Source organism: Acipenser ruthenus, chromosome 1 (genome assembly GCF_902713425.1).
Source record: "Acipenser ruthenus chromosome 1, fAciRut3.2 maternal haplotype, whole genome shotgun sequence".
Taxonomy (NCBI): domain Eukaryota; kingdom Metazoa; phylum Chordata; class Actinopteri; order Acipenseriformes; family Acipenseridae; genus Acipenser; species Acipenser ruthenus.
This window is the reverse complement of record NC_081189.1, coordinates 12,852,034-12,996,212: the sequence shown is the minus strand read 5'-3', so window position 1 is coordinate 12,996,212 and position 144,179 is coordinate 12,852,034. Positions and strand designations below refer to the sequence as shown.

The 144,179-nt window shown below is 37.3% G+C and overlaps 1 protein-coding gene and 1 long non-coding RNA gene across 3 annotated transcripts; both read right to left on the bottom strand.

The window, feature by feature from the left end:
* Positions 1–19,110: 19,110 nt before the first annotated feature.
* On the bottom strand, positions 19,111–23,105 carry LOC131702066 (uncharacterized). Its single transcript, XR_009309269.1, has 3 exons — positions 22,805–23,105; positions 21,995–22,134; positions 19,111–19,771 (listed from the first exon to the last, which is right to left on the bottom strand). It is a non-coding gene; the product is annotated as an uncharacterized LOC131702066 (long non-coding RNA).
* A 38,673-nt stretch (positions 23,106–61,778) lies between these two features.
* On the bottom strand, positions 61,779–143,828 carry LOC131702000 (anthrax toxin receptor 2-like). 2 transcript variants are annotated; one of them, XM_059003337.1, is made up of 17 exons: positions 143,625–143,828; positions 138,497–138,568; positions 136,947–137,018; positions 136,382–136,463; positions 135,428–135,535; positions 135,224–135,292; positions 129,181–129,261; positions 124,362–124,422; positions 123,602–123,691; positions 122,125–122,194; positions 113,440–113,518; positions 112,746–112,841; positions 108,016–108,060; positions 106,087–106,182; positions 102,738–102,905; positions 101,113–101,193; positions 61,779–66,553 (listed from the first exon to the last, which is right to left on the bottom strand). In XM_059003337.1, exons 1-17 carry the CDS (start codon positions 143,645–143,647, stop codon positions 66,515–66,517), a joined length of 1,332 nt encoding a protein of 443 aa, XP_058859320.1. In that variant the 5' UTR covers positions 143,648–143,828; the 3' UTR covers positions 61,779–66,514. The 2 variants fall into 2 exon arrangements, with proteins under 2 accessions (XP_058859320.1, XP_058859273.1); XM_059003290.1 differs by having other exon boundaries at positions 143,274–143,827.
* Between the last annotated feature and the right edge of the window lie 351 nt (positions 143,829–144,179).

Below are 144,179 nucleotides of genomic sequence, written 5' to 3'. Positions count from 1 at the left end.
CCTTAGATTAATAAACACAGCAGGTACCTATAAAATAATAATAAAAAGCCTGCATCAGATACAGCCTAGTTTTCGCAACAGCAGGCATGGGACAATTTATGCCCCAATCTAGGCTCAAACTTCGAGTTTTCTTTTTTTATTGAGCTGTGTGGTGGGAGCTGATAATAATGAACTGTACTGCATGCCAAACACAGAGGATAGGAAGTGAATGTAATTTCCTCAATGTGGGAATAAATCATATTGTGAGGGCTTTACTGGAAACTGTTGTGGATATTCAAATCAGCTGGTTTGATTGAAGCAATCAAATGGATCACGAGGCTGTAATTCGACAGAAGGTTACGGCAGGTGACCCACTGAGATATGATCTTGTTTACAGGGGAAATTGCTGAAAGATTACTCTTCGGTGTCTTATTAGTCCACATGATTAAAAACAAAGCTTTAATATTTAACTCGTAGTGGCTGAAGTGATTATTATTTTTTTCACTGAGAGGGGATTGTTTCATTTAACATTTAGTCTCATAATGTAAGTATAAGAGCTTACATTAATTCAAACCATAGCTTCCCCTAGGATTATGGGTATTAAACAATATCAAAATGATAATAGAAGCAGCAGAAATCATGCACAGACAGATAGTCTGGGATTAAGATCAAACTGATCCTTCTAAATGCTTATACTTATCACCGCTATAAGACTATTGTTGAAAGTCTTTTGGCTTCGTATTCTATTCTCTGCAGGTGTAACTAAGCACAGAAGGGAGGCCAAAGGAGAGAAGTGGCCTACTTTCACTGGCCTAGGACAAACAGAAGGCATATTGCTGAGAAAAACGTAACGATGCTAAAAATATGCCTTCTGCTTTTATAACCACCATGAATCAAACTCAAAGATGAAATTATTATATATTTAAAGGAGGGAGACCTTCAACACTGAGGTGCTTCACCCTAGCATTGCCAAACCCCAACACCCAGTAAAAGCATGTCTCCTGATGGAAATATGTTTGCAAATGCTGATACAAATTTAGATGCCGTGTGCGTGCAAACACCAGCTGTCAGATGTTTAGATTCTGTGTTATTTGTCAGTCAGGACCATGGGCATTAGGTAAAACTGAGGTACTTCATTGTAAGCACATTGATTTGCATGAGAGCATTTACTGTGAAGAATACTGAGTTTTGTTGTTTACCATCAGTTACAGCATTTACCACCTGGTGGTACTGTGTGGCAAATTTAAATCCTATTCAGATTTATGTAAATAAGAACTTTATTATACAAGAATATTAGCTACAAAGGAGTTTCTGTGCCCATACCCGCACATATACACAATATAGTATGTAATATTCTCTTTGAGCTCTCTCCCCCTCTCTAATTCACTTTAAAATAAACCTTAAATTACAATCTGTTATAAAAATTGTATGGACTTTGTCAATGCTTCTGCATCTGTGAGCACTCTCAACTAAATCCTGCATTGGAACTGTTTCAACTGTGCATTCCCTTTTTATCGTTTCTTGGAACAATACACAATACGTCAAATGTGCTGCTCAAATTTTAAATATATCTATGATTTTAATCCTAGCTGTTGACCTTAATTAAAACGTATTTGTGTAGAAATACTAATCCTGATTGAGAGCTCCAGCATTCACTATATTGATGGTTGTACAAATAACATGTAAAAGAAAAAAAGAAAAAATGTAAGCTTTCAGCAAAATACAATTGAAATAATTGGTCTAAAATAATTCTTAAAGCCAGGTCCAAACTGAGCTGATTTGATTAAACTTTTTTGGCAACACTGTTGGTGAAATTTGTTGGGTGCAAATCTATTCACACTACCTAAATAACATAGGTCAGCACACGCTGAGTATAGCATTATACAAGTAGTGAAAATACACTAAAAATCTCAGTATGGACATGAAATGTATTTCAGGGAAGAATCATCTCTGTGAGAGTGAGTCATTCCGTGAATACAAGAGCTCTTAATTGGTTCCAGCCACTTGGAAATGAAGTTTGGATTATAGATTAGCTAATTACTCTATTACCTGAACAGGTATTTAAACAGCTGAGATGGAAACGAGAGTAGTGTGGATGAGACAGCTTTGTTACAGGACATATTTTGTTTATTTATTTATTTATTTATTGTTAAATTGTTTGTATGCAAAAAAGAGAAGTTTGTGTACAAGCACCTTTTTTCTGCCTGAGATCAAACAGACACACTGTCCACAGGTCCCTGTCTGGAACTAGTAACCATATAAAAATGAAAGGGGCATAAATAACAGCATGGGCATACAGTCTAGAAAATGGTTAAGGCATTCACCAGGTATATCTTCTACATGTTCTTCAATAACTTGTAGCAGCTGTCAAAATGATTTTTGCAGTGGCTGCACCCCATTAAAAGCAGGCGCCCCAATTTAGACATCAGATTTGATCATTAGTCAAGTAGCTTCAGGTGATAACATCATTTTTTGTTGGTGCTTTGGGAATTTGTTGTTAGTTTCAAATGTTGCTCCTTTTATTTATGTTTGTATTATCACAAGAAAATATATGTATGAGTTGGTAATGCATTAACATCCCAAAACCAACACGAGACATACACTACATTATTTTGTCATAATAATGAACTTACAGTAATATCTTTTTATGTATGTTCAATTACATAAAAGGCGTCAAGTACTTGTAGATACTCTGGCCTGAATTAAATCCAAACTATGGTATGAGAAATGACTGATAGAATGGCCAATGTGTGTTTGCAAATGAAGCTGGTACAGGGTAGCGTCATGATGTAGGTGGTCACATGTTACCAGAAAATGTTTTGCAAGTACCTGCGTATGGCCGTGCTGTTTAAAGGTTTCATTTTTAATAAAGAGCTGTGACATGGAATTAGTAAATTATGCATACTGTAGCTGTTCCTTTTCAATTAAAAAAAAAAATCCTGTGAAAAATATACTTACATGGCACTTTGAAAAGGAAGAGATGTTCATAACTGCTTGATTTATCTTCAGTTTAACAGTTGGACTCTTTGTCCTTCTCTGTCATATCCTACTGGAAATTATCAGATACTGATCTCATTGTTAATATATTCTCCGTTATTTGACTTTTTAATAGGCTTTTACCTAATTATCATTGCATGAACCTGAAGATCTGAGCTTGGAAGGTGTGGGAACAAAAGGGGGTCACATGTGTAGTTTTTTGGCAAAGAGCCTGATCTGTATCTGTACATCTTAAACCCACTTTGTATGGCTGAATTTTCCCCTTGAACATGATGTCAATATGTTGATGTGCCTCCCTTTATTAAGACACCATCCAACTGATAACAAGTCCTGCTGTGTTTTACCAACATAAATAATTAGAACGGGGACCAGCGAACGGCAGGTGGCTTTTGGCATCAAGAAATAATCATACTTGATGTGGAACATAAAGTAAAAGGAGCCATCTGTTCATGGCAGGGGTATGGAAAAAAAATCACGTTAACATATTGTCACTAACATTATGAAATACACAGTTAATAATTTAGTTATCACGGCATTCGACTCTGGACACTTGTTTAAACAATAAAAACACACAATGAGGCCTGCTTTCAAACTTAAATTAACCTTAGCTTTTACTGCTCACGATTGATCCTTGAGGCTTATGGTCACATGTTCTGCCACTATTTGCTTGAAAGAGCGAGAGAAGGGTTCCTAGTTGGCTAATTTAATGACAGAAATATCATCTCAGATATGTGATTAACAAACAGCCAGCAGCTGTTACTTTAAACTATATCTGAGTACACAATGTTGAGGAATCGTTTATTCAATAATATAGCTCTAAATGAATGTACAACTAACCTAATAAAAATCCAGGAACATATTTGAAAACTCCCTGAAAATAATTATTTCTACTGGAAAACATGTCCCTTAGAATGAAGTGCTAACACAATGAGATAAACACTGTGGGTAGGACCACAACGTTCCTGGTGCATTGCTCAAGTGTAAACAGTTGTCCAGTGCTGAAGGTTTCTGTCATTTGGGCCAATGTAGCACGTGTGGTTTTCCAGAAACGGTGATATTCCAGAAACAGAGCTATTGCATTGAAGAACGAGTCGGCTGTGCAGAGTATACCCTCTGCCATGCCATGATTGTAGCTGAATATTTGCACATAACACTCATACAGCTTATATAGGTCTTGAGAACCACATGCCATGTCACACTGGCCCATACATTTTAAAATTGTACCTACATTCTGCAGTTTTATGGATAGTCAGTTTACAATTACAACAATTCTTGTCATATACTACCAGTATTTTTACATTCATTTAAGTTTAATGTGGTAAAGCTCTGGCTGTTTTAGGGCAGAAGGTAGATTACATACAAAACTGGCTATAATAGCCAGTGTTGATGCAACTTTAAATGTCTGGTTTATAGTGTAGCGTTTCAGCAGAAGGCAGAAAAAAAAGAGAGAACCGCTTTTTCTTGGTTCCAATATTCACTTTTTTTTTTCAGACGCTATCTCAGCACCCACCAGAGTCCACTGCTCTGTTTGCTTCACAGCATTCAATACACTTATACAAGAACAAAAGAATCATGGCAACCAGAACAACAACACAAAATGGTTGTACGGTGCCTTTTTATAACTTTAGCTCCGCCCTTTTATTCTTATTGGGTACCGGAGCTCATGCACATCCCATTGGTCCTCAGCCTCACAATTGGACCAATGGGCACAGACAAACAACAGCCAATCACAGGGGACACAAAAGACACCACACGCAGGCTAGGGATACACAGACACAGACAGGGGTAAACAAACCAGCGGCGGGAAATACAGAGCAGGAGGGGAAACACAATTACAGCAGGAATTACAGTACACAAACACCACTGCCTGGATCACTACAATATTATGAAGAAATATGATTATTGGAATATATGAAAGCCACTAATCAGGGGTAAAATTCTGCCGGTACTCACCGGTACTTTAGTACCGGGACTTATTTTAATGCCGGTATTGGGTACCAGGACTTTTTTTTTGCTTTTCATTCAACCTTGCATGCATTCTATCCACTCTTACACAGTCCACTAGCATTCAGTCTCGTCACAGCAACTAAACAATCATTAAAATATTCTCGAAATTAACCAATGGTAATGGATGACCTATTTACCTTAGTTCTTGGCAGCAAGATCATTATTAAACCAATCAATCAATCTCATCCGCCTCTGGATTTATATGATTGGTCAATAATGTTGTCAAAATAATGTGCTGGTACCCTCCCCTGATATTGACGACTATTTCTTTAAGAAATGGAAAGTGAAAGACGGTTGTTCATTAAATGAATGACATCTGAAGTAAGTTTACTGTTATGAAATGTTTAATTTAGTCTCCTAATTAATATTGTCGTTTCTTTCTTTTAAACCCTCAAAACAATAAATATGACACTATTTATGAACTATAGCCGTTTTCTGGGGTATGTGAAATAAAAACCATTTAAAAGTAAAATATGTGGATCAATGCATTCTGGGAACAACTGTACAGATAATAACATATAATTAATTTCCTAATGTACACGATGAAACTAAGTTACTGAGTTTTTGAATGTTACTTTCATGAGGGGCTCCCGAGTGGCGCATCCAGCAAAGGCGCTCCTCGCAGGATGTGCTCTATAGCCTGGAGATCGCTGGTTCGAATCCAGGCTATGTCACAGCTGACCGTGAACGAGAGTTCCTAGGGGGCGGCGCACAATTGGCTGAGCGCTGCCCGGGTAGGGAGGGCTTAGGTCGGCAGGGGAATCCACGGCTCACCGCGCATCAGCGACCCCTGTGGCCGATAGGGCGCCTGTGGCTCTGCAGCGGAGCCGCCAGATCTGTGTTGTCCTCCGGCACTATAGGTCTGGTAGCATTGCTGTGGATCTGCAGTGCGAAAAATGACGGCTTGGAAGGAGCACGTTTCGGAGGACGCGTGTTCCAGCCTCCGTTTCCTGAGTCGGCGGGGGGGTTGCGAGCGGTGAGCCGGGGATACAGATAATAATTGGGCATGCTAAATTGGGGTGAAAAACCGGGGTAAAAATAATTGGCGACGACTAAATTTTAAAAAAAAATAAATAAAAAAAAAAAAAAAAAAAAGAATGTTACTCTCATGAAGATACACATTAAAGTCTTGTCGTGTTAAATTAAACTCTTCATAAATCTAGTTGGTTAATGATTCAGAAGTTTATTTTTTCTTTACGAGCTGTTAAACAACAGTAATCGCTATTGTTGATCTTAATGTAGCATTTTTAAAAAATATTTTCATTTGTATATCTGAAAGCATTCGATTGAGGTTAATCTTTATTTCACTTCTTCAACCGAATGTTGATGAAGGATGTTGCATTTTTAAATGATTGTATGCTGATTCATAAGTGGTAGAGTGCTAATTTAAGTATTTGCCCTGCTGACTAGCAAATCTGTTTAAAAAAATTCCCCTGAAAGTGTGCGGCAAAAATGATCAGGCCATGATGAAAAATCAATTGAAGAAAATGTACAGTATATGTAGCACTGACATAATCACATTTTTGTTTTGTTCAACTTTGAACCAGAAGCCTTTTAAAAAAAAAAAAAAAATTATTGTGTAGCGATATCTATACATTTTAGAAGTATGTATTCATTAGTATTCATTCAATTTTTGTTTTATGTGAGAATTTCACCCCTGCCACTACTTAATATCCACACTGAAGCTATAAAAGCATGTAGTGAGCCAGCTGTATCGACCTGAGCTGTGCTTAGGTACTGTCAGGGCCGCTGAGAGCCGTCATGGACCCCAGGGAAGGATTGATATGTCCCGCTGCCGCTCCCGCAACTTAAAGGTTCTTTTAAAGTTTTTAAAAGTCTTTAAAAAAAATACACAGACTTTCTATGCCTTTTTTCAGCTTTTTGGTGTAGTAAAATATGAAATGCGAAAGTTCAAATCATTTTGTGAAAGGAAGTGTTTGACAGCGCCTGGATACAAAATCGTAAGACTGTCGAGACTTCGTGTGGGTTTGTAAATCAAGACCATTCCAGATATTGTCTTCAAGAAGGCGATTTTTAATCACAGTCCAACATTACAGGCATTCCACATTAAACTCACGGACTGTTCTCTCGCTGCATAACGTGAGCACACCACCACAAGCCGCACGCTCTTTTTTTTTTTTTTTCTCCTAGCGGAACTGAGCTCCCCCCAAAACATTCCCCCTAGGAAACACTACATCACAAACTCTTATTGATTTGCTTTTAAACACTGTACTGTGTTTCACTTTCACTTAACAATAAATGTTATTTAGACTTTCTAATTATTAAAACTAATACCCCTTGATTAAACATTTAAATATAACCTATAACTGTTACACAATCATTACACAACAGAAGCATAGTTGTTTTTAATATTTTATATATATAAAAACAAAACAAAAAAACAACAAAAAAGTTCCCCCTTCATCAGGGCCCCCCTTCGGGGATGTTGGGCCCCCTTCGAGGCGTTGGGCCTCGGGGAAGTTTCCCCGTCCTCCCCGCCCTCTCGGTGGGCCTGGGTACTGTAGCTTTACAGGATGGAGTTTTGCCAGGAGGTAAAAATACACCCCTTGCTAATAAAATGAGCACAACCAGCATGAGACGTTAAATAGAGTTTGGGAACACTGGAACAAAAAAAAGCATCAAGAGGAATACGTTACAAAAAGGAAATGGAACAATTAAGAACCTGTGAAAGCTGCACATTACTGCTGCGATAAACATGATACAAACAGAACCACTGAAGTTGTCTCCTGCATGTAATACAGTTTTAGTCAGTGTTTTCTCTATGTTACGATTCGGCACATCTGCAATACTTAGAAACACCGGCAGTGCATTTATCAACTGATTACTACTAAATGTGTTCTAGTTACAGTTTTAGGGAATCACTGATTGGCCACCTATAAGGAAAGTGTTCTAGCAGCGCAAATAAACTTCAAACTATATTTGTTACTAATATATAATCAGGCACTAGTTACATCGTTGGCTCTGCAGTCACATAGAAGTTCAATATGTTGCTAAAAATGATTCAGTCATTGGGATTGATGCACGCAATAGGCTAATAGCTGTCAATTGACCTGCTGGCCGTCAGCAACAGTGTGTGATCATTTGTTTTATGAACACAAGAGGCTGTTGTCATGGTTTATCAGGATACAAAGAAAACAGAGACTGCCTTTCAGGAAACAGAGGTCAGGTTTGGAGTTACATTATTAACTCGTAACACGCCACAGCAATGCCACTATCCCTTCATTATAAACAATGTTGTCTCAGCCAATCAGGTTCCAAGCAGAGGAGTCGTCATGGCATAAGGAGATGCCATCAGAAGGGAAATACTGAAACTTGCTTTAAAACGTAACATAAGTGTAAAGTAGCCTAAGCAATCCAGTCCAAAATAAAACCTAAATGATAGGATTAATATGCTCTGCAGCGGTCACTACCTGTATATAATTGACCTTGTCTTTAGTTAACCCAGCTGCCTCTGCAGTCAATTATTTAGCAGCTAATGATCACTGAGACAGAAATGAATGCTTATTAAAGTAATTGAAAGAGGTATATTGCTTTGGAGGCAAATTTTAAAAATGTAGGTAAAATATTGTTACATTGACTATTTTAGGATTTGTTTAATAAAGACTAAAATCATGAGGTGATTTTAGTCTTTATTAAAACACAGGCAACAAAGTCATCTCGAGAGCCTTAAACTGAAAGCATGCTTGTTATCACCAACTCGAAAGGTCCAACTTTTATGAAAGTTAGAAAAAATGGAAGGCAATCTGCAGATTCAAGAGCCCCTGCGTTGCATCCTAACATACCCTCCATGTTGTGATTCTGAACAGAACAAAGGCTGGATGCTGGTGTGATTTGTTTAGCGCTGGCCAATCCATGGAGAATGGAAAGCCGAAAGGGTTAGCGCATGCATTTTCTGTGATTTTATGATAATAAAATAAACATTCATCACTTTGATTATAGTATATATCTCACCACAGGAGTTTATATTAGGTACAGAGAAGAAACTGTATCCACACAATGTGGAAACTCATGAACATTACTACTGCTGTGAAAAATATTGATTCTTATGAAACTTTTTTTTTTAGAAGCAAATATACTTAATACTTCATAATTACTAGAAGCCATTTAAGTGTATTAATTGTATTAATACAGTTATTATTTTAATGTCCTATTCTTCAAAATGTCTGCACATATTAAATCTGACATGAATTGGATATGCCTTTATAATAAAATGAATCAGTTTAGAATTAATTATTTCACACATGTATTTTTATAATTACATTATTTATGCATTGCTACTATTAGAAACGACATATCTCATTTTCATTCATTGTCCATATGATTTGGAATATTTCCAGGTATGTAAAACCTCTCAACATCAGTATATATATATATATACAGACATGCTCAAATTTGTTGGTACCCCTCCACAAAAAACGAAGAATGCACAATTTTCTCTGAAATAACTTGAAACTGACAAAAGTAATTGGCAACCACCATTGTTTATTCCATATTTAATAGAAATCAGACTTTGCTTTTGATTTTTTATTCAACATAATATTGTAAATAATAAAACAAATGAAAATGGCATGGCCAAAAATGATGGGACCTCTAACCTAATATTTTGTTGCACAACATTTAGAGGCAATCACTGCAATCAAGCGTTTTCTGTAGCTCTCAATGAGACTTCTGCACCTGGTAACAGGTAGTTTGGCCCACTCTTCCTGAGCAAACTGCTCCAGCTGTCTGAGGTTTGATGGGTACCTTCTCCAGACTGCAAGTTTCAGCTCTTTCCATAGATGTTCGATAGGATTCAGATCAGGACTCATAGAAGGCCACTTCAGAATAGCCCAATGTTTTGTTCTTATCCATTCTTGGGTGCTTTTAGCTGTGTGTTTTGAGTCATTATCCTGTTGGAGGACCCATGACCTGCAACTGAGACAGAGCTTTCTGACACTGGGCAGTACGTTTCGCTCCAGAATGCCTTGATAGTCTTGAGATTTCATTGTGCCCTGCACAGATTCAAGGCACCCCAAAACATAACCGAGCCTCCTCCATGTTTCACTGTAGGTATGGTGTTCTTTTCTTTGAAAGCTTAATTTTTTCGTCTGTGAACATAGAGCTGATGTGACTTGCCAAAAAGCTCCAGTTTTGACTCATCTGTCCAAAGGACATTCTCCCAGAAGGATTGTGGCTTGCCAATATGCATTTTAGCAAATTCCAGTCTGGCTTTTTTATGTTTTTCTTTCAAAAATTGAGTCCTCCTGGGTCTTCTTCCATGTAGCCCACTTTCGCTCAAAAAGCGACGGATGGTGCGATCAGACACTGACGTACCTTCACCTTGGAGTTCAGCTTGTATCTCTTTGGCAGTTATCCTTGGTTCTTTTTCTACCATTCGCACTATCCTTCTGTTCAATCTGGGGTCGATTTTCCTCTTGCGGCCGCGCCCAGGGAGGTTGGCTACAGTTCCATGGACCTTAAACTTCTTAATAATATTTGCAACTGTTGTCACAGGAACATCAAGCTGCTTGGAGATGGTCTTGTAGCCTTTACCTTTACCATGCTTGTCTATTATTTTCTTTCTGATCTCCTCAGACAACTCTCTCCTTTGCTTTCTCTGGTCCATGTTCAGTGTGGTGCACACAATGATACCAAACAGCACAGTGACTACTTTTATCCATTTAAATAGGCCGAATGACTGATTACAAGATTGGAGACATGTGTGATACTAATTAAAGAAACTAATTAGTTTGAAATATCACTATAATCCAATTATTTATTATCTTTTCTAAGGGGTACCAACAAATGTGTCCAGGCCATTTTAGAATATCTTTGTAGAATAAGCAATAATTCATCTCTTTTCGCAGCTTCTTTGCTTTATTCTATGACATACCAAAGGCATGCAAGTATACATGATAAAATAGCTTTTAATTTCATCACTTTTCAGGAGGAATGAAGCATTATTTCAATGAGCTGTAAGGATACCAACAAATTTGAGCACGTCTGTATATATATATATCATGGTTAAATATTTTTGATATATGGAAACATCTGCAAATTTAAATCTGTAATCCTGTAATACAGACATGTAAATCTGAAGCACACGTGTGTTGTCTCAGAAATTGCAGTGAAATGTTATATTCATATTTTACACATACATGCTGCATTCAACCATTTAACAAAGAGGCTAAATTATTTGTCATACCATTGGCATTAAAATGAATAACACATTGTTTTAACAGAAGTTACTTTTCCTCTCCATTGTTTCATTAGTATCCCTATCAAGCTGCTTCGAGGATGCTTGTTTGGATCACAAAAGCAGACCGTCTTCCAAATCGCTTCGGTGAAAATGAGATCGAGGCCACTCCTGTGCAACACGCACCATGCAACAGATAAAGCAATTGAGAATAACAGCAGGGACATTTTTAAGAAAATGTAAATATATAAAATATCACTCAATAAAATGTCTCTGATTGGTTTTGTACTGATAATGCACTAATTGTTGTGCTGTGCATCACTGCCTAAAACCAATTTGAGACATAGGCCTACTATTGTGTCTTGATATATTCTATTGTAAATTAGTATGAAAAAAACCCACAAATATTTATGGCTTTACAGTATAAGGTATACAAATGTTTGACTACCTGACTATGAATAACACTTTTAGACAGTCTCTTGAGTGGTGTAATGAACAGGCTTGACTGTTTTTAACAAGGTACTGTACCAGAAGGACTTGGAGCAGAAGAATGCGGAATCTGATTTCTTACACTTGGGGACTCTCTCTTTCTTTCTTTTTTCCCTCATGTTAGACCTGGATTGTATGCCTGTACTTGCCATTTGAAATGAGTTAAGATACTTTCATAGTGAGGAACTCAAGTTGTGTTCTTCAGAAATGCCTCGTGCAATCTTATTTGCTGTATAACAACATGTTTTAATTTGTCATACCTGCAAAGTATTATGCTCAGTGCTGAAGATCCTGTGCATAGCTTTTACTGTATGAGCTCAGTGCTGAAGATCCTGCCTGGGTTGGGGTTCTTTATAAAGCTGCTGTATTTGGATGTTCTTATATTGTGTCTGCAGGCAATTGTTTGATGTAATGATTTCAACCTATTTTAAAAGAGAATATATGAAATGGGTTTTTAGTATTTAATAAATCATTTCTACCTCATTTATTGGTTGGTTGTTTCTGTGCTGCCATAATTAAAGTGCCCCAGTATTTATAGAAACATTGCTGTCACACAACTGTAAAATCATTTAAACATTTATTCTTGTGACAAAGTAATGAAAAAAGCATTTGGGCATGACTTGATGATAGATTAGGAGATATATTTAAAAGTGTTCCCACATTTCTTGAAGGAATCAACATTATTTTTAATAAAATTGTAACATATACTGCAGATCCTTGGAGAGTCCCATGAACCTCAAAGGCAACTCTTTTTGTGCCCAGGAGCAAAGAAGCCATTACAGCTTGTACTGGAAGATTTAATAGGTGTCATAATTTATCATGTAAACCGAAAAGTGTTTCTTAATTAAGTGCGTGCGTTAATGAATTTTTTAATTTGATCCCTGGAAGCACTTTGCTATGCTAATTGCAATATTCCACGCATTAGTTAGCCGCTATTGCCCTTGGCTATTTGGGACTCTAAGAAAGAGACCTTTTATTCATCTAAAGTTCATGAACTCATACAGCTTCAACAATTGTGTTCTAGAAAAAGCAAGGCATTGAGACTTGAAATATTTGTTTATGCCTTATAACTTGTGGTCAAGAACTTGATTAAAAGCATTTAGTCCTCAAGCTCTCTGAAACTCACTTCTAGGTTCTTTCTTAATCTTAAAACATGCTTTATTTCATTTGTCCTTTTATCAGAGAGCAGATTAGAGTCCTTTTGAAATTTGTTATATTTTTGTAAATTGTTCAGTGAAGCTTGTACATGATAAACACTACTGTATATAAATTAAATTGGGATAGTATGTTATGGCATGATAAGATGTAGTTTAAAGGGTGAGGGATGTACACCTGTAGAAAAAGTTATTTTTGAATTGGATTAGCTAAATTTGAATTCACTAGTGTACTGTAATGTCAGAAATTAACATTTCAAAGGGCTCCCGAGTGGTGCATCCAGTAAAGGCGCTCCTCGCAGGATGTGCCCTATAGCCTGGAGATCGCTGGTTCGAATCCAGGCTATGTCACAGCTGACCGTGACCGAGAGTTCCTAGGGGGCGGCGCACAATTGGCTGAGCGCTGCCCGGGTAGGGAGGGCTTAGGTCGGCAGGGGAATCCACGGCTCACCGCGCATCAGCGACCCCTGTGGCCGATAGGGCGCCTGTGGCTCTGCAGCGGAGCCGCCAGATCTGTGTTGTCCTCCGGCACTATAGGTCTGGTAGCATTGCTGTGGATCTGCAGTGCGAAAAATGACGGCTTGGAAGGAGCACGTTTCGGAGGACGCGTGTTTCAGCCTCCGTTTCCTGAGTTGGCGGGGGGGGTTGCGAGCGGTGAGCCGGGGATACAGATAATAATTGGGCATGCTAAATTGGGGTGAAAACCGGGGTAAAAATAATTGGCAACGACTAAATTTCATTTCAGCACAGAGAATCTGCCATGGATGAGATTTATTGATTGCAATTGTAGATGATGAACTGTGGTGGGTGCTCAGGGCCCGATTACTGTGATGGGCACTCAGGGCCCAAGTGAATAATAAATTTGTCTGGAGGCCTCGTCCGTGGGTGCGCAAAAGCTACCTGTATAAGGCCAGCTGGAAAAATATGAACGGTTACATGCATCCCAGTGCCGCAGCTAGGAAGTGGCTATGAGCCAGCCCCCCCCAAAAGACGAGGCTGATAAATCATGAATGAAAAATAATAATGATTAACGCACCCCCTTGAGCATGCCACCTACCCCCCAAATATTGAAAAATCAATGCAAATGAAAGCTGAGACATGGCCTGTCCCCCGGAGCATCACTACACCGGGGGAAAGAGCCCAGCCCCTCCAGCCCGACCACGCACCCCGCAGAACTAAATACAAACCGCTCAGCACTCAGGTAAGGATAAACCCCCTACTCACATATTTTTTTATTTTTTAGGGGGAAACCTCAGGGAATCCGTGGCTGAGGGTAGCCCTTCCTCCAGGCTCTAAGCGGTTGACTCCCATTTCGGCCGCCCAGCTTTTGGCTCCCCAATGCTTGACTGATTGGCCAAAACAAAAGAAGCGACATGAGAGAATAACACACAGAGCCTTTATGTGCTTGCTGATGACGTGTTGGCTAGGGGCGGATTCTCCTGCAGAAAAGCAACCAAGTTTACAATTCTCATTTGTGTAAATAAGAACATAAGAAAGTTTACAAACGAGAAGAGGCCATTCAGCCCATCTTGCTCGTTTGGTTGGTTGTTAGTAGCTTATTTATCCCAGAATCTCATCAAGAAGCTTCTTGAAGGATCCCAGGGTGTCAGCTTCAACAACATTACTTGAGAGCTGTTTCCAGACCCTCACAATTCTCTGTGTAAAAAAGTGCCTCCTATTTTCTGTTCTGAATACCCCTTTATCTAATCTCCATTTGAGAGCCCTGGTCCTTGTTTCTTTTTTCAGGTCAAAAAAGTCCCCTGGGTCGACATTGTCTATACCTTTTAGGATTTTGACTGTTTGAATCAGATCACCGCGTAGTCTTCTTTGTTCAAGACTGAATAGATTCAATTCTTTTAGCCTGTCTGCATACGACATGCCTTTTAAACCCGGGATAATTCTGGTTGCTCTTCTTTGCACTCTTTCTAGAGCAGCAATATCCTTTTTGAAACGAGGTGACCAGAACTGAACACAATATTCAAGGTGAGGTCTTACTAATGCATTGTAAAGTTTTAACATTACTTCCCTTGATTTAAATTCAGCACTTCTCACAATATATCTGAGCATCTTGTTGGCCTTTTTTTATAGCTTCCCCACATTGTCTAGATGAAGACATTTCTGAGTCAACATAAACTCCTAGGTCTTTTTCATAGATTCCTTCTTCAATTTCAGTATCTCCCATATGATATTTATAATGCACATTTTTATTGCCTGCATGCAGTACCTTACACTTTTCTCTATTAAATGTCATTTGCCATGTGTCTGCCCAGTTCTGAATGCTGTCTAAATCATTTTGATTGACCTTTGCTGCTGCAACAGTGTTCGCCACTCCTCCTATTTTTGTGCCGCCTGCAAAAATAGGATGGTATTAAAACATTACTTTTGGCTTTTGAACTTTATCTTTGTAAAAGTTTTTTTTGTTTGTTTTACCATAGACAGGAAAGATATGGGCAAGATGATATTATACATAAGTAGAAAGAGGATTGAATATATCTGGTGCAGCTAAATACATACAAACTACATTCATGCAAGCATATAAACACATGTACTGTGCATAAACATGGTATTCCTTACAAAGAAATGTGTCTCCTGGGGTATATTACTACCTTAAAAATACAAAAAACAGTGCAGTAGAAGTAAGGGTTGAGAGCAGGGTTCTAAAGTGTATTCAGATATGGAAATGAGCAGAATCAGTCACAATTGGGTATGGTCAAAAGGTGGACAGTGACTACATTTCTAACTAACAGCACATGTTTTTTACACTACCATTTTTAGCCAGCTCCCTTTGGCTGTACAACGACCTTGTGCCTGTCAGCTTATGGGTTGACCTTGTGCATTTCTGAATCTGAATCATGAATGAATGGCTGCAGAAGCAAAGACATCTGTTACACCATGGGTTTCCAACCTTTTCAGGAACTTGTTTGTTTGGGGTTTTTTTGGGACCTATTTAATAAAAGTGCGAAAAGGCAAGTAACCGGTCTGGCTTAAAGTGTAACATAACCCTGCACAGAGAGTACAAGAAATACGTTACTTTACCTTTGCTATCACCTGTTTTGTACAAATCACAGCAGTATATTTTTCAACACAATCCCGATGGTTTTGATTTTTTCATGCATCATTGTGGCAATGCGCCCCGTCCCTGTGTGCATTTGTGTGTATGTTGCGTGTGTTAATGTTGGTGTATAGTCATTGGTACACGGGATATAAACGGGTCTGTGTTTCACGTGTATTTAGAAAGTGTAGATTTGTATTTAGGCACGAGGAGAGCACAAATCACTTCACGTGCTGGTTAAATGTAATGTGTGGCACGGGGTTGCACGTAATTAATTCACGTGCTGGGATTCAAGTGAATAATTAATTAGTAATTGAATCCCAGCACAACAGTATATATAGATGCACATTTTCACTCAGTCGGGGTTTAGGTGTTCGGTGAGTGGAGAACGAGTGTGGAGAAGGAGAAATTAAATAATAAGAAAGAACGTAAATATAAAGTGAATAACTGTCTCGCTCACCGTGTTTCGTTTGTCTGTCTGTGCACTGTCTGTTTACTGTGTAGTCCGTTTTGTTTGTCTTTTTATTTTGGCGTGTAGTGCCGTGTCCCGTGTTTTTGTGTTTAAAACCTTTTATTTTCTGTTTATTAAATGCTGAGCGCGATCACGCGCCCAGCTTATACCAAACCACATCTCTCTGTCTGTTTGTGTTCCTGTTTCTGGTCTGACGCCACCCACTCCGGCCGTCTTTGTGACAATCATATGTAAATTAAGTTGGTCATTATTTTTTTTTCAACTTTTACTCCTGAGTGTTCACTAATAGAGTTTAAAGGTCACATTGGCTACGTTTACTACAACTTTTGGCACGCAAAATTAGATTTTTGATGTCATCTTACTATACTTTTCTAGAGTGGAATGCCTGGAAGGGGTAGTTTTATTTGATTAACATTGTCCCATGGGTCAACATGCGTCAAATTCCTGGGACAAATTGAAGAATCATCATCTTACTGAGACAGAAATACACTTCCTTATGTTCTGTAACCCTGTTGCAAATCTTGCATTAAGAAATGCTTATCGCATAGCTTCACAACAACTAACCCAAAGACCAAAAAATATGCCTGACAGGAAATGACATCACTGTTTCCCCATGATTGTCAAAGGTACATACTAAGGAATTTCACATCAAACTTTCCTAAGCAATCTCAAAAACAAAGTCATCGGTTTATACATTTATTTATATATAAAAAAAAGGTTAAAAATGTTACGTAATTGAGGTAGTCCAGGTTGTCGACCACTGAAGCTCACAGTGAAGCTATTGATACTGATGGTCGCATTGCTGGGTGAGGAGGAGCGAGACAACACATTACTAATACATAAACTATTAATGTGTTTCGTTTTACGGTTCCCTCTGAAAAAAAAAAGTGAAATCCAATAAGTAGTAGTGGTACCCTATTGGCACAACTTTAGCACATTAATTAATCTCACTCGTGCTGCGAGGGAAGAACTTGAAGGAAGTCATTAACAAAAAATACATTTAACCATTCTGTTCAACAAATAAATAATCAAGGATGACAAGTACGATATTCCAGTTACACCGACTGTAAACTTGCATGGACACGATTAGGTAAGTTCAATTGGAATATTTCTGTAATATCACTCTGAAATCTTACAAAGACTAATGCAATGCTTGTTTCATTCGTAGCACGAGTCTTTTGATGCATGCAGCACTTAGAAGCTTCTTGTAAACCCATGTCAAAATAAAAAAAAGTACAGGTCAAGTGGAGGTTTTTTCAGGACCAGTAACGCTACTATCATAGGGTGCTACCTTTGTTGTAAACATAGCCTTTGTCACATGATCTGATTGGAATGAGGAAAGATGTTCTATCCTGACAGTTAGGATTCTTTAGACAAGCTCAAAGCAGCTTAAAGCCAGGTAAAGAGATTTAGAGATACATGATAATACCACCGAACCACTCTGAAAAAAACACCATAAAACAAAGTTGGAGGTCTGGGCAATCTTATTGATGTGAAATTAATTATACTGAAATTCTTGTTAATCATCAATTTCAGAAGTCTAAAGAAGTTCTGTTCAGTTTGGCTGTGTATAAGGACCAAGTCCGAGGCCCCCTAATTAAAACGTAACTTTAAATGGCAGTGTTTGGCAAGAACATTTAGGATGGAATATTCTTTAGATGCATGTCTAATTTGCACAGTAATATAATTTAAGACCACTAGATATCAAGCTCTTGACTGGTAATAAAAAAGTTGCTTAAGCACCAGAATTTATAATGGTTCTTATTCTTTCAAATAATTGACTTCTCGCTCATTACCAGAAAATGATTTAGAAAGTTTTGAAAGAGAGATGTGCAATGGTGATTATATTTTTCCGTGTACAGTTTATACAGGATGTTACAACAAAAAGTCTGAAAGTCAAGCATCCCAAATTGGAGCATAAAAGAACACATGTGCATATAATAATTCATATAATACTTAAATACAATTAGATAACTGTTTCTTTATTTATTTATTTAACACACATAAAACCATGATGCTTGGCCTAAACATTTCACACGCACAAAAACAGCAAAGTTAAATGTAGAACAAAGGGGCAGCTTTATAAATAACAAATTAAATACCGACAGTGTATCCGAACAAAGTCATAAACACACAATCACACAGTAATGCTTCCTATGATAATAAAAAGTCTGATGCTTAACAATTTCCTTATAGCTGAGCTGAACTGAAATCTCAGCAAAGTGTTTTATAAACCAGCCTATTAACTGATATATAAATGCAGAGCTCATTCCTCGGAAAGGTTTTTTTTTTTTTTCATCAGCTACTGAGGAAACTCGCTTCAACGGCAAAAACATAGATAATCCATTCAATTATTAAAAGTCTATTGATATGCATCAAGTGTATATTTATGTGTGAGATTAGATGACATTCAAGACATATTTCAATGCTCACAGTTTCATTAGGTTCCTCCATTTAATTCTGGATCAGTCGTTTATGTCAAAAACTGTATATAATATTCAGCAAGGACACTAATGCAGTTTCCTAACCCTCTTTAAAGATATACGTTTTACAATTAGTGGCCTGTGCTAGGTGTTTGACATATGACCATTATGCATGATTGACACTCTTCCCAAGTATTCAACCGGAACATTCTACAGTATTGTAAATCAGAAAGCTTTACATATCGATTCCTAATATCAAATACAAGCAAAAAGAAAAAAAGTAAATGACCATGTCAAACAATTATAAAAAGAAGCGTTTCATGTTCATGAAACTTAAAATATCTTAACATCATTAGCCAATAATTGATTAATGGCCAAGCAAGATGTTCTACAATGATAATTCATGGCAACATTTAATCTTGATGACAATATTAAAAGCATAATCTTCAGAGGACAGCCTTATATTGTTGCTACAATTAATCTGTTCAAACAACATCCTAATGAGCCACACACCCTCTCAGGAAGCTGATGGTTTATTATTCACATGCAATTAGTGAAGTATATGTCCTTAAAATGACGCTCACTCCCTTTACAAAAAGCAAACTAAACAAAAGTATATTTAGCCAAGTAAAAAGTATTCAGTTTCAACATGGCATGCATTGCATTTTCAATGCGGAGTTCCCTGTTAAACTAAAGATCTTGCCAATGTAAAATTGCAGTGGTGATGCGGTTCTCAGTAATGATAGACACAAGACAGTTTACAGTGAAAAAGCAGCTCTTTATTTGCTGATAAATAATAATACCTGGCTCTGACACAGGGTTCAGTCCCGAAATAATAATAGAAGTAGACACACACTTTTAAACACACATGATCACAAGTCCAGCAGTGAGTGCTCCAAGTGCAAGTGGTGATTCCTTACAGTTTATTCATGACAGTAATGGTGTAGAGTGATCTGGGGTGGGTGCTGGCTTTAAGCGATAGCTCCCAGATTAGTTAGCCGTCTACAAATGACAAATAACACAGGTTACAAGACTGGCAAATAATACATACAAAACTCACGTTTTTCTACACAGTACTCCTTGCAGGTCGATGCATAACCATAACACAAGGAACAGATCGCTCAACCACATTCCCTGATATACCTTCAGTCACGCCCCCTGTGGTAGCGAGTGCAATCACGTCTCCTCCAATCCATAACTGACACATCGCCTACCGCAGTAAGGAGCTGACTTCTAGTATTGTGGCTTCGCCCCGTTTTTGGATGGCCAACTTCCCGACTGACCCTGGAATGAACTGTCAAACCATCCAGTCCGGGGCACACTGTTCCTGTTACACAGCGCCCTCACAGGTCGGGAGGGAGATTGTTGACTCGGATTCATTCTCTCTCTGTCAGAAAAATGTATTAGTGAAATTTACAAGCAAAGTTTGAATTGTTTTTTATGCATATTTTGTCACTTCATATGCTCTGGGGATATTGTAGATAATTCCACAGTCTCTCAAATTCTCTCCTACTAAATTTTTATCAATTTAATGTACATCTCTAATGTATATCTGGTGGTTGTAGGAGATGAAATATGAACTTTGAAAGCGTTTGCCAAGCAGTGAATTATGGAAAGTGTATTTTTTTTTCCCCAGATGAATTAGTCAAAATCCCTTTTGACCAAAACTATTACACATACTGCACTAAAACCATATGTCTGATCCCTACAGAAGCAAACTGAAACAAAAATATGTTGTTTACTTTAAAATAAATACAACAAATGTTTAGGCATATGGTTTCTAAATTGATAAAAAAAATAAAAAAAATACATTTCAAGTTCATTTTTTATAAATATTTTTGTAGTTTTATACTATTAACATAATGTTATTTGTTTCTGAAAATATTTCTCCTATATTTTTAAAAAACGTTTATGAATTGTAGTGTTACCTAGTGTTTAAACACCTTTTGAAAAATCATTAGGATTAAGAAGCACTGAAAGCTTATAAAATATTCCTTGGATCATTTCCAAATGTAAACTGCACTTAGACAAGTCTGGCACTACAAATGGAAAGAAAAGAAACAGATGGGGCAAATAATAAAATACAAATGATTAATGTCACTTAGACTGTCATTAGTCTGTTCTCTAAAAGAGAATGTTTATGCTTTTTTATATATTTTAATACTGCAATCATGGTAAGTGTCTAAGCCTATCAGGTCACTTCCTGGACTTGCAGCATCTAATTCAGCAAATGCTAAGGATTTGATTATAAATGCATAGGCTTAAAATAATAATTAGTCCCCCTCATTTCATTACAGGGTTCACAGGAAGATCAAACCTATCACCAACCCTGTAGGAGTGAACCACAAAAAATACCAATCATACAAAAAAAGAGAAACCGTTGACTCAACACCCAAATGCATCAGGCAAACAATGTCATTTCAGCGACGTAAGGTAATTAATTTCATGTGCTTATGCATTCAAGAAATATCTTCCACTACAAACTGCAGTAGTAGTCATTTGTTCTTTAAGAGCAAATCACAATCAGAATGACTCTTATAGTAATACAGTGAGGTTGTTACTCATCTTTCTGATAAGGAGAGATAAAACCCAGCGGTTGACAATAAATGAAAAATAAGATGTTTTTTTTTTAATAATTTCAATTCGGTGCAAGAGTATACATGCATTTGCAAACAATCTGCTTCATACAGAAACAAGAGCTGTCCCAGCACTACATGAGCAGTGGAAGTGTGTGGGTGTTGCTAAAATATAAGCCAGGAAGTGGCCCTATATTGTGGCAGTGCAAAGGAAATCATCATTTTTCAACTGTATACCGTCACTGGGGGCTGTCATGCACCCATCAAAGGGAAATAAGACATGACAGAGAGACACTGTAGTAAAACAAATTATCTGTTTCACAACAAACTTGGCTTACCTTTTACCTGTTTCAGACCTCTTTAGTGACCTTATGTGAAATATTACCCATGTGCACAACTGAATGTATATTACAACATAGAAGCAAATCAAGCAAGTCTAGTTTTTGTTCCACTTTTGGAGTGGTGGGAACGAGGAGTTCTTGGATGTAGTTGCAAATATGAGAACAATACTGGTTCACTTTTCAATACAAAGTAAAAACTCAGTTTTAGTTTTTAGAACCCTATTGTATAGAATGGCCCATACATCTCAATAACCTAAAAAAATGCCCTTTCAATCTTGTTTTTGTGAAAATACTGAACATGACATCACCTTCACTGCTGCTTTGGGAACTTCACGCTTCACTTTGCCAGTACTTTGTCACATGTCTGCTGGCCTGCTCTTCCCCCAAGCTCCTTGACACACAACACCTCTACGCCAGCCTGGCGTGGCTGATCAAGCTGTTCCAACAACTGGAAGACATCACAAGTTAAACACTCATTATTTTAATTTGATGCTAATCATGTGTTAATGAGACTAATCCTTGCAATGATTCAGGTAATTTGCTTAATGGCTGCCCAGAGTACAGATTACAGCAATCAGTCACGTTTGATAAGACGTCTGTTGCAGTGAAAACTGTCAGGTAGATGAGGTGGGGGAATACTTAGGAACAGGTGATGGATTTGACCAAGGGCCTTTGACTTCGAACAATGTATAGTTATTCAACATTACAGGTGACATTGTGTGGGTAACTCTTTATATAGTAATACAGACCAGCCTCTCCTGGGTGATGCTTAATAGCTTGCAATAGAGGCCAGCGGTCCAGGTGTTGTGTCTTTACTAAACACACATGTCCAAGGCATTCAAGGGCACGTGTGTGGCACAGTTAAACTGTTTCCTAGTGTAGTTGTTACATTAAATGTTATGAAAAATGTGCTTGTATTTTTTAAAGCCACAGTAGAATTTGTTAAAGTGCTTGCAGCTAACACAATTATTTCATAAATCTTAACTGTTGCGCAGTTTCATTCACTATGTAAGTCAGAAATGTGCAGGTTACAAAGAATCACATGTTATGGAAAGCATGTGTTTTCATTTTAAAACATGATACAACGCCAGGTTTAAGAAATGTCTTTGTTTGCTTACCTTGCATTCCAGGAAGTCTGTTACTGCTTTACTTCAAAGCATCTTAATGGCTGTGTGATGGGATACACCCGCCCCTATGTTTACTTGGATTTAATATAACAAAACATGAACACAAAAACAAATAGGCCAAAACAAACAGTTGAAACAAAAACTATGTATATATTTTAAAGATGGTGGGTGTAAACCCAGCCGCTGCTTTCAATCACACACACGGTTTCACAAACTCCCCTACACTCCAATGATAATTATACATATACATTTAACAGCACAGCACGCAGACCTTCACCAGATATCACCAACATTAACCATAATCCTTTTTTCTCCATTACCACCTGTGCCCCTATTTTATACACCTGTGACTGCAGCCTAATTAATCATTTAATCACTTATTCAATTGTCGGCTCCAGCTACATTCCCACGTGGTATTTTTGGCAGGGAAGAATATTGTCTGCTTCCCTGCCAATCCAAAACTACACTAACAATAATACAAAATACATTTAAATAATAACAATAATAATACAATACAAATAAACATAGGGCTGGGCGTAACCCTTCACAGGCTGCAAAGCACATCAGTCAATAGGGGAAGCAGCTGGTTGGTTGACAATTTGGGGACAATTTCATTCTACAGTACAAGACAATCTGAAAGCAAACGTTTTAAAATGAAAATACATGTTTGCTAAAACATGTGTTTCTTTCAAAACTGCACATTTGAGACCTACTTTTTAAAAGTGTTGTATGCATGGTAGGGAGCCATGATGTCATTGTTTTGTTAGCTACAATCACTTTAAGGATGCATGCCGGAGAAATCTAAAAGCAAGTTAGTTCCAGAAGTACCATGTAAGCTAGGAAGCAACATTACATGGAAACGAACTGAAACTAAAGGGGGAAGTATATAGACCTCACTTTCCAATAATGACCAGTTAGGCAGGCAATGTTTTAAACCCTAAACAATATTGCCTAGGTTACGTTATGAGCGAGCTGACAATTTTAAAACTAAAAAAAGTGTTTCTTAATTTTCTTCTGCATGCTCAACAATCACATTGTACTGCCTTACTGAAGCCACTGTCCTACAAATGCAATTAAGATCCAATTATCCAAAAACCTAAATGTCAGAAATAATTGAACTGGTACTGTATAATCCTGATAAAATACAAAATCACAATCAACCATTCTACCAGACAGCAATGCCCTCTAATCAGTGTTAGCTGCTGACCCATACCAAAAATACCAATATCTTCACTGCTTTTTGTCATACGACCATATTAAAAGGAAAGTACTAGGACATGAAATGCCTGTGTTATTAACATGTGCATGTTTTTCATTTAGTGCGTTTTTGTGTGTTATATTACTGTTTACTGTATGTGTGGTTCTGTACATACAATAGGAACATGTGTGTATTCTATGTTGCAATACCCTGTTATAAATTCAAACAGGTTTATCCTGGCCAAAGCTTGCAGTAAATCTAGTAATGTTTGTCTTAAACTGGTCATGCTAGCTCAAGGCACAAGGTTAACATGTCATAGAATGTTATATCACATTCTATATGCACATCTGTACAACAGTTCTACATTATATTATGAAGAGCAGAAACATATTCTCGTTTTACATATCAAAAGGCTATTTTGCTGGCAGCAAAGAACTGGATTCTATGAAACTTATGGATGATCATATTTCTCGCAACAAATCAAGCAGCATTTGTTTACTCTGTTGACACGTGGATGGTGCACTTCAGGGGACTCATTTTCACATTTAGATCCAGTCAAAACCACCCATAGCCTGGCCTCCCCATCCAAATGCGCTTGCTTATGCTAACCGTTATGTAGATTAGAAAGGTAGTTCACTTATGCTTTCATTGTCATTATTGCTTTGTCTTTTTATTCACTTAATGATGCCTTTAAATAAGCGTGGATTAAAAATCCATTAGATGTGGATTATGACAATTCTGTATATTAAATATAACACTGTCATTTGTGAAATGAAATGTATTTTATACAACAATATGCACGGGATACGGCCTGACCTTGTGTCTAAGAAGGCTATCAGTGATGTTATATAAGGCTTAAGAAATATCCTTGTTTGTATCATTCTGTTGCAGTTTCTGACGTCTCTACACCACCATTTAGTTCTGTATTGATGCTCCTGGGGATTTCCCCCATGGGTGATTTATTGACCCACGTATTAACAATGAAATTTGGTCCGGCTTTATAAATATTTTGGTGGTTGTATTAACATCAGCCAACTGCTTTGATTGTTAACACAGCCCCCTACCCCCACCCACTTCTGTTGTAAATACTGTAATGCTTTTTTATTCCTTTTTAGACAACACTCATAATTCTGCAACATATAGTTTTGGGTTTAAATACAACCAAAACCCTGAAATGAAATATTTGTATTTTATTAAAATACATTGGTGTCTGCCTATATTTTATTTCTCAAAAAAGAATTCCATTCACACTTCTGCTATATTTCAGGAAATGTATTTATATTTTACTAAGTAAGCAGTATTATATAATACAAATGGATGCATCACCACATTTAGTTACTTCTCTGAAAAAGGAACCATTACAGTTACAAGTTACAATGTAATCAGGTGACAGAATTGCGTTACATGTAATACATTACTCCCCAACACTCGCTATTTATTTATACACCCTCAACCATCATTGATTTCCAAAGTATTTTGGTATTAAACTACAGTGAGTTGAGGGGCAGTCTTATACTAAGCAGTGCCTACTGTATGTCCCGTACAGGCTACAATAATTTTCTTGGAGTATTAAAATTGTGTATATATGATACATACACAGTACTGTAATAAATCATTGTATAACATACATTAATCATTGTGTATATGCTATAAAACAATATGACTGATATATTAAATAAATTAAACCAATAAAGACTGTTCACAGATGTTAATATTCAGGATTATTTGGCTTTTGTTAATATCACTAATTACATAATAAGCTTGAAATCGCATTATTTTCACACGTATTTTTGTAAGACAGACGTTTCACGTTGGAGTGAGAGGTTGCATAACTATTTTGTTTTTCTAGTCAGCCATCTGTCTGATGGTCTAAAATTAAATTGGAAAAAATTGTCCACAATGTGAGTCAAAATAATTCAGAAATATATCAGGGTTTAATGTTGTCTAAGTATCTTTAACATGTATCAGGGCTACATGTTTAATGATTACCAGAACACCCTGGTTTATGTAGTCAGGATGCAATAGCCACTTCATATAATAGACATACAGCATAGTTCTCTGTAGTTTTACATGTAGAACTATTACTGAGAAAGACTAGCCACCCTTTTTATACCAAGTTGTTAACTGGAAAGATGCCAAGTCTTAAGAGTGTCTTGTCTGATATTTTCCTTTTAAGATATTTCTTCCACCAATCAGAACGCTCCATTAGAGGTCACTTCCACACAGTGGCCATGTACAGTAGCATTCAGGTAGAGTGGCTAGCTTAAAAATATAACAAACAGAAGAAAAACTAAACACGATTGAAAATATTCTGTAATTAAAAGAATAGCATTTTAAAAGCAGCTCTAATTATTGTGTATTACCTTGATAGTTGACCTTGTTAACTATCAAGGTAATATTAATCTAATATTAATCTAATATTAATCACCATCGTTTTTATTTTGCGAGCCTCGATTAAACAGGAGGTCACATCAGTTGCATTTTTTATTCTTGCTTTTTATTATGTATGTTTCTTGCATCACACATCACATAGTAATAAAGTGTTGTCGATGCATTGGTTATTTAGGAATCATGGCACTTCTCTGGTTTGTTACACTGTTTAGAACGAAACTCTCAAGTCAATAAAGAGATGGGAGGTTGAGGTCATTACTTGAACGAGGGAGTTTCATGTTTACATAGGAACACGCCACACCAATGCTATTATCACTATTATACTACAAATTGTTAAAGTTATTTATTTATTCAACTCTGTTTGTCTTAAATATTAATTGCAGTCCACTGAAATAGTTGTTAATTAGTGTAATCTTTTCTTTTGCTGAGTAAAAACAGAACAGCTGACCTCCATCTAAAAACAGCAGGAGAGCAGTTCCCCATTGTCGTATAATAATGAGTTTTTTCCATTAAGCAAAAAACAGTTTTTTGAATGCAGAAAACAAATGCTGCAGTACAATGCTGAAGTTAGAAAATATTTGTGCAAAATAATAATTAGGAAATCAATGATAATCCCGAGACGAATTCTACAACTATTACAGGAAGGCTCATTAGTCACTTTCAACTGTTCATTATGAATTGTGATCTAGTGTTTTTTTTGGAAAACAGTTTCTATTTAAAGAGCCAGTACCACATCTGTGTAAGTTATAACAATGTCTGTAAGGTGTATTTGACCTTGCTGTGCTGTTCCCTATCTCCCCAGATCACTTTAAATAACTTTCAGTACTTTTTTGGAATTCTGCACTGCTTTGGGCAGCTCCGATCTATCACAAAGCTTGATGGCATTGCTGACGTCTGTAGCTGCCGTCCTGGAATTAGCATCTTCATTACCTTCGGTCAGATAGCAGCACGGTGCACCCTGATCAAAGCCAGTGGATGCACCTATTCTTCATTCTCACTTGAGAGTCCCCCCAAGCTAAATTTTACAGACAGTAGATGCTCAGGGCCATGGTGTATGCCCTGTGTTTATGCATTTCTGTATATTTAAACATCTCCCAGTTTATGAAGTTGAGAAGAAGAGGAAATCAGACTCATGCCTTGTCCTCTAAATTTTAAGGCATTATACTGATATTTACAATACTAAAGAGGGTGGCTGTGTGAGGACTCCAATATACAGCCAACAGGTTACCATGGATTTAAATGTGTAGGTTTCTAATTTAGGTCTAACCTTTTGTGAACTGCTGGCAAAGCATTTTACTCTGTAACACATCCTTCACCCTAACATACACTTAGCTTTAAAACACATTGCTTCATCTAAATGTAGAAATGTGCCCTTGGCCTTTTTGAGATTCTTTAGAGATCTATAATTATAATTGTTACAGTGATTTTATTGTCTGTCGTCTGGGGTTTTATGTTGGTAACACTCAAGTGCTTCGTTATTATGCTGTCCCCTCAAGTGTTTCAAGTGTAACAGTAGGATATGTTCCTTACTGAAGATGCTTTTAAGAGGATTTAATGTAGCTGAGTGGCAAGGTAGAGTGTTATTGATTCAGAGATCGCACCTCTCGTAAAAATGGCAAAGTCCTTATTGAAAAGAGCATATGATCATTTCAAAAAGCTTTTGTTAAAAGCAATCATATTAGACATTATAATACTCCAGGTTCCTATCTGTTTTAACACCAAATATAGTCAACAATATGTATCTTTTATACAGCTTGCGATCATGAAATCAATCTAAAAGAAGAATATAAAAAAAGATGCTGCAACTAGTCAGTAGAAACAAGATTATCTGAGATGATACCCACCAACCACACCCATCAGAGGGTTTCTACTGAAAAGTGATGATAATAATAATAATAATAATAATAATAATAATAATAATAATAATAATAATAATCATCCTTCCATTGTTTCTGGTGGCATGTAAACCAGAGCAGTGATAGTAGGAGTGAGAGTGAATCATCCATGTCTACAGAACACAAGCCCTGCTGAACACTAGAAGTAGACTGTTGCATGTTAATGGTTACACTGTAATAAACAACTAGAAGAATGCTTTAGTGAAGTGTAATATTTCTGATCCGTAAAAAGTTGCTCTTCAATGTTTTCCTCTAGAATGGCTCATCCTAAATTAAGCTATACTTACAAAAACTTACATACATAGATAACTAAGGTACTTTTTGTGGATGTGGGGGGCATGTTTCCCATGATAAAATATTTGCCATACACCTCTGCTTACTGCTGCTTTGTTAAAGTTGCGTAGTCTACAGTACAATATACAAAAGAGGATGCAAATCACTAGGGATCTACAGCTATGGCTAGAATTTTAGGATTTAGACATATAAACATAATTTAGATCTTTTATTTAACATCATGTGACAAAAGTCTACTGGAAGCCATAATCGTAGTACAGTATTTCATGTTAGATTTCGAAATGTCAGTTTTTTCAATTTTTGTTAGTTTTTCATTAAGAAGAAGGAAAACTACAAAGCGGTATGTAATTCGCTATGTTAACGTAACATTATTCAGCAGGTTTCATTAGATTTTTTTTTTTTTTTATATATATATATAATTGTTTTTATTTAAAAACATAATAACAAACTGAGTCATGTGTTAACATTGCTCATGCATTCATTATACAGTGATACAGGTACAGTCAAAATATTCAGAAATACCATTACTGCTTTTATATTTGTGGATATAATACAGCAGGTTCTAGAGAGTCTATATAGGATAACCAAGCGGCCCAGGTTTTATCAAATAAGTATGGGCTACCTGTTAGCCCATATGTTATTTTCTCTAGGGGCAACACATATTTTCTTTGTGGCTCCATTGAGAAAGGGGGTTGGGGTGGGTTGGGGTGGGGTGGGGGGGGGGGGGGGGGGGGGGTCCTCTTGATTCCACTTAATGCCATACATTTTTTAGCAGCCTCCATAGCCAGGCTACAAAAGGCTAAAAGTTATTAATTCTTAGGTTAGAAAGATTTAACTCTGGATAGTCCCCCAGTATAGCAGTTAATGGATTAAATGTTGTTTTTTTGGAGCCCCTTACTCATCATTCTCTCTATGCCGCCATGGTTGAAGTTTGAAGCATTCCCATATCAAACTGCCTATCTGAATTTTACATCTGGGGCAAAGTGCTGACTAGTTTTTATTTTTTTTAAACAAATGCAGCTTTTTGGTATTAAGTAGGTTCTGTGTAATAATTTGTATTGTGTAAGTTTATATCTCGTGTTGATATAGAAGTTTTGGGATCTCTCTCATATTTCTCGCCATTGCTCGATAGGGAGAGATAACTCCAGTTCCCCCTCGATGTTTTGAGAGACTGAAGTAAAATTGGATTGTCTGTATAATTTTTTTTTATTGATTTGGAGTTAAAACAGTACAGAGTGTATGAGAGATCAGGTAATCTAAGAATGCTGTTTTTAATATGTGTCCATGCAGGTGGGCTATTCCCACCCAGCCAGTAATACAGAGGTCTAAGTCTTGCTGCCCAGAAGTATAGTTGTAGGTCAGGGAGTCTCAACTGCAGGATTAGGGTCGTTCTTTATATTCTGGAGGTCTTATTGTTCCACAAAAAGTTTCTAATTTTAGTATTGTAATTTTTAAAGAATGTTTTGGGGATTGGCATAGGAATAGACTGAAATAAATAAAGAACTGGAGGTATATTCATTTTATCACATTGAGTCTGCCTATCAATGAGAGAGGTAGAGTTGACCATCTTACTAGGTCTACAAAATGTGTCCATTAGTGGAATATAGTTTATCTTGTAGAGATTGTTAAGGTGTCGGTCTATATAGATTCCATGAGAAAACTTTTGGGAAAAGGTTTTCTAAAAATTGTGTGGGGTGTTGACAACATCTATCTCTATTATCCAATTCGTCATTTTTAGCTCTTAAATCCACTTTTCCCCAGTTTGCTGATGCCCATTTTAGTTACTCGATTTTCAAGTACTCCCAAATGAGATTCAGTATCGGTGACTCCAACGTTATTATTTTAGTTTCCAGTGAGAGAACAGTAGTCTTGAGATCATTAATTTGTCTAGAAAGTGTGGTTGAACTGTTGTTTATTGCTTCTATTAATTCTGCTGTACTGAATTATTTCCCTGCCGGATCGGCCATTTTTAATGTATGTATATTGCTTGTTGCTGGTTCTGGAGCGCTTTTAAAAGTGTTGTCGGGTTCACTTGTTGTAGAGGAAGCTGTTGCTTTACTACTTTTGTTTTTAGGCCTTTGTTGAGGAGTGTGTAAAAACTGTTAAAAGATGGGTTGAGAGCAGGAGCTCCTCTTCAACACTGTTTCTCTGTAGTTGGACATCACATTACTCCCCTCATTTGACTTTATTAAACAAAATGAGTTCATTCTATGCACAACTTTTGGCCATAGCTGTAGGACTGTGAGCTTTCTGATTTGGCTTGGAGAGAGTAATCTCATGAAAGAGCAGCAGCAGCAGACGGGTTACAGTCTTTATTCCCTCGTTGCTTGCAACAAAGCCCTACATATTGGCAGTATCTGTATTGTCGTTGGCCACAGCACCTTGGTTTTATCCTACAAGACAAAGAGGTTGCCAATCTTGATATGATATGAACCAAATGTTTTGTTTTGGATACAATAGCAAAGAATGAAGCAAACTGTAACATGTGCGCTGGCTATCGAAGGCCAGCCATTTGATTCCTATCTCAACTATGCCTTCTTCTGAGGGGATGTGGATATTAAATGTTTGTACACAAGCCGTGTTTTCCTTGCTAATCTGTTTGGCCTTGCCTACTGTGCTTCAATGCTGGACTGAATTTTGGCAATAAAACTTCCTTGTTTCAGACCTTAATCCATCATGACACACAGTATAGGTAACATTTTTTTTTTTTTTACTTAATGCAACTCTAGCTCTGAAAAAGCCCTGGCCTAATTGTTATCATGTTTCTCATACTTTTACATACACAGATACACTGTTTAATTCCTGTGTCCAAAGTATTGTCAATAATAGGTGGACTAAATGCTTCAAGAGAGCTTTTAAAGGATTCAAAATCAATCGCACCAGAATGAGAGCTGTCTTTGTTTTCAGTGACTGTGCAGCTGAAACAGAATGTCAGATTTCACATCATTAACCTGGTGCTGCCTGTCTCTTGCAGCGTAGGGGGCCCTCTACTGATGGGAGTCAGTATTGGTATTACAGCTCTTCCAAAGATGCCATAAATGCCTAAATGAATTGCATACCAGCACTGCTGCAGTGAGGGCTGGCTGAAGAGAACAGCAAGACATTTCTCTCAGATATAAATATATAAGCGTTCTGTGGTACAGTATACATTTTAATCTGCAGCATATGTAGACTCCAAGGCATTTTTCTATAAGCTAAAAACCTAAAGAGGATGAATGTGAACCTCTCTAAGCTGATTGTACACAACCCGAGCTCAATGAAAATGTAGCAATTACTACACTAAGGTCATGAGGTAAGAACTCTATGCAACTGTCCACATGACGACACTTCTTTGATACAAAATGATGTGTTTGTTTCTCTTCGGACTCTTTTCATAAAACTCATTTACTAGGTAAGGAAACTGCAAATATTCCATGAACTGGTGTGCATGAGAATAAACATAAAGAAAGCCATCAAAGCAAAGTTAATTCCATTAGTTTCATTTACATTCTAACCAAGGCCGAGACCGGATATGTTGAGACCGAGACCAAGACCGAGACCGGATATGTTGAGACCAAAACCGAGACCGGATATGTTGAGACCGAGACCAAGACCGAGATCGGATATGTTGAGACCAAGACCAAGACCGGATATGTTGAGACTGAGACCAAGACCGGATATGTTGAGACCAAGACCAAGACCGGATATGTTGAGACTGAGACCAAGACCGGATATGTTGAGACCAAGACCGAGACCGGATATGTTGAGACTGAGACCAAGACCGGATATGTTGAGACCAAGACCAAGACTGGATATGTTGAGACCAAGACCGAGACCGGATATGTTGAGACCAAGACCAAGACCGGATATGTTGAGACTGAGACCAAGACCGGATATGTTGAGACCAAGACCGAGACCGGATATGTTGAGACCAAGACCGAGACCGGATATGTTGAGACCGAGACCAAGACCGGATATGTTGAGACCGAGACCAAGACCGGATATGTTGAGACGGAGACCAAGACCAAGACCGAGACCAGTATATATGCAAACTACAGGTAGTGAACAAAAAAATGGAAACACCTGGGTAAATGAGGGACACCAAGTATATTGAAAGCAAGGGCTTCCACACAGGTGGGCTGATGTTTCTCTGCATTTATTTCTGAGATCTGACCACTGAGCCTTAACTAATAACGACAAAGCGAGTTGAAATATTGTGTCCGCTAGCTTTACATACAAGCTATACACATGTAAAATAATTGGCGTACCTTAGTAAGGAAGAAGTTCCCCACACTTCTGACAAATTTGTGTGGCAATGCTTGCACTTTGCCCCACATTTATTATTTTTCTCATCAATTTCACATAACACACATCTGACTAAAATACAAAATAAAATAACTCCCTCTCTATAATGCGCATATAGTGAAGAAAAAATGTAACTTTCCTTTAATTAACCATGCATGAAGCACCATGTAATCAATGCTATATTTTTTACAAACAAAAAAAAAGTAACATTCCCACTCGTGGATCATTTTAATAAGCAGTTTTTAAACTATAAATAGCCTGGCTAAACGGCAGTCGGGAGTTCAGGTTGAAGCAACAGATAAGCAAACCAAGTGCAGGAAGGAGAGTGGGTCGGGAGAGCGGAAGAGGGAATGGGCTCGCCCCAAGGTTCGGCTGCCAGAGCGGGGCTGAAGCACCTCGTCTCCCGGAGAAAGCCGCAGCTCCTCTTGCAGCAAAAAAAGTAAATACATTAGAAAAGATAACAACGTAACAGGCCTAATATTTATTTAGTTATTAAACTAATGCTGAATAAGGTGTTTGTGTTATAAAGTGCCAGCGCAGCTTTTCTTCAGTTCAGATACTGTATCAAAAGGAGAGACAGAAACGGAAGTTAGACTGAAGTTGTTTATAGTTTGAACAACACCGGTACAGTATTTACTGTAGAAATATTGTATGAATCACTAGTATAGGGAATTGGGGGACATGCTGTAGGAGCCTTATACCCGAGGCGTGTTATAACCAAGAGCCTTAGAGCAAGGGAGCACTGTAGATACAAATAAATGTACAGTATCCAGTAAAAAAGAAACAAATGCTAATCAGTCTGATATGATGTGTTTGCTTTATGGTTTGTACAGCTGTTCCAATGAAATGGTTGTGTTTTTATTAACTATGCATTAAGATAATGAGATTTAGTAAACTCCGGCACACAAACTACCATTACAACTTATAATAATACACCTTTTGTTCCAGTGATGTTTTGACATACAATACATTTAATTTTTAAAAAGTTTCTTTTAAGAAATTCTATACAGTTAACTACACAGGATAGATGTTTTGCTGCCAAATACTGAGAGATCACAGGTTAACAGTAAAGTGAAACCAGTAGTGGGTACTTCATAATGTTTTTGCCTAAAAAACACACCAGGGTTGCTTCAGGAGAGGCCTCAGGGTCCACCTTTACTCGGTGTGTCAAAAAACTCAATGGTCACTCGAGACTCAACCTGTGTCAGTTCAATTTCTACAGATGGCACATGATGTTCTGTTAATATAGTTGCCTGAAGATAAGGCCCAGAACAACATATATCTCAGACACATGATTGATTCTTCACTAATTCTCTCAAATGGGACCTGTATTGGGATCTGAAAAAGCAGGGGGAGAAAAGACGAGAGCAGTAGGAATAATTGGGCCACCCTGTGTCAGGTAAACTTTCAGCTTGTAGGCTAACTGCAGTTGTCAGATTCGCTAAATGCAGATTGACTGGATTGGACAATGGGTTTAAAAATATGTCCCAGAATTCTTTATTTAGTAACACTTTCACCTTTCTAGCCGTTGTTCTATGAAGCATCATTCTGATGGTCAGTGAGTATGGAAGGTAGAAAAGATTACTACAGTCAGAGGCCTGAGCTTTTTTCCCAGCACATAAACATAAGCATGGCATGTGTGATATGTCATTGCTTATCTGTTTTTTTGTGTTTTCTTTTGCCAAAATTACAAAACAATCACAGGCCTGGACATTCACAAAAGTCTTGCACCCAGTTAAATAGATTATTTAATGATCGACCAGGCCCTACTTAAAGGAATAGTCCAGCCCCTACAGCTGCATGCACACAAATAAATTCATGCTGTGAAAAGGGTGAAACCATTCAGAAAAGATTTAGCAAGGGCCTGATTTCTTAAACCCTAGCTTTAGAGTGTAGTTGATATATTGTTGAAAGAGTTAAGCACAAATCCATATTGTATATTTTAAATACATAACTTACTCTGAACTATGTGCAGCATATCCATGCATGCTAATATAATGTAGTGATGTGTACGTGTGTGTGTTGTATACAGAAGTATACAGAAGTGCTAGAAACTATTCCATGAGTAACAGATCCCTGGTCTTGTAAACAAAATGCTGCACATCAAGAATAGTTTCCTGGTATAATACTATAAATAAATAAAGAAATCAGGGGATTGAGTTTTCAGTGATCTTTGCAGTGCTGTGAGGGAAACTCTTATGGTTCCGTTTGGCACTGTGAGTGACTACAGCCAGTGCTTGTCTCTCACATTTTAATGAATAAATACATTAATGAATTAGTCGAGGATGCACCTTTAATTGCACATAAAAATGGCCAGTAATCCATAACTAACCATAGCAGCTGTTACAGTATTTACAGCTTGTAATCTGTGAGGGTTTAAAATTCACACATAAATATAAATAATTCTTAAATATCTCCACTTAGAACATGCATGCTGTGGCATCCTGTTTTTATTTTTTTTTTTACTGAAACTGAGATAGGTGAATGACACAATTTTATTTAATATTGTCTCTAAAAGACATAGTCTGTCCAAAGTGGATTAGTGGTTCGTGGATTAGTGGTTCTTGAATTGAGACATACTCTGAACTGGCTAACTGTACAGCTGCAGTTTGGTAACATACAATTAAAATATGGACTTCAAATCAACAAAAGCAACAGAAAGTCAACATAGCAATACAGTGCCTTTCAAGTCATGATTGTTTTCCTTTATATATATATATTTTGGTATTTTTGTTTTTTTTGCTGAACACGTTCACAGGGCTCCAGGCAGTAGCTGCTAACTGTTCTAATAAGTTGGATAAACGTATGGGACAAACAATGCAGATACAAATACGCCTGGAGATTGTGCATCTGCCTCCCTTAATCAATTTCCTCTCCTGAATATGAATTGGAATAATGAGTCAATTAATGTGCTAAAATGCCAATGAGATGCAAAAAAAGGAGGACTACAAGTCAGGAGCTGTTCCTATGGCTGGATTTTAACAAGCACCCCACACCGTGCATGACTGGTTATTTCTCGTTGCTGTTAACACTCCTCTTCTTGTTTCATTTAAGTAAGAACCTGGAGGTTTAATTGCAAAGGGCACATTATAAATGAATTCCAGGGAGCCTGTATTGTCCCGGCAGGTATTTTCTCCAAACACCTCTTCACCTGTGTGTTGACTGGCAGACCAGTCCTCATTTTGAACATGCTATTAGCTGATTAGACCGCTGAGAACAAAGGAAAATGAGCAACACAGCTTTCTGTGGAATTGCTTTGAAAGCTTTTATCTGAAGAGTCAGCAAGGCCTCGTACAACAGTGCTGATGTGTTCTGTACTCTGAAAGGGCGGAATTTAAAACAAAGTGCTCTATGTCTGTTACAATAAATAAAATACACTTATGGATGGTGTTCGAAGGAGTAACTTCAAGGCATGCAGTTCATTGTTTCAAATCTTTGTCTCCTGGATGTCAGATATGCTGTTTTCCATATTCTTGTCAAATCTTATGAGGGATTTGTTCCAGGATATTCAGGTAGTCAGCTCACTCTCAGCAGCATTTTAGGCAGATACATGTTAGCATGGTGTTACACAGTTTGTTTCTGTCCCCCAACTATATGCTGGATAAAGATGTCACCTGGCTTCTGTTTTAATGAGTTACTTTTAACGCTTTGTGGTTCTGTTTCATTTTCTTGGGTGATTACCATGAAATACGCATGGGCATTAAAATCATAACTATTAATCTTTAATAATCCTCGGTTTTTATTCCTGTCTCTCACATCTGTGCTTTTACCTCTATAAAGAAGAATGTGTTTAGTGGAGCATGTACTGTACACTGCAAAAAATATCTCTTGTAATTTCATCGTTCTACATTGCAAATACGCTAACTCTTATCATTTCTAAACTTTTTTTGTTTTAAATGAAAAGGATAAGCCTTACCTTTGAAATCCCCTCAGGAGGTGCCACCCCATCGTCAGGGAACCTGCCTGTCGGTCCTCAGGTCTCTGAGGGCCTCTCCCTAATGGGATCTGTTAGCATTGCTCCTGCCTCATGAAGTGCTGTTTAAACATACAGTGAACTGTGAGTTATTTTAGGCAAATGTATATGTACAGTATACATACACAAATAAAGTGAAAAGGCACCACCACATTTACACAAAATACATGACTAGAAAAACAGTAAGGGGCCTTTATGTTGTTATTCTGAAGAGAAGTCAGATTTTTGGTCATGACCCCGAAAGATAACTCACTCAGTACAAGTGTTACACTTTCTTATGACCCTATTAAGGGGTAAGGATTCCCAGCAGCGATAAAACAAATTCCCACCAAAATGTGTTGTTAAGACACATTTGATAAAATCTCACACATAACACAACAGTTCCTCAATATTTTTCCACAGACATTCAAATGATGCAAGAGCTCTTGGTTTGTAAACTAGACTAAGTGCTTATAAATGAACACAATTTAGGAAATGACAAATCCAATTCATTGTTCAGAGGGGAGCTGTGATATTTTTGAATTGGTTAAATATTTAGTCATTTCTCTAACCGTCACAGAAAATGTGCTAATAGCTTATTTCTGTAGCCTTTGAACTAGGAGAGCGGGCAAGGGAGAAACCAGTGGTGTGATGGACCTATTTCTGATTATAGATGAAAGATGCAAATTGCTTTGTCTTTGATCATTTTTAGGGTCCGATGTGAACTGAGAAATCTTGATTTCTATGTCAGAGTGGATATTTATACTGATAGTTCATGATATTTGTGATACAGTTTACTCATAATTACCTTACCTACCAAGCATGATTTAGAACGTCTTCTGTTGCAAAATTTTTTTTTTTTAAATTGTATTTGGTACGCAATTATAATAAAGTGAATTGCCATGAAGAAACACAAGAACCATTTCTTCGTGTCCTTTGGTACAGAACCGTTCCACTTCCATTGAAGAACAACTGGTTTCTCAATGGCCTTTATTCCAAAACCTTTTATATTTTGAAATGTACGCAGGACATATTCCTTAAAAGCAATTCAACAGTGTGCTTGATATTACCCTGTGACAGAGACAAAGTGATTCTTGGTGATACAGCTCCCTCCCGACCTGGGAGGGCGTTGAGTAAATGGAACAGAGTACCCTGGACTGGATGGCCAAGCAATTAATTCCCAGGGTTAGACGGATGTTGGTCATCTAGAAAGGGGGCGGAGCTCCTGTACACTAAATCATTGACCCGGAAGGGAAAAGATATGGCAGCCACGGATTGGAGGAGCTGTTGCACTCGTTAACCAAGGGGTCATGACAAATGGTACAAAAATGGGACGGAGCGATGTGATCTGTTCCTTTGTAAATGGTTAAATCTAACTGAAAGGAGAACTGTGTGGTGATACCGTGAGTGTTTATTTGTTTTGTCGTGTCTAATACTGTTCTTGTTTGTGATTTGTTAGACGGCTAAACACGATCCAGACGCTGTCGCTTAAGGCCAGCACGAACCTGGACAACACTTCACCTTATTGCACCATGAACTGTATTTGCACTACGAGCACTAGAGCACGCACTATGGACTTGTGTTTGTGTTACGTGTAAAAGATCGGGATTGTTTATTATTTTGGGACCAACCCGCGGATTACAGTAAAGCAATAAACGCCGCTGTTATTATTTACTGCTGTTTCACCATTAGGCAATTGAATTATAAAATAAAACACCATTGCTCCTGGATTATCATTGTCTGTCTGTTTATTGATCACCTGCACACTGTTAACCACTTTGCCACATACCCTTTCAAGTATTTAGTGTGTGTTTTATAACACTCTACTGTAACAATCATGATTGAGCTCCTCATTCTGTTCAGGGAAATGTGGTCTAGATTTCACATTTCCAACTTCTTAAATTGAAAAATGAAACACGCAACATGAAAATTGAAGTTGTTTACGAGTAAAAGGAAAATATAAGGAAGGGATATACAGAATATGTAATTGTAGCATATATTTTGCTCTACTTTTTGACTAAATTAAATATGTCATGTGGTATGGGAAATAGGAAAATAGGGCAAAGATCTGTTTTGAGGGATTCAAAGAAGGTTGTCATTCATGAAACAGTTTTAGACTGTCATTCAACCAACCAACTGCACTCACAGATAGTTTCATGAATACCAAGCTTTATTTTATTCACAAAAACAGAAAAACAAGCTTCAGGACCCAATGATTGCTTAATGAACAAATAAAATTCACTTCATTCAAATTACAAACTTAAGTGACAATTACATCTCCTTTTAAATGAATGCACTTGTTGTTGAAACTAAATCAGTCCCTTAAGAGTTGTTTCTTATTCAGTCATATGAGGTGTTTAAAAAGGTGATTTTTTCGTTTAAGCAAAATTAAGAATGGCTGAATTAATTTGAGCTGATGCATCATTAAGGGATTTGATTTGACATGATACAAACCACATAGTCTTCATTTATTTTGTGAATGCTCATTATTGCACTTTGGGAACGACCCTCTAGCTAGACATACTCCTACAACGGCATAGAACACTTTTGCTCGGGTATCAATTATTTAGTGGGATTTACTTTTACATCATTCAGTGAGACTTTATACTGGCAATATTGTAACACCACAGAAAAATGTCAGGGGGTTAGCACTCAAAGGAATCTCTTTAAAGGATAGGGGCTGTCACTTTAGACACTTAGCCAATAAGAATCAAAGTTAACCTTTACTGCAGTGATGCTTTCTGTCTTTCTTTCTTTTTCTAGTAGACAAACATAAGTCTCCAAGGAAATAGACTGGCCTCGTGGCCAGCATCCCATATCCCTGTAAAGTATAAAGGAAGTTGTTCAAGCATCTTGCTATGAAACATGTAAAGAGATACAACCATTACACTATTTGCCTGTTTTACTAAATATTTCAGGCACTTTGTGAAATGACTGTTGTTATAGGCATTCTATTACACTATTTGACCGATTAAAGGTTAATTAAAAGTTGAGGAGTCATTTTTGTGTTAGCATTGATTACATGAATTTTTTATATGTCAGATTTTCAGAATGTTTACTGCATTTCTCGTGGTTTATAGCACAAGATGATTATAATGAGAGATTATAATCAGAGGTTCACATAACTTTTATCCTCAGGATCTTACATGAGTACTAGCAGAAATGGTTTTGTACTCACCAAAATTAGGGTCATCATCCAAGCTGCTGTCTAGCTCCACCTCCTCCGACAGTTCAGACAATTGGGATGTCAAGGATCATGGGTGTTAATTTGGAGCTAGATTCTAGCCAGTAGACATATATATATATATATATATATATATATATATATATATATATATATATATATATATATATATTCAACAATGGGTAATAGGGGATATGCAAATTTCAGCATTATATATTCGTTACCAACAATAGATGATGATAGTTTCTCATTGGGTCTGGACTACTCAAATGACCCATCCACATATACAGGAGAGAAGGTTCATGTCTTGTGAGAAGTTGTAAGGGGGGCTCTGGTGCTAAACTTAAAACAGTTTTGCACCATTTTTCAGAACAATTGACACCCCTGTCAAGTTCGGGATCTAAGGTTTCAGTGGTCAACTTACATATGAATATCCATCAGGGCAGAAAGGCGTGAGGCTGATTGGCGGGATTGATTATATATATATATATATATATATATATATATATATATATATATATATATATATATATATATATATATATATTTAAATGTTGACATGTGAATACCCACGCTTACAAGCAGCACTGCTTAATGGCGCAGTGTCAGAGACAACAAACAACAAAGTAGGAGTCCAGATTGCTGGTTATTACATTGTGCAGCCTACCACCAAATTCCAGCCCTGGGGATTCAAAAGCAAAAAAACAAAACACTTCTTCACCTGTTGAACACGTTAGTTTGACGGCACAAAGGTATTGATAGAAGGATATAACTGAGGGAACACAATATTATTTTCAGTAAAATGCTTAAGTAAATGTCTTTTTTTAAACTCATGTTTAAATGTAACGGCTCTCAAACATCGACACCCCCTCTCGTCCTCGCTTGGGAAGTGAGCTTCCACAGCGTAACCATCCCTCTTCTCTGAATGGACAGCTAAATCCAGATCCCTGCTATCATTGGTTGTTTCAAGTCTCCATTAGAGAAAATGATTGATGTTATGATTGTTAACTGGAGTGATTCCACCTACTGCTCTCCATTTTTTATAAAACCTTGAAGCAGCCAATGACAGCGCTAGCAGGAATGGACTTTTTAGTGAATTGGACCCTCCGGCCTTAAGTGAAATATGGGGACTGGTATTTAATTATGGCCAGCGATAATAAGCTCAGTTACCTTGAGACTCAATAGAAAATCAGGAGGTTAGGCAGGTATGGGTCACAGCCAAATAATATGCTTGACCTTGTAAGCGTGAGCACCCTCGCTGCCTACATGAAAAATGCTTTCCTGTTAAAATGTACTGATGGTATGCATTTGCATGTTAAAAACAATATGGAAGTCTGATTAGTTTTTTATTGGTTTGCATGCATACCCATAATGAGAGATGCTTCTCTCATGGTGTAAGGTCTCAGTTTGGGCAGTCAGAACATTATGGTCCCAAACTACACAGAATGTGTCTCTCACATTATATGAACAGCACAGGAATGTATTTAGAGGCACTGCAGTAAACTTCAACAAAAGAACATCATAAACAAATATTTTAGCACAGAATATTTTAATAAGTTATTTTATGCATTATTGTAAGACAAGTTATATCTCCGACTTCAATTCACTTGAACTGGTGAGATAACCTCTCTCGAAAGGGTTTTATTCCCAATACAAAGCATTTGTGTGATTTCATTATTTATTTATTTATTTTAGGAAATATAATTCATAGAGGCAAAGCACAATGTTTAAATAAAATTTGGGATCAGGAAGATGTGGGAACACCTTTAGCACCATACTGGATACAACTAAATGCAGCAGAAATGTCCGAGTTAATAATACCAAATGACCAGGGATTAGGTATTTCACTTAATGCCTAACTACTATTTTCAGGCAATCCACGAAATGACTGAATTCACAATATGCCTGTTTATATATATATATATATATATATATATATATATATATATATATATATATATATATATATATATATATATATATATATGTTCATTATTAAATTGTAATTTCATAAATAAATGTCAGATACAAAATCAGACTGAAATCATGAAATCAGGTGTAACTGATTGTAAAACAACAAAACAAAACAAACAAATAATGTTCATGCAATAAAAATGGATATTAAAATTATTATTATTATTTATTTCTTAGCAGACGCAGACAAAAGGTCATTTGAAGATATTATGAAGTGGGAACATTAAAGATCTGACCCAAAACAAGAGGGAATTAAATGAAAAAAAGGTTATTCACCAGGCTTAGTTAGGGGAACCGCAGTGCATTAATAGAATGTAAGTGCTCATGCGATGGCACAGGACCCATGGCAGCTGTTTGTTCAATGTTTCATGCTCTCAGCCACATCTGCTCCAAATGAGAGTTAATATTGCAGTGGCCTCCACTCAGGATTGGTTCTGTCAGCTTTGCTGAGTGTCACTCGAGTCCCTGTCACGCTGTGAAAGAAAACCCAACTGTTTTCTATTTCTGAAGCCCTTGAAGTGTCTTTCTGTAGTTCAGTGGTTAAGGCACTCGCTTGGAGATTGTGTGGTTACTGGTTCAAGCCCATTTGGAAACAGGGCTTTTAAACTGCTAAACCAATCAGCAGTCCATGTCTCTAATAACAGCAGTGTGTGTGTGTGCCTGCAAGTAACGTGCAACCACTCCTCATTCATTTTGCAATGTTTAACTTGTTATAGATTCTAAGAAGAATTGTTTTGTTTTCAACTATTAAAGGGTTTTAAAAAGAGACAAGAGATGAGTGAAGTAAAAAGGAACATTATGTACGACTAGTTTCACAGACCCTGATTAGCATCTTGGATTACATGTTAATTTAGGTAAGGTAATTCAAGAACAAAGCTAGTCAAGGTCTGCGAAATGAGCCGTTGGTGTATAAATAAGCAGATTTCAACTTCATATTAATATTTTTGGTAGTTAGATTTATGATTTAAGAGAAATACATAGTGTCGTCCCCCCCCCCCCCCCCCCCCCCCAAACAAGCAGAATATCAAATCAAGGTACCCTATCCAATATTTAATAATTCAAAATAATATTAAATGGCCCTGTGGAAATACAGGTCACATATTTGTTTAGTTCAGTGGAGGCAGTTAAAAAGTCTTTCAGTCAATTACACTGTTGTAGTAGTTAGGGCTCTGGACCCTTGACCGGAGGGTTGTGGGTTCAATCCCCGGTAGGGGACACTGCTACTGTACCCTTGAGCAAGGTACTTTACCTAGGTCACTCCAGTAAAAACCCAACTGTATAAATGGGTAATTGTATGTAAAAATAATGTGATATCTTGTAACAATTGTTAGTCGCCCTGGATAAGGGCGTCAGCTAAGAAATAAATAATAATAATAACAAAGTCTCTCTACAGATACAAATCAAATAGTGGCTACAAACCTTTCTTTATTATACCTTGACATCACTTCCACCCTTTTTGAATGGTAATAAAATAAACACTAAAAACAAAAAAAATCCAGTTTGGGTTGTTTCATCACTAGGGCTCTATTTTCTTCTTGGTAAAAGTGGCTTATTCCACTGCATTTCATGGTCTAAAAATAGATATTTCAAGTTATTTCACTATTAAACATAATATTTATTAAAGAAGAAAAAAAGTGTTGTGACATTCAAAATTGATCATTTTCTCTAGAGTTATTATACAACAAATGTTTCTAAATATTTAAATGCTTACCTGAAAAAGAGTAAATGCTATAGAATATTTTGTTTTTTATGTCCACCTTTTTAATACATTCTATTTTCACCATCAGTGAATTATCAAACAAAATAAAAACATAAATACATGTAAAAATAACAAGAGACACGTGAATTGGCCCCTTCTTGTACTGGACAGAGCGCTCTTTAGCAGAAATATTTCAATCTTTGATGCATCTGGTGTCTTTTTTGTTGAAGACATTTAAGAAATCGTGCAGCTCTATGCAGTGTGTTCAATCATTTACCGGAAGCAAACTAAACCGGCTGCCAGGTTCCTAAATGCAATGATACTGCGTCAATAATGGCTGTTGTATTTATTTTAAGTGATAAAAAATATTCTTTCAGAAATGGTAATTTTCACAGGGAACTAATTACACAGCAATGGGTTAATTTCACAGAAATCAGGAAGTCCGTCATGACCGTAAAGCCTTAATCATCGCTCATGGGTTAAAAAAATAATAAAATAAAATTATTTGTACAATACATATCATTTTCAACTTTCTCTTTTGTCTTTCATACAGTATGCTGAATATGAGACTCTCACATTGTGTGTGCAACATTAAATAGCTTCAAACAAGTGTTTCCATAGACTACAAAGTTTTGCATTTACAACACGTAAATTTGCCTCGCAATGTTGCTAATTCTTTAGTTTTCCACCTGAGAACCTGACGCCGTTGGTTCGTTCGGTGAACAATTCATCTCTTGTTACAATCGTTCACCCCTTCACCCCACATATGGACATTTTCAAGGAGAGATATTGCATTCATTTCCAGGGCCCTGTCCAGCACTGTCAGATAACTGTATATTCATCCCTGGCACCCTGGGTGACATTGAAGCATATCAACAGTGACAAAAGTATATTGAATAATTATCTTGAAATTAATACATTATCCCAAACTTAAATAAATGTCATCTGATCAATATATCTTGGAATGGAAAGGGAAGAGATGTGAAGGGCACTGCTTCATTATTCATTAATTTTAGAGTAATGTAGGCAGATGAAATGGTTATTTCAACCCAGTGCCATTACACTCCCCGGCATTTTAAATAACTAAATCTAGGATTTAACACTATATCTCCTTATTGCCATGACAGGGATAATTAACTCCTTAGACACTCTGTGGAATTGGATGTCGATCCTAGAATGGTTTGGCTTTAGAGAGAAGAATAAGGCTTGGCTTGTGTATAGTGATTTATTTAATATATCTCTTGGGGAGTAGGCTGCAGATCATATTGTAGATGTCATATTTTCACAGACATAAGCAGTACTGTTTAATAAAAATCATATTGTAAATATGAGTTTCTTTTTCTTTTAAATGGATCTGCGTGGCTATTATAAGCAAATGTGTCTGTATCGTATATATATATAAAGGGGACCTGCTGTAGAAGTTTACAGCAGCCTCCAAATGTAGATTCAAGTTGCAAAAACACAGATACATTTCTAGATGTTTATGTAATGATATTATAAGTCCAGAGCCTCCATGATGTTGATCATTATCTCTTATAAATTGTTGAGGGTTTGTAAAGAGCATGTTTTTCGTTTTAAGTTACTGATTTATTTGTTAGGATCATACCAATTGGTTGGCTGCAGTTCTTGGCTACTGTTGAGGTGTAACAGGTGGTGTTGCCTTGTAAGGTATGCTGGTTTCATTCTCAGAGTAGACTTGTTGGTGACCGAAAAGCACAGGGTAGGGCTCTGAACGCATGATCAGCTTACATAGAAGGGCAATGACGCCTGTGCCAATCTAACCCTTATCTAATTTGCTGTGGAATCTGTGCTTTAGACATGCTTTATTATCAGGGTGCTGAACCCAGAAGCTGGGCTCCAAATCTATATGCTTGAAGATACATACTGTATGAAGGAACCCAGATTCAGAGGAAATTGACACTTTAGATTTAATTTCAGCAACGATATCTTGCTACCCAGCCTTGGGATCGCTGTAGGGGATTCCACATTGGAATATCAAATCTATATCACAATTACATTTTCCATACATTGTTACTGCTATCATTTTGAGCAGTTGAAGTATTTCAAATAATATAGACGCTTGTTTTCAGTTAAGAAGCCAGGCTTGTACACAGTCCTATAAAAATATGTGGCATGCCATGAGTTCAGTATTTGGATGCCGATTAAATTCATTCATTTATGTTTAATTTCATACTTGCTATGTTTTAATCTTTATAGCTTTTACATTTGCAAGTGGTGTCATAATTGCTGCTGTGACAACTGTAACTACCTAGAAAATTAATGTATTTTCAATTATATACCACATGACTTTTTCACTCCGCATATTCATTTTAAATTAATGATGTGCTGAATTTATAATAAAATCAGGTCCTTTAAAAAAAAAAGCTGAAGTCAATGAAAAATGTTATATCTTTAAAGTATAATAAAGTACTGGGGTATTTAGAACACTTTACAGTAATTCTAGTCTATTCTGTTTTAAAACTGACAAACGGAATTTTGAAAAACGTGTTTAATGCAATGACCTCAAGTTTCTTCTTTTTATGGAACTTTTAATTAATTTTTGACAAGTATTGACATTAAATTTCCTCCTGCCAGATATTATCAACTTAATACATAGCTTGGACATATCTTTAGATTCAGACTCTTGTATGTCGCAGTAATGTTGTTTCTGTCTGGTATTTCTAATATATGAGATAATCCAAAGGTGTTGGCCTACGTTCAGGATTGCTTGTGCTCGAAACATATTTTTGGCAGATGGTACTGCTGATGCAAACTAGAAAAAAAATGTGCTGGGTGGAAAAAAGGTCTAAAATGTAATTACTGAATTAATCAGAACATTTTGTACTTTAGCAAAGACATATTTATTTTTAAATGAGTTTATAAATAATAAAAACACCTTATTGTCTTCATAGCGGAGCGGCAAAAGACTTTACAAAACTACGAAAAATGTAAGAAAAAAGATGATCATTGTAAATGTAATTGTTCAAATTCTTTCTTGATTTTCTTTTGTTCCAAGTTTCCACAACTCTAAGTGAATGGGCATGTGTGGCAGTGCTGAGGCCTGCCCTTGTGAATAATGTATATTTGGTGTGGTTTTGTAAATGTATTTTGTATGATTTATACATACACATGTATCATTTTCACAAATGAGTGTGTGCTGGATATGACAGGGCTGGGAGGCTAGACTTCCCTCCCTGCCTAATTGAAACTTGATGTGCAGACTGATTATCACTTCACCCTGGTCACATGCCCTTTGTTCTTTTGTTTTGTTATTTCTTCTGCAAGGCCTGGAGGTGAATGGGAAGAAACCTCACGACTGTGTGTGGAGCCAGGGTGAGCTACAAATGATTTAGACTGGGATAACTGATACTTCAAACATAGGGATTCATTTAAGGGAATTTGAATGCCACTGTATTTATTTAGCTTGGATTAGAAAGAAGGTTCCTGGGGCGGGACCTCCCTGTGTAGCAGGAATAGCGCTCGGCCCGAGCTTGGCCACCTTTTGTTTATTATTTTCTCCCCAATTTGGAACGGCCAGTTATTTTTAGGCTCAGGAAGCGTGTGCTTTTTTTCACACTGCGGACTCACCATGCAGCCACCCAAGAACTACAGCATCGGAGGACAACGCAGCTCTCAGGCAGCTTACAGGCAGCTTACAGGCAACCCCGCAGGCGCCCGGCCAAACTACGGGGGTCGCTGGTGCGCAGTGATCCGAGGACACCCTGGCCAACCTAACCCTCCCTCCCCCCGGGCGGCGCTCGGCCAATTGAGTGCCGCCCCCTGGAAGCTCCCGTCCTCGGTCGGCAAAGGAATAGCCTGGACTCAAACATGCGACGTCCAGACTATAGGGCACATCCTACACTCCACGTGGAGCGCCTTTACTGGATGCACCACTCGGGAGCCCCCCTATTAGTTGTTTTTTTAACAGTGTTTTTGTTTTGTATTTATTTTCATGTCCACTTGTGTATATGTATGTTCGCACTAGGACTACCATTGTTGGTACCCAAGTGGCGGCCACCACTCACTGCAACTGCCTACAATATTTGTGAATAAATTAACAGAACACCCGCTACAGCATGTTTGCAATTACTTCTGCCAATTAAATACATATAATACAAGGCATCCCATAATTCAGGCATCATAGGCTGTATTGTAAATATTGGTTGGTCTTTCTATTTCTTTCAGGTGTGAAATGTCTTTATGCAAAGAGGAAGACATTCAGGTCACTTTGATGTGTGGTGCAGATAGTCAATGGGATGTGGCTGCCTGATTGAACAGAGAACATCCTGAAACACACATGTGTAATGCTTCTTCCCCGTAACCTTATTGAAAATTAAATTTTGAAAACCCTTTGTGTCCGAGTTGCAGAGAAAATATGACTTCATGAGAAAAATAAAAACACACACTTGAGATATTTCATCCAAATTTCTTTGTATTTCTTTTGACTTAACTGAAATCCACATCTGATTTATTAAATTACTAACTGATTTATGTTGTCAAGACTTTTCCATTTTAATTTGCATGCTTACAAAACTAAACAGCGAAGTTGGAGCAGATGCCCAGACGCTGCACAGCCAGCTGTTTCTGCATGTTAGAAAAGTGATGATGATGTAGTGTACGGTACAATAAAAGTGTCAATAGGCATGCACACAGTTTAAAGTGGCATTAAATGAGGTGAAGATCAGTTGCACGGCTGATAAATGTGATTGATATTAAGCGGAGCTTGTTCCTCCACATACTGTGCTGTGGCAATGTTACCAAACACACAAGAAGTAAAGACCAGGAAGAAGTTTGATTTTTTTTACATGCAGTTTCTGACACTGACAGCAGATGAGAATGGCGACAGTTACATTAATGCGTTAACGCACCTGAATCCAAGGAACAGTCCACTTTTTCAATGCTGTCTTACTGAAAATAAATAGCCTTGAGTACATGCAATGCAAGAGATGTATTTTTAAGAAGGTATTAGCTTTGATATTTTGTGCTAGTTTACAGCATTAATCGTTTCAGCGTGTTTGCGTCATTGTCGTATCAGGAGCAGTAAGGTGCATGTGTCTAGTAGAATGTCACAATTTAATAAAGAGGTAGAGAACTCTGTTATTGTAAGTGGCACTGGAGGTATACACTGCTGAGGGGACCAGCATACATATTCTAGCATGCAACTAATATATATATACTGGGCATGTTCATTTCATTTCATAGTTATATTCTAGTCCTCAGTGATGCTGAAGCTAGGAGAAGGAAATGTAACTTTTCTACTAAAAATAATAATGGAATGATATGATCATTACAGCTTTTATCATATGTGAATACAATTTTGTTCAAGATTTGGTTAAATGTTTAAATGGGGCGAGCTCTTTAAATATCCAGACATATGATGCCAGGCTCGTACAGTATCTCTGTTAAATGCAGTTCACAATTGAACTTGATACTTATTTGAAGGTAGGAGATACCAGCATGCTATCTTGTAACACTCAGACTTCCAGAAATCCCGATTTTAACTTCAAACAGTGTAACTAAATAACATCTTGAAAAAGCACGGCTTTGGAACAATTTCAGAGGCATGCTAAATTGATTCTGAAGCACAAGGCACTGGCTAACTGTATCATTGTGTGCAGATACAGTATAATGCAGCCATTCAACAGGACTGTTTCACATCATGTTTGCAGACAAATACTCCAGAGCAACTTCATCACAGTGACATGAAGAAAACACAACACTATTTAGTTGACATATATAACCCAATTGTTTATACGGACCTGTTGAACTGGGGTATATTTCCCATACAATATATGCAGTGTGTGTGCCTGTTTCATTTAAGATTGTACAGTAGCTCTCTAGGATATATATTACTAGATTAATGTCAAATCCTTTGCCTGCAGAATTATTAAACCCAGCATATCAAGCAATCAGCTTGCTTCGGAAACTTTGTCTAAATTTGACAAAAAGGACAATGAAGCCATTGTCATTATCAAGAGAACATTGTTATAATAAAAATAGCCTTGCTATAAAAGAGTATTGAAGGAGATTTCTCTGCTAAGTTAGCTTCAAACTGGAAGCTAAAGTGCCATTCCAAAAGTCCTAAATGGCCTTCAGCAGACAAGTCCTAATGAAGTCGAGTGAAAGTGTGTGATAAATTAATGAGAATGTTCCTTTTAGTGGCACTCATCCATTCACTTACTCTTGTAGCAGCTTTAATTATTGTTACTAATGATAGAGTTTTTGGGTCACCGCTTTCAGAAGGAAGCAGGAAACTTCTTTTGTGCTGAACCACACACTATGCGGTCAGCGTTTGCATATTTAAACAACTCATATTTATTGCTTTTATTCTGTTTCCTCCTCGTTTCCACCTGTACCTCATTAGCAGAGAAAGAAGAAACACAAGCAGGTAACATGGAGTTCAGGGTGCCTAATGATCACTCGCAGGAATAAGCTGCTCAGCTGAGGCGACAAAACTTCTGCTGTGGCAGCCTTCCCATTTATAATAGCTCGAAATTGCCATTCAAGAGTTTTTATCCTAATTTAGTTATTTGATGCTGGGCTGGCTCTGACAACTCAAAAGACTCTTTCGTTGATCTATCTGTAACAAGCACCATTGTGTTTTTTTTTTTTGTTACGTACCTGTATGCTGATTGTCCTTTGCTGTTGCACCTTTAGGTGGTCTTGGACCACAAAGGTTTATGGGAGTTTCTCATAGTTCACCTATGTGAATATGCAGTGTTCGTTTGCACCTTTTCCTTAAAACGATTGATTTGTGAATGGACAAGTGATCCCAGACTACAATACAGTACAGCACTGACACAGTGCTGGGATACAGCGTTTACATCAGTCTTACATTTTAGAATGTTAAAGAACTAAGAAGCAACACAAGTGTTTAAAGGAACCTTCAAGTCTAATATAACCCAAGGTTTTTAACGTTTTTTTTTTGTAAAATTAAATATTGTGTGAGAGAAACTAATAATCTGTATCGATTTGGGTTAAACTGCAAGATAATAACAAACAAAAAAGGTGTGGGCCACACATCACAACAGCACTTTACTCTATAAGCCACACAGCTGCATTTAGCTGGTCAGTGAAGTGTGTTTTTTATTAGATTTTTTTACTCTGTTGAGTAATACTTCAAGTAGCACAGCAGGATGTACACCTCCTCCCCACACAGACACAGATATGCTCACTGCTCCCAGAAATGTTCACAGTAGCTTAATATTGCATTCTCCATAGCCATTTTACTCATTTAAAACAGTAAGAACTGACATGGTACGTCTTGGCAATGGCATTAATGAACAGCCAGGAGAGCTCCCTTGTGACTGACTAACCCTTACTGCTACACAGCTTTCCTGAAGGGGGCACTGATGAGTAACTGATTACCCAGTTCACCTAAGTGCACCCTTTTCAATTAGCAGCGGGACCTCATACCCAGATAATGGGAGGCAAAGCCGACAGTTAATTATAGCCTTAGCTTCAAACGGGGAGTTAATGAATTTTAAAGTGCATCAATTAATAGCTAATTGGGTTACACACATGGAACTCGAATGGTGATTGTTGAAGAGTAGAGCCTTGTTATGAAGGAAAGGCACTGCATTATTTTCATTAAAATATTGTTACACCTACTAGTTTAATAGAACTATAATGCGACAAGACACAAAACGTTGGCACATTTTTAAGAGTGGCGTACAGCTTGGAGCAACATTAAATACTTCTCATAAATGCTGTCTTATTGACCATAAAACATCTAAAACAGCTTATCACCACTGATGTATTTATATACAGTAATTTATTTTCCCTTTACCATTTTGTGCCAAAGATTAATATTCATATACTGCTATAGTATACTACTTCATGCTTTTTTACTTATGAAAGTGCTCATTTTAACGATCATGAAATCCAGGGTATTTCCATGATTATTCCAATAGCTGGAATTCTATACTTATTATTTACTCAGACATACTTACCATGACTTCACCATCATGTTGGTAAGTTTGGAGAAATACAGTGGGCAGCCTAAAGTTCTTGGGGACTTTTAAACAAAGGACATATTTACTTTTTAACAAATAGTTTGTATTCCTTTGGTCTTTTTTTAACGTATGTCTCTGTTAATGAAATACTGAATAATAATAATAATAATAATAATAATCATCATCTTTGTCATGCTCTGTGTATGAATTCTTTGAAAGTGCTTTATTATTGATTTATTTTTTGTTACTGGATTGCCTCCAAGGCTTGACATGCCACCATTCCAGGGTGTGGGATAATCTGTTTCACCCCTAAAATGTCCCAACAGTCTTGTCTTTTTTAACATCACTTTTTTTGTACGGCTGTCTTTTTTTTTTTAGAAATCACCTCTTTTTGTACCTTTCTCTTGGTCTGCTGAGTTAAACCTTCACTTGTGTTGCTACCTAAAAAAACAGCCATTGACTAAGTGCATTATCAAATTAAACAGAATAGTCAGGTCTATTTTCTGTGGGGCAGGCTCATTATCTGACATCTACCGTACATGTAGTTCAGTATACGTTGGAGTCTAGTTCTTTTAAAGGGACACCTATACTTTACAAGGGACATACAGTTAAGTAACTCTTAAGAAGTGATGGCATTTATACATTGGGATTCTTTACACATGCAGGATAAATGTTTTTGGTCAGGAACAGTTTACATGAGGAGGTCATGAATTCAATAACTACAGGGCGCATCTAGTGTTTAAGGAGATAACATTCTTCTGAGTAGGTGGAATTCAAGGTAAGGAGTTATAGGTTTATTTAAACTTAAAAGCAAGGTAATGATATGCTGCTTTCTCTCCAGTCTGATTTCAGTCATTCACAGCAGTGCTTTTCTTTGCAATGTTTGTTTATCGAAACTGGACCTTCCTGTTATAGCAGGATAACATCATTTGGAATCCTTAATATGCTAATATAATTATTGATAATGCACTGTGTTGGATGACTATTAGTGTCTTGTGTATGTTTTAAATTCGTGGATTTCCTCTACTGTTCTGTGTTTTCTTTGCATTGTAGATTACAAACACACTCATTATGATGGGATATTTAGAAGTAAGAACGGTAAATGTCAACATACACTGCAACAAATCCACAGCTCAGCACGTTTTTATCCCTTGCCTTTTTAAGTATCTTTAAAATGTTCATATAGTTACGTTTTATTGCAACAAATTAAGGCTATTTGTGCAGTAAAATACTTTTGCACACAACCCTGTGGAGGAAAATATTTACTTTTTTTTTTAAAATTTATCAACATTTGTCAAAGAGGCTACTTACCTTTTGCTTCTGGTAAATACAGATACTAGCAAATCATTATAGTATATAGTATTTTAATTGCTTACTGCTATAGATACTGGGGTTGGGTGTGTGTGTGGGGGGGTGCTTTTTTACCTTGTTGACGACAGCTATATTTCCAAAATTTCCAGACACTAATGTGATAAGAATGACCTTCAAATAATGAAGTCTGCCTCCAGTGCCAGGGGACTGTTGACTAACTGTGAAGAACTTTAACTGTGATCCCCCTCCAGTATCTTTCCTTTCACCTGACAATCCCCAAGGACAGGAGGGTGGAAATGTTAACATGGCTGAAGAAGAGAATTTGTAAGTGACAGGGTATTGTATTAATACAAGCACAAATACCACAGGAAGAGAGAGTCTATAGCCTTCTTTTCTATCTACTTGCCTTAGAAGTTGTAACAAGGGGTGATACACTGGTGTAGCAAGTGTAGGAAATTGTGATGGCATGTATGTTGATTTGTAAATCAAATGTCCTTTATTCTGTCACATGCAAATATAAAAATGTTCATTTTTTGGGTAATTTCTCATATTAATAATACAAGTCGTTTGCGATATTTGAGTTAAAATTATTCAGAATTACTAATACAATCATTTAAAAATGGCTACCTGTAACCTAATTCATTCCAGCTTTTGGGTCTTGCATGTCAATGTCCAACAACAACGAAACAATCTAAAGAAGAAGAAGCATGCAATATCTGAGATAATATTGATTCAGATTCCAACACCAAGCTGCTCTTTAAGCAAGAAACGGCACTGCATGGTGTTAAAGACAGAAATCAACTATCAAGCAGCTTTTAGAAACAGGATAACCAGATTGAAACATGGAATCTGCAATATACTGAAGGGCATCAATATTTGAATAAGAAACACAAAATGACAAGAAGAGAAGAAGTCAGGAATTAGTATACTCCTAGCTGTCAGTGTGGTATTGAAGTACTAGAACATCTGGCCATGACTCATAGAAAAAGTTCAAAAAGACAACTAATATCTGCAGTGAAGAAACTACACCCTACAACCACACATTACCCAATACAATACACATCACGCTATATATCTCCTAGGCAACATCACTATCTGTAATGTATTCCAGCTGCCTGCCTCACATTAGAAATAACTTTGCAGCTTAAATCTAAGAGTACTTTCAGTGTATGACAAAAAGAACAAACAAATAATCATAATAATATCATCTTGAGCCCTTAAAATGACTAAAAGCAGTCAGTAATACACAGATAAAAATATTGGTTTGGAGGATAAATGCTAAGAGCTCTATCTCCTTTTCCAAGCAGAGATAATTTATTAACACATGAGGAAACATTTCTGTAAATTTGTCCAAATCCTTTAAGTATCAAAATACCCATTGTAATATTTTACATTGACAGCACTGAGAAGCAAACATGTATGAGACCTCCTTTCAAGTTGCTGAAGTGTCATATGCAATCAATACTACATGGCATGAAGTTATCCTGGTAAGAAATCAACAAATACTTATCCATGCCATACCTCTACTGGTGCACAATTGCTTAATTATTTTTCTAGGATTGATACATAAACAGAATAAGTTGCCTTCAAAATGTTTTATTTAAATTTAACTTCCCATTGTTCAGAAACACTCTGATTTCCTGCTCAGTTTATTTTTTTTCTGTCATCTCTTTCAAGGCTGTAGAGGCTAAACACAACCCACACAAACAAAAATACATATTTTTTATATATAATAAGAAATGTATGATACTTATATTTTCCCAACATCATTCTTGAATTAAATAGAATATAATAAAAATATATTGTCAAGATATTTTATACATTTTCAATACACCAAAATTGGCCCCTTTTCTAGATATGAAAAATATGTGCGGTACATGGTTAATATATGTTTTATGTATTTAAAATATATAAATGTGTATATATGTAATATATTGTTAATGCTTTTAAAACATAAAATTCACATGAGAAAAATACATTATGTATACATTTGAAATACAACATGTAATATACAGTATGTACTTGTGTATGCCACTGAATAAAAAACAAACAATAATGTAGACAAACAGGTCACTTAAAATCACCTTTGTGGATTAATATAGGAAGCAACGCAGCTCTTTATATAACATCAGAAATGCTAAATAAAAATAAAATTAAAAAGTTATAAAGCACTTCTACCTAGAACCGCCTGACGCCGTAATATTGACGGTTATAGAGAACACAATAGCATTTAAATTATACAGTATAGTATTCTACTTTTAAAATGTTTTATTCATCAGTCAGGGCAGTGCCGGCGATGTATTGAATTAATTAGATCAGTCTGCAGCCCTTACACCAATGAAACTGCGAATACTACCAAGTCTGGAGTTGGCATTTAGACCAGGTGGCATGGGGTGAAAAAAGTGATGAGAATGCAGTTGTCCATTTTTTTATTCACATAGTTTGCATGCTTTTTATGTCTATAGGCTGCATAAACACATTATGTTACTTATTTTGTTTGTGCAGTTTTGTATAATAATATTCCTGTATATAGACACATATTTTTTAATACATTTTTATTTATTTATTTATTAATTTATTTTCGGCTGGTATATGGGCGTTTTAGTATATAAACCCAATTATTTTCAATTTTGTCTTGCTTATTTACAGAGTTTTGGTTGTGTAGTATCGTGTATACATAATATACCTGTATAAACACTAATTTCTGTTGTTTTTCATCATTTTTTGCAGTTGCGCTTTATGTAATATGTGTGTATATGAACTAATTTATGTTCAAATGCCCACTTACTTACACTATGTTGGTTGTGCAGATGCTTTATGTGACATGGCTGGATAAAACTACGACTTCAAACGGATTGTTTGCCCTTTCATTATTATAATTGTATTGTTTTTAATACGGCCGTCAGGCTCATGGAGGTTCTAGGTATGCCTATAACTCCGGCGGGTCTCGTGTTAATGTATTTGTATTCAGTTCCAAAATATTTACACCAATTTGTTGCTAAATATATTTTTTTTATATATTTAAACAGCATCCATAAATAATGTTTTTAAAATGTATGACAAATGTAAGGCAAAAACACAATATATTTTAAATATATGGTAAGTTTGTTGCAAATATATATTGATAACAATATATTGTAAAATATATTTTTAGTCAGTTAAATAAAATTAATTAGTAATGTATAATAATTCATTAAAATATCTGGTGCATTTGGAATATATTTTAAATATAATTTAATCTGTGAGCTAAATATTAATTTTATATGTTGAAAATATATGGTTATAAATATATTATTCATATATTTAACATGCTTCCCATTATATATATATATATATATATATATATATTAAAAATATATTTTCTTTCTGTTTATTTTTTTAGTGTATAAAACAAGAAACAAAACTGTCATGCTTGCCAGATGAGTGGTGGGTTAGGAACCCCCTGAAAGAAACCAGTCCTGTATGCAGGTGATGCAAGCAGAGCTTATTGTCCTATTGTTTAAACTTAAGTAGGGTTGTTAAAGGAGAATACTATCAACCCCCAACCCCGTTTGCTCTGCCTCGGTGTCAAGTTAGAACTTTCTTCACCTACTGTGAATGTGCCCTGGTAACCACGCAGACAGTACAGTACATCCTACAAGACAGCAAGCGCTGCTTCTCAAATCCTTATGGTACTGCCTCTCCAATTTCAAACCACATTCAGTGGTTCCGGGTCCATATCTCAGACCATTTTACATTTTTGAAACCAAATACTTTCGGGAAGGGAAAACAAAAAAACAATAGAGGTATTTCATTCACATAGGCAAAATATCATACCACATAATTGATACATGACAAGTAGCATGTTGGTTTAAGTCTTGAAGCTGGAAATAGTTAGCTTATTTTGAAATAGATAAGTCCAGGCTGGGCATGACACAAGCTGTCCTTAGGTGCACTGTGGATACAAAAACAAACACCTTTGCCATTTGATCCTAGATAGGCTTCTGGCAAAATATACCTTAAACTTTGATATATAACAGAAATCTCAAGTCACACACTGTCTAAAAGAAACATTTTCCTACCTTCATACAGTAAATGTGTTTTTCAATCACTTCTACAATTACGATGCTATAGGGCAGAGTAGGAAAATAGAAAAAAAAAAGTTGAATGCCATGTTAAGATGGACATTTCAGTATTCAAGGGATTAAGCTAGGTCAATGTACATTTTTTCGTATCTCGTTAATGTTGTTACTGCTCAGTTGCCTGCACTGCTTGCTGACCCAAATTAAGAGATAAGAGAATAAGCAGCTACCCCACCTTGTGCTGCTCCATTCAGTGAGGATCAAGCATCCATAATCCCTGGATTTTATATCTACCAAAACAGCTTGGGCCCATCAGCAAATTGCAATGGCATATGGTATAGGTTTATGATTCATCTGGCACATGCATAGCAATGAGGGCCATCATCCATCAGCAAACACAGGAAATATCATAATGTTAAATTATGCCAGCAATGTGAAGAAATAAACCAATGGGAGTTTATTTTTGTTTTTGCAAAGTTGAGGCATCAAAAGTTGTAAAAAGCACAGCACATATTGGCAGCCCTTTTAACTGGAGGGGTGAACCTTTATTTCTTTTATGAAAAGAACGTTTTATCAGACAAATTGATTTGTGTACCAGATACTACCCCACTAACCCAACTCCACTCTCCCTTATGTGTCTGAGTATTAATTTAGAGAGCACTCCCTGAAAACATGGGGTGATTTCATGGAAGAGACCTTCGGAACCCCCAGTGACTGGCTGCGACTCCGCCATCTATCAGGTGAGCCACTTGGGGATGCTGTACTGCTGTTCTTACACAATCCAATTGCCTCTCAGTGCTGTCACTCAGGCACACTTCCACTCCTGAGTTCAAAAACGCAGTGGCGCTAAATCCAGGGAACCTTAATAACAATATCCCTGCGTATTGCACAGGTTTCTGTGTAATATTTTTATTGACTTGGCATGGCGTCAATAAAAAACAACTTTCTCTACATTCCTTCATGTCACTCTCCATGAAATGCAATTTTTCCCCGTTACACTAATTGCTATGAAAACAATTAAATACACGTCTACACGTAATGTGTTTTTCATAAAGGACAATGTGAGACCTATAAAGTGATGGTAAAGTAAAAATGATAACTGACATTTTTAAGTAAGTGTTCCTAATGTGGTTATTATAATGCACATGCATACGAAAGGTATATTAATTTTAAAATTGGAAAACAAACACTACCTTAATTCCCCTGGAAAAAACTCCTGATCTTGTCATATGTTTTTTTCTTTTTCTTTTTTTTTTAACTCTATAAATATAATGCCCACCAACATCATACTTGAAGTGATAGGAGTGCGCACAAGTTCCCTTAGGCAGGATCATTAGACTGTCAGGCCGAGAGGTGAGCATGCTTCCTATTGAGTCACCAATATCCTCTCAGTTGCTTACAGACAAAAATCCGGTTTACATGACTCATTCACAAATGCTTGTGTAAAAATGTTTTTCAGCTTTGACATCAGGGTTATAAAAAATGTTGCGACATGCATAAAATGCTATGTTGTTTAGACTTAATATACACTCAATCGGATGTGGGCCTGAAATGAACTCTTAAAGCTTAACTGGGTATTTAGATTAAGTAACGTGGCATTTAAATTCAAATGCAGAAGAAACAGAGTTACTACTTCAGTGGCTTGACAGTCTTGAGTATGTGTATAAAACAGGAAACAAAATAGTCACAGTATCTTGCAGTTGAAGAAAGTCAACACCACAACAGCTAAATGTTGCATGATCTGCCTCTTGCTTTCAACACAAAGGGTAATGTTTCTGATAGATATTTAAACACCATCAAGGTGTTCCAGAAATCACACAAAACTAATTTAAATAATAAAACATCTTTCTGTAGAATTCCAAAAACCTATCGAAATTGAATTGAAATGGTTAAATTGGCTGTACACTTCCTTGCACCTGCATTCACTTCCCACTTCCTTAAAGAGATGCATTGTTTAAAGGAAATCGAGGCCTTGCACCATGTTTTTAAATGCAACTTCTAAAAATAAAGTCTTTAAAGCATTGTTGACTGTTGGACCTACCACGACACTGTATCAGGATCTCTATTTGGGAACTTTGTAACTTGAACTGAATTTCAACTGCTAATAGCAGAATGCTTCTCTATGCATTTGGGCTTCTGTAGTAAGATTGCTTGAGGCTTGAACTTGGTCAACTCTCCCGGATGAGTCCAACAAATAGAACTCATTTGCAAAGGGGATTCCATACTCCAAGAAATGAGTTCAGTCAGGAAACTATAGATTATTTATTAAAACAGACTGGACACCACTACTACATTATACATATTTTACACTACATTATTTGGTCTTCGGACTTGCCTTTCGAGGTACCCCTGCTCATAAATTAGCTTGTAGATAAATAAGTGGAGAGGCTGACTGTTGGGAAGCCATAGGCAGGTGGCAGGATAGCTGCCCTCCACTGTTAGACGAAGCCAAAAAGCATGTGGAGGCTGGGGAGGAGGAGGCGACTTTGGGGCACAGCGGGGACATAATGGATTGAGTGTATTGTTTATCTTACTGGATTGAGTGTATCGTTTATCTCATTGGATTGAGTGTATTGTTTATCTCATTGAGCGTATTGTTTATCGAAGGACAAATAAGATACTAGCTATTCGACTGACTATTTGATTTGGTATTGGAAGCACCTAAAATATGCTTGATGTTTATGTGATTTGATCTAAGGTTTAAGTGAGTTCCCTGGCAGAACCATCTCTTTGTTTAATTGACCACAAGACTGTAGAACAAGGACCATGGGTGGGGGGCTATTTGAAAATGTGTGTGTCTTCTACTGATGTCAGTATTATTAACTCATCAGCTGCTAAGAGGTGATCCATTACATTCTCCCCCTTCTTCATCAAAGCTTGTCCAAAGCTTAAAAACATCCAGGCTCATCACCGTAACCACTTGCAGTCCCCCAGTGTCTCACAAGCCAGAGTAAATGCTATAGTTCATAATAATAAAGGTCCCCGGTTCAAATCCCACCTCAACCACTGACTCATTGTGTGACCCTGAGCAAGTCAGTTAACCTCCTTGTGCTCCGTCTTTTGGGTGAGACGTAGTTGTAAGTGACTCTGCAGCTGATGCATAGTTCACACACCCTAGTCTCTCTAAGTTGCCTTGGATAAAGTCGTCTGCTAAATAAACAAATAATAATAACAGCCCTGATACTCAGGAGCCAGTCAATCAGATGCTAGAACTGAGCAGATGAGTTCCAATGGTGTCTATTCACAAGAACTGACAAGAATAACATGTCTGTATTTTCGGTTTCATTTCTCAGCTGATTTATGACCAAGGATGTGTGAAAAAAAAAAATCTAAACATCTGTGATTATGTAGAAAAACATATATCACTGCAGTATGTACTGTACAAACCAAGATACAACAAAGGTAAAGTAATTGGTGTAACACAACAGGCTGTTCTGTAACCCTTTAAGGTTATTGGATTTTCTACATCTTTTTCACAGATATTACCGTATTAACATTAATAACATACTGCAGCTTATTACATCTGTTTTTGCAAATGTCCCTTTTTTCCTAATGTTTATTTTCAATGTATTCATACTGGAAGAATGTCTTGGACTCCATGACTGGCTTCATCTTGGTTTTCAAACTATAATGTCCCAAACCTTTGTATTCTGGCTCCCATAGATACTCCGTCTTTGTTGGGGGTAAAACACCATACAGGCTGCTGAAGTAAACAAACAGTCTTATACCTTCTGATGTTATGCACACCCAACACAAAATACATCAAAGTAAGTTAATCAGAATTTTTGAGAGTCCTGTCGGTCCCAGGTACAGTGCAACCTGACAATATTCAACTTCAAACCAGCAAATGACGCTTGCTGTACATGAAGCCAAGTACAAGCCATTTGAAATAATAGTTCTGTCATGTGTATCTTTAAGCTTACATATACCATAGACCGTTAAAAGAAGCTTGAAACACATCCATAGACTGTGGACCATGACAAATAGTTAGCCATGCATAGTTTTATCTGACAGGTCAGGAAGTGAATTGTAACCCCACACGCCTGATGCAGGTTTCTATTGCTGTTAACAAGCCGCCAGTGCTGGTGGTATGGGTGGCCCTGTAACAGGTGCAGGCTAGGCAGGCAGGCGAGCAGGGCGAGAGGCCGGCTGCTACACATAACATGCTTGGGGTGAGTTGAGGGACCAGGAAAGAAACTATATGTGCTTTGGAATTAAAATAAATAAATCTTGGGCCTGGAATCTGAGAGCATTAGTCACTTCATGTCAACAATCACCTAAAATAAGTAGAGTGAACTGTCCTTTTGCTACTTACAGCTTTAACACTGGAGGCCTGTATATGTAAACTATTACCCATTGTATAAAATGAGAAGCCCCCACCCTTTCACCGGCTATAAAGATAAATGAAATTAGTCATCTCCAGTGTAAATCTGCTATGTCAAATTAACCTACCTTGTTTTATTTATTTTTGCTTTGCATTTTTTTGGTGTTTTTCTCATTTCATAAAGAATGGCGCTAATGACACTGGAATAAGTTGATTAACAGGATGAGACGAGGCAACCCGGTGTACACGCGGAGGCAGGGCGCCTCTACACTGGGCACTTCAAAACACATTCTTTAACCTGTGCACAAAGCAATGATGCCATCAAAGCCACCAGCACAATACAGAACAGGCTTCCAGATTTCAAGCTTAGCCGAGACAGATATGTCAGGTTATAAATGGCACAAGCACACCAACAATGTACCTCAAAGTCAAAGAAACACAAGCAATGCAAGAATTTTTATTTGACCCATGTGACACTCAGTTGGTGCCAAAATGTCTATGTTTAGACAGCAGATCAAACTATGTATACAATAAGTACATATTAATGAAATCCTAACAGTTATTTAAATAGTGCTCTTAATACTTAGACTAATGTTCACAAAACATGTATCCCAATGCTAAGTTAACATCAAAAATAAAACAAAACATTGGTGTTATAAAGCTCAGGAGGTTCGTTTTAGAGCCCCTACATGTTTACTACTAGTTTCTTGTTTGTTCTGTAGCAGTTTTGCTTTTCATTTTACAAAATAACACTTAGCACTATGTTACATGCTCTGTGAATATGCCCCTATTCTTTAATTGTTAAAATCACAATTGCTTGTAATAAGTTTCCATGTCTACTTTAATTATGTTAACATGCTTAAAAAAACAAACAAAAAAAACAACAAAAAACAAACAAACAAAAAAAACTACATACTGTACTACCGTACGGCTGAAATTCCATCCATTGATTTTGGTGAGTGATAAACAGATACGTCACCAGAAATCCTCAATGAAATTACAACCTTAGTATATACAGTTGGGTGTACATTAGATCTTATCATTATTGCTATTATTATTATTATTATTATTATTATTATTATTATTATTATTATTATTATTATTATTATTAATAATAATAATAATAATAATAATAATAATAATAATAACTTGTTTCATACTTTTTGATTGACAGAAAAATTTAAATATGTAAAATAAATTAGTGGGTTATCCATTAATAATTAACAATAAAAAATGTTAACTGTAGGGAAGTCAAGGTAGTCTAAAGACAATACATTTTAGTTTTTTTGTGCATTATGTTACAATTTTCAATTTTAACATATTTAAGATACATTTAAAAAAAAAGTCTTGGACCAGATAACCCATTTGAAAAATGAAACTATTAATTGAGAAAGACAAACATGCTATTCTACATGCAATTTGCATTTCTGTATTGTAAATAAAGACACACAGATGACTAGACAGATAGATGGAAAGATTGTGCCAAATAAAGTATACAGAGGATTCTGACAAGGTGTACTTTATTTGTAAATAAGCTTTTTAAATGAAAAAAAACTACATTTGACATGATAAAGCTGATACCAACAATAAAAACACAGCTGCAAAAAAATAACAATAAAAAATGTATTCAAACTTATCTCTGCGTCTATTTTATTTCCCACAAAGCCTAGTACACTGTTTCTGTCATGTATGTCGCCCATACAGTATCAACAGCTCCACTTAATCCTTCTTTTCATTAGAACTATTTTACCAACACACACAGGAATCCAATTAATTAACCTGCCACGTCTTTCTGTAAAGCTACTGCTGCCTCTCTCCTGCAACTTTTGCTTTTTCTTTCTTAGAGGGGGGACCTGTTTCTTATAGCTGTGTTTCAGGCGGAGGAAGAGGATGGGTAGTTGTCTTTTTTTTTGTTTTAATATAATTTGACATTGATGAAAAAGACAAAAGCTCATCAGAGTGTGCAAATAATGAAAATATTGAAGGTATATTGGGCAAATTTCACTAAATGGAAGACCCAATTTCAAAGCTCTCCAAACCTCGGAGGGATTTTTTTTTGTGCACTTTGCCTGTGGTGCAATGCACCACAAAGATGCTTCTGCAGTGTAGATGGTACAATATATGCATCTCTCGTTTTGTAACATGTAATTACACCCCCCTGTCTAGCCTTATAAATCTTTTTGTGCCCAATTAAAGATCGCCTTTAGCATGCCTTTTTCAACATGGGGACAATTGGAGATGGAAGTGAGTCTATTCTTACTGCTTAGGTTTACAAACAGTGACCCAGACATACATTGTATCAGTAGTAAGAAAAAATGTATATCATGTACTCATACATTTAACAACAGCGTACATTAAACTAAATAGAAATTGATTTAAATGATCTTTGTTAAATGAACTGCCCTTCTACCTCCAGATTCCTCCTGAGCAAAAAATAAAGGCAACAAACTCCCTGGGTATTACCAGCAACATTTTGTTAAGGAAAAATTCATGTTTTTATACATTTATGAATGTATAAAATGTATAGGTTTTTTATTAGACATGTTCTATCAAACAAAATATATAAACGTTATACTAGTTCAACAATTTACTATGTATATTTTATATATATATATATAATAAAGTTAGTCATTCAAATCTATTTGTTCCTCCTATCCTTTTATCAGGCCCAAAATGTCAACCAAAATGTAGCCCTGTTTCAACTTACAAGATTCCAAATTTCAGATGTACACTGTGGGAGCTACAATTTACAGTAAACATATATATATATATATATATATATATATATATATATATATATTCTCACAATTTCTTTCACTGTTTTCAGTAGTATTTCAGCAGAAGAACAGTGAAACATTGTGTTCCTTTTTTCATTGCAAATCTACAAGCAAGAAAAAATAAAATAAAATAAATCTGAAAAACGCTTTTCAGTGAAAAAAAAAAGCAATACTCTTAATGTGTCTATAATGGGGACTCCCCTTGATATGGGCTGCTTGTGTTTACACCCTACTGCATTGTGGGTAGATAAAAGGTCACACTCTTTATCTCCCAGTGCAGTGACAGGTACAGTAATATGCAAGATCGTATTCAACTTTTACATTTCTGTACCATATGCAGATAAAACTATTAACGCTTTATTTTCTGAGCTATGAAATGTAAGAAAAAAGCTGCTATCCATGATGTGGCACCACCGGCAATTAGCCCCATATTTCATGTGAAATGTCATTGAGAGGAAGATCTGTGTTGTGACTGGTGTGAATAAATAGCTCATTAATGTAGGTTATTTACAGCCCTTTGCTTTCACATTATTAGCACAAAAGAAAATAAAACCGGAAGGTAAAATACATTTTATTTCTGTGTATATGTGCCATAGCTTTAATAGCACTGTTGACATAAATAAAAGTTAAGAAAAATATTCTGAAAGTGGCTCTGTGTAAAAGCTTCTTCCGGCAGCCCCACACATTTGGAAGTCGACCAAGAGAATAATTTATGTCCCTTGCTATTTCCATGAAGAGCACAAAGGAATAATTAGACCAGGACGCTTCGCCACGCTATTCCCATCTCGCGCACTTGCATGCCCACCAAATGTGAAATGTTCGCCTATTCCCCTCAAACATGATGGTTGTTGAACTTATTTTTAGTGTCATTTGATAAGCTTCCCTGCTTGCAGAGAGACATCCCACTGACCCAGCCACTGGTCATTGTCTATACCAGTTCACATCAAAGCAGGCGCGCTTTGTCAGGTTTCGACTCGAATATCCATTTTGCATCTGAAGTACCGTATCGAAAGTGACTAGATCGTTCGAGCCTTTTTCTTCAGCTGCTGACTCCTTCCTCCCCCACAGTGTTTCCGCTCACACTAACATCACTTGGGAGTGCCGACGTGACAGGGCGCTTGAAACATTTTACAAATACATCGCCCGTTGTCTTTGCAAGGGCCTGTGTGGCTCTATGGATATACTTTCTGAAAATGAACAATAGCGTGCCCTTTTTTGTTTCTATTTTGCTTTGTTTTTTTTTATTTGGGACCTGTCTTAACGTTACCAAGGCATGGTGGTGCTCCTCAAAATCTGAGTAATGCGCATACAGTAATAGGTCATTCAATGTCAAAAGGCATAAAAAAGATGAGCAAAATCTTCACAGGCTGCTGCTTGCTGTTGCCTTTAATTATATTAATTAAACTTTGAGATTCTCATGCAAAGAGAGTTGCTGGGTTGTGACGCGGAGGGACCCTTGGAGATTTGAAACAGTGGAGATACATACCAGCATTGAGGCTGCTGTATTTTTCTTTTAAAAAATCCTAAAACTGAAAGGTATGTTTATAGATGATGATGCTTTATACATTACTGAACTTACAGTGGTGATAAAAATGAAAATAAAACACCAGCCACCATGTCAAGGTCTTGAAGTATCAGTCCCTCAAACCCTGCCGAAGATCTTTGGTTACAGGCTGTCTTGCAGTACAATAACGCTCTATTAATTTTTCTGTCCCGGGTGCATAATGAAAGAAAGGTGTCTTCAAAAAGGGCAAAGTCTTGCTGCTTCCAATACCTTGGGGCATCCTGTCTACATTTTGTCATGCGTGTGCACTTTTCAGTGTTAAAATGACAAGATTTTCAGCCAGAACGCTCCCGCTAGGCATTAAATGATGGTGTAGTTGGAAAGATTTTGTGATGAGACGTCGCCAAAAGGCAACAGACTTTGGTACTTGTTAGGCCCATCGGGATTATTTTTATTTCCTCGCCAACAGCAACCAGCTTCTTTTTATCTCTGATTTTTTTTTTGTTTTGTTTAAATCACTGCCGTCTGTGTCCATTAAATTAGGTTTTCCACAGAAGGCACAACATGGACAGAATATGGTAAGTATTCGGTGTGCACAAAGGTGCTTCGCAAAACCAAACGGCACAGAGTGGTACTGGTGGTGCATTGATGGCCCTTTCATGATTAAAACCAGTAGGTTATTAGGATATAAAAGCTTAATAAGGTGCTTAAGAATGCAGAAGAATTTAAAAGAGGTAAAAGGGTGATCTATGCCTCAAACTGCACAAATTCAAGGAAGGCCAAAAGACATAGTGGTTTTAAAGCAAAGTGGTGAGGTTCTTTGTAAACTGGTAACCGGTTTACTGCTGTCTTCAGTAGGTAGTTACACACACAATGAATGTGCCCAAATAGTTTTCTTCTACTGGCTCTGAACACGACTGAAGTCTATACAGCGACCCTGGAAAACAAAAGAAAAAAAAGACACATTTATTGTGCTATAAAGACACAGCAGTTGCAATAGGTACTTTTCATGAAAATAGTGTGCTGTCTTTCCTTTTATGATTTTGTTTCAGCTATTTATCCAGAGATCAGTCCTTGATCGATTTCAGATCAGAGTTAATTACTTAACATTAATAATGTAATATTATAATAATAATATTGAAAATATAAATACATATGCTACAGTTAAAATGGACTTACATACATCAATATCACTGAAAACGCAGTCCTTTAAACTATTGATTTTTTTTTTATTATTTGAATAACAAATGTATTACGTGACAGGTAATTGTTTTTTTTTTCCTTAAAGCCTTGGGCATAATAATAATAATAATAATAATAATAATAATAATAATAATAATAATAATAATAATAATAATAATAGCTTTTCTTGCTTAGTTTTTTCTATTTACAATCTAAACTCCGTTTTCATTTTTGTCCTTTTTTAAATTTTAATTTTATACATTTTTTGTTTTAAACTCGTTTAATTGTTCTGTTGCTGCAAACTCACTTTTTTACAATTAAATCCTCATTTTGTATCTCTTTTTCAATTGCTGTTTTCACGAATTTCTGTATTAGACTGTTTTTAAGTTAATGGTTTAATTGTTCGTTTATTGCGTGTGTGACATGCTTTGGGATCTCTATACAAATGTATTTGAGTCTCTTTGTTTTGCTTTCAGATACTTTTTGTATGAAGGACGCTATATAAATAACATCTGATTTGATCTGACTTTGATAACCTGACAGAATAACAAAATAAAGCACAAATTATACAGTCAAAATACATTATTATTATTATTATTATTATTATTATTATTATTATTATTATTATTATTATATATGTCTTTTATGTTTTATTTAATGAATCTCTGATCTGAGTTTCTAGCCTTGCAATTTATTTTTTCTCCATTTGGGGCTCCACTTCACATTCCAGATGTAACCAATGTTATCAGCACAGAGGGGCAGTACATGTAGAGTAATGGTGCATGTGTCTCTGGGCTCTGCAGCTTGAATTACATGTACTGTATAAGTACATCATGAAATCACATATATGAGAAATGATGTACTTATTCAAATCCTTTATTTTCATAGTTACAGAACCGGGTTGTTTCTCTTTTACTACATTCCTTAGTATAACCAATGCTAAATATATTTCAATGAGTTATATATACTATAATCCACCTTGTTATGGTACTGCACACCCTGTGACTATAATCATGTAGGGTTAAAGGATAAAACATCAGATGCTGTGTTGGCTGCAAATGGTACAGTGGATAAATGCATTGGAATAAGTCTTGAGTTTCAAATCTGTTCCAGACATAAGGGTGTACAAAACTCATCATGGTGTAAGGGCTATGCAGGTGCGACCCAATACGTTCAGATCCATCCCTAGTCCCCGGTGCTCAGCGAGCTCATGCTAATCTGGCATGGTCTGTTGAAACAAGGCCATGTTGAATGCAGAACAGAAGCTGGGAATCCAAACCCACCTGTGTGTGCCGCACAAAATATAGGACTGCAAGCTACACTTCTGACTTGCTGTAACCTTTTACAAGAATACAAGTGTGTGGCTCAAAATGTTATTCAAACGTGGAAATGTACAGCATAGGGAAACATGTAGTGCAACCACGTTTATCTGTGAATATATATGAAATCAATGGAAACAAAGGATGCTCATAAAATCTTAATTTGGAAAGCGCTATTAAAATCAGATTTTTTTTTAAGTTATCAAATTATGTATCTATATGTATACAGTGTCTGTGAGTATAAATTCTGCTAGATAAACCATCCAATTTTTGATTGTTATGTCAAGAATATATTATTTGATAGCTTGGGGATGAAAAATACATTATTTAAGGCTGGTGGGACGTCATCGTAGAAAAATCAGGCAACTGAGGTTTTTTCAATTCAAACTACCTTTGTTTTGTAAATAAATTAGGAATGCTGAGAATTACATTTAAATTACAGTACAAAGTGGCACTTGGGTCTCCGGATCTGTGTTTTACATAGAAGGATAAGAAATTGTGTAACTTGCTAACCAATATAAACGATAATGCAGTCTCAGGGTCTGTCCTGTCTCTCACACACACACTGCAGATGCTGTGTTACCAAGTTCATAGTTCTTCATCTTTTTTCTAGTAATGGTTAACTGAGTTTATTTGAATGTTTAAAACTACATTTTCGTTAATGATCCTCTCTCCTTAATTAATGGTAACATTGTACAACTCTTACATATTATGGCGAAAATGAAAATATTGCATTTCTTTACTTGTTAGGCCGTAGCGCACATCAATGGTTCTGGCAGTATATTCAGCACTATATTCACCATTAATGACACATTCTGGAATTACAGACATCAGTTTTGTGCTTTTGTGTTTACATACATAGCGTCGATGTGTGTTTTCTCAGTTTTTAAACTCTTAGCAAAATGAATTTAAGAAACCTGCAGCTTCTGCTTGTTTCCAGTAGTTTAAACACACATTATTTTAAAATTCTGTATCATTAATTAGTTTAGTTTGAAAATTAATTTACTTCAGACATAAAATAAACCAAAGGAACTTTGATTAGAAACCACATATGTGCTGGATAGAAATTTGGTATACCGCCCATACAATTGAACGTTACACTATATATACACGCACTACAGTACAAAATCAAAAGTGTTAATGCTGACCCCCCCAACCACCTGTTCCACTTGTAGCTCTGTGCTTGTATTGAGGAGTAATTTGGAAAGTTGGTGGTTCTTGGTCATAATGTCAAAATAGTTTTCACAATCTTTAGCCAAACCACAAGGACTAGTTACAGTACTTGGTATTTACCAGCTTATGTATCTACAAGGTTATTATGAATACGTTTTACTTTGTCAAAGAAGACAGTACCTTCCACTACTACTGCATGTCAGCAATGCTGAAAAGAAGTTGAAACCTCTGGGTGACAAAATTCCTCAAGTATTGCCCTATTGAAAGTGCTGTGCTACCGTCTCTTCATTGTTTTATACTGATTTTGCATATAATCCTCTGCAGATGTTTTAATGACATCAAACAGTCTACTGTACAATGTTTGCGCCCGCTTAGTAGTCCAGATCCCTGCCCAATTCCATGCTCTTTTCTTCATTTGAATACATTTCAATATAATATAAATGAATTAATAATGGCAAAGTGCTAATTTGATAGCAGATGCACAACGGCAGTTGAAAACCATTCTTTACATACACCGCATTTTTAGTGACTGCTAAAGTCCCACTTTACACCAGCTAAACATGGTTTTTGGCAGCAATATGGGTGTTTTGCAGCCGCAAATCACTTTGCAGGTATTCTTAGATCAGCCCCTATATGTATTCTTCCTGTAATGTGTTCTCCTTCCTTTGATGTCAAATTATATTTACAATGAGCAGCACTCAAGTTCTAAATGCCAGATCGAAATATTGTTGCCAGTATTTATAAGATTAAAACTCCCAGTTTCTGTAGCATTTTGCTCTTAACCAATCATTCTCCTTGCCCTGTTAACTAAACTCAACTAAAAACGGTAGCAGTGAATAGGGCTGAAAGAAAAGTGTTAACTAAGAACAGCAATCCGTTGCCTTTTAATCTAGAGCCTGCAATACAATGTGATGCTGGCTTGCGGTGTCACGCTGTTTACAGATTGTTCATCACTGACTCCCATTGCCTGATTGACAGAGTGTATTTTTACAGCACAGAGGAGGGGGGTGGGGTGGGCGTGTCTACTCCACCTGGCCACTGCGCCACATATATCATGCCGTGATAACAGGCAAGCAGCATGCGCTGACATATCCATTACAGGTTAAGTAGGCAAACCACGGCCATGGCTGCAACATTTAGAAGCTGACATCACTGTTTGTTTGCCTGTGCCTGCCAGTTGAAGGCAACAGTAAGCAGCATCAGTGTCATGTTCAGGGCATCAACATTCTGAAGGCATTAACATTCTTGTACTCCTGGTAACATCCCCTTGAAAAAGGATGTATTTCAGTACCAAAAATGTGACAAGGCTGAATGGGTCACCACATTTACAGTATCATAGTTTTATACCCAGGAACTCGAGGGCGGATGTCTGCAGGCTACCGGCCTCTGGAGGCCAAAGACCAGCCCAGCAAATCTCTGCCCTCAACCTGGCCTATAGGGGTCGCTGCAGAGTGGTGAGGAGAAACAGTCTAAGCCGGATCCCACCTCCCCAACCTCAGGAGCGCCAAAGTCTGAAAAAAATGTGATCTTGCCCATTGTATCTTAAAGTTACATATATATATATACACACACAATGTAGCAGTACGTGCAGAAAAAATAATTAAAGGCAACCTCAGGACAAATGATAAATACATTTTAAAAAAAGTCTGTTTTGTTATGGTTTTGCATTTAAATGGTTTAAAAAACAAACAAATTAAAAGGCATTCAGAGGACTCCAGAAGGACGACATTCATTAAGAAAAAAAATACGTACCCCAACACGAACACTGGTTTGAGCCACGGTCTGCACTATTATCAGCGATATATATGCAACAGAAGCCGCTGGTAGATTACAAAAATGATTAATTAAACTTAGGCTAGGTAGTTGTTATCTTAGAATGTTTTTATTCTCTATTAATTAAATTATAATATGAAATACTACAGCAGGCTATTGAAGTAGGATATAATATTTTCTTTTCATTAAAAAGTTGTTGTTCTTTGTTGAAATTAATGTTTAGCTTTCATATTTTGTTGTGTACTGCTCATTTAATCAAACCAAGTAGTGTAAGAGAAACTGTGTTGAGAATTTAAAAATAAAGCATTTTATGAGATTTTTAACTAGAGGTACCGGGAATATGACTGTGCACGCCCAGAGGTTCAGGAGCTGTGCCCCGGCACAAATTAAGCACTGTATATATACATATAGTTTAATCCTGGGATCCCCATTTGTATATTATTTCAAACGAGTTTATACAGAAGTTGCATCTTGTTGTTTCAGTGACAGTCTGTGAGTGGCAGCTGTAAATGGCTGTTTATATCTACTCCAGTGTACTGTAAATCCTCAGCAGCACCATAAACTTAAATGGCTGACAGGCTCCTTGGCTTTAAACTGTCCATATGGCTGTGCTTAGAATGATCAGACCGGTGGCTAGTATCTGCTGAATTTAAATGTTCCGTTTCTGTATTTTTCACAATTTAAAACATACTACAATAGAAATTTTAAGCAGCACATGCATAGTTGTATTTGGGATGCTAATATTTTTTTAAATTCTTACTTTCTGGGGTACTTTCTGGTTTATTAAAAAGTTGTCAAAATAGTCAGAATTCTATTTTAAACCACATTTATAATAAGGGGAACTGGATTATTATTATTATTATTATTATTATTATTATTATTATTATTATTGTACTTTTTTAATATGTGACTTGTTGTTTTTTAATATGTGCCATTGTGAGATTTGTTATCTAAGACAAATAAATAAGCTGCAGAATAAAGAATTCTCGTAGAAACTTTTTTGTTACCACCAGTTTTTATGAAATCAGGATGTCAATGTCTGCCTTTTGTTTACTTGCTATAAATAAACAGCAATTCCAACAGTCCTTTATTTTCTCATATATTCTAAAAGAAATAGAATGCTTTGTGTCAAGAAAATGTCCCTTAATATATATATATATATATATATATATATATATATATATTAGATAGATAGATATATATATATATATATATATATATATATATATATATATATATATATATATAGAAATACACCAGTATGACCAAATAAATGTTCATACTTTTTTGCCAGGGAAAGTCTCTGAGTGCACATTCAAACTGTCATAAAATCGCAGCTGTTAAGATAATGTATTAATAAAGATGATCCAATTGGTGTTCTTCTATCATAATGCTGTTGGGAATGCTATTACATGTGCTAATTTTAAAGATACATGGGTACAATCTCCATCTACTAATATGGAATTCATTCTACACGATTTTCAGAGATTGATGAATTCACCAGCCAACACATTTGTCTGTGTAGTTTTACATAATGAATGAATTTTTTTTAAGTTATGAGTAAATCTTTTTGAAAAGGCAGTAACATAAATGTAACAGTGAGCAACTTTGCAGTGGGATCAAATCTTGTCTTATGCAGTGTACTGTATCAAATCTTGTCTTATGCAGTGTACTGTAAAACCTAAACTGACTGACACACCAAAGGGACTAAACATTGGTGGCCTCTGAAAACAGACGGCCATTACCTTATTTAAACATGCTTCAGGTGTCCCTATTTTAATGCTAGTGGACATATTTAGTCTATTTAGTATAATTGTGCCTGTATGATACCGTATTGTTCAGTACAGTATATCTTTATATTATTAGGAGGGTGTAAACAATTTTATTTTTTTTTAACATCCCAACTGTATTTAGTTTGGGTTTAAATATCTGAACGATGAAAAAGATCAAAGATGTTTGTTCCAACCGTTGCACAGTTAGAAAAGTTTTACCATAGAGCTCAAAATAAGCACAGCCTGTTTGCTGGTGCGAGGATAAGTCATTTCTGAAGCTAAATATGCGAACAGCACTAGCTGCAGCTGTTTCCTGCTCAGAATCCTGCTTCTTGTCCCCTGTTTTTTTTTTTTTCAAAGTAATTGCACATTGTTGCCAGCTAAAAGCTCTGTGCTGTTTCTGAACCAACTTCCACAAAAATGCCAGTCGTTTTGGCTGGGGCGAGCTCACAGAAGGTACAGCAGGCACAGATGGCTCTAATACACAGACAGAATCCAGCAGAGGGACAAGAGCAAGCCACACCAGAACGAGTTCCAAATAACTGCAGTGTATCCAGTCAAGCTCCGTAAATACCAAGGTTAATGCCACAGCACTTTCAAATCATTTAAAATCCCTACAACAACAACAACAAGAGCAAAACAAAACTGTTTCAGTGGGGGTTGGGTAGGTTGTTTAAAAGTGAGCATGTGGTAGCAGAAACACCCCATCAGTATATTATTACACATATGCTGCTGTGAGTCTTTCATACTTCAAGAAATGGAATGACCCTCCAATACTAAAATCTCTGAAACATCTTCGATGCACAAAATATTCCTGATGCCTAGCCATGCAACGCATCAGGAATATTTTTGAATATTTATATCACAGGGAAAGATTAACAGTCGTATCTTAATATGAAGCGTTTTAGTTATTTTGCAGACAGCCCATTCAAATACCACTTTGAGATATTCCATACAGAAACCACAATAACCCAAATCTAGTTCTTTCTTTACTTAGTGTTGGTGGGTTGGTGCTATTCCCAGCTTTGTGTAAAATGCCGTCGCTCTGATTTGGTAAATGTGTAAGGCGGGGTAACACTGCACTTGTGAGACAGTGATAAATTCATATTCATATATAGCCATACATTATATAACCAATCATATGTCTCTACTAGACTTCGATCACAGTAAGTAGAGAGGGAGAATCATAGGCTGGGTTTACATGCACATGAAAATCGACTCTACGGTCTTGACTCTGTGATGTTCTCACGCAAAACAGCAAAAGAACATCCGCTGGTCAGCGGAACTTTAACGGCAGGGTCAATCGCTTTCTCACGATAAAAATAGCTGTAAAAACCCATGGAATCGTGCTTGTGGCTCCCGGGATTTCAGCAGTCAAGATCCCGTTCTTCTGACTTAATATCACGCAATCTCCAACAAAAAAAAAAACAAACGTTGACTATCAATCTAGAAATACAAAACATTTGGTGTGCCATGTATGGTATAACACACATTATTTCCTAGTAGCAGAATAATGCATAATAAAAACAACCCAACAACAGAGGAATGACACAAAAAAGCACAGGATCACCATGAACTGTGTTCCGGAACCCTTACCGACTGCACAGTCCTCTTTCCACCAGCCTGGTGCGGGACGGGGTCAACTGAGATCTACAAAAAGTTAACATCTGAACATACGACAGGAGAGGCAGTAATTGGAGTGAGCTGTCAGGATGGAACTGGGCTAGCGTGTCTGAAAGTCTGCCATTAGGACGTTGCCGTGTACATGTGCCAGGACTCTTACTCTCCCACAGGGTGGCACAAATTAAACTCAATGATGAGACTAATGCAGTAAGAAATGCTTTTGGCACTGACTGGAACTGACATTAAAAGTAACACGTTTAAGAAACAGTCAGATTGTAGGTGGTAAGGTTAAACATTGGTGATAACAAATACGTAGGTCTGGTGTCATTTTTGTTAAAATAAATAAATAAATAAATAAAATCCAGCTTGGTGATAAAACAAAAAAAAAAATAGTGTGAAAAAGAAAATCTGTTGTGTAATAACAGCCATTAAAATCACTGCATGATTACTACGAGCTGATAATGGACAATTACAATTTGTAATCATTATAAAGGCTGGTTTAGCTGAACAAAAACCAACACAACAAATTCTGTTCTCTATCAGATTGCTATACATGGATGGTACTTCGATCCACTGCTGTTTATACTGTGTCAACCGAATAGACTCCTGCAGTATACAAAAAGGCAAGTTTGTCAGTGAAATGCTTTCTTCTACACACAGTAAACTGTATCTGATGTATTCACTCTGACCATTGCAGTCTGCATATTATTTTGGTTAATTTGGGATAACTGAATCTGATTAAATGTGTGATCTTCATAATAAGCTAAGTGACTTTACTCAAACTGTCTTAACTAACATTCATTTGCAAACACCAAATAACTGCATAAATATAACATGACTGCATTATGAGCGTTAGACAGAATTATTATGATAAAGCTCCAAATTCAGTCAATGTTGCTGTTTTTAAAAATTAGTAAGTAATTATTGCTCTAACCATTCACAGCACATTTATTAAAATAATTATTTTAATTAATTATTTTAATAATATAATTATTAATAATTATATTATTTATTAATAATGTTTAGCTTGTACTAGGCATTGATGGCATGGACTATTTTAAACCGTTTCTACATTTTCATCAGTTTTGTTTTTAGGCAGATTACAGCATGTTTATACAAATCATTAGCCTGCCCTTGATTTCAATATAAGACCAAAATAAGTACAGTTGTCCGTTCATTTTAATAAACTAAAAAAAAAAAAAAATACTTCTATTTAGATCACTTTAGTTTAAGCATACTTAATCTATGTCATTTGTTGGCTCTGTAGGAGCCCACTGGTTGGATTAAATCTAACATTTTCACACCACAAGGGAGGGCACAATACTATCCATTTGTGTCTCAATTCTAAATATAATGATTTACTGTAAATACAATTTTGATAAAATATTTTTTGTCTTGTATAGAAAGAGAAACATCTTAAATTGAATGCAAAGGGAGCCACAAAGCTCCTGTTTCCTTTTATAATCTGTCTAATTAAAAACAGTCAGACATAGAGTGCAGATAACACAACGTCTTTGTAAAACTGAATTCCAATAACAATAGAAAACACAGTTTTAGAAACAGGTGCTATACTACTACTGTTATTAATACTAACTTGAGTATTTCAATGTTGAGAATGTTGGGACTTTTCATGAATGGTTATTATTTTCTTTCCTGTTTTGCCTTTGTTTTATTTAATACTTCGACTGACATCCTTGACTATTTTAATAATGGATTTCCTACCATTTAATTAATTACTAAAAATGGAGATTTTTCAAGAACATCGGGGGGAAAAAAGGATACGGAATGTCATTAACGGAGCATCACTTAAACATCAGAAATATGAAGAAATTAAAAAGCAACACTGCCTCTATTTATTGACATTTGCGAGGATCACATAAATAGCACCGATGTGTTAACATCATTAAAATCAGGAGCAATTATCATCACAAAACACAATACATAATTGCACTGCGGCTTCTCAAGTCTAATGCTGAATGTTATCCAATCTGTAATTTGTAGTTCATTATTTTGATAGGTTTTTAGATTAACACTTGCTGCAGTTGTAACATTCCATTGGAAATATTAACTTGTTTATTTACAGACAATAAAAACGAATTGCATTCTTTTTCAAATCCTTTGCGTTTTTGTTAAACAGACTAAATGTCTAAACACATTGCTTTTTGTATTTAATTTTATTCATCTATTTTGTTTAAAAACTAGTATCACCTATCACAAACTATTATGATAGAACAGGAACCTGGTTACAGTGTTTCTGAATGTTGTGTCTTTATAAAATGAAAACAATAACACAGCAGTTGCCAAAAACGGAAGATGAATTTCCAGCATTCTATAGGTTCTATCAATGACAGTGACCACTTCCATTGGTGGAAGAAAGCAAGTTTACAGCAATCACAACAGATGCAAGTACAAGTATGGATAAAAGGTTGACTGAACCCAGTGAAATAACAGGTGTTCTACTCAAAATACAGAGCAATAAAATAATTCATTTTAAATAATTCCTTAGATTTAAAGATAGTTCTAAAATAACTAGAAAATAGAAATGTGGGATCGTTATACAATAGTGTTTTTTTATGTTGTTCTCTGTTTAAACGTTTTATATGGAAATGCAACAAAAATATAACAGGTATTTTTTTTAACATTTTGCCTGTTGTTTAACCTCACACAAAGAATTTACAAATAATCAAGAATGATTTTAAATGGAATTTGTCTGTTTTAAGTGGCTGTGACATGGAATATTTAACGGGTTAGTGCACCTGTTGATAACAAATATTAAGATGCAAATTACCCTTGAAAACAGATTATAAAAACTATTTTTATTCTATAATTGTAGTATAAAGCAGCAATACAGGGTGCGCTATACTGAAATGATGCTTTCTGTCCCTCACGCTCCATATCTCACAAACAAAAGTGGTCATTGTTGCACAGGTAAACAAAGTGCCACAGGATTGTGGGAAACTTTTGACCTTTGAACTCAATACCAAGACACTCTGAGGTTCAATTGTGCCATACTAAAAAACACCTGCAGGATTAATATCGGGACTATATATAGCTAACTTAAAATCTGCAACTGTTTAAGACCTGAAAACAATTTGCTTAATTAGACCTTTTTAATTATCAGTTCAATTAAGGGTCTAGTTGAGTAATTGAGAGATCAGTTGGAATGAAAACCAGCAGACACAGTGGATCCCTGGGACCAGGGTTGGGAACTCATCTAGATCAATAACATAGACCTGTCACTCTGCTACTACCTTAATTACCAAGGTGTTTAAAGTGTTAAATGCTTTCACCTTATTTCATGCCCTTTGCTCATTACATGGGGAAAATGAGCCATCAACTTTAACGTGCAAAGAAGCCACAGGATACAATTTGTTTTAGTCCTCGTCTTGCTTTACTTTCTCCAAATGCATGCCAAGCAAACACTGCCATTTAAAAAGATTTAAAGGTTATGAGAAGTATTAAAGAAAATCCTCTTAATATAAAATCTGGTTTGTTTGGAGAATATGTAGAAAAGGGAATACCCTAAGCATGTTTTTTTTTCCAACAAGACCTTGATTTCTATTAATTCTGGAGAACATTATCAATCCATGCTTTAGAAAATAATGAATGTCACAGCACACATCACTATATTCTGCTGCAGTTGTATGGTGATAAAACTTCTTGCTGATCAATTATATCAGCAGCTGAAAGTATACTCATCAAACCATATGCAAATGAGAGCAGTAAATAAACTAGTGGCATTCATCCAGGATGTGATGATGATCAAAATTCAAATTGGAGCAGCTTCAGGACACAGTATTCTCTGTTAAATTATCCATTTCTATTATGATTGATGTTTTTTAAAAAATAATAATAATAATAATAATAATAGAAATAATGATTAGAAAAACATGCAAAAATGACTTCTAACAACACAAAGGTATGGGCAAGGAGCATAATACTGAAAAGTAAAAGATGCATTATAAAATAGCGTAAACATTTCCTGCATCCTGATTGGCTGATAACATTTCAATGCCATGTGGTCAAAAGAGTATAACCGATAGTTTAGATCTTCCTGAGCTTTAACCAAGCTACATGTATATAATTTATAACATTTTCATGCAATTTGCTGTGGGGTTTGCAAAAGGGAAGATACTTGTGTCTTTAAGGAAAGGACAACTGTAGTAAACAGTCACCTATGATTATATCTTAGTGTAAAATGTAAAATAGCAATACACTATGCTGCGCCACCTCTGCAACAGCCTCCCTCTGGGGGCAAGTGAAGCTCACTTTCCAACCTCAGAGGCCCGGCCATGCCGCCCTCGTCCTCTGAGAGGAATGTTCCCGAGTGCCAGACCCCTGACCAAAACTCTCCTAACTATCTTTCATTTTCTCATTCTTCTGCTCAATCTAATCATTTTCACCCATGCCAGTCTCTCTCTCTGGAGAGCAAAGCCTGTTCCCAGCCTCAGTCCAAGCATTTGGCCTCAGCTCCTTGGAGGTGGCTCTGAGAGCCGGCGGGGAGACCCTGGGCCCTCTTTGCATGTTTATTTCTCTTTTCCAGCTCTCCAGTCTCCCCGTGAAGGAAGTGAGGCTCACTACTCAGCCTCGGAAGTTCATGACAACCTCCCTCATTCATGACCCTTGTAAGCCGGGGAGACCTTTGGACATTCTCTACATCTTTTCAATTTGTCCGCAATCCTACTTTTCGTTTCCCCTTGGAGGACATAACATAGCTTCCCAGCCTTGGCGGTCGATCGGTTTGGCCCCACCTCCGAGAGGAAGGCTCCCTGCGAGCCAAGGGGAACACCTGTCCTTCTGCTAAAGTCAAACACTTCTCTCCTGTTTCAATTCCAGAGGTTCTTCCTCCATGCTGCCCTTGCTCCTGTCCCGTGAACTTTTAAAATAGCTTGAATTCTTGTAGAAATCCTGCTTCTTTGCCTGTTCTCCAGATGGAGTTTCTGTGTTTGTTTCAGCAAAATGAAATAAATCAAGAAAATCTAACACAGATTGTAAGCCTGCTGAAAAGGTACGCAAGTTCATAACATGTTTGTTTCAATCTAACATGTTTCTGTTCTGTTGCTCATGATTCTGTCATTACCATTCAGCCAGGTCCTGTCCCATGTACTGAAACTCCCAGGGTTCAATTCTCTTTAGGTCCCTCTGTCTACAACATTTATTGACGAACAGGAAGCTAGTAGTGGGAAGTCAATAACGGGACGTTTCTGTACTTCACTGTAATTCCGACTTCCCCTCGATGTTTCTGAACAGCTATTCTATCACTAGTGATCTGCGAGAACCACCTGTAGCTCTGACAGAGAGCTACATAAAATAATACATCCCAAGGGCCTCGCCTTGAGTCTTGTGTTTAACAATGCCGCCTGCAGCTTTCTGACCTGGTTGCTTTAGATTGCCACAGCTTACACTGAACTTTCTGACCTGAAAAATGTGATTGGCTCAGTGCTTTTTGACACTTTTGTGTCAAACTCTTTAGCTCACATGATGTTGACAGAAGTCATAACAAGGAAATGGGAGGGTGACAGGATGGGGTGTAACAGAACAGTCCCACACTATCAATGGTCCCCTTGGCCAGTGCTGGTGATGCACAACATCTGACTTGCTGTCACAGACCCAATGTGGTCAGGTGTAATCTATCAGCTTCTTAAGGCAAAAACAAAAATCATTTTGATAAGCTGCTTGCGTAAGAACAAGTGCTGGCTTGATTTACATGCAAATCCACACTTCCCCAGATTTCTGTCCAAAGTCCAAAGTACACATTTCGACGTGATCACTTCAACAGCGTTCCTAGGTGCATTGTTTGTTCACATGAAAATGGGACATCCTGAAATGGATACTAAAACAGTTGAGGGGGACACTGAACACTGAACTCCCCAGTAGTAGTGCCTATGAATCGAGGCCCAATGGAGCATTTACAGATGCATTTATGTTCTGCTACTGCAATTTATATGAAACCTAAATCCTACAATAGCTTTTTACAGCCAGCATTAAATTACATATAGAAAAGCAATTCATTCCGCTGAGGGCACATGACAAGAGAGGTGCTTTGATGCTCCAGCCAGTGACAGCGTGTGTGTACGAGGGGAGGTCTGTTAAATGGAGGCTGACAAGGAGTAATTATTCTAATGCAATACATCCCAGACTAAACAAGAGTAGCTGGGATGAGGTGTCAGATGCAAGTCATTATTGTTGACAAGAGCTGGATCCAGCCATGGCAGCTGTCTCCCTCCCAGGTGGGCTGACCAGACCTGCTGTGGCTGCGTCTCCAGGGTACTGACAGGGCAGGCATCAGACCTGGTGGAGTAGGTAGCAAGGCCATGGGTGGTGATGTCTTACACTGGAATGATGGCAGAGTCCTTAACCCTTTCTGATGTACTTTGTATATATATGAAAAAATGTTACCATTCAACCAGGTCTGTGTTCTGTGGGACGTCTTTCCAAACGTATTTTTACAATGCAAAACACTGCGTTAATTTAAATTAAAGTGACTTTTATGAACATCCTGACAAACCTAGTGATCAAGGATGTGTTAAAGACAACAAACAACTTAAAGAAACACGTGTGTAGACATTATAAAAAGAAGAGTATAAAACTATATGTCAAACAATTACTGAATTGCTTCAATAAAACAAGAAATGGTGTCTGATTCTTGCATTTCCTTTTGTAGCTAGGTATAGATTTGGAAGATTTTGACAAAAAAGAAAGAAGTTAATGGTTCACAGTCATCAAGGGTATGACAGTGTATTAGGGCATCAGTGTGGCGTAGTGGTTAGGGCTCTGGACTCTTGACCAGAGAGTCGTGGGTTCAATCCCAGGTGGGGGACACTGCTGCTGTACCTTTGAGCAAGGTACTTTACCTAGATTGCTCCACTAAAAATAAAAAACAACAAAAAAAACCCCACCTGTATAAATGGGTAATTGTATGTAAAAAGAATAATGCAATTGTATGTAAAAATAATGTGATATCTTGTAACAATTGTAAGTCGCCCTGGATAAGGGTGTCTGCTAAGAAATACATAATATTATTATTATTTATTTCTTAGCAGACGCCCTTAACCAGGGCAACTTACAATTGTTACAAGATATCACATTACATACATATACAACTATATACATATATAAAAACAACTCAGTAAAGTGTTTTGGAGTATATGGTGGGGTTCCACTGTAATGAGAAATTCAATTATATGTTCTTTTATATTTAACACGCAAACCACAGAAAACTCAAGAGTTTGTCAAATTTCATTCTGTGCCACTATTTTCTCTAGCTACGGTATCATATGTTAGTGTTCTATATTCCTCCACATCTGCATTCACCTCCCCTGCTCTAAGAACATGTTTAAACTGTACGTGTATCGTGACAAAACTATGTTTCAAATGCCACTCTACTGCTATACAAGATCCACTCAATATGGCAGCTCACAAAGCTGCATTTCCCTAAGCTACCATATCCACATAAAAACAAGGTTATGTAAAAAAAATACAGCATAAAACAACTACAGTTGTGCATCAGCAGTGTGGAGTAGTGGTTAGGGCTCTGGACTCTTGACCGGAGGGTCATGGGTTCAATCCCTGGTGGGAGACACTGCTGCTGTACCCTTGAGCAAGGTACTTTACCTAGATTGCTCCAGTAAAATCCCAACTGTATAAATGGGTAATTGTATGTAAAAAAAATAATAATGTGATATCTGTATAATGTGGAATAATGTATAATGTGATATCTTGTAACAATTGTAAGTCGCCCTGGATAAGGGCGTCTGCTAAGAATTAATTAAAATCAATGGGTTATAAATGTGCCGTGTGAAAATAAAGTAATAATAATACTTTTTTACAAAATGTAAATAATTTTAATATATTGTACGTAAGTTATTCATTGTTTAGTTATTCCAGCATGTTAATATCAATTAGATCTCTCTAAAGAGCTGAACTCTGGATAGGCTAAACTCCGTCAGCCTAAAAATGCTAAATTACATCATACTTGAGAACACTGTGATAGTCTCACATATTTGCATATGTTCAAACTCTGGGTATGCGGGGTTGCCCCCAGTGAATATCTAACCCTAATAAACAATATTAAAATGAATGAATTCTAAAACAAGACACACACAATTTAAAATTTCCTTACATTTAAAAAGATTATATCAATAGTTTCCCAATGGCTAGTCTTTCATAAATTCATCAGTACTGCGCATAATTTCCTTACAGCGCATTATGTATAAAGTTATTTCTTGCTGGTAATCTGTAATCCCTCGTACAGCGTTAATAGAGTAAAGCACCTTAAGTGACTCAACACTGATGGAAAAAATGGTCAAAGTTGGGGGTCGCTGTATGTAGATTAGTTTGCTGCTCTCCATATTCTCCCAACAGCTGTCAATCCGGTTTGTTTAAAATAAAGTATAGAATGTTTTATATGCATTTCAATATGGTTTATCAGAATATACTCAGTAAATATTCATTTTGATTGATATTATTTTGATTTATGTAATTGGTATGAAGAGGCTCTAAAAATGAAAGCTCCAGGGAGTGAAATGGAAACCCACCTAGGATAGTAAAAAAAAAAACTAGTAAGAAGGGTTTCTTGCTAGTTTTGATATTAGTTCCAGTCTGTGCTATGGACAAACCTACATAAACAAGTTTTTAATGTAAGCAATTATTTTGGAGGGTGTAAATGCTACCTATAGTACAGTAATACAAAGGGGGAGTGAGATGTATACTTCTATGGTAGTATAACACCCCCCACCCCCAAAAAAAGCAAAATGTCTAAGACTTTTGCACAGCAGTGTATATATATAGCACTGCTTGGTGACCAGCCAGGGAACAAATCTTACCAGCGCTGGCTAAAGAGCTAATGATCTGCCCGTTACTTTGAGCAGTGCCATATCTTTTCTCTGTTTCTGTCTGTTGTAACCCCCCTAATTTACTAGTCCTGCATTTCCAGTGCTTCTGGTGGTCGTCAATAAAGCTGGTGGACCCCCGTGCCCCTGCATCTCCCTGCCTTCATTAGGAGCTGTTTGCATCATCCCTTGTGAAAACGTCAGATGTCATCAGTGACTTCATTCTTTATCACTTCCTCCAGTGTAGACAGTGTAACCTTCAGAAACCTGCTGCCCACAGTTTTATGTCTTAATTAGCACTACTGTCACTATGGGGAATACCTTATCATCTCAATTTGAGAAGACATGCAAAGACCTGGTAGATTTGAACATTTTAGCATTAGCTGCTTTTGTTTAGCTGCTTCTGTACAAAATGAATGACACGCTTGAAACACTGTATGCATGAAACAGTTACTGAACTTCAGCAAGTTGTTAATTAAGGTATCAAATTAAAAACAAAGTAATTCTGTGATTACTGTGCTTAGTAGTACAGTGTTCAAGCGTGTGTATGTCTGTAATGACATTCAATGAAAGATAACTTGATACAGTGTACACAGAAGGGAAATATTTTGTAGTATTTTGTATTTAATCATATCCTGATGTAACTATCACTATCTGCTCTATTATTGAATTGTGGTTTGTCACACTTGTACTTTGCTTGAACAAAAGTTATTGTATTTCTTGCTCTTATTGTATTACTTGTATTGTAACACTTAATGTATTTGCTTACGATTGTAAGTCGCCCTGGATAAGGGCGTCTGCTAAGAAATAAATAATAATAATAATAATAATAATAATAATAATAAATAAATAAATAAATAAATAAAAAATATATATATGTATACGTTTTATTTATTTATTTAATATAAGTAGCTTAAACACACAATGAATACAGAGTGCGTTTTTTTCTGCAATTTGCCACAAATTAGCGTGCAATTCTGTATTAAATGTAAGCTCATTAAAATAACAGCTTGAGGTCTCTGAGTCAGTTCAGTACAACCTGTTTTAGGTTGTTGAGTCTGTGATTAAGAACAGAACAAAATATGGCAGCATCATAACCCCCCCCCTTCCTTTCAAGGATAAATTACACACACGTTTCATACCATGAAGAGGAAGGTAATCATGACCTACATCTTAAGCATGTGGAATTGAATCTCATAATAAATGCCCAATCCAAGTTTCCTTAAATGTTTCCAACAGGGCCATATTCACAAAGCATTTACCACTGTGCTAAGTTAACATTAGAACCGCCACGGCAGTCATTTTGACAGTTTGAGGTTTTCAAATGTAAATTACTCTGCGTGTCTGAAAGTAATGTGGTTGACTGTTTATGACTTTTCCTATATACTTGTATTAAATAGCCTAATGCCGTCTGAAAGGCAGGATCATGAAAATAAAGAAGTGTGACAGAGACAGAATGATTCTTGGTGATAAATCTCTCTCCCGACCCGTGAGGGCGCTGTGTAAAGGGAACAGAGTTTAGAAGGAAGTCGGTAATCTAGAAAAGGGGCGGAGCTACGATACACTAAATCATCGACCCGGAAGGGAAACAATGTGGTAGCCACGGATTGGAGGAGCGGTTGCACTAGTAAACCAAGGGGTCATGATTGATGTTACAAAAGGGGGCGTAGTGAAGTGATCTGTTCCTTGGTATGGTTAAAAGTTGATCCGGAAGAAGAACCTGTATTGTAATAATGAGTGTTTTGTTTGTTTTGTTTATCGTGTTTACCAAACACTTGTTTGTTATTATTAGATGGGTAACACGATCCGGAGCTGTCGCTAAAGGCCAGCACTAAACCCGGACAACACTGCACTTTGTTTCACGATAAACTGTACTAGCACCGCGAACACTAGAGCACGCACTGTGGACTGGTGATTGTGTTTGCATTATGTGTGGGTGTAAAAAGATCGGGACTGTTATAATTTCAGGACCAACCCGTGGATTACAACGAAGCAATACACACCATTGTATTGCTTGTTATCATTATTTACTGTGTTTTGTGTCATCAGACCACTGGATTTACAAATAAAATATCACTGCACCTGGATTATCGTTGTCTGTCTGTTCATTGATCACTGCTGCATTCCTGCACCTGCACACTGGTAACCACTTTGCCACAGGATGTTATACCTAGAACCGCCAAAGCCGACATTTTGACTGCCTTTTACAATAAATGTTTTTATTTTGAATATAACCTACAATATTCTATTTTATTTTTATATACAAGCCTGTTGTTATCTCTACTAGACCTGGCAGCCATCAATTCCTTTGTTTTGTACAAGAAATGCACCGGGGAAAATATCAGTAGGAAAGATTTAATCTTGAAGCTAGCCACAGCACAACCTGGATTCAGTGCTGCACCGAGTGATACATGCAACAGAAAACATGTTGCTTTCGTTTTAAATTAAAAACTACTTTCGTTTTTACAGTTTTGTATGTACATATACCTGTTTACACAATAGTTTCTTTTGAAATGTTTATTTTATTATAGTTTTCATTTTTTTAAGTAGTGCTTTATATGTGGTAAGTCAGAAAATAAACCTTTTTATGTTTAATTGTTCATTTAAATACAGCATTTCAGGTGTGCAGATTTTTAATATGATGTGCTTAAATAAAACTTTTGAGGTGTATCCGATAGTTTGTCTTTCATTTTAATATTGACGGTGTTTTAAAATGTAACCGTCATAATGACTGCCGGCAGAAGTTTCAGGTATGAGTATAACCACGACGCCTCTAGTTTAAGAAAACAAAAATGTTGATGTTAAAAAGCTTTGAATAAACAACTCAAGGGGTCCATTAAGAGCCCCTACAAGCACCTTAGCTGTTTTTTGCTAGTATGACATTAGAAATGGGTTTATCCTGTTACAAAAAAAAGAGTAAGACGTCTCACTGCACACCCTGTCGTTTGATTTTCCTACTCGCACAGGGAGGCATGGGGAGCCCCAGTACAGTAATACTGCCTTTACTGCATTAATAAAAAAAAAATCCTTGAAACAGACATCTTCTAGAAAAGATTGGTCGGTGCTTTGTATATACTGTCACTTTCAATTGAGTTTTTAATGGCTAATTTGTTGCCCCCTGAAAGTTTGAAAAAAAAATTGCAATACAAAATCTCTGAAAAGGAGTCAATATTGTAACCATAGTACATTCTCTCTAGTACTGTATCCACTCGGTGGTAATACTACAGTATACAACAATGTACTGCATTAAACAGCAAACTACTACTGCAAAGTATTTTTATAAGGGTTATTACATTGGATATGAGTGTGTGCATGAATCTGTGTGTGTGTCCGTGTGTCTGCTGTAAGCATCTTTTGCACCAAATATGATCTATAATCTAACATTGTTGTGAGCTCTCAATCAATCAATATTTATTTTATACAGCACCTTTCATAGTGGACCACCATCACAAAGTGCTTAACAAGATAGTGAGGAACAATGCATAATACATTAAATACAGTGAAATACAGGGCATAGTACATTAAATACAAACAGTAAAAAAAAAAAAAAAAACATTGTTGTGAGCTCTATACATTTATATAAATGATATTGGTTGCAGTTACAAACTTTGGCTTTGTTTCTGTCAACCTTACTGCTTTTATTTTCTTAAAGGTATAATAACCAACGCTTGCTTTATTATTATAGCAAAACTGATTTTTCTGTTAATCTTTTTATTTTTTCAGGCTCTACGATATTTTCATTTTTGCTCAGGAAGAAGACAGTTTGTAAAAGATCAACTGCAAAAATAAAAAAGGGACTTGTAAGATGTTATGCTAACGAGAAGTAAGAAAATGTTTCTAAGGTATTACTTTTTAAGAAGGGGTTACTTTCCAAACTACACAGAAAGCTTAATTTTTGTAACTTTTAAGTTCTAGAATGTGCCTATGAAAACAGAGTTTGTTAAAAAAAGTGTGTTCTTTATCATTTTACCTGTACACCATGAAGAACTGGTGTGAAGACCAGCCTTAACACCTAATCCTTTAAAGGGTTAACATATTCAACCAAAAGCAGTGCATTTACAGAAATAATTGTTAGGGATTATATACTGTAAGGACAACAGCACAGCGGTTCAATCAATTACAAATAGAAACATAAATTAATAGAAGGAATTTATATGTATCATGATGATTCAAGTTCAGAGCTTAATGAACTTGATTGTGAATCTGTCATTTTTAATTGAAATCAGTGACTCTTTTGTTTTTCCCCGCCACCTTCCAGAATTCCACTGTCCTTCATCACATACCGACTCCCCCTTGCTTTCTGCTGACTGTCATGGCCAATAACACCACGTTACCCAAAATATTATAATTCCGTTAACACAGGAATATTTGACTGCTAATTCAAATCACATCCACTGACTCGACCAGCCTACATGACTCAAACACAACAGTAAAGTCTGACTCTTCCCAGAGCATTCAGATCTTCCCAAGATGCATTACCTGCTGCTTCTTTTGGTAGGTAAGGATTAACAAACTTCTCTACAATCAAACTTCGCCAAAGACTTCCACTTCTGAGTGCTTTTCACTATCAATAATGAACAAGATGAATCTTTTATAAAGCATGCAAGCATGGAGAACTGTTACCAAATGTTTAAACTGCGTACACCAACTGACAAAAGACTGTAGAGTCAACCTCAGATAAAAGGACATCTGTTACAATCACATGCCTCATAACAACACGCACGACAAGCTCTTCAGAAAATGCAGGCAATCTGGTTTCATCTCAAGGTTTCATTTTAAAGTCATTTTTGCTTTACTATATCAACAGGGTAGCTAAACATGTTACACATGCCACTGGTGCTGCTGTTGTGGGAAAAGAAGGATTCATTGGAGCATTCCATTGAGGAAAACAAGCGGGTAACATGGTTCTAGAACTAATCATGACAATATAAAAAAAAATGACTGTACTCCAGTAACATGTATGGCCATGGGCTACAGCACCGCTATGGCCTGTAACTACGATGACAGTCCTAGAATGTTGTTGCTTGTTGTCTGGCATCTCAGCCTCTATGTTTCACTGCTCTGTGGTAACAGTTCTTTATTGAAGGCCATGTGATCTACATTTAAGGCCAAGGCTACATTTAACTTCCAATAATATCGGTATGCTATCTATTTCTTGCAGCATTCATGGTACAGAGTTATATAATTCAACAAATCTCACTGTCAGAATTGTTCAGGGAGAGGTCACAACCTTTGGCTGCTCTGCACAGTAGGAGGTAGATTTTTGTAATGGGCAGCCCCCGATATGGCCCCCCTGTGCGTACAGCCTTGCTCAATAGAGATCACTGCTTATCACTGACAAAAGACAACACCACTGCACCAGCACCACAAGCCCCATATAAGGGAGGGCCTGCTGCGGGTGAGTCAAATTGAACCCCAGCAGGCAAGCTGGCTCTACTTTCAAATTATGGCTGTTTGTTTATGTTATTTTTTACTTGCTCCAATTAATTTGTTCCCAGTATCTCCTCAATATTAAGTACACTTTGAAAAAACACGTTCAGACCATTTTAGTTACTACCATTGGAAACAAATAGGGCAGAATTATAATAACATGTATATGTTGTAAGGTGACAAACATATCTGTAAGGTACTGGACATGGCATTAATTAAACTATATATATATATATATATATTATATATATATATATATATTTTTTTTTTTCTTAAATACACTGTGTCCCATTTTCTGAAATTCCAATGTAAATTCTAATTGGTTTCCCTTCATTATTGGTCCATATATATATATATATATATATATATATATATATATATATATATATATAAACAGGCTTTTAAAATCAATCTATAAATTCAGAACTTTTTTTCTAGTTTAGTTAGTGCAAGCTACAAAATCGTGCTACAATTATCACTCCACTTTATATAGATAATACACAAAATAAAACTGGATTTTTTTTTTCATCAGTTTTAGCATTTAAATGTACTTGAACTAAAGCAATTTTTGTATAAATATATATTTTACAAACAAACCTTTTTCTCTAAAGACATGTCATTATATCAGATTTAAATATATTTGTTCACTGTATTTTTGTTTCGTCACTGTACTTTTTTATATCAAAGATAAATTAACATTTACTGACATGCAAAACAAATTGTCATTATCGTTTTACTGTAGTATTGAATCTGTGTGTTGTGTATTGATGTATGCGTGTATATACTGTATATCAAACATGTTTAAATAACTTGATATACTGGAAATTATATTGTATAAAAAACAACTGCAAAAAAATATACTAAACAAAAGGGTATAGAACACATTTCAAAAGTGAATCATTTTCATTAAACACCTTAAATCAGATTAAAAATAAACACATTTACGAACACCAGACTGTTATTTATCCTTGTATTTCAGAGCTTCGTTTTTTGGAAGGTTTTGTGATTGGCTAATTACAAAATTCCACATCATGTGAAACCTGTAACTGCTACATATATTGATCGGTCACATTCTCTATCAATCTGATTCAAAGAAAATGTCAAGATATAAATATATATAGTGAGTATCTATATTGACAGATGCAGATAAAGATACGAAATTCATGTAATATGCCATTCCTGTTTTGATTTGAATAAACGGTGAAGAAACTAAAAGTGCAGCAGCCTGGTCACTGCATTAGCAAATCTGCTGAAAAGGACACAGCTGAACATCAAAACAGCTGCATCAAAAGATCGGCAGATTATAAACTCTGCAATACCAAAAATCAGGTCACTCTGCAGGTTCCAGCTTTACTGACTAACTCACAGAATTAAGATTAAAAAAAAGAAAACGCACCCAGCTGCATTCAAACCCTTTCACTGTATCTACAGGAAATAACATGCAGTATAATGTTCTGTAAACCTCTTCTCCTTATGGATTTGTTTCTATATTTTCATTTTTTTTATTTTCAAATGACAGTTCCAAATGCAACGGGATAGTTAGAAGTTATAAGAGAAAGGCATGTTAGTGCAAGTTGTACGTTTAACATTACTGTCAAACGAGTAAAATAACAAGGCAACATTGCGATGTCTTTTTTTAATTGTTAAATTGTAAATGCATATTATATATATATATATATATATATATATATATATATATATATATATATATATATGCATTTCAATTGGGTGATGTAGTGGATCACACAGCAACTGTTTTTAAATTATGCTACTGTAGTAAACACATGTATGATTTTTTTATTTTTTTTTAATTCAGATACACGACTGACAGATCTGATTAATATTAAGAGCTCGTACTACAAATTTCCAGGTAAACTCAAAAAGAGAAGTAAAATATTACTATAAATGACCAACAACTGAATTAATACTGCACATATACTTTCTATTATTGCTACTGCGTGTGATGTTTAATAATGTTATCTTTTTTTGTTTTATGCAAACAGTAGCCATGAAAAATAGAAAGAAAACAACTGAACCAAAATGGGTAAGAAAGTATTAGAAAAATGTTCACGTACTACATCCCCTTTTGCCTAAAGTACATTATAAACTGAGAATACACTATTATTACAATTTCTCCCTTCTTTTACACTGAAATCAAACAGATCAAGTGATGGGCAGTATCACTGAAATGTATTATTCCATCTTTAATTGAGTTTGGAAATTCATGTTCTCAGCTAAAAATGAACTTGACAATACCCTCAATAGTTGACATTTACAATAATTTCGTGTAATTGAATTAAACAAAAAATACAGCAATCACCCTGCATTATTTTGATTTTAATACATGATGAAGAATCTAAAAGCGCAGCAGCGCGGTCATTGCATTAGCAAATCCAGTGAAAAGCACACATCTAAACATCAACTTAAATTGCATCAAACGGGTCACAGAATATAAATACTGCAATGCAAACAGTCTGGTAAGGCTGCAGGTAATATCTTGTCAGACTAATCAGAAGTCTGTGGGGAACATTAAAAAAAGCAGCACATCTGCAAGACTAAAAAAAAAATCCCAGATTCTGATCAATTCAAGAATTTGAGGTACTCACTTATAATAATTTGTTGATCGGTTCTCTACTGTCCATAAGTACCTACGGTGTACATACAGGCTCCACCACTGTATGCATCTTGAGTGTGAAAACATATTTGATAAGGTACAAGTTTATATAACTGGAATTTCATTTCTGTTGTACAACCCAATGGACAAAGCTTTCGTAACAGAAGGAAAACTGCCTATTATTCAGTTTGAGAGGGACTGTCAGAGTGACTGTAATATTGGGCTGTGTGACAGGGTAGCCTCACGGCCCAGGCTGTTACCGACAGGAAAGAGACCCAGAGACAGAAATCTGCCGTTTAAGTGCTGGTGCGCACGTTTATTTAACAAAACAAACACAAAAACAGGAACAAAATAAACACGGCACGAGGGCCAAAATAAAAGGTTTAAACAAAATAATAACTATGTGTAGACTGGGCATTAGCCTTCACTACTACGTTGAAAATCAATACAAAAAACACAGCACAAACATCCACCCAAACTCCTTCAACAATCAAAGGATTTCTGGTTCCTTTTATACATGTGGCCACTCCCCAATTAGCACCAACTACTACACTTGTGATTGCTGGCAGGGACAGATTTAACCCCATCCCTGCCAATCTTACATTCCCCCCCACACACGCTATTTACAGAAGCAGGGCTCCTGCCCTGCCACAGGCTGGTAATAAAGACAGTTTAGTGTACTTGGTAGTAAATCACTCTTTTTCTAACAGGAACACATAATATGTAAATATCCAAACAAAATATCTGCATGTCATTAAATATTGTAGATATGCTTTTTAAATACTTATTATTAGCATTAATCTACTAAAAATGAATGGTTATGTTGTTAATTGTTTGTTTGTTTTACATTTAAAAAAGTATTAGACTGCTGTACTACAGTACATTAATTAACTCCTGTATCTCATTTGTCTTTATATTAAGCAATGTCTCATTTTAAGAATTAAATGAACCAATACGGTATTACAGACCTACATAGAAGGTGAAAATCTAGAGGAACAATTGCAGAACCACTGAAGGAAAAAATAGTGGTCTGTATAATTAATAACCCAGAGAAACACCTCTTGAAAATCAATTAAGATTGGTGACAGAAGTCAAATCCCTCCCCCACTCCCTGTTCTAGCGCCCCCCACAACCTCTGTCCGTGGAAGTGAAAGCTCAGAGGGTCCCTTAACTTAATCCTGTTATCAGCAGCCTTTGCAGTTTCAGGAGCCTTACAGATTAACACAGCAAACATTATCGAATTTACAACCAGCCGCCAGGACATCTGCCCTACTTTTAGCAGTTAATGTAAAAGGAACTAATCTGGTTAAGAGCGGAGGGCCGTTTCACAAATCTGCACGCCAATGACTGTCATGTCTCTTCTGGAGAGCAGAAGCTGAATTAAGCTGTCAGCTTTCTTCTTACTGCTTGTTAAGGCTAACAAGCCCATTCATACACAGTACTAATGAGGTACTCAGGCTAAAGAAAGTAACCCAAACCAGGAGACGAAGAACAACAGTGCTGGGCTCAGCTGTACCCTGATCTTTTACAGGATAACAGGCTCTATCCCTATTCATGTATTGTAGAATTAATGGACATAGGATGAATCTACATGATACTGTACTTTCGAAGTGGTGCAAAAAGCATTGATGTTTTAATACATTTAAAAAATAAACTAAAACCACATCAAGATTCTGGTTTTGTTTCTGCATGTTATTGTTGCCTTCACATTAATTACCAGTGGGCAGTCTTTGTTTTGTCTCCATACCCCAAATAATTACACAAATCAACCTTCTGATGTGAGCTGCCCATTACCCTTTGCTTGGTGTACCAGAAGAGACACAGATGAACGCAGTCCTTCCCATATCCACCCTAATATATTTACAGTATTTGAGAGACATCTGTTTTTCAGTTTTTACATACATTTACATATTATGTATGAATTACCCCACCGCTTGTATTTGATTGGTATTCATCAGATTCTGTTTGACAATATGCCTTGAAAACATAAATCGCACACAAAGAAAAGGCAAACGTATGAGAATAAATTAAACTTTGGTATGCAAAGCTCAGAAACCATCCCACATTCCTGGCATAATTCTTTCCTGTACTGCCTCCAACGATTAGAAATTGTTAAGTCCCAAAATAGGCTCCAGACAGTACCCTGTATTCCTCTCAATTATTTTCTTTGCTGAGCACATGGATGGCCCCTACAGTATACGGGCCGATATAATTCTGGAGAACAAACTGACTGCAAGTCATCACTGCATGGATCATGCTGGTCTGCTGAAGAACGCAGCTAATCTGAAAATGTTTCAAGTGTAGCTCCCAAGTTAAGCCAGACCTTGTCTACTCGGAGAAAGTTGCTAAGCAGAGCATTAATACAATTAAGTAGATTGTTAGTCTTGTCTGACAAGACATGTTAAAAATATGCTCAAATAGTGGAAGGGGGTCTAGTTGTCAGCTGGAGAAGCCGTAATGAAATGTTTCCTCACAGGGAGTGCGTACTTCTGCTGAGGTGGCTGAATTTGAATTTGAATTCTTTAAGAGGAAGAAGACTGAACTATTGTAAGAAAGTGTCCTTAATTAGGTGGTTCTACTGAATTGTTTATCTGAACAATGACTATTAAGTGAAGATGCTGTCATATTGTGCTGTGACCTGTCAAGCTGTGAGGCAAGTAAACTGCAGAAACAAGCCTGAGGACTGCAGCTGACATGTTTTTTTTGTCTCATTGGAATTTCTACAATTTTAAAAATACACTCCAACCTCATTACAAAACTGCCCCTAGTTGGCAAGCAGTCTACATGTTATATAATAAGGGTGACTTTAATAGGATTTAATATATTCAGGAGCCGTAACGATGTTAGATTTGAGCAAGAGTAAAAATAAAAATACACCACCCACTCAATATATCGCGAGTGTCAGGGTCCCAATATATATCCGCTATACAGAGGGCCGCGATATAGCGACACACCCAAAGAAAAACAAATAGGCTAACAAATACTGTACAAACATTCCCTCGTTTTATCAGGAGCGTCAGGGTCCAATATAAATTCTCTACGCAACCCGCTTTTTCTCATTTTTCGTATAAAAAGCAGCACACCGTTTTAATTCATACTGCGGAGGGCAATTGCTTCTCATCAACTTAAGTCTCCAATAATTAATTTCATGAGTCATCCTCTCCTTTCTCAAATGCACAAACCCGCTACATTGAAAGAATCCATTCCCAACATAGGAGGCTTGTTGCTAGGGAGCTGACGTCACTGCCCTGTGATTTTTGTTAGTGCATTGCTGCTGTTACAAGTGAACACCTCGCTGGCTAACATAAAACCGCTTCAGCAAGTAGATATTTAATTTGCTTTGTGTTATTGTGCAATGCGTGTGTATATGGTACAGTGCTATGTTAATGCTTTGTTTTTAATTGTTTCGTATATTTTTGTTTGTGATGTGCAGTACGAAATAAAACGAACAGTACTTCTAAGTGAAATTGCCTGTGTATATTTCAGCTAAGGCATGTGCAGTTAGACTGTAAAAATGGGGAGCCAACTTCAGGACCGCGATATAGCTGAATCTGCAGTATAGCGAGGGGCGATATAACGAGGGGTGGGTGTAATAAAAAAAAAACATATATATACAGTGCCTATAGAAAGTCTACACCCCCTTGAACTTTTTTCACATTTTGTTGTGTCAGTGCCTCAGAGTCTCATGCATTTAAATGAGGATTTAAATGAGGATTTTTTTTCCACTTATCTACACACCATACTCCACACTGTTAAGGGGAAAAAAGTTTTTATTGAGAAAAAAATTATATATTAAAAATACAAAAAACTGAAAGATCATAATTGGGTAAGTCTCCACCACCCTGAGTTAATACTTGGTGGAAGCACATTTGGCAGCAAGTACAGCTGTGAGTCTGTTGGGATAGGTCTCTACCAACTTTGCACACCTAGATTTGGCAATATTTGACCATTCTTCTTTACAAAACTGTTCAAGCTCTGTCAAGTTCCTTGGGGAGCGTTGATGGACAGCAATCTTCAAGTCATGCCACACATTTTCGATTGGATTTAGGTCAGGCCTCTGACTGGGCCACTCACTCCAGTCACTCCAGTGTAGCTTTGGCTGTGTGCTTTGGGTCGTTGTCATACTGAAAGGTGAACTTTCATCCCAGTTTCAGCTTTCTTGCAGAAGGCAACAGGTTTTCCTCAAGGACTTCCTGTACTTTGCTCCATTCATTTTCCCTTCTATCCTGACAAGTGCCCCAGTCCCTGCCGATGAGAAACATCCCCATAACATGATGCTGCCACCACCATGCTTCACAGTAGGGGTGGTGTTCTTTGGGTGATGCGTTGTGTTGGATTTGCACCAAACATAACGCTTTGCATTTAGGCCAAAAAGTTCAATTTTAGTTTCGTCAGACCACAAAACTTTTTGCCACATGGCTACAGAGTGTTTTTTTGCAAACTTCAAACGGGATTCAAGGTGGGCTTTCTGAGTAATGGCTTCCTTCTTGCCAACCTACCATACAGGCCAGATTTGTGTAGTGCTTGGGATATTGTTGTCACATGCACACTTTGACCAGTCATGGCCATAAAAGCCTGTAGCTCTTGCAAAGTTGCCATTGGCCTCTTGGTAGCCTCTCTGATCAGTCTCCTTCTTGCTCGGTCATCCAGTTTGGAGGGACGGCCTGATCTAGGCAGGGTCTTGGTGGTGCCATACACCTTCCACTTCTTAATAATAGTCTTGACCGTGCTCCAAGGGATATTCAAGGCCTTTGATATTTTTTTATACCCATCCCCTGATCTTTGCCTTTCAACAACTTTGTCCCGGAGTTCTTTTGAAAGCGCCTTGGTGCTCATGGTTGAGTTTTTGCTTTGAAATACGCTACCCAGCAGAGGGAACCTACAGGAACTGCTAAATTTATCCTGAAATCATGTGAATCTCTACAATTTAACACAGGTGGAGGCCACTTAACTTATTTGTGTGTTATTTTGAAGGCAATTGGTTACACCTGAGCTAATTTAGGATTGCTATTACAAGGGGGATGGACATTTATCCAACCAAACTATTTCAGTTTTTATTTTTAATTAATTTTCTACAAATTTCTAGAATATTTTTTTCACTTGGAAGTTGTGGGGTAGGATGTGTAGATAAATGAAAAAAAAATGTTTTAATGCATTTTAATTCCAGGCTATAAGGCAACAAAAGGTGAACATTTTGAAAGAGGGTGTAGACTTTCTATAGGCACTGTATATATATGGTGTTATGTGTTTAGTGCTGATTAGTCTTTAAATTGCTTGCAAATATTTTCAAAAAACTTTGTACCTGTCAACTTTTACATAAAGAAAAAAATTAATAAAAAGATTTGTAATTGTAGTTGTTCTAGTCATTGTTATTAACAAATCAACAACAAGTCTTTCATTAAACATTTACATATTTTCTGACAAATAATAATCATAATTCCAACAAAAACAAATATATTAGAACAACATATGTGCAATTTTCATGAATCTATATTGTGTTGTATTTGCCAGGCCTGTGCAGATTGCACCTGAGCTTTCCTCTAAGCCTTATTAAGAGGATGGAGTGCACACAGGCTGATTTATGCAACCGAGAAAACAAACATTTAGATCCCTAGATGCTGAAGAGTGATTTAGCTGCAAAGAACAGACATGAATGGAAATTTTAATCCATCTCGAGAAGGTGCTGTTCTTTGTGCTTCTAATCTGAGCTCTGATTTAATACACTCTAGAAGCCTAAAGTCCTCTGAAAAGCAAACATGTAGCATCCTGGTGGTGGCGATGACACACAGTTACAATCTCTGCTTTAAAACAAGTTGCTCAAAATAACGTAGCACACTATGTCAAGCCGCCAAAAGCACCCTCAAAGCATACAGAACTAAAATACAAGCAAGCATGACCATTTCTCAGAGGAACTAGGATCACACAGCTTAAACTTGATGTGTCAATAGCTGTATCGTTAATTCCACTGGTACAAGGCAAAGGGACACAAGTAGCATGAGTTTTTTTTTTTTTTTTTATAATTTTTGCAAACCTCAGTGTTAAGATTTACATTGCTGATACACAAACCCACTTCTAAAATACATGCTCTCACCTTTTGTTTGAGTGTGGAGTCACTGTGGGTTAATGTATGGTAATGCATCATTCATAAACTACCTTGTTAGTACAGTGCGCAGACTGCTGCTTTGTAAAACAATACAGAATCCTGCTGAGTATACCAGCAGGTTCTGATAAGAGGCTATTCAAAATAGTTTGAGACTTAACAAGGGCTGCTTCCTCAGCGACCACCTTCTCTACCTGCTGTCCCCAGCCGCTCCCTGGAAACTTGGCGGCAGATGTTGCCGCGTTAAGTTGGCTCTGAAGTGGCTCTCCCGTTCCCCCGTCTCCCCCAACAACACAGTCAAACTACATTAGATCTCTTTATTTGTGCCTCAGGCAAGTTCGGGAGTGCAGCTGTGTCCACCCCCGCTCTACCTTTGGTGTTGAAGCCCCTCAGGCGGCAAATGTGAGACCAAAACTGTTCTGCCACTCTAAACTACATCTGCTGACAATCCAGCAGTCTCGCTGCGGGCTGGTGGGGACCCCGGGTCTCTGCTCAGAACAGATGTCTCCAACAACCTGCTTCTTTACACCTGTATGAGCTCTTGTAACCTCACAGATTCTGCACTGAAAAATTCATGACCCTCGGGGGTTCCTGTCCGCCATCAAAGCCTCTTTGCTCGACCGTGTGTGGCTCTCAAACTGGGCCACACTGCATTAGCTGCTGGCACTGAAAGAGACTCTTCCAGCTTTGATAATTCATGCCTGAACTTCAATTACTTGATAAAAGGACTTGAAAGTCTGCGATTGAGTTCTCTCCTAAATTAGGTACTCTGGCCCTTTGGGGTCCTGGAAAGCATTTCCCTGACTGAAAAACCAGCCAGCCTGACAGTGGTCCCCGGTCTCCTGTCTCCTGATAACATGCACTGACACGTTTCCCAACTCGAGAAAAGGTGAAAAGGTCACAATACTACTATACTAAGTACAATATTACAGAATGTTATTAAGTCATGGTGAACTTTTGTTAAACCAAAGCGATAGTCTCGTTATTCTGTCTTTCATAAGCCACTTACCCAAACAAAATCCTAGTACCGGTACTAAATATGATGACACAATTAACATTCCCTCGGTGGGGATTTTGCTGTTCATCAGTTTTTTCTTAGAGCTATTTCCTGCCCTTGTTCTCTGGTACTGTAAGACAGCATAAGACACTGTTTTGGAAAAAAGATGAAAACCAACCAAAACAATGCAACACTTCCCCTGTATGAGCACCAGCTGCACGCTTTCAAAGATCCTACTTCGGATTTCCGTTTCTAATAGTTACAAGCATGATTGGGGATTTCCTGTTTTTCCGTCAAACTGTTAGTATTTTAATTACGCAGCAGAGAACTGGATATGAAAGTCTTAATGCTGTCCCCACTGCTATATTTTGGATTCTTAAAGAATCCTCAGGATTGTACGGCACACAACTTTGATGTTATTAACAACTGTTAACATGTGACTTTCTGCATGTGTGCATAGTTTATTTGTATTTTTTTTTTTTATTTATTTTAAAAGGATGTCCTGCCTGCTATAACATCCCTGCTATCAGATCTTGTAATTGATATTGGCATTGGGCTGCAATGCAAATGGATATAGATCTGTCTTACGTCAGTGATTTATAAATAACCAAAATACAGATCTTTGTTTTGATCCTCACTGTGTTTTTCCACTTGAATCTCTAAACATTACATTTTTAGACTGCATATTAATAAAAAAAAAACCCATGCACAAGTCTACAGTAAAGCCAAGGGGGCTACAGCTTTAAAAACCTTAGCCAGACTCCCTTGAGAACACCCAGATTTCCAGCACCGTAATTGGTCATGGCTGTCACATGCCGCTGCGATAGTCACCAGCCAAAAATCACATGACCTTATTGGGTAATATAATTAGCTTGATGTAGGACTGTATTTCCTGGAAGCCTGATACATGAAAAAGAAAAGAAAAGCTGCTTGGCTGATCACAGATCTCACCTCAAGCAGGCAAACGCATACAGTATTTTAACTTTAACACATGTTAAAAGTGGCTGCTTATGAAAAGTCCAGACAAAAAAAATAAAAATAAATAGTTTGCTTATTGTTCAGTTACAAATTATGCCGATTTATGGGTAAGCATTTGAAAAAAAAAAAAAAAAAAAATCGAAACTTTTTAGCACTTGCAAGTGAATTTCCGTTACAATCTGGTAATGGGGAAGTGGTGGAAATCCCCAACATAATCTCTCAATTTGAAGTGGCTCTTCACTCAAACACCACTGAAATGAACCACCTTGCAGATAAAAACACTCCAATGTTTTAAATAAAAAATATGAAACCTAGCCAGTTTTGAAGCACTCACACTTCTATTACGAGACATATTCACATACGTTAGCTGATATTACAAACATCTTGGTTTTACTGATAACTGAATCTAGGAAATACAGATGACGAATTCTTGGCTTTGAAACAGATAAAGTGATAAGGTGGTGGCTATACATGTTTATGGACCAATTTGCATTTAAAAGTCAATTGAGTCATTTTTGTTATATTTCAGAAATCAAACTAGATTCTATGTATAAAAAACTATTTTGTGCCACCTTAAACCAAACTTGATCAAAATTATTATTTTTTAGTCATCAGATCTTGTTTGCATGTGTTTCTCAAATCCCCTGATACTTCCAGTTGTACCGACTGCAATCTTTAGGCTCTTCTTAAAGGCAGGGGACAAATTTAGCAATGTAAATGTGTTAAACTTTTTGGGTTTTATTTTCCAAACCGCTACCTCCCTTTAAATGTTAATTAGTCATTTTTACGCCGTCTCCGCATCCTAATAAAGAAAAAGCTATTCACTACAAATGGGTTTAAGATTTGCTACAAATCAAGGATGGACTTGCTATCAGTGTGCACCATACTGGATATTTCATGCTGAAAATAAAATCTATCAGGACAACTATTTTAAATCAGTGAAAGCACAACGATAAACCAGGCAAATGAAATGCAATTAGAATCAGCGATGGGCAATTAACGTAATTGGTCACGTCTGTTTGAAATAAAAATAAGGCTAAACAGAATCAGGCTCAGTGGAGATATGAAGGTAAAAACAAGTGACACTGTTTTGTAATTAACGGCTTTTTTCTGAGTTTAATTAGGAAACAGAATCTGCTCAAAGTTTAAAGGGATGTCATGTGATCATAAATAAAACTTGAAAACTTCAAGCCCTAACTACAGACATTATATTGAAGTGTAGTGTAAAAATATTGGCATTGTAATGCATGAACAATAAAGGGTATGTAAACAATGTAAAAAATAAAAAAGCTCACTACCCTATTCAATAAAGAACAGCTCTTGATTATCTTGAAACGCATTTAAATTAAAGAATCTTTAGCAAAATAAATACAATTTGTTATTAAGATTACACCTGTCGCATTTTATTTTGCATTTACATGATAAAGACCCCTTCACGTCACCAGTTTGTGCCACAACATACAGAACATTATTATTATTATTTTTTTTTTATTAACGTACCTGTTATTTGGATAGCTCTAATATGAGACCTACATTGCACTTTGCAACTGCAGAGTAGAAGCAACACAGGAAATGGTTTTAAAACCTCAAGATACCTCAGAAACCTTGTAATAGCAGATCCATTTTCTTATAAATGTGTGGTTAGCTGTTAACTCTGCTCTGCTCTTGTTTTGTGTTATGCCTCAAACCTCACTTGGACCATACCTGATCACCCGTCTGTGGGCGCATTAAAGAAACTCTGTCATACTGCCTCCGCAACAAGGCCCACAAAGCATCCAGACGACCCTGAAGGATGAGGAACAGCAGTTAGTTAGGGTAGCAAGATGAAGCATGAGTTAAGCCACAACCTGCAAACGTAAATATATTGATTGTTTCTTATGTGAACAATATAAATAAAGATAACAATGAGTTGAAATGGGTTAAAACAGTTGAAGAAAGAATTATATTCATCGCATTATGCATCATTAACCCTTTAAGCACCGGGATTGTGTTAACACGATCATACTGAAGTGGGCTTCTAGGACTGCGATTGTGTAAACACGATAAAAAAAAAGCACTTTGTTTTGATGACTTACAGGGCCACCGTACTTTGCAGTACAGGCTTGAAACACATATCAATGGCTAGGGGAGGGACTGACGTTCACTTCCTGATAGTTTTTTCTTTTTTTTTTCGTGTGACGTCACTGAGAGGGGCATTTAGTGTCTAACGGGCGAAGACTGTTTACAGCAGCCAGGAAGAGACAACAGCACAAACAAAACATCACAGAAACTTGTTTAGAGCTAATAAAAAAGGGGAAACATTGTAAATCTGATGCATTTTATTTATTATATTAGAACATTTATTCTGTCTCATGTGTTTTAATATATATGTTTTTACAACATTTATAAATATCAAGAAACGAGTGGATATAAGCATATACTATTTAATTGAACTAAATGTATCAGGTAGGTTTTTTTTTTTCCTTATTACTGATCATAATGAAATGAGTAACTATTATTTTATTTATAAATATTTATTTTGAGAAAATAAAATCGAGAGTAGTGCCATTATTGCTTATAAAGACCCTGAGAATAAACGTGTATTATGTCATTACAATCACTCGAAACAATGTCTTGTAATCTGCCCAAACATCAATATTTGTCAACAAAACTTTCAGGAAGTATTGTAAGGTCCCTCGGGCCATAAAATAACGCGTTTTTATACATGTATCTCAAAGCAGAATACATCATAAAAATTAATTAACTTAAAAAAATATATATATAAAACGAAAAACGAAGTATTGTGTTGAAAAAAAAGCGAAACGTGTATATGGTTTCTGAAGTACTTTAAAATGTTCCCCAAAGTGTTTTGTAAAATGGACAACATTTGCAAGATGCTTCTGTAAAATATAGATTTTTTGTGAATTTTTATAGGAGGAGAGTCAACTACAGCCAAAAAACACCTGGTCCTGGGGGCGCATCCCACTGAAAAATGCTTGGTCCTGAAAGGGTTAAATTAGAAATAAACCAAGCAGAGCGCATGTCTCGTCTCCTGTATTGCGTCACAGAGAAACCCAATTCATGACATTGACCGGACCATTAGTTTTTTGTACCATGCTGTATTCCAAATATCAGTATGGTTGACGTTACCTGAGGCACCTCTGGGAATTCCATTCAATTGCAAGTCAATTTACATCACAATAAGCCACCAAACTCAGCCACCTTTTATCTCTTTCCAATGAAAATGAAAATGGACTAAATAAATCTCTGTACAGGTTACATGTATACTAATATTATACCATTTTCTTAAAACTAAAAAGTGGCAATTCAACATATGAGCAGACACTCACCTTGATCGGGGTGTACCATTTTGATTCAGAGGTTTGGGATATAGGGGGAGGTCTGGCAGGCTTCCTTAGCATTGGCTCTTCAGTGTTCTCTGGCTCACACACTATAGCATTTTTAGCTTTCTCTAATCTGGCACCTTCTTCAGTGGATCCTTTTTCTCCCCAGCGAACCTGCAACGTTAATACCAAAGAATAATGGATTGACTGTAAGTTAAAAGATATTTACTTTATATAAATTCTGTTTCACTTCAATAGGAATTCATGAATTCGTTCTCAATTAATGCATAATAGTCTACTCTATGAAGAGGCAAACATGACTTTTTTCTTCGATGATTAGGATTTCAGTGGTAAATACAGAAAAAGAAAGAAAGCTACAGGGACTGACATTGTTTAAAACATACATTAAAAGTTTAATTACCAGCTCTCATCCTTTGTTATATGTCTGCTAACATTCTTACCTCATTATCGTTTACTAAAATGTATAATACATTATTCAATTATTCTACATTGTCTTAAAGAAGTAGCTTTACTGATTCTATATGTACAGGATACAGTCATGATCATTTCAGTTTTACTTTACTAACTCCACTCCACTCCAACAAACAATGCTTAGGGAAGCACATACAGAAAGAAAAAAAAGTTCTGTGGAAAAGAGATCCCTTGGAGAGAGTATCACCTTATTTATCTAAATAGAAAAGATAGGGATATTAAAGGCATTATCAGGTTGGAGGTAAGGAATCTTTGGATCAGGCACAGACGGCAAAGGGGTCTGGGTGTGTTCTAATATGCTGTATCTCGCCAGGGGCTTTCAATTATATACGTATAAGTGTCACAACCTTCAGGGAAAAACTCTTCATTTGTGTTTCGCTGTCTGGGAGAATAAGACAAATGCAAAGTGCCTCTCTATAGCAGCTTTAAAATTAAGCTCTTTTCCATTCCCAAGATCGTGGGAATGTTGTGGGGTATTAGCCCCCCTAGCCTCAAAATCCTAGCGACGCCACTGGTTTCAAGTCAAAAAACAGACAGACCATAGCACACTTTAAACTTGATTCTCTTTAGAGTCTGGACAAATGAGTGACATGACCAGACTTCTAAGATGAATTCATTAATCTGGCAGCAGCACTCAATCTTTCAAACGCATTGTGATTTAAATCATTCAGACTCCACTGAAGACAAGATAGCTCTGCCTGTCATGTCACAGTTATCAAAGCTCCGCTCAAAACAGTGTCACTTTACCCAGCAGAGCTTTGCCGGGACACTGAAACTCTTTTATGGCTCCAACCATGACATCATCCCATCCCATTCATCTTAAATTACCACAGAGGCAGCTCTGAAACTTTAAAGTGTAAGTACCAGAAAATAAACAGCAGGGTTTTCTGGATTGCACAAACTGGGCTAATACCATCTGTTTAGAAAATGTCCAAGGAGTGTTTTATCATCCGTCTTTAAAACATTGGTTATACCAGTGTTACTCATTTGTGGCTCTTTCAATCCATCCCAGTCTAGGACTTTGCTTCAGTTATTGAATTAAACAGTCCATAGCCTTATTACAATCATAATAATTGAATAAAGATGTTGAATGTATTATTAAGGACCTGGTTGGAACAAGGTCATAGTTTGGGCTGGACTGCTAGATCCACACTTGTGTCCCTGGTCTACACTGGTCTAATTTTACAGTAAATAAATACATAGGTGTCTTAGATGCGTCCTCTCGTGTCTTAATTTGCATGTGCCTTAATATGCATTACATTTGCATTTACATCAATAGAAATTGAGACCTGATTGACAGATTGCATCTCAAGCAAGGACATAGCTCCAGATTAAACCACCCCAATACATTTAACTGAATAAAATAGCAGTATATCTTTATTTTCAACATAACCTATATTGTATAGACAGTTAATATGCTTTGGTTTGTTTACCATATGCAACAGCATTATCTTCTATCTATCTAGACTAACAAATGCAGTTCATACAGTGGATTTCTGCTATTTTAGAAATGTCATGAATTAATATATCAGATTTGCCAGCAAAATTGTTATGGTAACAATACAGATAACTTTGTCCATGTGTAATGTATCACATCCTGTTCAAACCAAAAGACTGGCAAGGTTAGTTTCACACTGGAATGACACACTACAGACTCCTGAACATGTTACTGCAATTGTACACTCCTTGATGTACCCATTCATGCTACTAGAAATGTTTGTGTTTTCTTTGAGTGAAAAATACAAACATAATGTTGGGAAGATACTGTAAGGGGGAATGGCATCTCTAACTGAATGGTTTTGACTGAATGAATGATATAGTACTGCTGTGTACCAAATGTGAAGGCAACTGGGTCTATTCAATTGATCTAAACTGGAGAGGATCTACATACCCCAGTGAGGTAATACAAATGTGTGTACTATGGTTATAAAATAAATTTTAAAAAGAAATCTTTAGTGCTTTTCTGCAAACATATGTGTGTTTATATGACCCTGCAAGTATGACATCACTGTCTCAAATGGACTCAGATGTAAGGCTTTGACAGTGTGACAACAGCAGCTGTTGCATCCATCATCAAACTTGATCGAGAGACTCATATCATACAGCTCTGGACAAAAGATTTCCATCACCTAAAATTTTAGAACTGAGACGTCATTAAAAAAAAAAGTATATGTAATCAAAGAAACTACAAAATGATATCTACCGGAAGCCATAATAGTACTACAGTATTTCATATTAGATTTCATTATGTATATGGAAAACTACAAAGCAGTTGTAATGCAATATGTTAACGGAACATTGTTCAGCAGGTTTCGTTCGACTTTATGAAGCAAAATTTGTTAATTCTATAGGGTGATGCACAACCTTTGGCCATAGCTGTACAGTTGTGTACCAAGTATAAAAAAACAATATCTCAAAGCCTCAAAGCCATTTATCATCAGGGCAGCAGTGTGGAGTAGTGGTTAGGACTCTGGACTCTTGACCGGAGGGTCGTGGGTTCAATCCAAGGTGGGGGACACTGCTGCTGTACCCTTGAGCAAGGTACTTTACCTAGATTGCTCTAGTAAAAACCCAACCGTATAAATGGGTAATTGTATGTAAAATTAATATGATGTCTTGTAACAATTCTAAGTCGCCCTGGATAAGGGCGTCTGCTAAGAAATAAATAATAATAATAATAATAATCATCCACCTAAAAAGACAAATGACCACAATATTACCACCATCTAAGGTCAATGTTAAGGGTATTGTTATATTATCCCAGAGTTCCTAAACACTGAAAATATAAAGTTGCTTATATTACTAGGATTACCAGCTAAAGCGTAACACAAAACATGTTAAATGCAAACATAAGGATCAATACCTCCATGCGTTTTATCCCGCCAGCACCTCTACCTCCATAGTAAGAGGCATCTACAGTTGGCCATTTCTTGTTTGGCAGTGGGTCCTCTTCTGGTTTCTGAAAGATATTAACAGAAATACAGCAATCTTTAGAATATAATGCCCCCTGTGTATAACATGAATGGCTGGGCTGCCTTGGGTTGAATCATGTATGTATCATGCTCCTCTAATATGCTAACATGTAAAAAAATTAAGAAATAAACTAGTATCATATATAGCATACCATTACTCGAGTATACTACGCATTTGTTATATAATGCACAACCTAAATATTTTGTGCAGAACACATAAAAGGAACATGTTATATTTAAAATATTACGGTAGTATTTTTCATACTACGGGTACTATGGATACATATAGTAACCCATTTTACAAACTTAACATACAACTGCAACGTATTCTACTGATTCTAAAACCTAAAGATACTAGATGGATCTGTACAGCTATAGAGTCACCTATAGATTAACCAAAACTAGATTTTGTAAAATATTTGACAAAAAAGTCTTTATTAATGTCTTCATGTTATCAAAGTAGTGACTCAAGCCAAGTTACTTTGGATGCAGTCTACACTGTAATTGTGGCTAAAAACATTCTGTAATATCCTGAGCTTCACATCACATTTCCTGAGCCACATTTAGCTGGCAGTTACTTTGATCACTTGATCCATGATATACTCTTGATATTTACTCTTCACTTTATATTTAAAAAGAAAGTTTGACATTCACAAAACTGTTGGCTTCTTTAACACGACTAGAACAGATCCAAGGAAAGAGTATAAAAAAGCATTCTACAAAAACGGTTTATAGGGCTGCATATTTCACAGTCAAAATTGTGATCCATATCCAAAAAAAGTCAATAAAATATATCCTCTCAAGACACAGGCTTGGTTTACATGCACTTGAAAATCGACTCTACAGTCATGACTGTGTGACATTGTCACACGAATACATTGTGAAACAGCAAAAGAACGTCCTTTGGTCAGCGCGACTTTAAGGGCAGGGTCAATCACTTTCTCACAATAAAAACAGCTGTAAAAACCCATGTAAACCGGAGCAGGAATCGTGCTTGTGGCTCACGAGATTTCAGCAGTCAAGATCCTGTTTAACTGGCGGAATCTCACGTTATTCCTCAGCAAAGCCATACTAACACCCCCTGTGTTCCCACATTTTCCACATACATTTATACTACATTTACTACTTTAATTAAATAAAACTTTTAGATGTTACGCATATCTATTTTTTAAGTTGTAAAATTTGTACTTAGTAGAAGTTTTATTTAATATACTTTTATGTGAGTGTGCGTGTGTGTGCTGGAAAGGTAACGAGACACAAACAAGTAATATGTGATAATTCGGAATGTGCGAGACAACAAGTTAATTCTTTTCTCTTGTTAATTGTTTTAAAAATTCATGGCTGAAGCTCTCCTCATGATATTCAGAGTCGTTCTTTTCCTAATTACTAGGCAGACATTTAAATATCCCCTGCCCTAAATGACTATGAATTGAGTAATCTGCACTGGTACGGCCGACTTTTTTTCCTAAATCAGAACACCATAGCAACGCATTTCCTGAAAATTACTGTGGCTAAAAACATCGTGAGGAAAACTGTCATGACTTGTCCATATAAACGCCGTCATAGAAAGCAGTTTGATCTTTGACTTTTCTCAAACAATATCAATACTGAAAGGCAGATGAATAGCTGTTTTGTTCAACCTATTAGAAAATAAGTACATTATAAATACGTTATGGAAAAAAATGATGAAAAGATTCTCAACATAAAAGAACACAATCTGAACATCTGGATCCAAATGAAAGCATGTACTGAAAAGCTGTAGTGTCTGTAACCGCTGTAGCCGCAGGGTTAACTTTTAGCAGGACTGGGAGTCCACTTACAGGTTTTGGAGCTGGGGGTGGTGGTCGTGGAGGGTCTTTAATAACCTAAAACAAAAGAAAAATAAAAGTAAAATCAGTGACAGTGATGACATGTAACAAATGTGCGTAACCCAGTACTAGGTGTTGTATTCTGTGTCCCCCTTATTGGTCTTAGCAGTGCTAGTTCACAAATTGACAACTGGCGTTTGCAATCCCTTGTTGATTGATTAACAAGGCCTTATGAAAATTAACACCAAGGCCAAAGTGCAACATAAAACTGAACTTGTTGACAGCCACTCTTTGGGGGAAGTGCTCCTGCTCATTTATCTCCTAATTAACTGGATGAGGTTCAGTGATTTCCAGTCCTCTCCAATCATAAAGGAGTTAATTAGTTTAAATCAGATGTAGAAAGACGGCATGGGGCTTTCCTTGTGCCCTGGTTTCACAGACAAGTGCCTGACCCTCGGTGCCGAGCTTAGAAAGTGTACACCTCCTACTGCCAAGTATGAAATAGCTCTGGGTAAGCAGAGAACTCCACAAGGGCCTGTACCACCAATAACATTGCTTCACTCTTCCCATTCCAGCCCTATCACTCCAGTTACTTGCTTTATTGGACTTGATGTTGAATGTCTAAGCTTTTGCAACTCATACTGTACTGCATACTTTAATGGAGATAACACCGGCCATTTCAGTCACAGCAAACAACTGATTCAAGGTTATTACTTTCTAACTTAGTCAATGTTTATCAGCAAGTCCAATAATAATTGTGTGTCTCTTCTGAGTGTAATCATTAACATACTTTATGGTAAAGGATTACCTTTTTATTAAGCCAGATAAGAAGGGGATTACCATGTTTTCTGGACATGAAAAAAAAGCATTAGCCAAATGTTTTCTGCTTGATCTCTAAAGTACCTGCCGGACAGATGTGAAAACAGACTCTCGAAAAGCTGTATAAGTATGTTGCGTTTTTCAATTTTTAACAGACTTAACCACCTGACATGAGCCTGAGCCTTGTTTAAAGAGCAGAGAAACAACCAATTTAAATGGCAAAAGCCCATATTCTTATATTGCTCCTTTGTAATTGTCCCATGCGATCCTTAAATCTATTCCTTCTTTTGAAGGTCCTATGTTACATGGAACCATGGTATAGCCAAATGAGAGTGAATGGTTGCTTACATCCTGCTGTATATTTATAGCACAGGTTTTTAATAAGACCAAAGGATGAATTTAATTTTGTGGCCACAAGTGGACATTGTTCTACTTCAAAAAATACCTGGAATAAAATTGGTACAGAAAAAAACAAAAGGTTCTAAAATCAGCACTCATCGTTAAGTACTTTTTTCTGTATTTATAGTCCTGCTATATCCCTATGATTCAAAATGATGTTTACTAAATCTTCTGTTCTCAATAGTCCCTACGTCAAGTAACTTTGTGTGAAAATTGAACAATTTTGAAGAGGGTTTTTTAAGAATTGTTTGTGCTTGACGAACTTCCTTGTGTTAAAACAAATGTAATACATGTTTACCAAGTGATTACTGTGATCCGCCATTCAGCATTGGAAGTAATCAAGTCTGGAATGCACAGTTAAGTGGAAAACCAAACCGTATTGTATTATAAAATATCTGTTACAAAGCAGTAAATCGTCTCCCAGTTAGTTGTGTATTCTTCTACATATGTTATCTTTACAGTTTGAATGTCATGTAATATCAGCTTAAAGCAATATGATGAAACGGACAGGCCATGGTGACCAACATCTGTTCATGTCCTCTAGAACCAGCTTGTTCATTTCAATAATCTATTTTTAATTACCCAAATACATGGTTTGAAAATTGCCCAATAAGGGTGTGCAGCTGTTAATTCTGTCCCCTCTGAAACTAATTTTCCAGTTACTTGCTCACAGGTGCCATTGTGCCAATGGGGCAGAAGTTACAGTTGCACACCCCAAGTGGCCAATTCTAGAACCACCTCACTTTACAAATTCCTTTTTATAAGTCTCTTCAGAAGCAGTCCCTGTGATTGAAGAGACATCAGTTAGCAGCACTGGTTAATAATGACATAATCAGAAACAGCAATAAAGAAGTATAGAAAGCAGGTGTAAAAACAAACACAAAAATACAAATACAGATTATAATTGGTATCTCTTTAGTACAGCAACTAATTATTATAATTTGAATATGTTGATAAAAAAATACATAAAAGAAAGATGAATTGTCAGTACAGTGCAGTCATGGCATAGCATGGTAAAGTAATCCTCAAGAAACTTGTAACCTGCCATTAATAAGTGGTCTGGGCTTAACAGTCCAAAGAGACAGACAAAACAAGCTGTTAACTGCTGCTAGTGCTCACATTCCATATACAATTAAATGCAAATAACTTTTTTATGTGTGTATGTATAATCTATGTATAATCTACATGGATAGTTACTAATTTGCTTCAAAAGTTTGATACAATTCAGACAAATGTATCACCGTTAGATGGGCAGTTAAGCAAAACCAAGTATTTTAACCTTATTAGGTGGTGTGCTTTATTTCTTTAAAAACGGCCATTGCCAATGGTTATTTAAATACTTTTGAAATAAAGATCTAAAAACTACTGAATTGATACTGAATGCAGTTCAACATATTTCTACATTTTGACAGCTGGGATGCAGAATGCCTTTTCTTCATTAAATTTGTCAGGGGGCTTAAATAGTTTACAATGAACTCATTGACTTTATTTAAAACCTTCCAAAAAAAATAGAGTGGCTTTGCAGTCCAGCCACTGTAGAAACACTGCCTTTGTATGTAGCGATGGTGTTCTAGTTGAACACCATGGAAACCTTTCCAAACATGTTTATTCTCTCTTTAAAAGACACAGCTTCTTATTATGCTGGTTTGAAAGAGACACGTGATGGCCTTGTATTTCAACAATAGGACATTATGTAACGTATGCACTTTGATCCAGTCCCATGGCACTGGGGTACGTTTGGTGGTGTCTTCACATACTTTCCTATGGAAGGAACATGAACATTCCTGACATAAAGATTTGTCAACGCTATGACTGCTGCCAACGGGACATAGCCATGTGTTGTGATACGCAGAGATGCATGTAAGAACTGTCAACAGAGCAGCCACATGGATTCAAGATGAAGGAATACTTAAAAAGGACATGTGCGATATTGATTGAATGGAATCCCCCCCCCCCACTGTCATCTGAGTCGTTAGCAAACTATCAGCACAACATAGCACGTTGAACACATGCTGAAGCTTCTCGATTGATGTCGCAATTCAGTAACTTTACTTACTCAAGCTGTGGTACAAAATGTGCTCTGTTTTCCATAATTACATGTTCCGGTTGTTGAATTCATGTGAAATAGCTTGGCTTTATTGACAAATTAGATAACACACTATTCCAAGGTCTTGTGCAATAGAACAAACCTGAAAAAATACACATTAATGACCACGTTCTGTGTTATCCCCTTCTCCAAATGTGATATTTTGAAAACAATAAGCACTACTGTTGAGTAACTACTTTTGGACAGCCACGACTTCTACAGCCATGACTTCACCAAATATGACACTCGAGCAAGCTGAATTGTGTACTAAAATGTCTGCTTACTATATGCTTCCACAAGCCTGTGCATTTTACTTCATCAGAACCCTGCTTTACTTTTCAGTTTGCCTGCAGTTCCTGACAGCAGTTACAGCTGCAGGTTGGGAATAGTTATTTTTTGTACGACCAAAGTAAACTTGATGTAGCTTTCTATTTGTGTCTAGAAATGTAGTGACTAATACAACTTTAACCAAGAACAGCCCAGTTGAGAGGCAAAATCTCCTGTATGTAAACAACTAGCTGGTACAATTCTATGGCACAAATTCAGACTAGCTTAGACCTAGTAAGTTCACACCCACAAATGAATAGGAGTGAAAACCTATCCTTTTCTAATTTTCTGTTTATATTACTTGGACTAAAACGACCTCTAAGTGATCTCTGATTTTTATATTTATCTTGCAGCTGAAGAATGCAAACCACAAAGTATAGCTCAGCCTACAATACTTCCTCCCACCCTGTCACCAAGGGAAGCTGGTACTGCACATCTAACAATTTACATTCACTGAACTCATCCGGAAGTCATTTTAAAAAGATATACATCTTATTTCTGTACACGACAGCAATAACACCCTCAGATCTTGCATTATTGTAACCAGTAGCATCTCCATTTTAAGCATGAATTTATTTAGCTAAGATTACTTACATTAGATTGACCCAACTAGATCAAGCAAGCACCTTATTTTAGTCTTACAGCCTCACCTAAACTGTCTAACACATGAGAAATGAGTTAACTTTGTACAACCACACCTAGGGCTGGGACCAAATCAAAACTTTGACAACCCTGTTAATCGCACTCAACAAAACTGTATTTAATAGCGTTTTCTTTTTTTTTGTAAGTATCTTATTTCTTCTACTCATAAAAAGAAAACGCTATTAAATACAGTTTTGTTAAGTGCGATTAGCGGGTTGTCAAAGTTTTGATTTGGTCCGGGCCCTAGTTGGGTGTGTTACTGGGTTATTGGGATTATTAAATATGAAATAATATATGTGTATAAAAAGGCTGAATAAATGTACTGTTATACTGAGTCAATTGCATTGGCTAATGGCCATTTGTAAACTTTCTTATGTTCTTATGTTCTATAAAGTTTGTAAACTTTCTTATGTTCTAGAAAGTTTAGTCATGAGTTAAATTATTTAAATTGTATTACTTTTTCACTTACCAATTTACAGCACAAGGGCCAAAACCACCACATTAGTGCAAGTGCAAGCAAGATGAACAACACCAGAAAGACAATGGCGACAGCTGTACCATCAGACTAAAACAAAACAACATAAAAAAAGACTTTGTTAAAACAGGAAGCATTTTCATTTGGTAATGGCCACAACTTCCTATAAATTCCAATGCATAAGCTGCTATTCCTCTTTTAATGCTACCAGTTTAACTATAATGTAGCTATTACAGGTATGGATGTTCATCTACATGTTATGGGGTTCCAATATACTCTACTTACAATCAGAAAAAAAAAATCTACAATGATAAATCTGGTTTGCACTTCGGTAATGTGTGCCCAAAACAGCATAACATGACTGATTTTAAACACAAACTTCTGGCAGATTTAACAGAAAGTGGTTATTTGTGTTGTGAGATCAGTTCTTTTTCCCTTCAAAGTGATAAACAAAAAACAAATTGCTCTTGGCAACCAGCATGAAGTCGTGCCTGAAAATTTGACATCCATGCACAACGTTTACACTAGGCCTAAACAACAATAGAATAAAATATAATTACAATAATACAACACAAATCATGATGATAATAATAATAATAATAATAATAATAATAATAATAATAATAATAATAATAATAATAATAATAATAATAATAATAATTTATTATGAATTATTTGTCACACTTACACAAGAAGAGGCAGTGACTGTAACAGCACTGGATATGAAGGACTGCCCATCGTTTAAACTAACCAGCACATCGATCGTCCTGGGAAAAAAACAAAGGAATAACACAGTAATTATTGAAATTGCACCTGCTAACACACCACAGTGCTGATTTCATATCTAAAAAAGGAATATTTGTTTCCTGTTCTGTAGAATAATGAATTTCTAGGGCAGTGAAGTCTCCTACTTCAATATAGACCAACACTTTTTTAAATAACCTTTTAGAAACTTGCAAACTCCTTAGTCTGAATAACCCACTCACAAAGGCCAGCTCCCTAAGCTACATACATTAATATTGATTTTATTTACCATGATTGGCTATAGATCAATACATGTTGTTATTTAAGCTGTTCAATTAAATGTTAGCCTTAGGATGAAATTCGGGGGGTGGTAGATGGGCAACTTAATTAATTAACGTCTATCATCATTAACCTCCTATTTAAACCCCAATCTCACACTCCTCGCTTTCTTGCATATGCTGCGACCTGTTATCTGCGCAAAATTTATTTTTCAGCATGAACCAACATTCAGATCAGGAAACCTCCCTGCTGGATTCTCCTCAACAATTCATTTCTCCGATGGAAAGTCAGTACCGTGTACTTCTAATGCAGACTTCTCCCAGCAACCAGACCTGCTGCTCTGGCATTACGGAGATCAAAACACCCCCGCCAGCAGGCTCAGCCTTCGGAGCAGCTATTTTATAAGGATTTGCCACTCGCCTAACTTTTAAAAACCCTGCACGACAACAATATCAACATCCTGGCTGGAAGCGATAGTATAGCGTTGTTCAGTATTTATTGTACCTTTTATATCTGCTACACCATGTGGCCAGCTTCTCAAGCGCACTTCCACAAACTAGCTTGCCCAGAGCTTCAGGACAGGCGGCAACACCACCCTCCTCTCCAGTCATGGTCACTCGTCTCCTCCCAGCACAGCAATCAAGAGACGCAGTCGAAACACATCCCACCCTTCAGCTTCATAAACAACATTTTCGAAGACATGAAGTCCCTCATTCACCCCTTCGCCATCTCAATTGCTTCAATTCATACACGGTTCAATGATATGGACAAACAGATCACTTCTAACGTTGCAGCAATCTCTATTATTTCAAGCCCAGTATTCGCCACTCAGTCATGGTCGCCATCTCGGTTCAGCACTTCCGGTCCCCACAGATGACGTTCCCACTTACAACCTGGCATCAGCTCCCTCAATGGTCCAAAGCATGTGCCTGTAGTTAGAAATCAAGTCCAGCGACCACATATGGCTTCTACTTTTGATACTTTTGCAACATTAAGGGCTAGATTCTCAAAGCTATTTTCCAGCTCTTTTGTTTTTCTGAAAGAGAATACTTTCAAGTACAGTTCTAATTTAAGACTGCTTGCAAGTACTAAAAGAAATGGCTGAGTTGTTGTTTTTGTCAAGTTTAATTTTGGAAACAGGCTTCACACTGCTATTTGTACTGGACTTTTCCATCCTGTACACTTCCAATTTCACTGCTACTGAACTAAAGATATTTTCATAATGTATCCTCGCACATTCGCAATAACTTACACTCGGCCACCTCGGATGGTAATTTCTATAAAAAATAAAAAAAAAAAAAACGGGACCTGCTATCTTTACTGGGCCATTTCAATTATGCAATTCGCATCATCTCCCAGGATAGAATCTTAATTTCATGTCTCCTCGCTCCTTTCTACAGCATCAAGCCAGAAAGCTCAGAAAAGCATATCTGCGCAATCCAGGAAGGACATCAAAATGCGTGTATTATTAATTCAAAACTGGAACGGGCTTTCACTATTCAATGAAGACTACAACTTAGCCCGCTATGACTCGTCCCTTTTCACAGACACCTCATTTCTAGGATTCTCTGGTTTTATGAATCTCCAGATTCCGCATTCTCATCGCAGCATCAGCTACAGTCCCATTGCAGGCGTTCCATCCACAAGCTGTAACTGCTATCAGTCTTCTGTGCTCAAAACTGGATTCTTCCTACCCATTCAATCACAACTGGATCCTTGCTTTCATCGCACACACAAGAGACTCTCTCCATTTGGCTCTAGGTACAATTAAATCATACATTAGTGGGTTCTAGTATCACTATTGTTTTATTGCAAGTTTTTCCCCTATCTTGCTGTCTATCCCACCAGTCCGTTTCACACTGAATCAAACATTCTCAGCTAAAGCCGCCACCATCTCAGCAGCACATTTTGTTGATCAGTCTTCCCCTGATTCAGTCGTCTTTAACCACATTTTCAGCGGTTCGCGAGTCAACGCCTGCAGACTCTGCACATTCACAGCCCATTCTACCTCCCTCTGTGAAAATACAATCATGATACAGCAGCAGAGCATTTAAGATAAACATTCCAATCACGAGGGCTATTAATCACAATAATCAAATATTCTACCCTGCATCACTTTCTAAAGTCAACAGTTTTATTCTAATCATAACCTCTAGATGGCAGTATAAGACCACAAGTTCTATACATTTTAGGGGGTCCTCTTTCACTGCGAAAGTCATGTATTTTCAAATCAGGATCAGTTTTACTTCAGAAGTTAATATTTCATTCGACGTGAGACACATGTTGGATACGAAAACCATGTCCTACTATTATCAACGTTTCAGTAATGGTGCCCTCCTACCCTGCAATGGACAATACACTCATAGACTGCTCCTGATCAAATCAATAGGTTTCACAGCAGCCTCAGATCTTTGCATTCTTCATCTCTGCCCAAAGCCAGCCCCATCTTTGGCTCCATCTAAACCGCCTTAACACTCAAAGACCAATATCTCAAAGACCAATATCTCAGCAGATCTCTGTGCTCTACAGCACACTACCGATGGCAGTCCACCATTCACTAGTACAGATAACTGCTTCAGCAGATCTCTGCTTTCTACAGCTGGGCCACAGCACGCTACTGACAGCACTCCATCGTTTACTTCCTCAGAGCTCTGCACTGCTCAGCAGATCCTGTCCTCTACTCTTAATCGCTCCTCACTACAGCAGATCTCGGCTCCCTCTTCAGATCTGCTCACTGTTGCAGCATGCAAAAGTTGCTTTAGTTTAGTTTATCGCTTAAATCTACAACTGTCCTCCTCCAGACCTTCCAACGCTCCAGCTTGCCTCCAATACTCAGATCGTGGCAGCCATTTCCGCTTGACTTCTTCATCAATCTAATCGTATGTCCGCTCATCCTTTCAAATACTACAAACATTAATACATGGTGAGAGATGTGGTATGAGACTGGAAATCTGTCTGGATTATGAGCTAAGGAGTTCCACCATTAGGAGAATGACTGTAGTTATAAAACCCACATCTCTGAATGTGAGTTCACCTTTTCCATTTCAAGCAGACATGATGGTAGCAAACCGTTGATCAATCCTGTATCAACTAACACATAGGATGGTCTCACCACTCTCGCCCCCAGAACCAGCTTTCTCCCCAATCATTTCGGATCGAGCAGCTACTTCCGCAGCCAGAGCCAATATCGATCTCCGTCCGGTCAAGGAGCATGGGGCGCTGGTCCTCTGCAGCAGTCGATTCATACATCCGTTCATCCCCTACTGACATAGCAATAGATATCAAAGACTAGCTAGCATGCCCAGAGTGGGGGCTAACTGACCGCCGGGGCCACCAGAGGTTTTTCCCTTCTAGGAAGGTTTTTTTTTCCTCTCCACTGAGCGGCAGTTAATCACATAACCATACCACACTAACATTATTTTAATCTCTCCAGTTTGTCTCGTATGTCCCTTCCTGTCCCATCTTTTCCAGCTGTTTCCTTTATGTTATGCACTGGCGCGATTCTCACAGTGAGGGTCTCTGCGGGGAGCCAGGGGTCCATCCTTTGTGGGGGTAAGTGCGGATTCACTCCCCCGACCTCAGGTCGCCATGATACCTTGTCCTGGCTCTAGGGGGGTTCTCACCGAGTGAGTCAGAGGGACCCCTGGCCACACTATCCTTTCACAGCTCATGCACTTTTCTACCTCACCATGTGAGGCACTGTCCTTCCTTCGCTCGGGACATGGCCCGCTTTACACTCTTAGTGCCCAGTCCCAGACTAACCCATTTCAGTTGCAGATTCCCTGCGGGAGCCTTGTCCCGGCTTCGGAGGCCGAGCCGAGCCTCTTGCGAGGGCAGCACCAGACCACGCAAGGAATCCTTTAATATTCTTCTGTCAGCCCTACGATCGGGCTATTCCTATCGTCCCGAGAGGCCCCTCTGCCGAGCAGAGCAAATTTTATGTTTTCAGATCCTCAGGAACACTACCTTCGACCAAGCTCCATCCTCGAAAAAATGACAGCTCATCGGTCAGGATCTCTCTCTATCCTAATTTAAACGGGGCCTTCTCTAAACCCACCTAAGCCGAGCTACGGAATTGAGCCTCTATCCTTGGCCAAGCATCACTCACTCGGCCTGTCTTACTAACAGCTCATTACTGCTTCCTCTTTATTTTTGCCAATTTTACCTCATTCAGACACTACATTATTAACATGTATCCTTGAACCCATGTTCTGCTGCAGTATATTTTTATATATACACACACTGTATTGTTCACACAGCGTATGGCAATGACCCTAAAGACACTGTGTGGTATAACGCTACGTCAATCGGAAATCACAAGCTGATGTTAATTTACTCATTTTTTTATGTAATTTTAGGATCCTCCACTATGGAACTGCCCCTAATGCAGCTTTGATATCTATAAATATAGTGCTCAAATAACTATAACTATAAATTACCCACACGATGGGTTTGCTGTTTTTAATAAACTGTGGTTGCATGGTGTTCGGCATGGCTCCCAGCACACCCTCATAAACGTCAACCATGTAATTCATTCCCTCATCACAGGGTTTAAAATATATCCCTACACAATTTTTAGGTTATAATTCCTGGCTTATAAATCAAATAATTTATAACTTTGACCTAAACCTTTAGAATAAAAAAAAACAAAAAAAACACATGAAAGGCTATTACATGCCTATGGTACAGTGCAGCTCCAGGACTCAAATGCAGTATATGTGTGTATATATAAATATTGTAACCTCCCCTACTGAACACATAAGCCAACCATTTCATAGTGTATTACATAGCAGCATGAAACTAAAACAGAATCGCTGCTATCTAAGTAAGTGATCCTCTTGAATGGATAAGAGGGTAGGGCACTTTGACATCTTCAGCTAATGGTGCTGTGGTAGACAGACTAAAGAACATAAGAACATAAGAAAGTTTACAAACGAGAGGAGGCCATTCGGCCCATCTTGCTCGTTTGGTTGTTAGTAGTTTATTGATCCCAGAATCTCATCAAGCAGCTTCTTGAAGGATCCCAGGGTGTCAGCTTCAACAACATTACTGGGTAGTTGGTTCCAGACCCTCACAATTCTCTGTGTAAAAAAAGTGCCTCCTATGTTCTGTTCTGAATGCCCCTTTATCTAATCTCCATTTGTGACCCCAGGTCCTTGTTACTTTTTTCAGGTCGAAAAAGTCTCCTGGGTCGACATTGTCAATACCTTAAAAATCACAGGTTTCACACCGTGGCAAGAGGACTGAGCTTCTGTGGAAACAAACATTCTTCCAAAGACGGCGCTATAGTATAGATTTTTGGTGTCAAGCTGCTGTCCTCTATGCATTTTTTGAATGCAAGTTGAACAAAATGCTGCAGTATAAAGTTACTACAAACCTACCAAGGCCATTGACTATATAACTGTAAGAGCCATGGCAAATTGGAAAGCAAAAGAAACTCTGTAAACTATAGGTTTACTTGTGTCCTAGATAGCTAAATGACTATTGCACAACACAAATGTTTGTGCCTTTCGAAATATGAAACATTTGTCTACTGAACTGATAAGTAAAGACCCTAGCCCTTACGAACAGAATGGTTAACACAGCCCTGAATGATCATTGCTAGCATATTACTGCCAATACAGTACAACAAAACAAGAATGTGTGTGTTTAAACTCATACAAAATAAATACTTGTTTTTATTTTTCACCAAAATATACTTTTTTTAATGGATGGTTATTTATTTACTAACTGCATGTGCTTTTATATGGATGGACCCAAAACCTGAATGGCACATGAATGACAATTCATCATAAAAAATGAAAGCAAAAAAAACAAACTCAATGTTCTGTGCCTTCACTGTAATATCAAAGGCAGACGTTCCTCTAATAGTGTTTATAGACAGAAAATCAATAATGTTATCTCCATTCTGTGCCTGATACCATAGAAGTCTGTGTACATGTTTGATTTCAGTTTACTTTGTTACTAAGTCAGTAGTTTAGCAATTACTTTCCTTACTGATTAATGTTGGCGCTCTTTAAAAAGAGTTGTGACTTATGTAGCACGGAATTGTAACATGTTTCATAACTAATTGATGCAAACAGCATCAAACAACGTTGTCAAGGGTTCCTTAGCTACCAGAATATAAACTATATATATATATATATATATATATATATATATATATATATATGTATATATATATATATATATATATATATATATATATATATATATATATATATATATATATATATTCCTAAACAGAACAGGTTAGCTGATAGATACATAGAATGTAGGTGCTTTTGAATTGTAGGTATGCAAGCAGAACATAACTGATGCACATCATCTTTCTAAGCAGCGTTATGTGGGAATGGGCACAGGGAAGCTAATTTTCCATCTGTCACTACAGATGATGCCATGCAAGGCATATACTATCACAGATTTGGTGGATACATGGAAAATCTCAAAAAACCAAACAAATTTAAGGTGCATGTTTCCTATCATAGGATGGCACAGATATGAGGACAGATGGAATGTGAAAGAAGTTTTTGCTCAGACGTTATGCAGGTGGCATGTGGGTTGATAGTCTGGACTATCACCAGTGTGGCAGAGAATTATTTAAAAGGGAAGCGCAGGAAAAGCATTCAGCACATCTGTCGCACATCCTTTTAAAATCCTCCGCAGCTCAGTACCAAATGTAATTATTCTCCACACATGCTAACCAAGTACTTAATGGGTTGGGTTTGCTAGCCAAAAGTTAATTAAGCAAGCACTTCAAACGGCAGCCACCTAGATGATTTAACATTTTTAGTTCATCGTTGAACTGCATAACCTTTGAGGTGCTTGTCTTCGGAAGTAAAATAACAAGGGAGAGAAAGCGCATTCCAAAACTCTCATACAGACACGGAACAAATACTGTAGCAGTGTCTGCAAGTCAGCCAGATGACAATTCATTGCACAGTTTCACCCGTTTATCTTGGGACTGTACATTTAAAATGTAGCTTTAACAGTACACTGTTGTTTTGATCCCTTATTCTTATTAAGAATGCTAATGGTCTTTATTAGAATATCATATTGCAAAAGCAAACTACAGATAAAGAACTGTATGCATACCTGCAGTACATTACAGCAAAATATCTATAAAATAACAGCTAAAAATGCTTTCATTCTGTAAGCACAGTACACATCAAAAGATGTTATAAACACTGATCCCACAAAGACTATCTTCAGCTGGGCTGGTTTCAAATATAATAATTGTTTGGCAGACCCATTAAAGTTCAGAGGAAATGCTTACAGGTCTGGCCCTGTAGAGTTACCAACCACAATTCATGTTTAGGAACTCACATTACCAGAGAATAATGACTGTGACCCTTGGACTGAAACTAGCATAAAAAAAACAGGACTAATGTATTGTTTATTTACTGTTAACTCCCTCGAATGCCAGATGATCCAAAAATAAAAACTGAGTGGTACATTTATATTTACTGTTTTTGCAAGGAGAAAAGCATTATTAAACTAGCAAGAAACAACAGTCTAATATGATGTCATGTCTACAATGTCACCCTTTAATATTACAGTTTATTGTTTATACAATTCAACTGAAAGTTGTGGCTAAGAAAACAGTTAGCATCTCTCAAAAGTGCAAACACAAGTAAAAGTAGGCCTGTAGTTTATCTGTCAGGAATGGTGTTAACAGGCAGCATCTGAGCTTCCCCTAGTACCTTTGCAAGTAAAACTCAATCGAGACTTAATCTCTGCCATTCAGTTCTGGGCTTGTCAAAAAGAGCAAATGTGTCGAATTGTGTTGAAAGTGTCTTAATACTTAAGCTGTTCTATTCCAGCACTGCTGGCTGACATAAGAAGAAACATTTCTGGAAGCTAAACTGGCGATGATGGCCACACCTCGTGCCCCCACCCCCCAGTGAATACCCAGAGATAGGTAGCTCATGGTGAATGCAAACAGGGATAATTCTAGTTGCTCTTCTCTGCAGTCTTTCCAAAGCCGCAATGTCCTTTTTGTAGTGTGGAGACCATCCAAGTATGGTCTCACCAAGCCAATCTAAAATCCCATCATAACCTCCTTGATTTATACTCTGCACTATTTTACTAGCTAGATCGGTAAATAGATAGAATCACATTCAAAACCAAATGCAATCCTTAAAATTACTATTGGCCCATCTACTGTATGAAAGCAGACATTGTGTTCAATGGCAGCCACTACAGTAAAACAAGGATGTCTGTTTGGGATAAATAACATATAGAACACAGTGCATAACCCTATGAATTGTAGCCCTGGAGTTTCAACAGTGCCCTGCCAAAGTGTCCAGTTATTTATAATTACAGTATGAGGATCTCAATGAGTACTTACTGTCCAACTTCATGTAGCGTGGGCGCTGGACAGACCAGATAATTATCCAGCACTTCACTTGGCTTCTCATCTGGAAAATGAGGCATTGCATGAGTTCCTTAGACTGCACTGGTTAATCAGTTATGCAATCGGAGAATAACTTGTATCCAGATTATATATGTATTATATTTAACAGTTGTTTCAAAAGTAAAAGGGACATTAAATTCTGATACTCGGCTGGCATGCGTTATCAAGATTTAAAATATATTCTAAAATTAACTCTGCAGTATAATCTTCAGTTTATTTGACAATTGATACAGTGTGTGCAAGTTCATGTGTTTTATTCACAGTCGACTGGGATTTTTAGATTACAGCGAGCACTTTCAACGGTTGCAGTTTTAGTAGGCTGAGATTACGTTTGCCCAAAATTACACAATGCCAACCCTCAATGAACCATTTCAGCTCACACCCATTTGGGTGTATACCGAGGATCCGTTTTATTGGTGTCTCTAAAATGCATAGCAACACAGGCAACCATTGATCTAGTAAAGTCACATGCAGCGCTCAAAATACACACAATTGACTATATACCATGTCTGGCAAAAACAAAAAGTGCCTGTACCCATATACAGTATTTAGAGTGACATGGGGAAAGGTTTAATTAAAAAATACAAAAATAAAATAAATAAATAAATAAATAAATAAATAAATAAAATACAGCACCCGCACTGTTTACCATTTCTATGGAAAACATATTTGTATATGAAAGTGTTTTAGTTGAGCAATAATACATTTTATTTAGGTCCCCTTAGATATCCTCCTGTGCTATATGGGCCCAAGGTGGTATTTCTGTAATAATGCCAGTATAGAAACTAGAGTGTGCTTTGGTAATTTTCTGCGCCCTGACACAGTGGTTTTGAAACATGCTTATGAAACATGCTAAATATCATGCTAAAGCAATAATACATTGTGATTAAGAACATATATCATAGGATAATAAACAGATACAAAATAAACAGTATGCAAATGAAGAGGGTATTAAGTATTCATTTAATACTGTAAATCATATGAGATTTGGCATTATCTCAAATTATACTGTAGATGCATTCTAATTGAATGAAGTCTGTTGATGTTAAAAAACACAGGAGCTTCAAAGAGAACAGAATAGCAGCTTCCCCTCCATCCTCATACAGAATATTACCCTCAAGCACCGAGGAGCATGAACCCTATTGTTTTAACTCAAGACAATCCATATAAATTTAAAATATTTAATTTGTTTTGTTTTTTGCTTTCTATTGTGACCCATAAGATAGTGGAAAAACTCGTGCTAAATCCAGTCAAGTAAACAGCTTTAAAAACACAAAACAAAAACTGTGAGCCCTAAAAAGGGAACTGTGAATGAGATCATTGATTTGGTTGGTTTTGCACCCTTTTGTTATTGTTCATAAATCTAAGAGGATGATTTTTGTTATTAAAGAAGACAACATTGAATACTTACTAATTGTATTTCCATTGACAAGAAAGGTGCAAGTGACTCTGTTTCGACCAAGTTTGAAGCCATTTCCTCTTAAAACAACTGAAAATGACTCTGGAAAATAAAGACAACAGTATAATGTATAATGTGGTAAAAGGTAAAATGTGGGGCAGCAGTGTGGAGTAGTGGTTAGGGCTCTGGGCTCTTGACTGGAGGGTTGTGGGTTCAATCCCCAGTGGGGGACACTGCTGCTGTACCCTTCAGCAAGGTACTTTACCTAGATTGCTCCAGTAAAAACCCAACTGTATAAATGGGTAATTGTATGTGAAATAATGTGATATCTGTATAATGTGAAATAATGTATAATGTGATATCTTGTAACAATTGTAAGTCGCCCTGGATAAGGGCATCTGCTAAGAAATAAATAATAATAATAATAATAATAATAGTAAAACATAAAAACGTATGGCACAGAGTGGTTAAAACTGTATTAAAGCACAGTAAATGCATATATACTCTACTAAGATACTCTCCTATGAATATATTTTTTTTCAATGCTGCTTACCTACCTCCGATTTAGGGTGTTGGCCACCAGCAAGTACAGAAATTAGCAAAACAAATATGTAGCATTGGCACAGATCTGTTTAAGCTGGGATGCTGTGAGTGTGATCCAATGCAAATATTTCACATACTCTGTGCTCCGCTTGACCTTCAGCTTCAAATACTCACGTTTTTGTTCAAATAAACTTAATACATTACTTAAGCATTAATGTTACTGACTTACCATTGACACACACACTTGAGGGTTCAACACTTAAAATCTCAGTGCAGGACTGTTTCAAAATCTGTGCAGAAAGACAAGAACACATGAGTACCCTGAAATCGTTGGTATCTCTTTCGAAAATGCTTGTTTAAAAAAATGAATGCATTTGATTCCCCAGGGGATAACACATAGTGAAATGACGTATTATAATTAGAAATGATAAGTCCTGATTATTTATTGTATTGATAAATAAAGCCCTGCAAATCCGCGGATGTCTGCTTTATATCCGCGGATGCGCAGGGATTGTTGCACATCTTTGCGGCTGGCGGATCGGATGCAGATAGAACTATTAATATTCGGCTGATAAAAGTTCAGCTTGTGTTTATCTTGCCTTGTAAAGCCATCAGTTTATTTTCCCACTGCGAGCCCAGAGTACAAATAGTGAGTATAAACATGTGACAACATTGTCAGCTGACACAGTCACCTGTTTGCACTTTCCTCAGTTGCCTGTTGATTCTGAACGAAAACATTTTCAAACTCTGTTTTTTAGTATGCAGAACCAAATTTTGTGGCACACACCACAGTAGTGTCACACATTGATCCCACTGCACCATTATAAAAGTACACATCTATGCAACAAAAACTGATTAATTATTGGCCAATTAAGCTATGTGTAAACACAAGCAAATGGAAACTAACCAAAAAGTTCAATTGCCAAACAGCTCATTTAATGTAAGAGTTGACAAATTAACTTACAAATTAATTTTAGAAATTTAAGAATTAATTTATAAATTAAAAATATATATATATATATATATATATATACATATAAGAACAGTGATTGTTGTGACAACTTTTAGCTAATAGTCGAGAATTGAGAATTGGAGTCTATTCTAATTATTTAAACAGTGGCTGATCTAAATGCCACAGCCCTTAAACCTGCTTTAATATGGACCTCTTTCCACAATATATGTGTAACACGGAGGAACTGGAGACCAAGGACACCGCAACCGAGCAAAAGAACCGGCTTGTCTGCAGATTACCTCATTTCCACTCACCGACATCGGGCAGAATCCTTAACAGCCGTGCGCTACACAGCACTGCTACAGTACAGACGCAGCATAAAGATGACTTACCTACCATACTGTGCCTTCCATACATTACAGTCCATACATTACAGGCAAAACATGATTTGAACTTGACTCCACAACAGTAAAGGACAACTGCAGCAACTTGTTCCTTCTCAACAGATTTTTGAACTGTGGCTTTTACAGTTTATTTATTTCTCAGCTACTCAAATCTGAAACAGATTGTATATTTAAAGAATACCATGTACTTAAATAAATATACACCACTTGAATGGAATGCAGATCAAACTCAGCTTTGCAGCAATATGCACTATTTTTTAAGGACAATCTATACAGCAGGCCTACAATACAGGACAGTGGTATCACCAAAAAATAATTCTGAAGATCATCAATCTATTTGTTGATCGAGTACAGTGTTAAATATTTGTAAGGACAGTATATGGGTGGTTTCCCCAGTAGAGTTAAAATTAACCAGCTACAAGAAGCATTTTCATTTACTATTATTTTATTCATAAACATTTGGTTTATAGCTCAGTGATTGCCTCAAATCCCTAGCTTACAAACACATGTTTAAAGAAGCATTAAGTCAGCTGTTTTGCACTAATAAATGACAAAATAGACTTGTTTTATTGGATCATTTTCAGTAACGAGCAAACAGCCACGCAGTACTCTACATCTGACATTATATATGTTTTTAATAAGGTCTGGAAAATTCCTATTCAACACTGCACCTTGGTTTGAAAAAATGGAACAAATTGTCTAACTAACATATAACCCTGCCACTACTGCTTCAGCCAAATATAAAAATTGGAAAGATGAAGCAGTACATTTTTGTTCTCATTTAACTTCTTTCTCAATAGTATCTCTAGCATTTTCAGCAGAAATATCACTGGCAGCACAGTGAAGTGAGAAATAAGAGTACAGCGAATGGAAACTATCACACAGAAAGCTGGCAAGCACATAATGTAGGAAGTTGCTATTTTGGCAACTTCATATCAACATTATCTTGGAAGGCTGTGTCCCAAAATGCCCCAAGTGTTCAGCTGATAGATAGCAATTCAAATAATTGCAGAAGGTTATTTTGCTCTTCATAGTGACCACTGACCTCGAATTCTGTTGTAGATATTATCTGCCAAGTTTTTTTTATTGTATTGCATATTATAGGATTTATACAGTACATAAAATAACTGACAAATCAAAACAAAAAAACTGTGTGTGTGTGTGTGAGAGACAGAGAGAGAGAGAGATATCACCTTTGTGGTACATAAGTCCTGAACTGTGCAGTTATTCTTTGTGAGAGAGAGAGAGAGAGAGAGAGAGAGAGAGAGAGAGAGAGAGAGAGAGAGAGAGAGATCGTCCTTGTGGTACGTCAGTCCTGAGCTGCGCAGTTATTCTTTGTTTATAGTGGGGAAACTCTAATCTCTGCTATTCAAGCCTTGACTGTCGGTAGCTCTACCACACAGTTACATTTAAGGGTTTTTTTAGCTTAAAATATACAATATGAGAGGCTACTTGGGAATTTCATTGAGTCATCAGCTCCAAAATACTGGAAGTGGACTATAATAAAAACATATTTGAAACACAACTGCTGATAAATTAGTCAATATTACAAGTAGTACAACCACCTTCCGTGGTATATGTTTTCTGAATGTTCCAGTCCCGATGAATGATGTCCAAGAGGTTACTCTGTGGAACGGAATCTTTTAAGAACTTTTTCTTTTTATTCTACCACCTCCTTGAATTATATTACAAAGGTGTTTTTTTCTCTTTTGGAGTTAACATTTTGAAAATGGACATATATATTTCTTTATTATATTTCATTTAGTAAATAAAGAGTTTCAAGATGTTCTATAAATGTTACGGCTTCCCGTAAATCAAGAAACAGTGCTGATTAGCGACTCCTTTAAAATGAGATATAAACGCTACAAAACCTCCAAATGGAATGCTGACTTTAGAACACAAGTGTTTTTAAACTAAACACGCCATGAAGTCAACAGTTTTTCCCCAAAAGGAACAACTCCCATCAAAACAATGCGTTAATATTATCAACTGCTTATTTTAGACAACTTTAAATCCTACAAGACGATAAAGGTCTTGCACCCGTATTAAGAGAAAGGCTTTCTTAGGCTTTTTGGAAGAACTGCAGCCCTCACTAGGGAAATAAAAGATAAGAGACACACTAAATGCAAATTACAGGCAAAAAGGAGACACATGCTTAATATGAGCGTAAGGATACACTAATGTCACAATACGACATTCACGTTGCGATACAGTATGTATCACGATACATGTGATGGTCCTGATAGCTACTTGTATGATGCATAAAAAGATCCTTAAATGAAGGACTAGTTTGTTAAAAATACAACAATTAAATGAGTTGGGGCGAGTACGTGCTCATACCAACTATAAAACATTTGCTCTTCATTCAAAAACTTCTTGGAGGACTACAGTGAGCTAGGTTGTGCTTTTGGTCAAGTACTGTGATACAAACAATGCATACCTCCATTACAATACGATATATCATGTAAATAAAACATCACAATTCATCGATACTACTGCTTAATATAAACTAAACATGTTATGGATGCTTAATGACATACAGTACATACAAACATCTATAGTACCATTAAATAACACATTTCCATGCATTGGTTTGGAAGGACATTTCAAACCTTAGGGCTTTGAGCCTAAAAAAAACTTTCAACTTCAACAAGTCCTATTTTCCATTCGAGCTACAGACATGTGTGTTGTATCTATTTTTAAATGTGTCAGATAGGTAGACAGATAGTTTCTAATACTTTGATATTTCACTCATAGATTTTTCAATGCATTTCCTCCCACTCACTTCCTCTGGTCTTCTTCAGGAGGTGAACACATATAAAAAAATATATTTGCCACATATGTGGGCTTCATAATTTATTCCATGTAAAACCATATGGGTTGCAAATGCAAATGAAAACAAATGATATGACTATTTTAACTAATAGACAATGCAAACTTGTGTAAACAGAAAGACCACACAAAAGACAGAACTACACTTTAAGAGCTGGTTTCACAGACCCTGATGAACACTAATCTTGGACTACAGTAACCAAACTAACATCAGGTAGTCCAAGTTTTATATTAGTCAAAACAACACTAAAATTGGTATTTTCACACTTGAGTCTAAATATTAAACAGTATAGTGTCAGGAAAACATACTCGCTGAGTATTAAACAGTAAAGAATTGGGTCATTTTACTGTATTTTTTCACATCTGTTACTAACAGCGTACACTATTGAAAATGAGCCTGAGAATTGCTGTCGTCAGGTTTGACTTTCAGTCCTAAATTCTGTCTTTTTTATGGGATTTTATAAGCTGTTGGTAATAGTTCAATGAAACACAAAACACAAAATACTGCTGAATTATATTTTTACAGATTACAAAAATAAAATGCCCAAAAAGTTTATCCAAATGTTTATTTTATGAATTTTAAATATATAAAGACTGAAAAAGGGACGACTATATGGTGGGTACTGCAGGAGACTAAAAAAAAATATACACCATTATGTTAGCCAATTGGACCACACCTAAAGACACAAATGGATTCCATCCAAAATTATGTTGGCTACAAAACCATGCTAAAGCTGTAACACACAGACTTCTGGCAACAAAAAAAGTGAATTATCTACACAATTATAAATGCTCAATTGAAACAGGCTATCAAAGTACTACATTCAGCAACATAGTATTAAATATAACTATGAACATACTGAATTAATTATGCCTTTAAGAGCATGAAATCCATCGTTGACAGGGAAGACTTGGTCTTTGGTGTCTGCAATCTCTGCAAGCTGTGAAAAAGAAAATAACAGTTTTACATGGTCAGAATAAGAACCACTTCATTGTCACAGGTGATTTGGTAAGATGATAACAAATGAGTATTCTGATTTACACTTTGTAAAGGTGCCTGATGCTAACAGTTTAGTTACATTTATATCCATTTTGATATGAAGAACATGTATTTAATATATACATGTATTAGTCTACTAAGGGGGGGATTGTGTGTGTGTGTATATATATATATATATACACACACACACACACACACACACACACACACACACACAATGCAGTGTACTTATTTGACTAAAAATAACAAATACCGAATTCCTTAAAATTTAAGCCCAAATTTCCCACCCTCAATTTGAGGAAAAAATAAATCATATAAATATGCATTTGCAAAGATACAACCTCAGTTACGCATATGGAGGCAGTTTGCATCCGTCTGCTATCACACAGAGCATTTCTGTTATATGCTGCTTCTCATTACTCACACCTGTTTTTCTCCCAATTTGTGAACTGTGGTATTGCTTGGCATGTCAAAAAATAAGGGGGTCTAATCAGCATTTCCGATCTGTCCAAGCTGGTAGTGTTTGTTATGAACTGAGCCTAATAACAAAACGCTGAAATTGTAAAAGCTTCTCTTCGAACTCCTCAGGAAACCAATGACGCTTCTTTGAAAATTATTTAGCTACTGGAGAAAGAGCCAAGTGAAAACATTCATAGGGAAGGAAGTGGCTACCCAACTGTAGTATATGAAATAAAAAGGAACTTGGTAGGATTTACGGTACAACAAAAGTCTGAACATAGAAACCATGTTAAACCAAAACCAGAGGCTTTTATGAGTATATCCCAAGCTACTGTGATAACATCTGTGTAAGAAGTTCACTTTTCCTATGAATTCAAAAATAAATGAATAATGCTGCATGTCTCTAAAGGGCAAGGCCAAAATTGAGCCTTCAGTTCAATAAATTTGTAGAGGGCACCAAGGCCACTAAGCTTAAGTCAAGGCCAAAGTGTAGGATGTTATGTAATTTTGCTGAGGATTCATATATAAAGCTAATTATTGGCCACATAAAGAAACAACACAGTTTAACTTAATAATAACTATTTATTTATTCAGAAAATGCTGGTGTTTTTTTTGGTTTTGTTTTGTCAACCAGCAGCCTTGATTCGAGCCTGTGAGGACATAAGCCTGTGCTGAAGCCAGACTTTCATCGCTAATCCACAGGACCGTTTTTGTTCAATTTTAATTAGTCCCCACGGAAATCTGCAGTAAAATGTCCTAAAATCTGCAACGAGAAAACTATATTCTGCAGCAATGACTTGTCAATGAAAAGTCTATGAAAAATAGCGTTAATGAGTAGTAATAAATCAAAACAATAACATTTCACCTTTAAATTAAGCTTCATGTAATGTATCATTCAGCCAGGGCAAAATAGGAGGAACGTAAAGTCGGTTGCCTATTGCTGATTGCTTTTTCATTTACAGACATTTCAGTGCACAAGGAGAGACCAATCAATTTCAGATTTGCGGAATTCCATGACCGTGAGGGACTGTTTAATAGTATATATTCTCCTAAGTTTAACATAAACTAAACTCAGAAATCTCGTTCCCGCGTGTAACACACAAAATGCAGAGTAGCTGCGTTACATTTATGGATGAACTGAAAAAACTAAAACATGTCTTTATCATAAGATGGACCAATAATAATAATAATAATAATAATAATAATAATAATAATAATAAACACTGTCATACAATAAATAATAGTATTTCATACTGTTTTGGTTTCATTGTGGTAAAAAATAAAGACATTTAAATAAGGGGATAACAGCAAATGAAACATCTTCAAGTTAGTTACAGTTAATCATTTTTAAAACCTGAAAGAAATCCACTTGTAAATACCGTAAATATTTCTAAACTACTGACCTGAAAAAATGAACACATTTTGCCATCTGTTTTGCGTATTGTGCAAGGCTTTCTACGTTTATTCTGGTCATGGTAGAAATCCACGTGCTTGAAAGGGTCGTGTTCGTTGTTTGTTTTTTGTTTTGTTCCCGCTGATGTGACTTAATGTGGCAGTCTGGCTCGCAGTGGTGATGTGTGATGACGTCACAGACCAGGAAGTAACTGAGTCAAAACAGTGGATGGGCGGGTGAAGCTGAATGCAACGGCATCCAGTGTGTTTAATAAACAAAACAAAAGATTTAAACAGAAACCAAAGTGCACGAGGGCCAAACGAATAAACAAACAAACAAGTAAGTGTCGTGCTGGATACTCCAGCACGTTTTAGCAATTGTTTTTAAATGCTTCTTTCTCTCCGCTCCCCGTACTCTCCTCTCTACACTCCAACCTCGAGTGCAGAGAGCTGCAGGTTTATATACTCTGGCCGAGGGATTAACTAGTTGTTAATTATCTTATTACCCCTCGGCCAGAGTCTGCACGCGTTTGGTAAGGATGCATGACTGTCAGTAAATAATCAGTAGCTGATCAGCCATGCATCCTCACGGGTTTTTTAAATATAATAAAAGACGCAGCGCTTTTACCCGCGCCGCAAACAAAAATACAAATAATAATACACAGGGGCGGGACACTCCACCACACATGCCCCCCCTTGTGCACAGCAGACATGGCCTTTTCGGCCACCTCCCCCCTTAGTCCCCAAAGTCCCGGTTAGCAGTCCCGGCGCAGGAACAGGGGCAGCAACGGGCCAAAGGTGGCGGCCACGGTGGGATGTCCTCCTCCCACCCAAACAACTGTAGCGTCCCAGTGGACGACGCACAGGCCGGTTCCTCTGGCCAGAAAAATTTTGGGGCTGGTCTCCTGACCTCCCCCCCCCTTTTCCATGGCCGGCAGCTCCCCTTCATGGGGCTCCAGCCATAGTATTTCCTGCCGCGAAAGTGCGGCTGGGGGAGCTGGTCTCCTGACCTCCCCCCCCCCTTTTCCGTGGCTGGCAGCTCCCCTTCCTGGGGCTCCAGCCACAGTATTTCCTGCCGCATGGCAGGACTGGTAGCGACCCCAGGCAAAACAGGACCCTCGGGAGGCGAAGGTAGCAGCTGCAGACCTTCGGCAGGCAATGGCAGCAGCAGTGGACCCTCGGGGGGCGACGGCAGCCGCAGCGGACCCTCGGCGGGCGACGGCAGCCGCAGCGGACCCTCGGGAGACGACGGCAGCAGCAGCGGACCCCCGGGAGGCGACGGCAACAGCAGCAGCGGACCCTCGGGAGGCGACGGCAGCAGCAGCAGTGGACCCTCGGGAGGTGAACTCGGGAGGGGAGCCCCTGGCCATGGAGGCGGCAGCGGGAGCTCCACTTCTCCCTCGTTCCCTGTAGCTGGTGGCTCTCCAGGTGATGTGGAGCAACAGGCAGCCCCAGGCGATGCGGAGCAACAGGCAGCCCCAGGCGATGCGGAGCAACAGGCAGCCCCAGGTGATGCGGAGCAACAGGCAGCCCCAGGCGATGCGGAGCAACAGGCAGCCCCAGGCGATGCGGAGCAACAGGCATCCTTGGGCAAAGCGAGGCAGGCATCCCTGGGCGGTGCGAGGCAGGCATCCTTGGGCGGTGCGAGGCAGGGCAGGAGCAGTCCTTCCCATGACGGTGGATGTGGAACCAGCAGGTATCCACCCTCTGCTGGTGGAGGTGGGAGGGGAAAGCAGTCCTCCCACAGCGGCTGAGGCGGAACCAGCAGGCATTCACCCTCTGCTGGTGGAGGTGGGAGGGGCAAGCAATCCTCCCACGGCGGTTGTGGTAGAACCAGCAGGCATTCACCCTCTGCTGGTGGAGCTGGGAGCGGCAAGCAGTCCTCCCACGGCGGCTGAGGCGGAACCAGCAGGCATTCACCCTCTGCTGGTGGAGGTGGGAGGGGCAAGCAGTCCTCCCACGGCAGTTGAGGCAGAACCAGCAGGCATTCACCCTCTGCTGGTGGAGGTGGCGGAGGCAGAGGCAGCTCTTGCTGCTCTGCTCCTGGCGATGGTGGAGACAGAAGCAGCTCCTGCTGCTCTGCTCCTGGTGGTGGTGGAGACAGAGGCAGCTCCTGCTGCTCTGCTCCTGGTGGTGGTGGAGACAGAGGCAGCTCCTGCTGCTCTGCTCCTAGTGCTGGAGACGGCAGCAATGGCTCCTCTCCCTCTGGCGCTGGAGATGGCAGTGATGGCTCCTCTCCCTCTGGCGCTGGAGAAGGCAGCGATGGCTCCTCTCCCTCTGGCGCTGGAGAAGGCAGCGATGGCTCCTCTCCCTCTGGCACTGGAGAAGGCAGCGATGGCTCCTCTCCCTCTGGCGCTGGAGAAGGCAGCGATGGCTCCTCTCCCTCTGGAGCTGGAGAAGGCAGCGATGACTCCTCCCTCTGGCGCTGGAGAAGGCAGCGATGACTCCTCTCCCTCTGGCGCTGGAGAAGGCAGTGATGGCTCCTCTCCCTCTGGCGCTGGAAACAGCAGCGGGGCCCCTCCCATATCTGCAGCCAGGTAGTTGAGCACCATGGCTGCAATATCTGGGAGGGATGCTGGGTGGTGTGTCTGTTCCCAGGCCTCCCAGCGCTCCCCATCTCTCGCCCACAGGAGGTTGATCACAGCAGGGAGGGCCACCATTACATCCCTCTCAGGCTCCGCCAGCCAGTCCCAGATCCCCTTAGAGGAGACAGGATTCTTCCGCCTCTGAGGATGTGGGTCCTCTCTCACCCTTGCTGGATGCTCAGGCTCCTTCCTCTCCTGCCATGGAGGGGGTTGGTCCGGTGCCACGTGCCCGACCTCACCAACCGCGAAGCACCACTCCTCACCCTTCAGGCAGGTGAGGCAGACGTCCAGCGTGGTAAGGTAAGGCTGCTGTTGCTGCGCCTCCTGCTGCTGTTGTTGCTGCTGCTGCTGCTTTCTCCTCCGGCTACTTTTCCCCATTTTTATTTTTATTTATTTTTTTTCCAAAAAAACCCACACAAAAATACTTTTTGAAAAAAAAACAAAAAAAACCTCCTTATCCTTCCTGGTCCGACTGTTGGAGGCGTTTGTTTTGTCCCACGCAGGACACCATATGTGGCAGTCTGGCTCGCAGTTGTGATGTGTGATGACGTCACAGACCAGGAAGTAACTGAGTCAAAACAGTGGATGGGCGGGTGAAGCTGAATGCAACAGCATTCAGCGTGTTTAATAAACAAAACAAAAGATTTAAACAAAAACAACAAAACAGAAACCAAAGTGAACGAGGGCCAAATGAATAAACAAACAAACAAGTAAGTGTTGTGCTGGATACTCCAGCACGTTTTAGCAATTGTTTTTAAATGCTTCTTTCTCTCCGCTCCCCGTACTCTCCTCTCTACACTCCAACCTCGAGTGCAGAGAGCTGCAGGTTTATATACTCTGGCCGAGGGATTAACTAGTTGTTAATTATCTTATTACCCCTCGGCCAGAGTCTGCACGCGTTTGGTAAGGATGCATGACTGTCAGCTAGTTAAATAATCAGTAGCTGATCAGCCATGCATCCTCATGGGGTTTTTAAATATAATAATAAAAGACACGGCGCTTTTACCCGCGCCGCAAACAAAAATACAAATAATAATACATAGGGGTGGGACACTCCGCCACACTTAGCCATGTAAATTACGTAATCATGTTATTGTTTGTCTGCAAACACTTTCTAATACAGGTGTCTCCACTTGCTGTAGCTGAATGGCCGTGAAATAGACATATATTTTGTGGGGCATCGGGGCAAATCAGAAGGGTTCCCACGGCAACTGCCGCACGGCCAGCGTTAATTTCGAGCTGTTAAATCAAGATCAATCTTTTTTTTTTCAGCAGTAAAATAAAAAACTTTTGCTTATTTTAGTTTTTAGGTATACCACTACATTACATAAAGAGCGGTGTGAAGTCACAGCGGACAGCTCTGTACTTTCTCTAACTGTATTTAAAAGCTAAAACATATTTTACAATGTTGAAATCAGATTTCTTTTTCTTCTGTGTTACATTAAATGTTCTCCCAAAACCTCTTACCTGCTCTTCAACAAAATCTTTAACTCCTACGCAGTACACTCTTGCACCAAAGGTTCTTGCCTTTTTCGCCTGCAATTAAACAATATAAAACACAAGAATCATATTATTATTATTATTATTATTGTTATTATTATTATTATTATTATTAGTTTCATAAACCCTTCTAAAAAATGTGTAACTGCACACAGAAAAGATTGATCTTACTTCTTCTATTGCATATGGCAGCAGCAAATCCACCAGCATCCCATCCGTAAGGGCAATAATAATACTGGATGTCTTCAAACCCCCTTCCTTTTCTATCTGTATCCGTGCCTACAAAATATCAATAAAAACAAATAAACATCAAACATTTATATTACATTAAACTACAGGACTGCAGATTGTTTGATGTCCTGTGCGGCAGGAAGGGGAAGCAGCCTAACCTAACGATGACAAATGAAAATGACTTAATTGGATTTTATTTCCTGTATAAATTAATTTGACCTGAAGAAGTGCAGTATGTCTAATGATAAGAAGAATACAGAGAGCTTAGCTGCACATACAGTATGTTGAGTAAATTGCTGTTGATAAAGCCCTGGAACTAAAAATGTACTGAACACAGCGTCTGTTTCACAATGAACAATGGAATGATGCAGTGGAACATGGTGGGACACTGACATGGTAATACTGTGCTGTAATGGTTTACCAGTGTGTACTTGTTCATACCATTGTGACACTATCAGTAATGGTTATCAAAAACAATCCACATACACATTTTTGTAGCTGTCTTGCACTACCATGGCCCTTAGAACAGAACCACTGGGTTACTACTGTAGTGCCACTGCATTGGCAAAGGACAGAATGCAAAAAAAACTACTGTATACAATTCCAGTAACATTACATTGAAGGGATTTTATATATATAAGAAAAAAGAAAAAAAGAAAAGGATATTTCAGGTACTTAAAGGTAGAATAATCAATTACAAATCAATTATCAGGACTTTTCGGACTACAAGTCCTTCATCGGCTGAATACAATATATATATATATATATATATATATATATATATATATATATATATATATATATATATATATATGCATCATAGAAAAAAAAATCCAAGCAGAGGTGTATATCTATTTGTTTATTTAATATTTCCTAGATTGTAGGTTTGCTTACCTGTTTGATCCCTTCGTGCATATACGTTTCACCTGCAGGGATCACTTTGCTCAATTTATCAAGCCCTTTGTTAATTTCATCTCTGAAAACCAACAATCAGAACAGCCATCAAACAACCAGGTCTGCCAGTTAAAAAGGCAAAGCTGAAAACTGCGTTAGCCTGGAAACAGATAAGAAACTAGCCAATGAAATCTATACCAAAGATACAACTCCCATGAATACAAACAGATTATAGTATTTTCCCTTGCTTAATACAACCTGATACATTTTAATAAATCATAATTAAGTATTAAATTATAAAGGTAAGGTGGCATAAAAAGCACATTAGTATCAGAGGTAAACATCAGTAATGATGCACAAAAGTATGCTTTTCTAAAGAAGGAAAAATAGTACTTTTCATGCTGTCCTAGGAATCAGAAAGATAAAATGCAAAGTAAAAAGAACAAATCAACTCTACCAAGACACTTTGTTCTGTAACAATGCTGCAATAAATGTATGTACCCCCCCTCGAAAAAAATAAATGACACATTAAATTGTTGCTCATTGGCTAGAACAGGGAACAGACCTGTTTCCAGTCAGAGGCATCATGGTTTCAGCTTTTGATGAAAACACTATAAAGGACAACCTCATCCTTGGACTGGAAAAAAAAAAAGTTATTATTATTATTATTATTATTATTATTATTATTATTATTATATAACCAATTAGAAAGGTGTGCACAGTCCAAAAGGAATTCCATGACAGGTTTTTACATTCACTCCACCCAGGGGTTCATTTATAAATAAAAACGTACCAGATCTGATTATTAACATTTTTGTTTATAGACCTAATGTACTGGCATTGATTTAAAGTAGCTTCCATATATGCTTTAATTTCACATCTTGAACAATACCAGTGGTGGCTCGACTAATCTGATCAACAGCAGTGACGAAGGTGTTGTTGTTAGGAGCGCAGAGTCATTTGCTTACTCATAGATGTTGCAGCCTAAAATATATCATTACAGTACACTTTTGTCACTCAATTCTTGGAACAGGAAAGCTTTTTTTGTTTTTTTTTTATTTTTTTTTTAATTTGTACATGTTATGTACAGTTCTTTCTTGTGACAATTTTTTTTCTTTGTTTTTTTGTTATGTTTTATTTAACATGTGGTTCATCATCTGCAAACTGTATAATTCTCATCGTAAGTTAAAGAGATAGCAGATCTAGGGTGAGATGCAACCTGAACCTTTGCTAAGAGACTCTGAGACTGATGCCAGCACCACAAAACTGTTTGTTAGTTTGTTATCCAAACAAAGATAATTGAAAAAAAAAAAAGTTCTTGTGATTTGGTACAGCTTTGCAATTAATAACAATTTTAAAAAATGAATTCGCTCATAAGGTTGTGAAAATAAGTTACACTGTTAATTGACGTGTCAGAAAAGAACCAGCAAAGCAATATCATAATGATAAGGAATTACAGAAATACTGATATGATATCTCACGTTACAGCATTCTTAATCCTCTCTATTGGAACACCAGCTGTTAAAATGGTAACATATTACCCTTAACACATTTTTCTTTAGACCTTACAAACTCGTTTTCCCTTTGCTACTAAAGTTGTTTTTTTCTGCAAGTATTCTGCTCTCTCTCTCTGGCCTTAACGATGCTGGGCAAGGCAACATAAGGATATGTACTGCTAATTTTCTCCCACAAGACACATGGCACACTTTCCTTTCCTCCTCCACACTTAGCTCACAATTCTATCAGATGTTCTAAGTTCTGTAGTCTGAAGCTATCGCAGGTTTCACAATTATAAGCTTTGAGTTAACAGACTGGAAAAGTGTGCTAATCCTTGATTTTGTTTAATTATTATTACTACAGTTTGTAAGCATAACAATATAATCCCCTTGTTCTATCCTCTCTATATGGATGTACACAGAGCCTGCAATGTAAATGGTTGGAATAACAACTCAACCCACAGTGCCACCCACTCCCACATGGCCCATTTGCTATTTTCTTCTGCAGATTAGTTAATTGTGAACAAGTCTGAGCATCTACTCCAAAAATATGTAATCAGTGCTTAAGATAACATCAGTGACATTCCATAAAATGCTTGTTAGGTCACAACAACTTTACCTTACAAATCTTTGAGTGAGTTGCTCTACAAATCCATAGATTTCTCCCCAGTTGTCTGCTACACTGCCAGATCTGAGAAAACATTTTAAAAAAAAAAAAAAAAACCTTTCATTATTATACTATTTTCTTAGCAGACGCCCTTATCCAGGGCGACTTACAATTGTTACAAGATATCACATTATACATCATTTCACATTATACAGATATCACATTATTTTACATACAATTACCCATTTATACAGTTGGGTTTTTACTGGAGCAATCTAGGTAAAGTACCTTGCTCAAGGGTACAACAGCAGTGTCCCCCACTGGGGATTGAACCAACAACCCTCTGGTCAAGAGTTCAGAGCCCTAACCACTACTCCACACTGCTGCCCAATTAATACAATTAATACATTTCAAAAGCAGGTCCAATTTCAATACATTTTGAGTAACTGCAAAATGTTTATGCTTCGTGTAATAACTTAATGTGTAAAATAATTTATATTGATAGTAACCAAGATATATCCCTAATAACCCCAACCAACCAAGTGTCAGTATCGTAAAAAGACGGCATCTGTGATCTACACCTCATAAAAACACTTGTGTATAGTAATTATGACATTTTTTCAAGAGGTTACTAATATATTGGATATAGCATTTATGGGTCACCATGAACTTAATAATATGTAGAACAAGAGGATCGTAGCACTGGAATACAGCTTTGCACCACATTTGAAGCCTAAAAGCACTTGGTCTCTATCATCCGAAAACCATAAAGTCGCATGACTACAATATAGCAGCCATATTAGATCTGGAGGTCAAGGTGAAGAAATATGTTTACATGCAGGCTGATAATCCATTTTTATTCATAATAAAAGTGCTTTAACTGTGAGATTCCTACAGTGATATGTATGTAATGTGTTTATTTTCTGCAATTGTGTGCTCAGTAGTTGTACAATATGTCAAATATATAATGAATGAAGAATGAAGAGCTTGAAGCAGGTTAGTGATTCAAAGAGCAACTCTCTTTATTGGCAGCACAACAGCAATAAGCAGATTCTTATACACTCCCTCTATATCCCACCTCAAACAGCATGCATGGTGCTCTATAAATAGTCCACATTTCTCTACATTTCCCTATCAATCAGTGGCTGTTCCAGTCTTTCTCCCCCCCGGCCCCTTCCTGCGCTAGGGAGAGGTCAACTCCAGTGCAAAGTTGTATCCATATACTCCTATGGGGAAGCCAGTCTCTGCAACAATGTTAAGGTTTTCACTCATGTGTACTACCATGGGGGCAGCTCCCGCGAAATCCCCATGCACTGTCCCAGCACAGTTCTGCACAGTGCAAGCAGGAGTTCAGGGTCTTGCAAAATTAAGGGTGTGTCCTGACAGCTCTGCAACGCAATGCAGAGGGGCTGCAAAGGTTCCGTCTGTGCTTGCCACTACACCACGCCACCCCCCCACGATGAGGTGTCCAGAGTCCCTGAAATGGCGAGGCGGCCGTCTCTATTGTTGCGGCCTGTGAAAAGAAGTGGCAGCCAGTGTACCCTCAACCGCGGCCTGCAGTGGCAAACAAGTTGGGCTGTTAAGGGGTCCGGCGTCTGTAGGCTGCTGGTTTACAATCCGGCTGGCTGTAAACCCAGACTAGTTCCCCAGCAAGAAAGTGCTGTCCCCGAACCCGAATGTCATAGCGACGCTTTTGTGGGCAAAACAATGTGCGGTGTCCATCATGTCCTGCAAGTGCCAGGCATATGGTCAGTTGGTGTCCTCCATAGTATCGGGTGGATGGCCAAGCAACAATAGCATGGAGGTGCAGCTGGTGGACTCCTGCACAGCTGTGCGGCAAGCCAGTAAGATCAGCGGCAGCTGAATGCCCCAGTCCCTCTGGTGGGAAGTGGTGGCAATAGCAAGCTGGGTGGTGAGGGTCCGACTGAACCACTCCATCAGCCCATCAGTCTGGGGGTGCAGTGGTGTGGTGCGGGTCTTATGAATCCCCAGATTGGCACATCACCGAAAAGACCCATGACTCAAAGTTGAGCCGATGTTTTGCTATGGTTTTGCATTAAAATGGTTTAACAAACAAATTAAAAAGCATTCAGAGGACTCCAGAAGGACGACATTGATTTAAAAAAAAACGCACCCCAACACGAACATTGGTTTGACCCACGGTCTGCACTATTATCGGCAATGTGTATGCAGCAGAAGCTGCTGGTAGATTACAAAAACGATTAATTAAACTTAGGCTAGGTAGATGTTATCTAAGTATGCTTTTATTCTCTATTAATTAAATTATATTCATGGAAAAAGGCAAGAGAGAACCAGATCATTATTATTTTTATTGTTTTGGTTTAATAATATAGCAGGCTAATGTTCCTTTTGAAGTAGGCTACAATATTTTTTTTTCATAAAAAAATTGTCGTTGTTCTTTGTTCAAATTAATGTTGAGCTTTCATATTTTGTTGTGTACTCATTTAATCAAACCAAGTAGTGTAAGAAGTTGCTTATATCGTTCATGACGTTTTTCAAATCAAGTAAGCTTATTTGTGTATAAAATTAAAAACGACAATAGAGTTGCAGCCAGTGTCATCTTACTTAAAGGCACTCAAGCTGAAATCGTAAAGTAATTTAAAGTAAGCTACAAACGTGGCAGTGGACTGTCTATCTTTAGAGCGCAGGCAACAACTTGCAGACTTAATGCAACTGTGTGAGATTTTAAAAATAAAGCATTTTATGAGATTTTTAACTAGAGGTACCGGCGCTATGACTCTGCATGCCCAGAGGTTCCGGGGTTGCGCTGCGGCACAAATTAAGTACTGCTTTTAATCTTGTATTATTTTAAGAAAGTACTGTAATTGCATGGGATACAGATAAGTATAGGAGATTAAACTAATTCCCAGTAACTCGGTTGTGATTTTTTTTCTCTCTAGCGCTCTCTCCACGTAAGTAAGCCAAGCTTTCTCTACATTGTTAAAAATGTATTTTTATTGTATCCATCGATGGTTATGCAGACGATTCGATGCATCGATGCATTGTCCCAGCCCTACTTTCTTTATTGGCACCACAACAGCAATATGTAGATTCTCATACACTCCTGCTATAGCCCATCCCGAACTGCATGCAAGCTGTCCTTTAAATAACCCACATTTCCCTACATCGTTACAACTCCGCCAATCAGTGGCTGTTCCAGTCCTACTCCTCCCTGGCCCCTTCCCGCGCTAGGCAGAGGTCAACTCCAGTGCAAAGTTCCACCCATATACTTCTATGGGTGAGCCAGTCTCTGCAACAAGTCCAGGTGTTCACTCATGTGTACTGACAAGGGGCAGATCCCGCAAAATCCCCATGCATTGTCCCAGCACAGTTCTGCACGGGTCAGGGTCTTGCAAAGTTCAGGGTGCACCCTGACAGCTCTGCAACACAGAGGGGCTGCAAATGTTCCATCTGCACTTGACGTTATAATATTACGAACTTCACAATCTGCTAGGTGTGATTTACATAGGCTAGTCTACAAACTGTGTATACATTGCATGCTTTGTGCTCAGTTAAGGAAATTACATCATCATCATCATCATCATCATCATCATCATCATGTATTTCACACATCAGGTCTCTAGTTTCCAACTAGCTTCTTTCATATTATGATAGCAGAGTTGATCCATCAGCTATGTGCGTACAATGCCAAAAAGTGGTAACTTCAGGATAAAGAAAATATGTTTTCTTTCTTTCTTCCTTTCGTTATTTAAAGTAAGCTCTATTGATGTATACAGAATACTAGTAAGAAAGGGGTCCAAACTCAAAACCACTAAAACAACCACAGCACAGCACAGCAATATACAACGTATAAGCATAAACAGGAAAGAATAAAACATGTTTTAAACCAGGCCCTGTGTTCAGAGAGAAGAAGAAGAAGAAGAAAACGCAGCTTTATCTGTGGTTGGAAAATGATTCTGAACTCTTGTCTTGTATTAATCACATAGGGGAATAATTTGTAAAAAGAGGATTATTGTTTGCTATTTAATTAAATATTTGAGAATTGGATGCTGGGCCTCGTTTTGAACAAAATTACAACCAATCACACACAATTATACTTATTTGACAGTTATGCACAAATTTGACATGATTGTACCTATACATTATTGCCTATGCTAAACATAATCAACAGGTTTCCTCCACCGAGTACTATAGCGCATCAGTGAACATACATGAGTGCCTATCTGTTTAAGACAGCAAAACCTGTATGTGAAACAAAACAGACCATGGACTCAGAGGCCAGGAGTCTGACAAGCAATGTTATTATGTATCAGCAGCTACACTTCAGTATCAGGACACAGAAAAGACATTCGATTGATGTATGTTGTAAAAACAAGTTTAATCAAATAAAAAGACGTCATCGGCATAAGTCCGATAATATATAAACAAACATGTTATGTTCTGCGCCTCGCTTTTTGTGCCTCTACCTCCCCAGACTGCACTGATTTTGGTAGCATTACTTGAACCTGGTACTTTCGCTGTCAAACCATTTTCAGTGATGATATATTGATTACCTAACTGAACTGAGCCCGCAGGCTGGCTTAACTGTTTCACAACTGGAATAACATTAAAAACCAAACAAAAAAGAAACCCGTCGTTTTACATTTCAAAGGAACTGCCCTGTAATTGCGTTAGTGTGAAACAAATCTTTCAAACTATAATTATTACTTTCTTGTCAAAACTAGAAAAGTAATGCAAGCATGGCCATGCACGGAGCCACAACTAAGTACTGCTGTGTATGCAAACTCATTTCTGACAGGATACTTACTTGTCCAACACAAAATAAAGATCAAATGCTCCGTGACAAGAGGCTTCTTCTGCTTTACCAGAAGGGGGTCCCTTTAGTAAAGTTAGGAGCAAAACGACCTGGGCGACAGCAGTATAGACTGCACAGTATTTCATCTCCGTTCCTTGTTTTCAAGTTAATGACGACCGTTAAAAAAAAAAGGTAATGCCGTGCAGTACCACAGAAAATAGAACCAGCCACCAGGTATATATAAAAAAAATATACAGAAAATCCAAAATGCGTGCAACTGTTACATTAATGTGTGGATTAAATTTGGAAAGACTGTACACATCCCCAAGCAACGTGTCAAAGTTAGAAAAGTGATTGTCTCACGAGAAGAGGAGGAAATCCTTCATAGGCTGACGTCACCGATTTCTTCATGTCCTTTGTTGCTACAGTAGAGCTGAAACAACATAATACTTCTTTCCTGTGAGCACAGATGCATCGAAACCCCTGTATTGAAACCCCTTATGGAGAACTGTTACACCCAGCCTCCGATGTAAACTGGTGCACAATACGTGTTTGTTTTTAAATGAGCATGCGCCAGGGGCAATACAAATAACCCTGTCTGTAGTCATCGTGAATGCTTCCAGTAAAATTCTTAATGCAGTGAGTCCTGGGCGGCTGCAGGAACCTTTTACTATAAGAGTACTGATAGGTTTGTAGCTGTATCTGTCAAGAATATTACAGTAATGTTTTTACAAAGGGCAATTTTTTTAAGTATTTTGCTACAGGGGTATCTTGTAAATAATTGTAAAAAGATGTCTCTTTCCTAACGGAGCTGATGAAGAAATCTGTGACTAAAAGAAAAAAAAGCATTGCTCATGGTTTAGACTGGCAGACTTATTCAAATGCTGAAGTAACCAGGACAGTCAGGCTAGTCCCCGC

Excerpts from the sequence above, each read along its gene's own strand:
- LOC131702000 (XM_059003290.1), bottom strand. The coding sequence starts at position 143,407 with ATGAAATACTGTGCAGTCTATACTGCTGTCGCCCAGGTCGTTTTGCTC. Across the intron at positions 122,195-123,601 it reads TGTCAATGGAAATACAATTA|ATGAGAAGCCAAGTGAAGTG; the intron begins GTAAGTATTCAA and ends CTCATTTTCCAG. Across the intron at positions 113,519-122,124 it reads ACGCTACATGAAGTTGGACA|GACGATCGATGTGCTGGTTA; the intron begins GTAAGTACTCAT and ends TTTTTTTCCCAG.